Source organism: Malus domestica, chromosome 15 (assembly GCF_042453785.1).
Source record: "Malus domestica chromosome 15, GDT2T_hap1".
NCBI classification, from domain to species: domain Eukaryota; kingdom Viridiplantae; phylum Streptophyta; class Magnoliopsida; order Rosales; family Rosaceae; genus Malus; species Malus domestica.
Window position 1 is genome coordinate 52,543,942 of NC_091675.1, and position 124,619 is coordinate 52,668,560.

At 37.5% G+C, this 124,619-nt stretch overlaps 12 protein-coding genes across 18 annotated transcripts; 6 read left to right on the forward strand and 6 right to left on the reverse strand.

The window, feature by feature from the left end:
- The first annotated feature begins 2,181 nt into the window (after positions 1-2,181).
- LOC103402331 (basic blue protein-like) lies at positions 2,182-3,571 on the forward strand. The gene is made up of 2 exons (XM_008341068.4): positions 2,182-2,380; positions 3,249-3,571. Exons 1-2 carry the CDS (start codon positions 2,206-2,208, stop codon positions 3,440-3,442), a joined length of 369 nt encoding a protein of 122 aa, XP_008339290.2. The 5' UTR covers positions 2,182-2,205; the 3' UTR covers positions 3,443-3,571.
- A 1,467-nt stretch (positions 3,572-5,038) lies between these two features.
- On the reverse strand, positions 5,039-7,420 carry LOC103402332 (basic blue protein-like). Its single transcript, XM_008341069.4, has 2 exons — positions 6,981-7,420; positions 5,039-5,486 (listed from the first exon to the last, which is right to left on the reverse strand). The coding sequence occupies exons 1-2, from the start codon at positions 7,153-7,155 to the stop codon at positions 5,287-5,289; spliced, it is 375 nt and encodes a 124-aa protein (XP_008339291.1). The 5' UTR covers positions 7,156-7,420; the 3' UTR covers positions 5,039-5,286.
- Positions 7,421-17,521: 10,101 nt separating this feature from the next.
- On the forward strand, positions 17,522-22,391 carry LOC103402315 (uncharacterized). Its single transcript, XM_008341053.4, has 5 exons — positions 17,522-17,972; positions 18,771-19,707; positions 19,837-19,932; positions 21,293-21,429; positions 21,865-22,391. The coding sequence occupies exons 1-5, from the start codon at positions 17,740-17,742 to the stop codon at positions 22,025-22,027; spliced, it is 1,566 nt and encodes a 521-aa protein (XP_008339275.1). The 5' UTR covers positions 17,522-17,739; the 3' UTR covers positions 22,028-22,391.
- Positions 22,392-22,994: 603 nt separating this feature from the next.
- LOC103402314 (probable dolichyl pyrophosphate Man9GlcNAc2 alpha-1,3-glucosyltransferase) lies at positions 22,995-26,962 on the reverse strand. The gene is made up of 5 exons (XM_008341052.4): positions 25,900-26,962; positions 25,674-25,781; positions 24,755-24,916; positions 23,842-24,094; positions 22,995-23,755 (listed from the first exon to the last, which is right to left on the reverse strand). The coding sequence occupies exons 1-5, from the start codon at positions 26,500-26,502 to the stop codon at positions 23,316-23,318; spliced, it is 1,566 nt and encodes a 521-aa protein (XP_008339274.3). The 5' UTR covers positions 26,503-26,962; the 3' UTR covers positions 22,995-23,315.
- Positions 26,963-28,442: 1,480 nt separating this feature from the next.
- LOC103402313 (partner of Y14 and mago) lies at positions 28,443-33,125 on the forward strand. The gene is made up of 4 exons (XM_008341051.4): positions 28,443-28,869; positions 29,105-29,227; positions 32,079-32,306; positions 32,760-33,125. Exons 1-4 carry the CDS (start codon positions 28,663-28,665, stop codon positions 32,904-32,906), a joined length of 705 nt encoding a protein of 234 aa, XP_008339273.1. The 5' UTR covers positions 28,443-28,662; the 3' UTR covers positions 32,907-33,125.
- A 763-nt stretch (positions 33,126-33,888) lies between these two features.
- On the reverse strand, positions 33,889-37,777 carry LOC103402312 (uncharacterized). Its single transcript, XM_008341050.4, has 8 exons — positions 37,437-37,777; positions 36,590-36,755; positions 35,660-35,750; positions 35,517-35,575; positions 34,869-34,929; positions 34,624-34,714; positions 34,461-34,537; positions 33,889-34,258 (listed from the first exon to the last, which is right to left on the reverse strand). Exons 1-8 carry the CDS (start codon positions 37,462-37,464, stop codon positions 34,142-34,144), a joined length of 690 nt encoding a protein of 229 aa, XP_008339272.2. The 5' UTR covers positions 37,465-37,777; the 3' UTR covers positions 33,889-34,141.
- A 1,475-nt stretch (positions 37,778-39,252) lies between these two features.
- Positions 39,253-57,098, forward strand: LOC103425344 (separase). 3 transcript variants are annotated; one of them, XM_070814237.1, is made up of 27 exons: positions 39,253-39,978; positions 40,183-40,360; positions 40,446-40,550; positions 42,220-42,354; positions 42,459-42,913; positions 43,086-43,194; positions 43,446-43,571; positions 45,462-45,755; positions 45,917-46,033; positions 46,149-46,370; positions 46,492-46,602; positions 46,744-46,890; positions 47,003-47,368; positions 47,450-47,539; positions 47,700-47,960; positions 48,060-48,183; positions 48,309-49,133; positions 49,808-50,045; positions 51,080-51,182; positions 52,436-52,633; positions 53,074-53,129; positions 53,208-53,437; positions 53,536-53,776; positions 54,037-54,445; positions 55,488-55,763; positions 55,953-56,040; positions 56,227-57,098. In XM_070814237.1, the coding sequence occupies exons 1-27, from the start codon at positions 39,338-39,340 to the stop codon at positions 56,736-56,738; spliced, it is 6,657 nt and encodes a 2,218-aa protein (XP_070670338.1). In that variant the 5' UTR covers positions 39,253-39,337; the 3' UTR covers positions 56,739-57,098. The 3 variants fall into 3 exon arrangements, with proteins under 3 accessions (XP_070670338.1, XP_070670339.1, XP_070670340.1); XM_070814238.1 differs by having other exon boundaries at positions 43,092-43,194; XM_070814239.1 differs by lacking the exons at positions 39,253-39,978; positions 40,183-40,360; positions 40,446-40,550 and having other exon boundaries at positions 42,222-42,340.
- Positions 57,099-57,707: 609 nt separating this feature from the next.
- LOC103425345 (uncharacterized) lies at positions 57,708-61,524 on the reverse strand. 4 transcript variants are annotated; one of them, XM_017329567.3, is made up of 4 exons: positions 61,144-61,524; positions 60,585-60,632; positions 59,711-59,932; positions 57,708-59,070 (listed from the first exon to the last, which is right to left on the reverse strand). In XM_017329567.3, exon 4 carries the CDS (start codon positions 59,055-59,057, stop codon positions 57,963-57,965), a length of 1,095 nt encoding a protein of 364 aa, XP_017185056.2. In that variant the 5' UTR covers positions 59,058-59,070; positions 59,711-59,932; positions 60,585-60,632; positions 61,144-61,524; the 3' UTR covers positions 57,708-57,962. The 4 variants fall into 4 exon arrangements, with proteins under 4 accessions (XP_017185056.2, XP_028950572.1, XP_070670302.1 ...); XM_029094739.2 differs by having other exon boundaries at positions 59,711-59,925; positions 61,144-61,495; XM_070814201.1 differs by having other exon boundaries at positions 60,277-60,632; positions 61,144-61,495.
- A 2,120-nt stretch (positions 61,525-63,644) lies between these two features.
- On the forward strand, positions 63,645-73,838 carry LOC103402305 (kinetochore protein NDC80 homolog). Its single transcript, XM_029094073.2, has 4 exons — positions 63,645-64,981; positions 65,261-65,507; positions 73,024-73,170; positions 73,322-73,838. The coding sequence occupies exons 1-4, from the start codon at positions 63,879-63,881 to the stop codon at positions 73,571-73,573; spliced, it is 1,749 nt and encodes a 582-aa protein (XP_028949906.1). The 5' UTR covers positions 63,645-63,878; the 3' UTR covers positions 73,574-73,838.
- A 156-nt stretch (positions 73,839-73,994) lies between these two features.
- LOC103416359 (mitogen-activated protein kinase kinase kinase 1-like) lies at positions 73,995-79,076 on the reverse strand. The gene is made up of 8 exons (XM_008354615.4): positions 78,042-79,076; positions 77,263-77,347; positions 77,092-77,154; positions 76,603-76,760; positions 75,962-76,034; positions 75,780-75,839; positions 75,260-75,370; positions 73,995-74,850 (listed from the first exon to the last, which is right to left on the reverse strand). The coding sequence occupies exons 1-8, from the start codon at positions 78,884-78,886 to the stop codon at positions 74,638-74,640; spliced, it is 1,608 nt and encodes a 535-aa protein (XP_008352837.2). The 5' UTR covers positions 78,887-79,076; the 3' UTR covers positions 73,995-74,637.
- An 8,532-nt stretch (positions 79,077-87,608) lies between these two features.
- LOC103402307 (uncharacterized) lies at positions 87,609-90,895 on the reverse strand. Its single transcript, XM_008341044.4, has 2 exons — positions 89,495-90,895; positions 87,609-87,868 (listed from the first exon to the last, which is right to left on the reverse strand). Exons 1-2 carry the CDS (start codon positions 90,685-90,687, stop codon positions 87,862-87,864), a joined length of 1,200 nt encoding a protein of 399 aa, XP_008339266.2. The 5' UTR covers positions 90,688-90,895; the 3' UTR covers positions 87,609-87,861.
- A 12,246-nt stretch (positions 90,896-103,141) lies between these two features.
- On the forward strand, positions 103,142-105,915 carry LOC103402322 (probable WRKY transcription factor 9). 2 transcript variants are annotated; one of them, XM_070813881.1, is made up of 5 exons: positions 103,142-103,488; positions 103,630-103,767; positions 103,906-104,304; positions 104,497-104,610; positions 104,912-105,915. In XM_070813881.1, exons 1-5 carry the CDS (start codon positions 103,192-103,194, stop codon positions 105,716-105,718), a joined length of 1,755 nt encoding a protein of 584 aa, XP_070669982.1. In that variant the 5' UTR covers positions 103,142-103,191; the 3' UTR covers positions 105,719-105,915. The 2 variants fall into 2 exon arrangements, with proteins under 2 accessions (XP_070669982.1, XP_008339282.3); XM_008341060.4 differs by having other exon boundaries at positions 103,142-103,482.
- Positions 105,916-124,619: the final 18,704 nt, after the last annotated feature.

Consider the following 124,619-nt stretch of genomic DNA (forward strand, 5'->3'; position numbering starts at 1 on the left):
TTCCTAGTTTTATTTCTGTTATATTATGATTCTCGTAGAACGTTTAAGTATAGAAGTAATTCTGATGGGAAGTCTCAAGGCCTACACCTAAGGCCCTACAAAGGCATCTATTTGGATTCATTCTGCTCTTCGGGCTCGGGTAATTAGAAATATAATAGTCATAACACTTCTGCAATCAATGAAACAAACATTATATGTTTGAGTACTGGGTTAGTTATTGATTAAGAGCCTCAAAGCCTACCTAAGGCCCCATAAAGGCACATTTCATAACTAAAACAGCCTCTCGGGTATATATACAATTAAAACGCAACATCTGTTTTACATCTACCATGCTAAAGATGGCAGTGGCACGCCTGAACACCTAAACGTTAATCTTGACTGGGAGCCTCAAGGCCTACACCTAAGGCTCTACAAAGGCACCTTTCAAAGTTAACCCTGTCCTTCTCTTTCAGCCTTGCCCGACAAGCCCGCCATAGAGCAGAAGCCCGATAGAAAGCATCAACCAGCGCTAACCTCTCGGGGAGCTGTGTGCTCGTCCGCTAGGAAACATCCCCAACTGAAATTATAGCCACGAACAAACCCTCCATGAATTTATAGGGTCAATAGTGTAGAACTATTTGCGGTCATTATATATTGTATTGACAATCAGAAGATGGTCAACAGCTGTGCTCTTATCTAAACGGAACGCTCCCCTACCGATGTATTTTTACATCCAATAGCTTCTACCCACATTTATTATGATACTTTATGCACCAAGGTAGAAAAACCATGTGTTAATTGTAGATGCAAATTTCCGCCGTCTTCTCCTTTGACGAAAATGCACTTGCAAAATAATAACTCCTACGATTAAGGCCAAAAGCCTCACGCACCCATGATGAATGGGGGGGAGGGGGTTTTGGCCGAAGAATCTCTGATACCAAAGTTAGAATTCTGAAAATAATGTGTTTAGGAGTTTGTGGGTAGCAAATGGCCTAGCATTTTAGTGGGAGAATATGACTATTTATAGGGGTGTGGCCGACCCTATTTGGAGAATAGTGGCCGGCTATATATGGTGAATTTGTGTGAATAATTGCAAGATATTATGTAAAATAATATCTTGCAATTAACATGACAATTAATCCCAAATTAAATAGGAAAATTGGGAGTTACCTTTTGAATAAGGATTTGATGAGGAGTGATGAGAAGGATTTGAATAAATATCATTTTAATCACCTTTGACTCTTCCTTGATTGAGCCGTTATTGTCTGTTGCATGCGCGTGAGAATCCATATGTGCCTCGAGGGTAATTTTGTCCTTTTAACCTAAAAATCCATGTGTCACCTCCATAATTTTCTTGATTATTTTTTGCTCCACATTAACCCTATCAATGTTAAGGAGATTATTTTAAAAGGGAAACTCTCCATAGATTCTCTAGTTGAAAATAAAGAGTTTAGGAAAAATTTAGAATGTTCTACAATCACTCAATTCTCAAATACAACTTCAATACTTTATTCTTCTCCGCAGGGAGGCATTTATAAGATAACAAAGGAGCAATACTAGAAAATAAACCAAAACAATCCTAGACCAAATCAAATCATATAAAACCTTTATTAAATCATATAAAATCACTAATTAAATCAAACCTTAAAATACTTTCCCTTTTATTTTCCAACATCTCAACCATCTCATGTTTTGGCACAATGTTTTATAATGTTGGTACGAGAATTGACATTAAATTGTGAGGTGGCAAAGAATCTACAGAAATCCTCTTTAATGAGTCCTGTTAGCATTTCTCATAAACTAATTATACATTACGATCATAATGCATTTCCCGTTATTTACTCTCTTTTTTTGGGAGAAAATAAGAAGTAAATAATGGGAAATGAAATGCAATACGATCGTAATCTAAATTAACCATCTTTAAGTGGCTGGTCTAGATCCAGTGTCACCTTTTGATTTTCTTAGACAAAATGTATTTGAAGTTTTACCATTTTTATGAAAATTCATTTCTTTATTATTTATTAAAAATAAGTCTATTTCTATCTCTCTTAGGAAATAAAAAAAACTATATTCTAAATACAAATTTGAAAAAAAGAAAAACATATCTTTATAAAAATGGTAAAACATTAAAAACCCCAGATTGAGTTCCTATAAAACGTGAACAACCACCACATAGGTTCCATATAGTTTTACTCTCGCCTTTGTTCGACCAGGAAAAACCAGAAAATGGCCACCCAGCTTAGAGGCAGTGCAATTGTTACCGCAGTGATAGCGATAGGGTTGGTGCTTCACGGTGAGATTGCTCATGCCAAAACCTTCACCGTCGGAGAGGGTGATGGCTGGAACTTCAAGGTTCATGACTGGCCTAATGGCAAGAACTTTACAGCCAATGATACGTTGGGTAAGTTTTATGATTTAAGTTGCAGCCAATTCATAAATCATGTGTATGTGTTCGTTTGATGACCGTTTTAGTTTTGAGTTTTATTTTCTACTTTTTGGGTTAACATACGAGAAATGTATATTAAAAAAATGGGACAATAAAAAGAGCAATGGAGATACGAGAAAAGCATACTAATAGAAACAAAGTTTTGAAAGTGATACCAACTGAAAATGATTTTTTGTTTCATTTTATGTGTTTTGCTGATATATTTCTTCTACATCTCTCTTATTCCCATTCATTCTCTCATTTCCTGTTATGTATATATTTCCACGTCAAAATAAATATTCGAAACAAAAAACGAAATAAGTTATCAAATGAGCCCTAAATTTTTTTTACTTGTTGGAAATTCGGTGCTTTGGATAAAAAGTGTTGAGATATATTGATCAAGAATCACGATCAACAAAAGATTATTGATGAAAAAAAAGGGAGTGATTGAGTTATGCTACATCATTGATTTTAATAGAGGTTAACAAATGTTTTCCAAAGAAACATTTTAGTGAAAAAAATAAAATTTGAAGGATGAAAGCTAAAGTGGATTCTCTCAAAAATAGGATTCTTCATAGACTTTCTGTCACTCCACAGTTTACCGTCAATTCTCGTGCCAACAATACAAAATATTGTGCAAAAAAATGAAGTGACAGAAAGTCTATAGAGAATCTCATTTTTTAAAGAGTCTATCGAGAGCCGAAGAAACTTGTGGGGGTATATATGGCACGTTAGTGCCCAAAATATAAAAATCTGGTATTCCTAATATTACTTTTTTTGTTAATTCATACATTAATTTAATTAATTGGTATCTAATTTGATTGCAATGGAATCTTATTTGCAGTGTTCAAATACAATAATGCATTCCACAATGTGGCAGTCGTAGATGAAAATGGTTACAGGACATGCACAGTCGGCGGCAAGCTCTTGTCGACGGGAAACGATGTGATCAAAATTCAGCAAGGACAAAACTACTTCATCTGCGGTTTTCCTGGCCACTGTGCTGCTGGGATGAAGATAGCAGTCACTGCGAAATAATAATATAATTCCTCACTTTATTAAGATTTTGTATGAGGCAAAAGCCTTGACTGAATGTCTTAAGTTTAAGTAAAATCAGTGAACTATGTTTGTTCTTTGAATCATATGTATTGTTGGTTTGAATAATTAATTGACGAGGGTGTGTTTTTTCCCTTGAGACGAGGGTGTCTATTCGGTATGTACCATTGAGTAGTCCGAAAAATTAACGATTAGGTCTTGCATGTAGAGGGTCTAATGGACATGTACAAAGGTTAAATCTTGTATAAGAACCCATATAACTGAGTGGTATGTAGCATTGGTGTAAAAATGTGCCACTAAAACTTAGGAGCATTGTAGCGGAAACTCGCTAGTTATAAGCAAATCCAACCCCACCACGTATTTGAGTTAATTAATTTTTTTACAATTGTGGAATTACTACCTTAATTTACATTGTAAAAAAAATACTTATACTCAGATACTCATTTTGGAGAAGGAAAAATCTTATGTATACAGACACTCTATGTGATCTACAAATTTAGTTTTTCTATCATTACTCAACTAATGAAGAAGGCATTGCAATCCTAATCATTTTATTTTGTACTTCTTTTTCTTTTCCTTTTCTTCCTCTTAAAAAATAAAGTCAAATCCCCATAACAATTTAATAAAGAAGGCATTGCAATTTCTTCTACCTTTTTTATTTTATTTTCCCTTTTCTTTAATTATGACACTTTATAAACCGAGCAGCAGCACAAAGAGTCTTTTTTTTTTTTTTTTTTGTCAAACAAAGTGAAATTCATTAGATAAAAGCTAATACAAGGTTAGAAAAGTCCACAGACAAACCAAAACAACCAAGCACCCGCGCTATGAGTGCTCCTATAATCTTACCATAATCTTATCAGGTAGTGCTAAATACACTTTGAGAGCCACCCAAACCCTAAGCATGTCTCCAAATGAAATCCATGGAGGAAACACAAGATGAGCCGCAGGAAAAGTAAATTTAAGGCTTGCCACCGACCCCAATCAAGGAAAGGGGCCGGGCTGCCGGCGGCTGGAAACCAGAGTTTGCGAGTAAAGGTCTTGGCGGGGGAGAGAAGAGGGATAGAGCAGAGAGAGGCCACCTTATCGTGGCTTACTTAAAGTGATCTTTCCCAATGGCGACCATTGAATGGTCCAATGTGGCCCTAAAGCTAGCACCAAGACTCTCAGACTATTATTTCTTCACCCACAAAGTAGTGGTGAAAAAGTTACAAACAGCGTATCCAGCAACATATATTTTGCTAGCATATATAGTGCTCTCATAGTGGATCATCAAGGTTATTAAAAGTAGTTTGCTCGCTCAATCAAAAAAGAAAGAATGAACGTAGAGGAGGTAGAATAGATCGTACATAGACAGTAATTGGAGTTGGCACCTCTCATAAACGCATAATTTGGACCGACTAGATAAGGCATTACGTGAACTTCCAGGGCTGGGGAGAATGGCCTTTTTTTATTTAGGAAAACTAACGAAAATGACTTCAAAACTTTGAATTTTAACGATAAGGATAAAATAAATAGTATCAAATTTGACTTTTTAGTGTAAAAATATAATTTTTCGTTAAAGTAAACAGTACCGAAGACTTTTCGTTAAAACTCCATTTTTATTTACTTGCGGCATAGGCATGGCAGGATAGGGCTTTGCTTTAGAAAATGACCCCACTATTATTTTCTTCATACAGATTTTTTTTTTTAGTCATTAAATAAGCAATCGCAAAAATAGACAGGATTAAACAAGAGTGTATTGAAAAAAAAGGTGTGATATATAAGCTAGTCAACCTCTAGTTAGGCAGACTTTATTATTAGGTAGGTAGGAAGGTAGGAACACTACACTAGGCAGCAGTAATGGCAATTTTCATTCCAGATTGGCAGTGACCGGGGAAATTGCAGATGAAGAAGTTCTGTCCTTTAGCAAGTCTGATCTGGTCTCTTCCAGTTTGATATACCTTTGCAGCTCCTGGAGTGTTGCATGTCTGGTACCCGGCTTTGTTCACAGCCACCACGTTGTGCGCAGCTGCCCCGTAGTTGAAAACTATATATACATACTTGTTAATTAATCATATGTTAATCCATGCAACACAATATTAGTTAACTTTTCTATATATATATAGGGGTTTTTGAACATTAATCCTTGTAAAAGATTAAAATTTAAAAAAAACCTGGTGCTAAATTAAATATTCAATTTAATCCCTTGAGTGTACTTTTATCAAAATTTACATTCAATTTTTGTTATTTAATGCGTATTTTTATTTAATCTCTCCATATTAAATTTTAATTTTATTAATATGCACATATTTAGTTTTTTTTTAATTAGAAATGAATGTAAATGAGAAAATATTAAAAAAAATTTGTGATACAAAAATATATAAATACATAAGTGTTCAGAAATGATTGTGCCAAAATATATAAAATTGACTTTTTTGTACCGAAATATTTGTACCTACATGATTGTACCAAAATATATTATAATGAACATAAATGTATGTACCAAAATGTATTATATAGAATTAATGTACCTAAATGTCAATACCGAAATGTATGTACCTAAATGTCAATACCGAAAATGTATGTACCTAAATATCAATACCAAAATGTATGTATCTAAATGTATTTACCGAAATATAATAATTGAATTAATGTACCTAAAAGTCAATACTCAAATGTGTGTACCAAAGTGTACGTAACGAAATACATTATATTGACCGAAATGCATTATATTGAATCAATGTAACTACATGTTTGTACCGATGGATATACCAAAATATTCAAATGTATTAATGTACCTAAATAAAGAACATACAAAATTGTTATCGGAATATATATTATAAAAAAATTAGTTGCCTAAATGTAGACATTAAAATATATTATGATGAATGAAATAAAAATTAAATTTAAATGTAATTAATACATTAAAATAAAAATAAAAGGATAAAATAAAACATCAAAATACAACTAATAAATGATATGATTAAATGTGCTAGGGACTAAAATTGGATTTTAATCTTACATATGGTTATAATCTAAAACTCATATTTTTTAAGGATTAAAATGAGGTTTTCTAAAAATGTTTTTAGTGAAAATATTTTTTATTTCAAAAGTAGTTTGCAAGAAACATAAATTATGTGTTTCTTGCAGGAAGCACTTTAAGTGTTTTTTTTTTTAAATTCACTTGTACTTTTATTAATGATTAGTTTCTTAAACATTTTCATTATAATGCTTTCAACCATTTTATAAACATTTCAAACGAGCCTGCAAATTACAACAAGATGTCTATTCTCTCCTATACCAGCAAAACCAAATCCAGTCAAACTCATCATGCATGTTTTTTCAAGATCTACTATCTATTAGAAAATAATACATTTTAAGACTCAAAAAATTACACATTCTTCATGATTTCACATCGAAGTCGAATATGTAATGACTTTTTAGAATACTGATAACAACTTACATCGTAGTAAAATGATAAAGAAATGATCATTGCATGCATGCTCTGAGCTAGGGCAAGGATATATCAAAATTTACTAACCGAGTATGTCACCGGCTCTAAAAGTTTTTCCACTAGGCCACCCAGCAACATTAAAGGTCCAACCACCTCTATCCCCAACGGTGTAGGTTTTTGCATCCGCCCACTCACAGTGGAGCAGCAAAGCGAGGAGGAGCACCGCCGTAACAACCACTGCACTGCCTCTTCCCTTAGCCATGATTTCTCTTCTCTCCCAACAACACACAGACACAGTAGAGAGAAGGACAGACAAAGATCTAGCTAGATAGAGATCGGTAGTGGGTGATGGGTGAGATAGTTGGGTCTCCCCTCCTCCTATTTAATGAAGTGGTAGTGGAGACGTAGGACCCCTTTTTTGTCCCAACACAACAACCGAAAGGCATGGGGTTGATGGGTGTCAGGGAGTGGCTACAAAAGCCATGATATGCGCATGAAAATTTTTGGATGCCCCTTGACTCCCACACACTTTTCCTGACTACTGAGAGAGGCATTGAAGTCACCCAACATTAATAAGGGTTATTTACATATAGGCCTTGAAACTTCTATTTTTCAAACAAAACCCTATCTAATTTTAAACATTCAAATAAAATTCAAATTTCAAATAGACTGTATGTCGATAAATATATAACTAACTATTACAACACATTTACAACTTATGCCACATAATCCTAATTTGGTTAATAAAAAATGTTATTACTCATCCTAATTATGATGAGCAATTAAATCCATATAGATATTTTACCTTTCTTGCATCATAAATATTAGTAACATATATAAATTAATTTACCATATTAAAAAAATAGACATATCTCGTACAACAACAAAAAAATTGTTTGAATCATGTATTTACCTACATATAAATTAATTTACCTACTTATAAAATATTTATACTAATTTACCTACATATAAATTAATTTAACTATTTCTACTAATTTACCTACATTTAAATTAATTTACCTATTCCAATAAAAATTAGTGATATTAGTGTAGACATCGAAATTGCGGTGAAATAAATGTTCACCAACGCATTAAAATTTTGACGTGTCAGGGCATACATGGCATATGCCACGTGTCATACAAATTGTACACATGGTGTGTGACTCGACAAAATAAGAAGAAATACCCTTGGAGGATTACACAAGTATTTTCTTCTCATTTTGGGCAATGACAAAGCATGCACATATCAAGTTTAAAATGATATTAAGTGGAAAATTAGGCCATAAAATTACCACTTCAAGTTTAAAATTGTATTAAGTGGGAAATTAGGCAATGGTGCTTGGAAAAGAAAAAAATATTTTGTGGTGGTGATTCATTCTCAAAGCCTATAAATAGGCTTCTACATCAAGGTATCATCAACTAATTTACAAATACATTTCTCTACTCCCAAATTGGAAGAGAATCCCCCAAATCTTTAAAGCTTTGAAACTCTAAAGCTCTCAAGCAAATCCCGAAGGATCAAGAAAGCCCTCTTCGTTCTTCATCAAATCCTCCTTCAAGATCAAGTCCCAACGGCCCTTGAAGAACTTCCACCAATTCAAGATCAAGTCTTGACGGCCCTTGAAGAAAGTGTTCATCGTTCATCATCCGTTCATCCTAAGATCAAGCCCCAACGGCCCTTTGGATCAACAACATCAACAAATCCACACATCCGTTCATCCTAAGATCAAACCCCAACGGCCCTTTGGATCAACAACATCAACAAATCCACACAATTGTTCATCCTAAGATCAAGCCCTAACGGCCTTTTGGATCAACAACATCAACAAATCCACACAACTGTTCGTCCTAAGATCAAGCCCCGACGGCCCTTGAAGAAGCTCCCAACCGTTCATCCAAAATTAAGCCTCAACGGCCCTTGGATCAACAACATCCATAAATCAACACCTTACGGAGATCGAATCAGAGGATCAAGTTAAAAGAGATCGTAACCCTATAAATCCATTAACACCAAAATATTATTTTGTGCACGTTGTTCTTGTCTCTTTTGTTTCAGAAAAACTTCGTGTTCACAAATAGATAATGTTTGAATGTTGTGGATTTGTTGTAGGCAATTAAATAAACTTGTAATCTAATGCCCATAAATCATGTAGGTAAATTAGACAATTTTGGAAGTAAATTAGATCCTTTAAATTTTGGTTTGATGGAATAGGTAAATTAGACTATTTTGTAGGTAAAAATTGCGCGGAACATATAGCTTTTGTTTTGTGCATTAGGGATTGGAGTATATAGGCAATAGTTGAAGCTGTTTTAGGTTTATTGTTGTGTCGGTAGGTAAATTAACTTGTATATTTAATGCACAAAATCATGAAATTAGTATTATTATTTTTCAATCGACACCTTATAATAATTTGAAAGTTAATACATTGAATGAATGGCATGAAATATTTTGTAAAATAAATATAATTAATTAAATGGATATAACAAGTAACTGATCCAAAAACCCAATCCAAGTATTAATAGGTGTAGTTTAGGCATTCAGAAAATACACAATTTGAAAAGCCAAACTTAATGGAAGAATTTTCTTAGTTTGAGCCTAGTCAAACTTTAGTTAAGAAAACAAAAGGAGATGGGTTTTAGTTAAAGAAAATATAGTTTCAAGGGGTAATGTGAAATTTTCAGAAATAATAATTTGTGTTCGGATTTGCCTACAGGTGCACTGGTTAGAAGATGCGATTATAAGACGGAGGATCGGGTCAAAATAATTAGAGAAAGACCTAGGAAGAATTTGAAAGAAACTTTAAGGAAAAAATATGGAGTACTTGGAGCTAACGTAAGATTTGGCGCAAAACCAAGCGCAATGACATTCTAGATTTATATAATTGACTATACTTAACAGGATAAGACTTGATTGTTGTTATTATTTGTTGGAATTTGCCTATATATTCTCGTTTTCTTCTTTTATCTCAATTGTTCTAGAGCATGTATTTCCAACGGGGTCCTGATTTTGGCATTCCTGCTAAAACGATTATTTGATTTATTGGAGTTGTTAGCCTTTAGTGAGTGGTTTGATATGTCATATCTCATTGTTTGCAATCTGAGCTTTATCTTGTATATTAGAGTATGGTTTGATATGTATGTAGAACTTCATGCAAGTACTCTTGAATAATTATGTCCAGTGATCTAATTCTATATTAAGCACCTAAACATTTTTTTAGTTGTTTATACACGAATCGCTTGAGACTAGTCATTCTCGTAGTGAATCATACCCGACCCGATATGTCCACTAAGACTCCGAATCGAGCTGTGCTAGTCGACACCTGGAATGTGACGAAGCCATAAAGTGTGGTGATGTGGAAAATATGAATAAATTTAAACCTAAAAGTGCCTAAATATAAGAGTGCTTTGTGAGCGACAATGAACTCATTTCCCGCGTGATTACAAAGCATAAGCAAAGTACAGTAAAGTAAGATAGTGATTATACCATCATAGGTGGCTCCTATACTAGGATATACCAAGAATCCTCATCGATACGGAAGCTCAGCTACTAAAACCTGGAAGGGCGAAAAACAGAAGGGTGAGTGATCATTTGTTTATATATATTACGGTTTCCAGAAATGTTTTAAATTGATTATGCATAGCAAGCCATGATTTAAATGTGTTATATTTAAATATTGCATTATGATGAGATTTGTGATCATGACAAATGATCCTACGGAGGCGCAGGTAAGTTCTGGTGAGTTATTATGCGGTTGAAATGGTTGCATTATATGAGCATGCGTATGTTCAGTTATAGCTAATCATTACTGCACCCCGGTGTTAGTGCTCTCGCTCTGAGCCAGGGCACAGCCTTCACGTGATGTTCACATCCTGTACCGCACGGTCGTCTTGGATCCAAGTAAGTGATAGCCTATCGTACAGACTGCATTAGGCAGTTCCAAACAATAGGTAACTCGCGATTTATCACTAGCCATCACGTGATCGTATCATTAGAGCGTACATATTTACACCCAGCCTATCGTACTGGTCATACTAGGTGACTCCGACTTGTGTGCTAGTATAGACTGATGAGCAATAGGTTCAGTCGTACAAGTCACATTAGGTGACTCCAACTGACATGCTAGTTAGACTAATTTCATACATGGCTTACGTTTATTATTGCTAAGATATTGTGGCATGGCATGCTTCAATTTTCACTGCACTCAGGCATTCATTTTCGTACTTATGTAGTATTATTTTTTGTCACATCCTAGTCTCGACTCTGTCGTAGCACGATATTGTCCGCTTTGGGCCCCGACCACGCCCTCACGGTTTTGTTTTTGGAAACTCAGACGAGAACTTCTCAGTGGGTCATCCATCCTAGGATTGCTCTTGCCTGAACTTGCTTAACTTCGGAGTTCCGATGGAACCCAAAGCCAGTGAGTTCCCAAAAGGCCTCGTGCTATATGGAGGTGGGCATGTACATATAAGGCACATCACCTCTTATCCGTTGGTCGATCTATGATGTTACAATCCACCCCCCTTAGGGGCCCGACGTCCTCATCGACACACTCACACTTAACGACATAGTGGCTCTGATACCATTCTGTCACATCCAATCTCGACTCCGTCGTATCATGATATTGTCCGTTTTAGGCCCAGGCCACGCCTTCACGATTTTACTTTTGGGAACTCAGACGAGAACTTCCCAGTGGGTCACCCATCCTATGATTGCTCTCACCCGAACTTGCTTAACTTCGGAGTTCCGATGAAACCCGAAGCCAGTGAATTCCCAAAAAACCTCGTGTTAAATGGAGGTGGGCATGCACATATAAGGCACATCACCCCATCTCCGTTGGTCGATGTGGGATTTTACAATCCACCTCCCTTAGGGGCCCAACATCCTCGTCGACACACTCACACCGAACGATAAAGTGGCTCTGATACGATATCGTCACATCCCAATCTTGACTCCACTGTAGCACGATATTGTCTGCTTTGGGCCCCGGCCACGCCTTCGCCGTTTTGTTTCTGGGAACTCAAATAAGAACTTCCCAATGGGTCACCCATCCTAGGATTGCTTTCGCCTGAACTCACTTAACTTCGGAGTTCCGATGGAACCCAAAACCAGTGAGTTCCCTAAAGGCCTCGTGCTATATGGAGGTGGGCATATACATATAAGTCACATCACCCCTTCTCCGTTGGTCGATGTGGGATGTTAAATTGTCCGTATTATTAGTGTCCATTTGATAACTCTACGATTAGGAACAATTTAGGATATTTGATGGTTGATTGGTAGAAGGTCTATGCAATCTAACTTCTTTAGACTTCTTCTTCTAGTACGTCATTATTCATGGACTCACCATTCAGGCGTATAATGATTAATAGGACAGTCTTAATGATTAATGTTGTCCTTTGATTATTAGATTCATTAATCTCTTGTGCATTATCCTAAGAAACTTCATCCTATAATTGGTTTTCGGGGCATACATGTAACAAAAGAGTAAATTGTAGCAATGGTCCCTCAACTTTAATCAAATTCGAGCAATGGTCCCACAACTAAAAATCCATTACTATTGGTCCCTCAACTTATTAAAATATGTAACTATAGTCATTTTCATCAATTTCGTCAAAATTTTGTCAAAATAAGTTATGTTGGAATAACCATTTATATAATTAGGGTCCCTCAACTCATCAAAATGTGTAATTATGGTATTTTTTTGTCAACTACGTCAAAATTTTTGTCAAAACGAGTTATGTTAGAATGATCATTGCTACAATTGGGTTAAAGTTAAAGGACAATTTTTCCAGTTGAATTAAAGTTAAGGGACCAATGGTAATTGATTTTTAGTTGAGGGACCATAGTTGCATATTTTGATGAGTTGAGGGACCAATGGTAATGGATTTTTAGTTGAGGGACCATTGCTCCAATTGAGTTAAAGTTAAAGGACTATAGCTACAATTTACTTGTAACAAAATTGTCATGAACCAATCCTCCATGAACCAAGGTAAAAACAATGTATGAATTCAATTACTTACACTTGAATGTAAGCAAAAAATTATGATATATGGACCAAGGTAAAAAACAATGTATGAACCTCATTACTACAACACATGAACGGATGCCAAAACATTGAATTAAACTAGGATTTTTTTTAATAAACGATATTATTTGCACTGAGGGAGAGGGGGTGTGTTTAGCTTCACAATGGACTAGCAATAATGTGGTTTAAATTCGCCTTTGGCAACAATCGAACTTAAGACCTCTTACTTACAAATAAAAATGAATACCACTAGGCTGTAAAACTAAGTGGCCTAAACTAGAATTAAACAAGGTAAAATGCACCATGTTCTTATTCTAAATCGTCTTAAGTGGCTAGTCCATATTCGATGTCACCTTTTATTTTTGTTGGTAAAAAGTATTTAAAGTTTTACCTTTTTTTAATTTTTTTTTATGAAAATATATTTTCTTTTATTATTTATCAACAAAAGTTTATTTCTATTTCTCTTAGAAAATAAAAATATATATTTTAAAATATGATTTAGAGTAAGAGTTAACCATATCTTTATAGAACTCATGAGTTCTATAAAAGGTGAACCACCACATAGGTTCCATATAATTGCATGCAAACTTGTCCAATTTATTGTAAAAATTCTTCTTTTTGTCTTCTCTTCTTTGTTCGATCATAAATAATTTAAAATGGCCACCCACCAATTTAGAGGCGGGGCAATTGTTTTACTGCAGTGACAGAGATAGTCTGACTTAGTTGCATTATTAAATTCAATCTCTGCTTGCACTAAATACAAACTATTAATTCTAGCGAAGCAATCAAGTTCAGTGAAACTTAACGTGACTAAGCAAACACGTATTATATTACTATTTGGACCCAATTTTACATCGTCGGTCCGAATAGTCGAGGCCGTTGAGTGAACATGGTTCTTGCCGTCAGATAAAAAAATGATAATATTAATCATAATAATTATCTTTTCATAAATTATCTCGATTTTCTTGTACAAAATAAATGGGATGCAAATCATAGCCCCAACTTAGAAGCAAGTAGAACAGTCCAATTTAATTTGGATTTGTTAGCAGTGTACCGTGTGGATTAAAGCAACTCGGCATAGGACTCTTATCATGTGGCATAGCATTGGATTTGAGGGTCTTGGATAATGATGAAATAAGAAGCCTAGGTAGGCTAGGCCTTTTTACATGGTGATGGATGTTGTCAGATGAGTTTAAAGGCCATTGATGGAGTTTTGATGATGAGATAAGAAGCCTAGGTGGGCTAGGCTTCTGATATGATGTGATAAGCCTTTTTATTTTGTTTGAAAAGTCACGAATATGGATGATAGATACAGATCAGTCTTTCTTCCAAGAGTTTGAGTTGCAGTTGAACACCATCAGGTCATGCCAATCAGATATCCAACCTTATAAATACAAGACTTTGTGCATCGAAAAAAGCCTCTCCAATTCAATACACAAATTGCCATGCGCAAAGTTTCTCAACACCTTTTGAGATTTTATCCTTCTCCTCTTTCTCTCGACAACACATCTTGAGTTTGGATAACAGCACTATGAAGGCAACCGGCAACATCTTCAGTTTGGATAGTTTGGATAAACAGCACTGGAGCTGTAGAATCAACCGATCAAGAAGCACCTTCAGTTTGGATAAACAACACTGTTTCGAGACCGACTGGTTATTTATCCAAGTCTCGGTCGACAAGGATTTTCGAGTCCTTGTTGGTATAGGTCATCTCATCAGCCTTTTTGACAAAGTGAGGTGTTACCAGGTTACTATATTCGGCACATTGAAAGCCGAATTTGATATTGAACTTTGCAGAACTAGTAGCCTTGTCTTCAGGCTCTAGAACCCGAAGGTTGAGATGTGTTCCTTCATCGGCTGCAGCCTGCAGTCACGAGATCAATAAGTCAGCAACACGCTCGACGCGACATCAGCATATTTTACTCCCTGATCGAGCTCAGCCAACAAGTTGGCATGCCTCGCACACAACCGAATGACGTAATTAGTTTATTAATTACTCAACATGCATGCCACGTAGACTTGGTAGTTTTTAGGGTCAACAATTACAAAGTATAAATTTTGTTGTCCATCATGTATTACAATACGTGTATTAAGTATATCAATATAGTATTGTACAATATTATACATATATGCACGTAGGTAAGTTTTCTGTTACAACTTAAAGAGAGAAGAGTCTCGTTGTTGAACAATGCAATCTCACAGTAAAAAATTCAGAGAATAAAGTACAATTTATATTGAATGGTTACACGCCTAGTTACAATATTGAAAAATACAATCTTACATCATAAATAAGTTGAAACTAGACTAGAGTTACTCTTTCACGCCATGAAATTTTTGCAAAGCCAATGTTACTCTTTCCCACAACGAGTCAAACCAAATTACCAAAAAAGGAAATTAATATTTCCATATCGTGACACCATTAATAGTTATTGACAAAATCATAACTGTCAATCAGTTACTTGCTCTACCATAATCTCTAAGTTTCTTTCTATTTGAATAGTTACGATTAAATCACATCAATATTTTGTATTAACTTTATTTTTTGAAAGAGAATTAAAAAATGAAAGTGAGAGGCCACTTAATACTAATGTTTAGTGGTATTCCTCTTTTCTTGTAAGTGAGAGGTTTTAGGTTTGATTCTCTCAAATGCGAATTTGAACCACATTATTGTTAGCCTATTGTGATGATAAGCCCACCTCCTCCCTCTTCGAGTACTTCCACCCCTAAAAGCCCCATGGGCAAGAGGCAATACAATCTCCCCAAGTGAACAATAATTGTCCAAGTGGATCTCCACCTTAAACTGAATAACCTAGGCAATTCGTATTAAAATATTATTATTTTATAAAATTTTTAAAAATAATTTTATTTTTAATCTCGGATAATAATAAAAGATTAGTTAAAAATATTGAAAATATTAAAATATGATGTAAGGTGGAAGAACATGATTAGGTATTTATAGGAAAAAAATTTATAACTTTTTATATTTTTTTGTATTTTGAAGTAATTTTTTTTTATAATTTTTGTATTTTTAATTACTTTTTTATATTTTTATTAGTTTTTTTTAATAGTGTGACTTCAGACTTGCATCACTGCCCCTGGGGCTGGCCAATCGATTATGGATTGGGTGAGCAATTGGGCTCTCTCAGAGCCCAATGGATTGAAATGGCTGGAGTAGCTTTTTTTAGGGGGGGGATAAATCAACTATCCCCTAGGCGTTCTTCTTATGTTGGAACTGCTCTTAATAAATATAATATCGTTTGTTATAAAAAAAAATGAAAGTGAGGATGCAAAAAGGGAGGGGAGTGGAAGGGATCTGCCAATGAGGTTAGTATTGTCTAAATTTTAATTTTATTTAAGGGATAATGTTAGAGAGACCAAATTTTTAAACTAAATTCGTAAAACAATAGTATGTCACCAATAGATAATGCTAATCAACACGAAAAAGAAACAAACATGTTAATCGACACTTAACTAATAATCCAATCATCTACAACTATTTAAGACATTAAAATAGTTGAAAAAAAAAATAAAATTCAACTAGCAGGACCAACCCATTTTAATCTCTGAAATCTTATGTCAAATTTTATACTTCTCCAACTAAACTGTCAAATGCTATTTTATTATTTAAATAGAACTTTAGATAGTTGTAATTATTAAAAAAAATGTTGAAATAAAATTTTTATTGGTTAAGGTGTTAGTGAAATAAGAGACCCACCATTAAAATGAATTAAAAATAAATTTGACATTGATGTCAAATTTGACACCAAATCACTAAGTCTTCAAATCCAATCAGCAAAATAACACTTCGATTTGAGAAAATTTTGATATCAAATATGCACAGTTACATTTCATCTAGAGTTTTGATATTTTCTTCATCTCCAATGGTAGGCTAAATGCTAAATTACCCTCCAAATACCCCCCAAAATCCCCCCCCCGTGTGACTGGACTCACTGGCAATTAGGCCAGTCTGGGCCCGGTCACGCTCCAACGCACCCCACGCGGTGCGCTTGCAAACCTTTCCCAATAGGATTGGGCCCCACTGTCAGCCGTTTGTCGGCCACCCAAAAATTCCAACGGTTATAATTTGAATCCAAGGGCTTGGTTTAACGGACCGTTGGTTGATCCAACGGTCCAGATTCAAATTTTATTTTTTTAAATATGTTATTTTAAAATACATTGAATCCAACGACAAAGATCGAATATAATCAAATCTAACGGTAAAAAAAAGATCTAACAACCCAAATTTAAATCCAACGGCTAAATTAATTTAAAAAAAATAATTTAACTCAAAATTCAGTGATTTTTCAATATTTATCATAATTTAATTTTTTTTAGATTAAAATGTTCATAAAATTAATTTACGATAGTCTACATATTTATTTATTTTTTTAAATTTAATTTAAGAAAAAAAAATCGCTTAAGTTCATTATTTAATAATCTCGGGCTAAAATCTTAGGCTAGAACAATTTGAACAGAAAAACTATTTCTAGGCTAAAAGCTAAATTTTTCGGATTAAAATATTTATCTTTTAGCCCGACCATTGAAGATGGTCTTACTGTTTCCTAAATTTTAAGTTTATTTAAGACATTAAAATAGTTCAGAAAAATAAAATTCAGGTAAGTCGTCAAATCCGGGGCTACGTGCCAATATGGCGCGTTAATCCACATCCAGCCTCACCGACAGCGGTAGCATCATCATCGACACATTGCTTCGGTCTCACTCACCCTTCACACCTCACCAACTCTCCTCTCTCTCTCTCTCTATCTTTCTATCTCTCTCTAACCTCAAGCACCAGAGCTCCACAAGTCCAATCTCCAAAAAGTATGGATTTCACAACCCAGATTCGAGCGGCGAGAAGAAGAAGAAGCAACGGCATTCTCCATGGCATTTTCATGAAGCTCTCTCTGCTTCTCCTACTGTCATTTCTTCCAAATCCCACAAACGCCTCGATCCACATCTACGACAGCCAAACCTTCAGAGAAGTCGGCAATGCTTACCTTCTACCCGGCGGCAGCGAAGGCATCGCCGCCACTCTCTCCGCACGTTCTTACATTCGGTAATGCTTTCGCATTTGCATCTCTTTCAGCTTATTGCTAGATCTGTCATCTGTGTACAATTGCTTCATTCAATTTTTGGGTTTTTTGAATTTTGAACCTTTGGGTTTTTGCAAGATTTTAGATTTTTGAATTTTGAAGTGGGTGATCGATTTGGGGATTTCTATTTTTAATTGGGTAGCCAAGAAAATGTGTTGTATGTAGAAAAGGTAAAAGATTTATTGAATTTCTCTGAATGTGGGATGGACCAGAAGTGGGGAAATTAAGTACAAACATAGTAATATCTCAATGATGAAGGGTTTAGTATAAAATTGAGTTTTAGTTAGAAGCATCCAACTACATTTTCAATGCAAATTAATAGACGATGAATTCGAAGTATGGTGGAACTATGATCCTGTGGAATCCATGAACAGGAAGGAGAAAAAAAAAGGATTTCTTGAAGTTGTTTCGTGAATGGTACAATGTGCAAACTAAATTCACAAATGTTTTCTTGAAGAAGCTCAAGTAGATCTTCTAGTTTTATTTATTGTAAGCATCATTTCTAAGTTTCAGAGGGTCCTCACATCTCCATTCACCAAGTGCATAATCATTCTTGTATCTGATTAAGTCTAAGGACACCGCTACATTATATTGTGCAGACAATGTAACTGAATTCATAGTCCATTGCATTTGCATGGTAGGATTTATTTGACAGCAACATAGTCGTGTTGTATGTGCACGTTGCTCCTTCATTCCTGTCTCTCCTCACTAAATAAACATTTCATCATCACTTTTGTTTCTGACATTTCCGAATGGAACAGATTCGAGAATATCACCTTCTGGAGGAGCAAGGATGCTGCTGAGAAGCTTTCAGACATGAAGCATAGTACTGGGTTGATACAAGTTATAATATTTGAGGCAGCTGATCGTAATAATATTGGTGGTTCTGCTTATGGTGGACAAAGAGATATATGTTGCTCTCCTGATCTCGCTAAGATGGAAGGTTGTAAGCAAGGTGAAGTCATTAGGAGACCTTCTGCAACAGATAATAAATGGCCTATTGTTTTAAATGTACGGTTCAGTGGGAACTACCTGCACACAAACATGGGTTATCAAGAGATTTTAATCCCAAAAACTGGGATGTATAACTTGTTCTTTGTAGCATGTGATCCAAAACTGAAGGGAGTAACTATGAGCGGGAAGACTTTGTGGAAAAATCCTGATGGTTACCTACCTGGTCGAATGGCTCCACTAATGAAGTTTTATGTGTTTATGTCACTTGCTTACGTGTTGCTTGGAATAATTTGGTTCACTCAGTATGTGAGGTTTTGGAAGGATATTCTGCAACTTCAGCACTGCATCACAGCTGTTATTGCTCTTGGGTTGTTTGAGATGATTCTTTGGTATTGTGATTATGATAATTTTAATAGTACAGGGATGAGGCCAATTGTTGTTACAACATTGGTTGTGACGGTTGGAGCTGTAAGAAAAACAGTTTCCCGTCTTCTTATCCTCATTGTTTCCATGGGTTATGGTGTGGTGCGGCCCACTCTTGGGGGTCTTACCTCAAAGGTGATTCTCCTTGGAATAACATTTTTTCTGGCCACAGAGTTGCTTAATATTACAGAGTATGTGGGGACAATCAATGATGTATCCGGAAGAGCAAGATTATTTCTAGTTCTTCCTGATGCTTTCTTGGACGCATTTTTGATATTATGGATTTTTACCTCTCTCTCTAAAACGCTAGAGCAGCTACAGGTATAATAATTTAAATTCCTCTATTTAAGTTACAACGGCAGTGTTGTTTCTTGAGCTCATGCTTTACTTGGCATTTTATTCTCTCCATAACATGGCATTTTTAAATGTTAAACTATATGTTCTTCTCAGGCAAAGAGAAGCTCTGTCAAACTGGATATGTATAGGAAGTTCTCAAATGCATTAGCAGTCGCAGTCATTGCCTCAGTTGCATGGATAGTGTATGAGGTATGGTTTTATTGGCCAGTATACTGTGCAAATTGATATTCATTTAATGGCTCAGTTCATCCTTAATATGGATCTGAATATCTTAAATCTTATATGCTTGGGTACTTTACTACAGCATTTCCCCTATTTTCTGTCTTGCACTCACTCACTCACAAGCACACACAATAAGTGGATGGGGCAAGAAGATATATTTAATCAAAATCACCCAAAGAGTAAATCCTGTCACATTTACCTTTGTAAGAATTACTTGGTTTTACTGAGACTCGTATAAACTTACATTCCTTTTATTTATCTTTACTAGGCCCAGATAAACAATGAGTTACTGCATCCTTGGCTGACTAGAAAATTTTGTTCGAGTGTTTCATATCTTCAACCTGCACAACAAACACTGAGGACTCTGAGTGTGTTTTGTCTAATTGGAAACATACTCTTATCAAGGTTTCAATTGAAGCCAAATTGGAATCCTAGCAATTCACCATATGAAATTAAATAGGATTGCATATGATTATGTACTCACCACTATTCCTTCGTGGCTTCTGATTATGCGCTGAGATCCCCCCTGGTCGTAGAGTAAGAGCCATTGGTGTTAAAACTTAAAAGATATAATTCCTTTGGGAAGATCACAACCCTACCTGTGCCGTTTTCAGTTTGATGATCCTACTGTGCAGTTGTAGAATTTCAGCCTTTAATGGTGTAGAATTTGCTATATTGTGTTACAGTCACACTCAGGCTTGATTTTACTATTGATTTTGAATCCCTGGCCGAAGAGTTTTCATATGTTGTCCTGTATTATTTTGGACTGGTGGTGCTTTACATTGCTGCTTATGTGCAGTAACAACACATGTATCCTGCACTGTACTTGTAATATACAGAACCACAGTTTACTGAACAAATAGCATAAGAGATTATGAGGTTACTGTGTTACACTAGAAATCTTGCAGTAGAAAAAGTATCATTGCCTATTGTCTCCTTAACGTAAGGAAGGCATTATGATTAGCAGACTAGTAGATTTTACTCGCAGACAGACTAAATGATACTCATACTGTGTAACGGCTAGATAGTGAGTAACTGAACTAATATTATGCATAGTGCTTGCTCTACAAAGTTGTGTTTCTTTACAGTTAATTACCTTTAGAGTGATCGAAAATTAGGTTGGTTGTGCACTATTAAGGGTTCAGTTACAAGAGAATAGAATAAATACAACTAAAGCTACTTTATTAGAATTTATCGCCTTTTTCTGTTTCTTTTTTGTTTTGTTTTGAACTTCGGTTCTTTGTATGCTTGTGTTTATCCTTTCAAATTTTTATAATTTTCTTGGGTTTGAAGATGTACCTTACATTTGATAAGCTTGTACTTGCAGGTGTACTTTAAAGCAACAGATCCATTCAACGAGAAGTGGCAAAGTGCTTGGGTCATCACTGCTTTCTGGGATATTCTTGCATTTGCATTGCTGTGTGTTATCTGCTATCTTTGGGCTCCATCCCAGAGTTCTCAACGGTGCGTTATAACTTTGTATTCTTTTGTAGTCAATATAATGATTTTTTTTCTTTTCTTGTTTATTGAAATTTCTAAATGGAAAAGTCTCGTACGGTGGTTGACTAAAGTGGGCTCAATATTCCCTACTTTCGTATTCAATCAGAATCACCATACTCTGAACGATCAGTACTATTGATAAGTTTTTATGTGGGAAATGCCCTTGAAGGTGTGCAGTTGAGAGATCTAGTCTCTCGAGAAAGTGGTGGAGTGGAAGTGTGGTGCCACAATATTCTTTGGTTTCTAATGCAATTGATGGAATGCTTCCCTCAATTTTGACTTGATGGACTCTATCTGTAACTGATATTGTCACTTGTTAGACATATTCTTTCATGTCATAGAATTCGTAGGATTCCCTTGTTCCCGACTGAGCTTATTTGTACTGCCGAATGTCCATAGGTATGCTTACTCGGATGAAGTGGGAGAAGAATCTGACGATGAAGAATCTCAATCTCTTACGAGGGGCAAGCCAGAGGGTGATATCAGCTTAGTCAAGCAAGAGAACATTGACAACGCCAAAGATTTTGATGAAGATGATACAGAAGAAGACAAGAGGGAATGATCATTCAATGGGAACCTCATTTTTAACCTTTCGCTTCATTCAAGCTCATGGAGGCCGACTTGCACCTCAACTAACTTAAGTAATGTCCCGTTGGCCCCCTCAACTTGGCATGCAAACAGGTGGTGTAAAGTTTTTGCTGCTTTCAACTCGGTCCAACCAAAAGGATCCAGGTTTCTTGCCCTTGTTCTGAAAGCTAATTTCATTTGGTTGTGTATGTAAAAACCGTAGGTTGTCCACAAAGTTTTACAAGAGTAGATGGAATCATGAAAAGAAAGAAAAAGGTTGTGTATTGAAAAGCACGTTAAGCAATTGTAATCTTGAATGGTTATGTGACATGTATCATGTTTTGTGTTTTTGCTCTAAAGGATGTATTTCCATATTGTTGAGGTTGCTTCTGATATGATTTCTATCTGGGTCGTTGAATTCTGGGTTTTGATTCATGTCGAACCTGATGGTGAACGAGGCGACGAACGGGACAACGGTGTTTGCGAAGAGGACGAGTATTGTTTGGCGAGGGCATTGGGGGCAAGGTTGAGTTGGGGAGGACGACAGGCCAAAGCGCAGGCTTGATGCGGTTTCCGGGAGGATGGAAAAGAAGACGGAGGTGGTGAAATCAAATAATGTCCTCTTTTGTCTTTTCACGCAATTTAAAATTACAGAAAATTGTAGCATTGTCCTTAAACTAAAAATCCGTGAGCATTAATCCTGAACTTGTTATAATGTGATTTTTCACTAATTTCGTTAGAACTTCTAACCAAAATAAAGGGTTTAAAGGGCCAAAAATGAATGGATGTTCTAACAGAGTTAGCTAAAAGTACTATTGCTCTACATTATTACAAGTTTAGGGACCGACACTCGCGAATTTTTAGTTTAGTGACCAAAGCTCCAATTAGGCTAAAATGAGAGAACATGGTCAACTCGGTGTTTAAATACGAAAACACAATTTTAATTGGTCAAGACATGGACGTTAGACGAGTAATGTATATTTGAAGCTGTTTGTTTTGGCCGGAATCCAAATGAACCAATTTGTAAAGATTACACGTTTACAAACAAAAATGCAAGTTGAAATTTGGCCGGAATACAAATTTCCGGTCATGGAATTCTTCAAGAAGAAGCACTGAAGCTGTTTGTTTTTGCCGGAATCCAAATGAACCAATGTCATACAATTCAATCTCGGGGAGCATCTGATGGTGCAAATCAAGTTGAGTCGAGGCCCGATGTCGAACTGAAGGAATCTATCAAGTCCTTTCACAAAACTTGCTGCCTGATCTACCTAAATACAGAGGTTTCAAAGGAGCTTCTTTTCTTTATCTACCAAGTTGGAGTGTTTAAGCAACATCCATTGTTTTGCATTGGTGTAAACAGTAAGAATGACGAACTGGGAGAAGCAAACGAGCATTATCAAAGCTTCAAAAAGGAAAGGATACCGGGCAGGGGGATGCAGGCTTAGATAAACAACATGAAGAACGACTGAGCACAAGACAGAGACTGTGATCACAAATGATCTCAAGGCGCTTGTGTCCCTAGTGGTCCGTCTTCCATTCGGCACATGGTTTAAAAGGATAAAGAGAGCAGATAGTGCAAGATAGGGTAGAACCAGTTTGTCACGGTGTAGAAGAGGGAACATTGAGAACAAGGCGTAAAGTGTCATCCAGGTAAAAAGAAATGGTTCTTCCATTGCCAAAAGACTTGCTGGCAGGAGAGGTAGTAAAATAGACTTCTCGTGCACTGGAAGTTAAGAACAAGAAGCATTATGCACTGTAGTATCGTGAAATCATGAACAGAAGTTGAGACGATGGGAAAACTTCACTAACCTTGGAATGAGAAGAGATAAAACGAGAAAGCACTATTCAGCAACCCATAAAGGAAACCCGGCTTGCTCGGAGCCCATATCTGCTGAATCATTGAAGGCAGGAAAGTAGAAACAGTTGCACCCAAGCTGATAAGCTTCAGGGACTGTGTCGGAAATAATCTCTTCCATTTTACAAGAACCGAAGTGGTGCACCAAAAGTTAGCTACATAATCCTCAAATATCCCTCTCTCAAAAGGAGCAAGACGAGAGAGAACCTGCACAATTGACCAAAACTAATAAGGAAACAAACACCTGTTGTGTGTTGTAAACAAGAGAAACCAAGCATATCTTGATTCTTTTTACCAAATATATATATATATATCTTCTTTACCTTCTAAATACCCGTATGCTATTAAATTTTCTTTCTTCATAAGAATAAGAAATAAACACATAAATCAAGTGTCATTAACTTTTAACTAATATTTATTATGTCTAACATCTTCAATGATTCTCTAAGTTGACCTTGTTGTTAGTTTTAAATTAAACCCACACAACAGTGCCATCAATAATTTGACATCTACATTGGGGCAACTTAAAAACAAGTAAAGTGTTTCAATGCCTGCGACTTATGATCCACATAACTGTGTAAAATCCAGCACCATATACAAGTGAGTCACGAGTTTCAATGCTTGAGACATATGACCCACATAACCGCATTCTTTTAGTTGGCTAAAAACATTCTGAAGCAAAATGTGAACCAGTGTATATATTTGTAGTTTGGGCATGAGCTAAAGCGCACAGCATAACTTTGTCATGGTTTACTAGACCTCGGAAGTAGAACCACAGAGAAGATTGAGTTTAAGTTATAGATTTTTATTAAAAGAAACAAACTGAAGCTGAAAATTCACAAACTGACAAAATTAACTAGTGCTTACCCCAAAAAAGGCTTCCGTTGAATGAACATACGGCCACCATACAACAACAAACGTTCCCAGGACCACAAGGCCAAGTTTTAACACTTCTAGAACAGGATACCGGCGCCTTAGGCATTTACCCAGGAGATGACTGAAAAATGCAGGAGCAAAATACGCACTCATCTGCAGAAAAACATATTACGTTCAGCAAATGGGTATTATTCTCTGCTGTAGAATCAATTTTGGTAAATAAGTGGGTTCCACTCATATTTATTCTAATGAGACTGAGTGAGTTTCCAAAATGGACAATTCATTTGTTATTCCAAAATATTCTGAACTTGAATCATGAAATAATTTCAATATTTTTATGGTATACAAGGTTGTGGTGGGGGTCCTAGGGGAGCTCTACTGATAGCGTCCTCTATGATAAGAATTGGGCTCTCACCATCCACCCTCCTCAGGCTTAGGTTTCCATTTAAAACAAAGAATGAGAAATCAATGTCGTGATTTGTGAAAACTGTGGGCAAAGTTCCAAATCATCTATTAAGAACAAGATGATTATGACAAAAAAGTAACTACCAGTGGTCCAGTGGATCACGTCATCGTGTGATTCATGGTAACCACCGTAGCCACTCTTTCATTAGATCAAGTCACCTACCACCCGTATTTTGATTAGTGAAAAAAGACAGTGCATTAATTCTCACATTAATATGCAAGAGCCAGCCACTTATGTGTTCACTTTCAGAAATCTATTTTCCAATATTATATGCTAACTTTCTCCAATTACGTTTGAGGCAAAATTTAAAATGTCGCTTGACAATTTCGATACAACAATTTAGTTTTCATGCCACATTTAAGGGAGGAAATACAAATGTCACTAAGAATAAAGAATGAAACTTAAACAACCATGAGGCACCTTTAAAACCGAATCACAAGATACCTGTTTGTGGTTTAGAGCAAGACTGTATAGGACACAGGCTACAAGATCTTTATCCGAAAGAACAGAGGCAATAGCTCCCACAGTCAGACCCAAGCTGATGCAATTATACTGAACAAAAACCAAAAACAAAAAGATTGTAAATCTAAACAGTTCCGAGTAAGAACCACAAATATTGCATGGACGCCAACAAAAATGTGCAGAATGCAATAGAAAAATCAAATGTAACCTGGAAATGACCATGATCAATTAGGATGAGACACGGATTGAGTAAAATAATGGTGATATGCCACGCTATGTCACTCCTTCGGCGACTTGGGTTTTGACCAGCATAGTAAACAAGAACAAAGTATAAAACAGCAGGAAAGAACACCAAGGCATCAGAAGACAACACCGTCCACCTCATGAGTAGTTTTCCCAAATAGGACTCATGGCCACGGGAAGCGAAAAGCGCAACTGACTCAGGACTGAAATGTCTGAGGAAAAGGCCATGAACATAACTCTGATAGGCAGTGAGAGGAGGGTAGTCAAGACCCCAGTATCCGAGATCATTGACCGTACTGTTTCGATACCATTGGTTGATTGGGAGATTGATAGTGATCTCCATCCAATGCCTCTGTGCTTCAAAGTCCCCAAACTTGGGAGGATTTCCAGCACCAGAGTAAGGATGCAGCGAGACCGCGGCTCGAACCAACAAGGAAAACAATGCAATGGACAAGAATGAAGCTGTGATTCCCCTGTGGATCAACCACCACCAACCATCAGATTCAACAATCAGCTTTTCATCCTTGCCCTTTCTAAAATTACCCTTCTTTTTGGAGGTCTTGTCCATTTTCTCTATTTCTTTCTTTCTTTCTTTCTTTCTTTCTTTCTTTTGGGACAAAAAGCAAACACTTGGCCTGCAACCCAATAGAGATCAAGGAACGCCAATCAATTCAATCAACTGACAATCAAAGAACACCCACACCCACTGCCCGGAGAGATCACCATGGCCATAGATCCCAACCACACCACCACTTGATCCACCAGGGCCGCCACCCAAACTACAACAACGAGGAGGATGAGACCCGCTGTATCATCTGCTCTTCCTCCTAAACCGTACGCAGCCCAATCCCTCCGAATTGGGACCCAATCAGCTGCTAATCACCAGTAGCACTACCAGCTGCTAATCACCTGAAGCGCCATCATCACCTCCATTTGGCTCCGATGTGATGGGCGGGGAATTTGCTGGACTCCGTTTGGCTCCAATTGGTAAACGCACCCTTTGATTCTTAGAGGGTTGTATTCAATTAGGATTATTAGAGAATTTCAGGGAATTAATAATTCCAGGATTATTCAATTAGGATTTTAAGTGATTCTCTGAAATTCCAGGTGTATTCAATTAGAATTTCAAAATAGTTTATTAAAATTCTTAGAAATCCAGTGTATTCAATTAAGATTTTAAAGAAGTTTATAACATTCCAGGTGTATTCAATTAGAAATTGATTTTAAAGAATTTGAGAAAGTTAAAGAATTAGAGGGAATTGGAGAGATTTCGTAGTGTATTTTAAGTATCCACAAATCTCACCTATTCCCATGAGATTTCGAGGGAATTGAATCAAAATTTTATCTGGAATCTCTACAAATCAATTAAACTCCATAAAAATCCATGGATTTATAAATCCATTAAAATCTCTCACATTCTCAATTGAATACACCTCTCTTAAACTAATTTGAACTAATTTAATGATAATTATTATTTAAAAGTTTAATAGTAACTGCCAGTGTAATATTCCTCTTCTTAACTTAACTTATAAATGAGATATCCTATGTTCGATTCTCGTCAAAGGCAAATTTGAACTATATTTTTGCTAGTTTATTATGAGGTTAAGCTCATCCCCTTCCCTTAATGTAGATAATATCATTTGTTCAAGAAAAATAAAAAATAGTTGGTGTCGTTTTAGAACATCTCCAGAGGAGATGTAAAAAATGTCACTATATAATCCCTATTAATTAATAAAATATTCATTGTCAACCAAAATCTATGAAATTATCATTTTAACCCTCTAATTAAACCAGAACATTAATAAAAAATATGAGATAGAAATGTAATTTCACACAACCAAATTTTGCTATTTTTTTTCAAAATCTCACGTAATCCTAACATATCTCCAATTAAAAAAAAAATCTCACTCCCACATTCTCTATCACTTTCATCCTCTCTCCTATTTCAAAAACAAAAATAAAAAAATTTCTCACACACTTTGTATTTGACCGTATGCTAGTATATATAATAGAAACAAATGACGTACTATTCCCTTCAAATCTAGTTTTTGTTATTTCCAAAATCATTCCACTGCTTTACTTTAAATTCTATCATATTTAACTATTATTTTATTATTTTTAAACCAACAGCAACCCATCTTTCTTTATTATTTTTGTTTAAAAAACATAAATGGAACAATAAATTTTAGCATATTGGATGAAAGAAAAATATTGATAATATATCAAATTACCAAGTTAGCTATCAAAATGAAATTTGATGTTCGCTTTGGAGATGTTGAGTAAAACTAATCTTTTTGTGAAAATATTTTTAAGAGAATGGTCAATTGGACTCTTTAAAAAGTGAGATTCTTCATGTCTTCTCTACTAACTGACAGTTAACGTTAATTCTTGTGCTAATATTATAAAATATTACGTTAAAAATATGAGTGGCAAAAAATTCATAAAAAAAATCTCACCTTTAACCGTCATTTTTCTATTTTTAATCACCTCCCCGTCAATTGCACGCCTAAACCCTAAGGATTAAATGGAAAATGCTTTTACCCGACGAGAAGGGCCCGGATGTTACTATTGATTCGCCCTGGTGGCCATCTCTACTTTTGCTTCGTTGGATGTTGGAACTAAAGAAACCAGCGAAGTAGCCAACTAAGCGAAAGTACCAGCTCTCTCTCTCCCCTCTCTCCTCTCTCTCTCTCTAGGAGTACAAAGTTGATTTGGTGATCAATCAGCCATGGCGAGCAGTAACAATGGAAGCGGAGGAGAAGGAGGAGATCCGCCGCTTAAGCAATTGGCGGAGCTTGGCAAAACCCTAAAAGAAGGGGAGAGGCTTCTGGCGCCAACCCGACGACCCGACGGTACGCTCCGTAAACCAATCCGCATTCGGGCTGGATATGTCCCCCAAGAGGAAGTCGCCATTTACCAATCCAAAGGTGCTTTGGTATGATATCATTTTCTCTCTTTGTACCCTTTTGCCTTTTGCCTACAAAAGTGTCAGTTGGAATGTTTGGTGATTAGAAATAAAAAGAAAAGTGAAAAAGTTTGAATCTTTTTGATAAACCCGTGTTTTTTTTCGTCTCGGTTTGATTGTTTGTGGAAATTGGGAAGGTTAGAAGTTAGTTGTTTGAATTTAGTGAAAGGAAGCTCAGAGTGGGATTTTTACTTTTGTAATGCAGTGGAAAAAGGAGATGGCCTCAGCGGCTGGACCGCCGGGTTATGATGATAATTCCGTTGATACAACGAAACCCAAGACTAAGTCTGTAAAGAGGAACGAAAGAAAAAAGGAGAAGCGGATACAGGTTTGTCTTCATTTCCTTTTTCCTTTGTTGATCATTGTTTGTTGCCATATGGAATTTGTAGAGTAGATTTTAGCTAAATTCCTATGTGCTTTGGTTTTCAAGTGCAAAGTTCGAGAACCTACTCATGAGGGGCGATTTGATAGTGTAGTTTAGCCGTCGTGTTTAACCAAAAGCCAGAAATTTGAGTCACTTGGGAGCTAGAATCACAAACAAAACAACTTTATCTAATTGTGGACCACATGTTTCATCAGGATAACAAATGATATTTGCACCAGCGTGAGCTGAAAACATCAACACAAGATGGTAATAAGAAAAAACTTTAGGACTCTCCCTTTGATGCATCCCTAGCCGACTAAAACCCTTTTAATATTTGATTATTCTTTCTCCCCTAAATAGGTGTCAAATGAAAGCAAAGGCACAACATTTTGTTCTCTTGACATTTCTTAGCTATCTACTCAATGTCTGGCTATGACAAAAACCAAGGCTAAGCATCTGAAGTGTAATGCTGTATGGATGAATGGATGCTCTCTTAGGTTAGTCTACGTTGTCCGCTGTTCAAACTCTATAAAAGAAGACTACTTTAGAGGGTTTAAATCTTTTTATACGGCGTTGTCGAGGCGTGTCCGTGCTCTTCCCCTTGGAATGCAAATCAGGGCACCTACGCACCTCCCCGTGTGTCATTTTCTATAATTTGAGAATGATCTTAAAGTTAGATCTGGTTCTTAGTTGGTGTTTGTATAGCCATGCAAAGGAGACTCACACACGCTGCCATTTCTTTTCATTCGGCACTTGTGGGGCAAATTTTTGTTTCTTCACTCTTGTGAAACCAACATGTATAGGTAAACAATTTTGAATTGCATATTTCTTTCTTCTGCCAACCTATGTTAATAGCTATGCGAAGGATGCTCAAAGAAGGCCATGTATGCTAATATCCTAATAGAAGCTTTGAAATAATGGAGCTTTTTCTATTTGATCAATTGAACATTTTGGGGGATTTTGTGGTATTTTTTAGTCCAATGATTAGGTAAGTCTTTTACTTATGTTTTTAATATATTTTCCCTCTCTTTTTTTTTCTTCTTTTTTTTTTTCTATTTTTATTTTGTTCAAAAGCTTTATGGTTGTAGGTTATACTTTTGTTGCTTATAAAAGGTTAATTAAACAAGAAATATAATAGAAAATGCAATTGATGTGATTTCTTAGAAGTGCTACTATTTGTTTCACTAATGATTGGTGATTAAGGGTCTCCGTTGCATTAGTATATAAACATTAACTACCTAGGTTATTGATGCAAGCTTTAGGAACGTAAGGGTTACAGTGGTGCTGACCACGGGAGACAGAGAGAGGAGTGTAGACTTTGTAGCATATGTGGGGTCACGGGGGTGTGAATAAAACAGAATTAGAGGAAAATAGGGTGCTGATCTTGTTTAAAATGGTATTACGATTTCTTAAGTGGCAGTGAAGTCGGGTTTTAGAGCTAAATTAGAGGAAAATAGGGTGCTGATCTTGTTTAAAATGGTTTTACAATTTCTTAAGTGGCAGTGAAGTCGGGTTTTAGAGCTAACAATGAGAAAGATTGATCCCTTTGGTTTGTTCTTGTGAATCATATTGGATTTGACTGTAAGGTTTCTCTCCCACTTTTACTACTGTCTTCAGGCTAACAGCTCAGCACAAACAGGTCCACAGAACAGACAATATTGTGTATTGTGTATGAAGCCGCATTCTAATACATGGTTATAAACGGATTCAGTGCTTCATGAGGACATCTAGTTTAAGACAATAACAGCAGCCCACATAAACCATGTTATGATCTAGAGACGTTCCGATCCACTTCAAGATCAGCTTTGCCATCACCATATTCAATAACTATGTTCAATTGAATGCTAAAACTGAATTCACTGAATTGCTTTCCAAATGCTAAATTAAACAGCTACAAGTATAAAACTATAGTGTCCACCATTGTGGAAGTATCTGGTAACAACCAAGGTGCCAACGTCTCTAGGAACAACCCCACGGCATGTGGCAAACACCCATTAGGTACATAATTAATCCACTAACCAAGAACTCAATAGTATCTTGCTGACAACCCATAAATCTGTCTTTGATTAACTAGAGACTGAAATGGAGAGCATGAGCTGAAAGGAAAGTCACTTGATTCAGTAATACCGAGTGACCCAGTAGTTTTGAAAAAAAAAAAAGAATTGAAAGAATTTGAAACAAAGCTTAAAATTGGTCAAAGTTAAAGTGGTTCCTTTTTGAAATTGATTTCTTTTACTATTTTATTTCGTCATTCTAAAGAATTCAGAACTTTCAAAAACTTTAAATATTTGAGGTGTAAAAGTTTTGAAAATTTGATGGGGTGGCTCCATGATTGATGGCTCCCATTCTAGATCCACTTGTGCTGCTCAAAGTCATATGTTATACATTGCCATCTCACATACTCAATGTATTGCGCTAACGGTATTGCCTTCCAAGGTAGAAATTATGATGTAATGCTGTTATAAAGGAGCGAAAACATAGGCAATAATCCCTTTTTCATCTTTGTGTTGATGTTCAGGTTTGTCCCTGTATTGGAATAGCTTAGTAACGAAGTAAGAGGAATTGTCTTTGTTCTTGTTTGCTAAGAACGCAAAAGATATACAAAGCACAAATATGGGAATTCGTGATTTTAAACTTATAGCTTTGCTTTTAAGTTTAGCAAGAGATGGTTTTCAAATAGAAATGCTTTTAATCTTCTGAACTCATGCAATTACTGTTGTGTAAAATTACAGTTTTTGGGAATCGGTGTTAATCTGTAATTTGATATTGCGGTTTTCAAGCTGCTTGATTTCCTCTGTTATTCTGTGATCTGCAGGCTGCTCTTGAGAAGGAGAAAACCTCGGAAAGTGGGGAAACAAAGGAAGAAGAAGTTGAAAATTTGGGTCATGTATCAGAAGCTGTTGAGTCATTGGCATCTCAGATGAACGAGCTAGGTGTTTCTTCTAGTCCTTTAGTTACCCCTCCCTCTGACTCAACTGAGAATTCATGTCCAGCAGGTCCAGCTCAAGATATAGATAAAAGAATTCGAGCTCTTAAAAAGAAGGTATAGTTTATTAACCCTTTTAGCCTTGTCTTTAAATGATATAAGACCATCTGTTTTCCTTGCTCCACTATGACTATGGAAATTGTTCGGCAGGTTAGGAATACGTAGCCCTATCCTTTTTGCGTGTCATGGGTTTGTCAAGATAATTTTCTCCTTTTGATGTCAAATTCAGTTAAAACTTATACATATTGGTTTTGATTGAGAACTTTGGGGTACGCCTTACATCCAAAGTTTTTTTTTTCTAAAACAAAAATGGAACTTTGATTTATTTATTAAATACTTGAAAGAAAAGAAGCAGATGCTATAGTCAGTTTTATGTAAGGTGATTATTCAGTTTTCCCTCCGGTGTAAGTCTACAATTTGGTGCAGAAACGTCAGGATCCGCAAAAAATGTGACATGATTTGAAAAACCATGCAGTGCGTTTTCTCTTACGTTATGGTTCACCTTTGCAGATTCGACTTGCAGAAGCTCAACAGCAGAAAACTAATCAGCAAGATGTTAAGTCAGAACAGTTGGACAAGTTGACGAAACTGGAAGGTTGGCGTAAGGAGCTAAAGCTTTTGGAGGATAAAAAGAAGGCGGAGTCGGCTGCATTGTAAACAAGGGTTTGTGTCAGAATCAAGAAACCGTGTTTCGTTTCTCATTTATGCTTTTTCTCATGAAGGCATGAATGCTGATTTTAGAAAGAGGTTCATCTCTTCATACTTTGTTCTATTTAGCTTAATCTTATGTGCTTTATATGATCGTACCGTACGGGTACAATATAGTACCTGATCCACCCCTCATAGGTGACCGTACATGCCATGTCTATTCATCTCCGTCGTGCTCTTTTGTTTGTCTCTTCATTCATGGTTCCACATTCGCATCTCCCGGAGATGCGAATGTGTTTTTACATCTCAGATTTGCATCTCTCCGTTGGAGATGCTCAATCAGTTGTCTCAAAGCAACTTGAGCGGTCCAGCGGTCGTGTGAATTTGAATTTTGTGGCTTGTTTGTGGACTGTTTGTGTAAGATGTGCAAGTTGTCACGAGTCCATTTTGGCAAGTTATTTCTTGGGAGACTTTTTGTATATGGTAGCTAGGATCAACCCCAAAATGCTTAATTAGTCACAGACGATTGGGCTGGCTCAATAGACAACCTTTACGGCAGGATTCTTCTGTTTAATACACACTAGTCCCATACAGCCTTTTTAGGCACTCAAGTAAACTAATTCTTCTATGCTACGTAGCATCAAATGTTGTGAGCATTGAATGACCTAGATTATTGCTTTTATTTGGTCCTGCGAATCTAGGACGTCAAATACTCTTAACATTTAATGATCTAAACCAAGTAATAAAAAACGCATTTGATTGATCTACTAACACAAGAACAAAATAGGATGGTTCACACATCCATTTTTACTTCCCACACCTTGTTAATTTATGTCATTTGATCTTCAATTCATTCGATTTGATGGCCGTAAACTAAGAGGGGTTTGTGGGAAATAGAAAGGGGTGTGTGAATATCAAAACCGTGAAACTCATAAGAACTAGGAAATCTGTGCCCACTAATAAGACTCTAATGAGTACTTGTAATTTGGGATTTTGCAGAAATAGCAATATTTCTTATAAATGCTAAATGGTCTACAGAAAAACTAAAGCATACAGCAGCAGGTCAAAACATATGGATTAAAAGCTAATAGTGCAGAGGTTACAGACAACGACCAAAAACCAAAGCGAACTCAAAAACGGCCGAGGGCCTGCAAGTGCCATTGTATTTCTTAATAGTACAGACATCATAATTCCCCACAACCCGTCGTGTTGTATTCAAATGCCAATGGATCTCGTATTAGCGTTTACGAGGATTCGATACCTGAATCATCTGGTCCTGGAGCATATTGTTCAAAATCACCAGGGCTCCATCTGCATATCAAGTGAAGTCGGAAACTAGCCATCTTGGTTCCCAACAAACGCTGCGTACAAAATACGTAAATTAGGTCACACACGTACTATTATCATTACTAATTTGTTTCAACAAATTTCATAATAGGAGAAATTGAGGGCAACCGTCATGCATAAAAACTCGTTGGGACTGGAAATGGACCACACACACACACAATGATATTCCATGTACTTGAAATACAAACTAAGTAAAAATACGAGCATGAAACGAACCAGTATCCGAGCTGACTCAGGTGACAAAGGCTTTCCTTCATCACAGACAAGGAAGTCTGAAACAAGCTCTATAACACCTGCAAGTATGAGTAGACTCAAAATGGTTTACATTGTCTTCTGTTACATGTGCAGAGACTGGCAAACCAAGAAAGCAAATAGGTACCTTTGTTTAATCGGACAGGCATCCCTTGTTTTCTAAGAAAGGGTTCCATCTCATGACTGAATTGCTCCAAAGGACCCTCCATAAGCTCCACCTAATACATTTGAAATAAGATTCATGAGTTAATGGTAGGAATAGTTGAAAGCTAACAGCTAAACCAAAGAATATAACCCCAGAAGATAAGTCTAGTGTTTCAACTATAACCTCACAATGTAACACTAACTACACACACAAAAAATCTCAAGAACCTTTTCCGTCGAAACGCTTCCTGTCCTTGCGAAGTCATGCTCCTCATATTCATTGAATAACCTGCCAAAAAAGAGAGCATTTGAAAACATATTAAAAATAAAACAAGTATAAGGTACTTGGACGAAAGGATATTTTCAAATTTTGAAACTTAAAAAGAAAATGAGCACATATTTGGATAAAACTCTCAAGGTACCCTACAACTACAAGATCAGAACATTGTGGCAAAATAATGTTAGCACCAAAGCTCTTCACCAGAAACATTCAATTAACCAGGGATAAGATGCGTTAGTAGAGTATTTATATTGTTGAACATCACACTATTAGCAAACTTTAGTTTCTTCCTTCAAACTGTACCATATTGTTTTTATTTCAACTATTTTTCCAGGGGTAAGGTGCGTTAATAGAGTATTAATAATGTAGATAAAGACGTATGTGTTTTGCAATCCACATTCAGTAAAATCACTGCAGGCATGGATCTCATATAATTGACCATCATAGACTCCCTTATATGTCAATAAGGTACAATATTGTGAAGTTCTAAGAACTGAGTTATAAAGCTTCATATAGCCCATCACCTATATAAGTAGATAATCCAAAACTCCATACATTTCCCAAGCTTGTAAACATGAGTAAATGTGTGCTTTTACCTTTCAACCTCTTCCTTGGGCAAATTGGTAAAACATAGACCAGCATCTCCATGCAGAACCTAAGAAAAATAAACAAAAGGTATAAGACAATAATTTCAACTTAAAAATAGACAGTAGAAATCTTGGGTGCAATAAAGGAGTACCTTAGAAACTTTGTGGAGGCCTGGTCTAATCTCATCAGATTCAGACCGACCTAAGGCAATTTGCATGACTTTGTTTGAGCCAAGGAAAAACCTGAGAACAACAATGAAATCCCTCATGATACACTTGCCCAAATTGTGGAATCCATGACTAAGAAACTTATCTTTCCACAAAACAGTTACATACTTACATGTACAAGTTGAAATAACCATATTATGAGCACAGTTAGTTTACTCCAATACAGGATTTATTCTCTCAAAGCTAACTTTTTCTAGTTCAAAGATCAATTCTCGGCCAACAACTCGCTTTCAATTGTGGTTGGTTCTCCACAGGAAAGTGATCTTAAATCATTTTAAGGCTTTAAAGTTTGATTTTGAAAAGGCTGCCTGGGTTTTGTAAAAGATGCCTTCTCACGCCTTCAAAAAGTTTCCATCCCCAAAGCCATAAGAAGCATCAGATTTTTCTTGGGGGGCCCACATTTTAATTTTCTTTGAAAGTTGAGAGATGGGAAAAAGAATTTGAAGTCTTGGATCGTTTAAGATTACAGAGCACCCCACCAATGAAAAAAATACAATTAATTTCTTCCTAGGACAACCAATCAAAGCACAAAAAAAGTTGAATTTATCTTCTCCATTTTTATCTGCAAAGTCTCTCCTCTTTTTAGCTTATATTGCAAAACAAACTATAGATGACCGATACTCTACATGTTTAGGATGCAATCAAATTAAAAAGAGTTGAAACATTGATTGAAAGTATTCTGCGTAGTCAACCAATTATGAGCCTAAAACTGCACTGTCAACTGGAGTTTTTTTTTGTTTGTTTTTGGGTACTAAACATCAGCGTGCGAGTTTGTTTTCTCTAAATTTCACGGCATACATAATGAGTTACCGGTTACCACTAAAACCAATGGAGCATCTTGAAAATGAACTTGCCTGCTGTTTGATTTGAGCTGATCTCTGAACTCCTTGAATTTATGATTCCGCATGTTCTCAAAAGAGAAGACATAAGCAGAATTGTAATCTTCCGCTGCCTGCCGTATCGTATTTACTATTGTTTCTTTATGTTCCCTTCCCTTCTTCTTTGTCTTGGACAATGTAACTGCAACCATAAACTCAAATCAATCACGAACCGTACCATAATATTATTCATACCATTCTCCAATCCATAAGACCAATCGCCCAATGTTTGCGAGATTTACTTTTAAAAAAAAATTAAAACTTTCATCATATGCAAAATTTCAATGGGGTGTGATATCCACACTCCCCTTTTTACTTCATACACTCCCTCTTAATTTGTGGCCGTCAGATCGACTGAATTAAAGAAGATCAAATGACAGAAATTAATAAAGGGTGTGTGAGAAGTAAAAATAGGTGTGTGAATAGCACATCCCAATTTCAATAACTATCAAAATTTTCATTTTCTACATGTTAAATTTTTGTTATCATCAAACTAAAAACTCTTAACAAAGGAAAATATTATGAAACAAAATTCAAACCAATTAATTTTAGCTTCCAATTTAAACCACACAAACATAATATTTAAAAAAAAATAGAAAAAGAATTCAACAATTCAAACCCAAAACCAATTATATGTAACACAAAAGAAAACAATCTCTTAATTCATGATAAACAACCTAATTTACAGAGATTTCAGCTGACAGTTCGAAACATAAATATATTTATATATATGCGTTAATATTAAAACGAATAAAAGGATTGGAATTTCTTGGTTTTCCGCAAGTTTTCTCAGCAACCAAACAGAAAGGAGTGGACGGCGGACCTTGTCGATCGCGCTTAGACTTAGGCATAGTGAAGGATAGGAAGTGGGCGGCTTCTGGTTAGCTCTCTGCTTTTTGCTCCCAGCGACTGCAGAAACCCCGACGAGCGGCAAAGGGGTTTTATCGTTCTTTGTTTCTAGGGTTTTAACTTGCCAGTTGATGGCGGGTCGGTTAGGCCCGGTTTGGATGGGTCATAAACTTTAATAATCTATTCTTTGGGCCTTTAGAAATTGTGTCCCATGCTCTACTCAATGAACAGTGATTGACCCTAATGAACACTAATTGGTTATATGCATCTCTATTTCTAAAAAATATGTTGGCACAAATGTATCTTCATCTTTACAAAATGCGTTGGCACCTAGCCTATTTAAAATATTATTAATTTTTTTATAAAATAAAAAAAATTTGTTTTAATTTCGGATATGATTTTTAAACAATATTGTCACACTACATGTCATCATCCGAAAGTACTATTTTGTGGATAGATTTCCGATAAGATTTTCCACGTAGCCATTTTTCCACAAAAAAGTATATGAAAGTTTTGGTTGAAGTGTTGAAAATAATGAAATGTGGTGTAAGGTGGAAGATGATGATTAGGTATTTATAAAAATAAAAAAAATAATAATTTTTTTTAAATTTTTCTGTATTTTTAAACAATTTTTTATTATTTTTTATTAAGTTAATTAATCTGGACCGTTGGATTTGAAAAAGATTCAAATCCAACAGCCCAGACGTGGACACGTGGCAAATGGTCATAATTCTAACCATTGTGTTTTTTTTTTTCATTTTTGGGCGATAATCGTGGATTGTTGATCTCGAATCGGAAGGCCCATAACGTATCACGTCATTAGCTATTGGATTTGAAATTCAAAATTTTTTTACCGTTGGAAATCCAGCAGTCCAGAAAACTAGAAATTGAAAATTCAATAGCTTATAATGAGCCACATGGCCACTCACCCAGTACAATTAGTGCGTTGCAATGGCGAGCCCTACCGTTTTTTTGGTCTAGAACGCGCGCAAGTCTGATGCAAAAAAAATGTAATGGGGGTGTGATGTCATGCTGACGCCAGCGTGATCTCACATAGTCCACACACATTGCTCTGCACCGTTTTGGGCCAAGCTATGGATTGGCTTGGGTTGGGTGCCAACCTATAGGCTTGGTTGGACCATTTTTTGTGCAGGCTGACCTATTTTTTAGGCTTTGAGCCGACCTACCCCAATGAGGTGGAGCTGCTCTTAGATGTCACGATGACTGTCAAAAAACATGACATTATGGCTCCATGCGGATTTTTTATTTTTTTGCAAAGTAACAATAAAAAAAATAAAAAAGTCAAACTTTTTTGTGTTTTTGAAAATTTTTAATTTGGCGGGAACTTATTTCAAAATCAACTTGAACCATCTTGTACGCATTGCAGGGCCTACAGTACTATGTTTCTACATTGTCCAGCCAATTGAAATGTCACGGTTTAACGGAGCTTCTGATGTCGATTAATGGAAATATGGATTTGGAATCAAAATGTAATTTTATGTATGAAAATGAGATGAAAATAACTAAAGGTAGAAAATTGCGAATTTTACGATACTTGAGAATTAATGGGCCAAGATATTACCACATTATCAGTTAACAGAAGACTAGATTAACGCAAGTATAAAAGTGACAAAAAAATTTAAGTTCATATATAAAACTTATAAATAAATAAATACATGTAAAACGATTTTGGCGAAACTTGAAAAAGTAAATTAGGAATTACAGCTCAATTTTTCTAATATTTTAAAAAATAAAGTGAATTACACCTCAATTTTTTTATATTTTTAAATGAGCTCGAAAGGGGATGTCTTGGCGCGCCCTAGGCCCCTAGGAAAGAAAAAACCAGACATTTCACTCTCTCTTTCTCCACCGGCCATGGAGGAGACCGCCATCATTTCAAAACTTGAAGCCGCCAACACCGCCGGCCTTCATCCCCTCGTCGCCGCCTATCTTCAGCCGTTCACCGAACTCCAGAACCCCAAAAAAACCAAAAAATCAACCAAATCCCAAGACCACCAAACCCTCCTCCGCTCGCTCGCCAAGAAATTCCTCCCCTTCCTCAACCGCACGCTATCCCTTCTCCCCAAACGCCTCGCCGACCCCTCAAAGTTAGATGACAAATTTGCCCTCGAACTCTTCGATATTTACCGGCTCTGCCTCGACTGCCTGGCCGCCGTGTCCTCTGTGTTGTCCGCTTCGCCGCACTCGTTTCACTACCCGAGGGTGAGGATGGTGAGTTGCCTTGTGGCATGTGGGCGGTACAAGGATGCGGAAAGTGAGGGGTTTAGGGTTTTGGAGAGCCTTAAGGCGATTGAATGTGGGTCGAAGAAATCGGTGAAATCGTGTCGGAGATTTGTGCCGGATGTGGAGAAGGGGGGCGGAGATAAAGATTTTGGGTCTTTGGTGGGTGAAATTGTGGTGACGCTTGTGAAATGTGCGGCCATGAGTCAGAGTAAGGACAGTGAGGTGTTTGAGCGGGTGCTTTGTTTGGCTGAGGAGGTCATGCCGTGGTTCCGGTAAGTGAATCATCCGATTTTCGCTTTCCGTAGAATATTGCTGTTAGTATTTTGGATCAAATGTTTCAACTTGAAAAGCAGAACCCTGAACTTATCTGAAGCAGGCACAGTTTCACTGGCATTTTGAGCACTTAACATTATTTGTGATTTTACAGCAATGATCAGTAGTTTACTGATTGGTGTACCTGATATGAAATGTCTTAGGGTATTAGATGCAAGCACATGTGAGAAGTTGCACAGGAATCTGGTTGCCTATCTGAGTAGGTGTACTCAATTTTTAGTTGGGGAGCTATCGGTGTTCAATGGGGATCTTGTGCAAAAGTTCTGCATTTTAACCATGACTGAGTATGCTAAGTCGCCAATGAAAGACACAATGGTCAAGGTAGCCTATGTTTGATTCTATAGTAAGGATTGTATAAAAAATTTGATGCACGTATCTAATCAGTCCTTTTCTTTTGTTCATACAGTTTGCCCGTACGATATGTTCATCTTTATTCTTGTTTCAAGAGGATACATTCACACTCACTCGCATCTTATTTTGCTTGTTGGACTCCCTTGTCCACGAATGTAAGGTAATGCAGATGGTTTTAAATGTGTATTTTAGGATTGAGGAATGTGATTTGACCAAGATGTCTATGCTCATAAATCGTCAGTGCCCATGTCAATGTTTAGTTTCCAGATATTCGCTTGAAGGCTGAGCCAGTTTGTATTAGACATTTTGACCTATATTTCAACTAAATGGCAGAAATATGATCACATGCTTTTATTTGTATTCTTGAACCTTGGGATACCATATAATAACTAAGCTAAAGAAAGGTTTCCATATCTTCTGGGTTCAAAGTACTTTGGCCCTTTTGAAAATGTATGATGGCTTGGGAATTAGACATCAGATCATGCAGATTTTTTATTTGTTACATTTTTTTTTCGTTGTATCTACTTGGTATGATTTAGACCTCCGATTTGATTGCCTTTGTTTTTTTTAAGACACATCATAATTGTTTTCTTAATTGTATTATTCTTTTGGGTCAACAATCGTCTTACAATGGTATAGTTAGAGAATTAATTTAGGGCAGGTTTTCCGCTTCACTTTCATCTGAGGGAAATGAAAAGGGAAAAATATCACAGTGATTATTGAAGACCACAAATATTATTTGACTCTTTGACAAAAAAATAGAGAAAAGAATATTATATGTCTAACTGAATTGACTTTTATATTAATTGTTGTTTCTGCAAATAATGTAACAGTTTAGTTAATATTTATTAAAAAAATTGTTATTTGATCATAAAATAAAGGGAACTTTAACGAAAAGCTCTCGGTACTGATCACTTTAACAAAAAATCACATTTTTACACTAAAAAGTCAATCTTGATACTATTCATTTTACCCTTTATTTTGTCCTTATCGTTAAAACTCAAAGTTTTCAAGCCCTTTTCATTAGTTTTCCTTAAAATAAACAAGTATCAAATTTTCGGTAGAAGTGAACGTACATGAGAATATCCTAATTAAAAAATCATTCTAATTAGTAGCATATAGGTCCTTTGTAAAAGGGTGGTGCCATCCATGCACCATTTTTTACTTTCCACACACCCTCTGTTAATTTCTGTCCTTTGATCCTCTCCAATTCATTCAATTTGACGGCCTGAAATTGAGAGGAGTGTGGGAAAGGTAAAAAGGGGTGTTGGATAGCACCACCCTTGTAAAACCTTGGACTAGTCTCTGTGGTATTTAATCTGAATTATTTCATATTTTTAGTATACTAAAAGTCTCATGCAATGTATGTTTTAATTTGTTACTATCCCTTAATATATGAACACAACATGCTCTCTTTGGACCTTAATTTTGGTGAAGAAATTATATGACAGGGTCTCTAACTAAAGTTCTTGAGTGGAGGAGAACTTAAGTTAGATTTTCCACTTGTTTATTATACATTTTCATCAATTTTTTTTGGACTAAGTACTTTTTATTGTCTTCCTTATGAGAATTATGCTGCAACATACAGTTGATTACCAATTCATATGCGTAGACTTTTAGTACTTTCCCTTTTTACCGAGTTACATCTTGATGGCAACTTTTTATTTATTTGAATTGTACCTCATAAACAAGTGTTGCCTTGAACCTTATATACAATTTCTTTACTTTTGGAGGTGGTGCTATCTGCATATGAACTGTTTGGAGATAATTGCTTACGGATTTATAACTTGAATTAGTCAGAGTGATTACATTTCTGTAAACTTTGGCAGGCTGAAGTGGAAAATTCAGGAAAAGAGTTTGTTGAACTTATTGCTTATTGTGCCAAAAAATGTCAAACTACAAACACAAACCTTTGCGGTATTATTGGATCTCATTTAAATAAGTTAGCAGGTGATTTCCATCAGGTATCTTATTTATGTAGTTTGCTCATATAAATTTCACTAAACTGGCACTCATTGGCAGTGTTTGCATTTGTATTTTGTAATTAAAATACTACCTTTTTGTGCAGGCTGGAACACCTTTTCAGTTAATTCTGAGGGTTTATGCCACTGGATTGCACTTTGTTGATCGTAGTATGAAGTCAAAAGTTGGTCATTTTCAATCCTTTGAAGGTGCAATTAGAGTTTTGCTTGATGATGGGGACACAGGGAATCGCTTGTCCGGTTTGCTTGGTTCATTGAGAAGTTATTTCCAAATTGGCTGCAATGACGACTCTTTGTTATCCAATTCGCAATTGAGTTCGGACAGTGGGGACTCATTGAATCAAATGCAGAAGGATAGAAAGAACTATCTTCTGTGTTATTTTAATGCATTGAAATTCTTATGCCAGCCGCTTACAGAGTTTGTAAATTCAGGAAGGAAACAGATTATTACTAATAATGAAGCTGCTTCTGTTTCTACTGAAGTGTGCCATATCCAGGGTGCATTCCATCAGTTTTGTGACGTTTTTCTTTCTCTTAAAATGTGAGTCAAGGATAAGGTTCAGTGTTTCGTTTCTTTGAGTTCTATGAACACGTGACTGAAGTTGCTTGGTCTTATTGATCCACAATTTCTTCAGTCTTTTCCCTAACTACCGTCTTACAAGATTATAGTCAGTTGATGTTGCAAGATTTATCTGACATATGCTTGTGCCCAGGTACAGATGTACATATGAGGTGGATAGAGATGGATTTGATGGAAACAGCACCCTTGATGTTGCTCTGGCTGCTTTTACCCTCTCCATCATAACAAAGCTGAACATTCAGGTTGTCATTCTTATGATATAATGCTGAAATGGTCCCAGTTATTTGTTTTCTCATTAGTGAAATGTTTATTTCTTATGACTCTTGTACAGCACAATCTTTATTTTCATTACTATTAATTCGATATGTGTTTAAAAAAATAAGTTTTTTCATTGTTTTTCGTCGTTAATAAATATAATAAATGCAAATTTTTTTTAATAATTTTGGGTCATCAGTGCAAACTAGGTAATTGGCTTGCCTTTTTCTTATTTCAGAAGAGTGTACAAATACTTGAAAATGTCATCACCAGTGCTTGGATTCAACCTCATGGTCTAAAGCATCTATATGTCTCTCTGTACAATACCGGGGTACATTTGTACAGGAACAAGGAGCTAAAAGAGGTATTCTTTTACAGAATGAATATTTATGACTGGATGGCTTATGGTGTAGTATGAGAAGCATCATTTTCAGTCTGAAGTAATGTTGTTATCTTTATTGTACTTGGCTCTGTAAGTGCTTTTATGGTTTGAATAAATTCTTGCCATGCATCCATTCTAAACATTGAACCATATCTTGTTTGAAGTTTCTTTTTCTCTTAATAACCATTTTATACAATTAGCTTTAGTAATTTAGTTTGCTCTACATTTCATCAGAACTATTTTGTTTTAAGTTCCAAAGATGATTCCCAAGGCTTGGTTTGAGGTCCATATTAGATAGATTTGGTATTTTTTTTGTTTACATTGTGTTTAGTTATTAAAATTTATAGGTAGTAGATTCGAGAGGGAAGAGGGGGTATTTCCTTTCTCTTATTCTTGTTTGGATAGGCAGAAGAAAGACAGAAAGAAATGTTTAATTCAGGATTTTTTTTCAAAAATCAAGCACAACACAAATTTCATTTTCTTTGCAAACCTCTCATCTTTTGTCTCCATTCCGCTCCAAATTTTAGTGTTCAAATGAAAGAAGTTCTCTGTATTTTTTTTCTCTCAATTTCTTTATCCAAAAACACCATGTATCAAGAAAAAGAATATGTCTGGAAATTGACACATTTATTTATGTTGTCTATATGCAGAAATGCTGGAACTATGGGCTTAATATTTAAATACTATCGAATATTTGAGGGGCACCTCTGTATTTGTTTATATGTGTAAAGAGCCATGATAATCCTTTAGAGTTAGATACATATATTACACTGCTCAATTTGGGTAGCACCATAGCTGTATTGTCATGCAAATGTTTTACCTCAAGTATCTAAAGATGTTTGCTCTGTTGTCAATGTATTAAACTGCTCCCTGTTCAATGTGTTTCACGTATGTATATCCCTCAAATAAGACCATTTGAGGGAAGCTTTGTTGTCCCCACTCCTCATTGTAGTTTGATAGATCCAAAACGTTTATCTTTAGTTCTCCAACCAAAGTTCATTTTTTGCAAGGATGAAAAGCCCCTCAAATAAAACAATGGCATGTATATATTTGTGTGTGTGGGTACATAACACACATTGTGGCTGAAAAAGGGAAAACGATATCTTGTCAGACGGTTTGGCATGTTATACAGTCAGACTGAATAACTTAAAAAATGAGTGGTTCTTAAAGGGGATGATATAGTGTAGCCACTTTGGTATAACTCAAAAGCAGTTGATAAGGTAATAACGAAAAGTGAGCAATTTTTCTCTATACCCTTTTTGAAAGTTCGATGCTAGATGGATTTAATACCCATACAAGATGCGGTAGACCTTAAGAATAGGATCGCTTTGTGCTATATTTTAAGCTTCTAGATGAATATGTGCATCTGTACTTTCATTTGAACTGGATAGAGTTCCAGACAAGGCACTGCTTTATTTCTTATTAACTGAACCTTTTATCTTTAGAAGTTAGCCATGACCCTTATAGACAATCCAGGCTCCTGCTCTGTTTAAATATGTTTCACTCCTGTCCTAATTTAACCAAATTCAAGGAAATTTTCTGTTGTTTTTTAATGTTTCTTTTTGTTCATGTTGTCACTTTGTACAGGATAGATACTCTTTTTCAATCTTATTGGATAGGGATGTAGCTGTTTGATTGTTCTGTGAATTGCTGTTGGATTTTGTAGTTGTATGTGGATCGTTTATTGGTGGAGGCAGGTTTTTAATTATTTAAGCTTAGTGTATATGTCGTCTACTATAATTTCTCTATTCTTTTAATGAAATCTAGTTTCCTATGAAAAGATAAAACCACTTTATACCAAAAGCATTTTTGTACTTTAGAATTCCTTGTTGAGGCCTTTCTTTTGCTTGACTTTGTAAAGTACCTTTGCAGGCATCACAGGCATTGAACTTATGTTGTAAGGCATCATGGACTCGTGTTATACATCTTTGTGAGATGTTTGTACACAAACAAAGGGCGTCCGAGGTTGATCTGTCAGAAGATGCCATTTTAGATTTCTATAATGAGTGCTGTACGAGAAGTGCTTTTCTTTTGGACGTTCTTAATGAATTGCAGAGTTATGATGCGAAAAGAACTTTATTAGAGAGCCTTGAAAATTGGTCCATTGCTGCAAACTTGTTTGGGAGGCTGCCAGGTCCTCTGGCTGTGGTGAAGCAGTGGGTTAAGGTATCATCTGGAATTTCCTTTACTTTTCGTATTGTGTTTTCTTAACATCGTCTAATCATCAAATGTCAACACAAAATCTCATTCTAATCATCTTATAATTATGTATTGTGTTCACTTAATATGCTGTATCTGGTATCTTACTTTTATTATGCCATATCTAGATGGAATGTAAACGTTACAAGGATGTGAATGTTGAAGATGATGCTCCAACCTTATACAGTTTGTTATTGTCTTATAAGAAAGTCCCAAAGAAGATAAACGAAATCGTTTTGGAACAGGTTAGAACATTTTGTATTTCTTTTCAGTTGGAGTTCATTAAATATATTTCCCTAGACTTTAGGTCGCACTTGTACTAACTTTTCTCACGTCTACATTTCTATCTTGAAATATCAGGAACTTCTTGCTTATGAGGGAATGACTGCTGTGAACCCTAAGTTTTGTCAGAAAATGCAAATGAAAATTATAGATTTCCTGCTGAAAGATGTGTATGTCACACCAAATAGTTGGTTACAAAAATCAAGAATTTTGTTGAAAAAGGGAAGGGCATTAAGGCTTTCTGGAAGCAAAGGTCTGAAGGACTGTATTCAGTGTTTATCAGATGCAATATGTTTACTTGTAAGTCAATTTAGATTTTAGTTTATTTTTTGTTGTTTTTCCGAATCTTAATGACTTGCCTTTAGCGGGTAACCCTTTGATTTTTGGGTTTCTGGCTGATATGAATAAGCTACTGTATCAGAGTGAGATTTATGATGAAACCTGTACCCATGAAATTTCTCCTTGCCATCAATTAGCTGTGGCATATTGCTTACGTGCACTTTCTACCCAGGAAGCTGAACCCAACTCAAAGGTGTGAAATCACGAAAGTTATTTCCTAAGATTGAGTAATTACTGCTAAAAAGCTTTATATGCTGTTTATATATGCTTAAGTGTCATTGAATTTACAACATTTCCAGCTATTTGATTTGTGTTTGTTATGACTCATGAGCAGCGAGTGCTTGAAGATATCAGTGCTGCCATTAATCTATGGTTGGGCATTTCTACTCCTGCTAATTGCTCTCCGGCTGACAAGTGCTCCATGTTGTCTGAAAATACTATGTTGCTACTTTACAATGTCATTGATTTGTTATCCGCCAAGGTTTGTCCTTTGATGTTGTTGGTGCCGTAGGATCCACCTGAAAATATTATTTCTTTAGGACATGATTTTATTCTTAACAATGACAATGCTTTTGTTTCTTCATGATCTTCAGGGTTGCATGGACTTTCACAATGATATACATAAGCTTATGATTAGATTATTTAAATGGAGGAATGTCCCATTAGAGAAGTGCGTGGCCAGATTTTGGGAATGTAGGAGGATTAGCCATGCCCTTTGTGCCTCACCTGTAAATGAGACATTCATTATGAACTTATCAGATCATTGTGGTGAACTTTCAAAGTATGCTTTTTGGATAGATTCTCTAAAAGATTCCACACCATTACTATTAGTGTTCCAACATAGTTTCTCATTTCTGTTTCCAAACTTTTCTCGGGGCCCATGGAATCATCAAAATTTGTTTCGATCAGATATCACAATTGATGAAGTTAAGGAAGCTGCTTTTGAACTTATATCACAGGTCAGTTTCTCTCAAGTTGCCATCATGAACTCTTATGCCTTAATGACACAAAATAAATACATTTTGGTACTCTTCTTATAGGCTCCTGTATCGACTTGGTCTGCTTACATAGCTGGATATCTCTACTATGATTTATCGGAAAGACTTGTTTCAAATGGACGGTTAATTGAGGTAGTCTGCATTGGTTTATTTAACTTGATTTATTTTGGTTTATTAAATGCTAACAAAGTATTTTGCACTGTTAATTACTAGATATTGAGATGCTTTCTTGGTTTAAACAAGGGGATTCCTGCATGATGATTTTGTATTCATATTTCTTAATACTCTGTAGGCTCTCTCATATGCAAAAGAAGCTCACAACTTACGTGCTAAACTATTTGGAGGGAAATTTATGTTCTCTTCTGAGCGACAGCCCAAAAAGTACAATGAAGGGGGTATCTGTCAGGAGTTAACATATAGCATTCATGATATGCATATGCAAAGATCAGTTGCTAGTGAAGTTTGGCTTTTTGATACTAGTTCATGTGACCTGGAAAGCTATTATCTGAGTCCATGGAATGCACTTCAATGTTATCTTGAGAGCACTCTTCAGGTTTTTCTTCCTCTTTCTGTCAATCTTGTCAAAGTTCAAGTCTGGACCTATCTTTTACTAAGATTGGATTTGAATTTGGATCTCCCATATAACCTGCAGGTAGGGGTTATCCTCGAAATAATTGGTAAAGGAGCTGAGGCCGAAGGTTTTTTACAATTTGGAAAAGCTTTTTCCTGCTCACAGAGCTTGCCACTATTTACAATTGTTTTTTCTACTGTCTTGGGTATAACAACAACTCTCTTATTTCTTGTCCGTTGTCTCACAATTATTTCTTCATTCGCCCCTGGTTTCAAAAGAAGCGGATTGTAATAACTTGCTAATTCACTGTTAAATTGTGAATGTCTTTAGGAAAGCTTTACCACAAGCAGCAACTTTGGGATTTGGCGGAAAAGGAACTGCAAAGTGCCAAGCAATATTTTGGGGCTTGCAGCACAGATCTCTCTTGCATGAAATGCAGATTGTTGCTGGAAGCAACTGTTAATCAGAATCTTGGCGATTTATATCAAAGCATTTTTGAAAATACAAGAAGTACATCGTCAGATAAGTTGTCGCATGCTGAAAACCTGTACAAATCAGCCATTGCCATACTAAATCTTTCTGAGTGGAAAAATTCTGTTAGTTGTCCAGAAGAAGAGTGTGTCGAATGGACAATGCCTGGAAAAGCTAGTCTTAAAGACGTTGGATATTGTGCTAGCAGTATATATACTGTTTCTGAAGAAAAACAGCATGATAATAGAAAAACCACTAAGGAGGGCCTGAAAAGCAAGATGGATGCTAAAAAATGTAAAAAGACCAAAAATGCACCAAAACTGGTCGTGAAGAATCAGGTTTCAGTACCTGAGCACAATTTGAGGGTAACTCGGTCTAGATATCAATCTTCTCAGAACCAAAGCATAAGTGGAAATGGCATCGTCCAACTTGGTCCTTCAAAACTTCTGCAAGGAAAAAGTGAGTGCGATAGCCCTGATACTTTTAGCAAGAGGGAATTTCTATTGGATTTAAAAAGCTGTGAGGTTGCTTTTGGGTGCAATGTAACTTGCATTTGCAACCAAATGAGGTGTTGGCAGTGTCTTCCTGTGGAAGTTATGAAATCTGGGTTAGTGAAAGACTTAGTACATTTAAAATGGGAGTTTGTCCGCCGGCGTTTATTGCTCAGGCTTCTCACAGGATTAGGTAGGGGGCAGCTCTACGTTATAATCTCTTACTTTCTATATCTGCATGCATGTTCATAAAGTTGATGCATTGTCTATTGAATGAACTTCTGTTTGCACTGTAATAATTTCTCATTTCACCCATCTTTTAATGAAAATTTTGTTACTATTTTACCCGAAAGGAAAATTATTTAAAAATTTGATAGAGATTCAAGTCATGGCTCTTGCCTCATTTCACCACTGCCAGCTCATGTGTGTTGCCCTTCGGTAAGGCCAGCGCTGATGAGGCTGAGCATGGTGCCAGCACGAGTAGTGTGGGCCGAGGTGTTGATGGTGGTGGTCATGCTTATTGGAAAAAGGATGGACAATGCTTATTGTGTGCGTTTTAAGAGTGCGTTCAGAGACTTTTAAGAGTGCGTTCAGAGACTTTTAAGAGTGGATTCATCTGCATAAAATTGTCCTATCATATTTAATGCTATCATTAGTATTATTAACAATTTTCTTAGCACTATAGTTTTTTGCTTTTGAATTGCCAAACGTGTCATGATTTCCATACATAGTTGTGTTCTTGCATTTTGTTTTGCAAGTTATGGCTAAAGCATGAGATCCAATGGACATGGAACTTTGTTATGTGTTTTGCTTTAAAACTTTTTTGTTGCCGTAAAATATTTATTGATTAAATTTAGCATTTTTCAGGAAAATGCTTGGACAGTCGTGGTCAAACTCATGAGACACATGAAATTATAGTGCAAACTGTATCAGTCTTGGTCAGCCGAAACCCATTTTGTCCTATTACCTCAACTGTTCCATTGACTTCCTTGCTTGATTTAATGGGAAAGGAGATCCCCGGGGATGTGTTCTGTGTTGAACGGGCAGAAGTACTGTTGAACATAAGTTGGTCGTCTTTGAAGAGTTACTGTTCTAAGGAAACCAGGTAATCTTAATAGTAAGTTCTTATGTATGTCTATGCATGCTTATTGCATAAAAATGCCTTAATTTAGAATCAGGAGTATCACCGGCCACTTCCTTCTTAGTATAAAAGAGATGAGTAATGCCTTCAATTTTATTTTTCTTTTTGGGATAAGCTGCAATGGATTTATACAGTTTACCCATGCTCTTATGGGTACATGCAATTGCAGCAAACAATGTCGAAAAAGTTTAAAAATTGAAATTGTGTCACTTTCAGAGAAAATAAATCTGCTGGAAGTGCCCTTGACCTGCAAGAAAACCTTTTCAGAGACGGTGAGAGAGAATTTCACACAAGTTTTTTTTTCTCTCCCTCTCTCTAAAATTTAAAAGGAGTTAATAATTTGGAATGATAATCCGTTGCTTTAAGTTTGGAGCTAAACAGTCACATTTCAGTTTTACTAGTAGAAGAAAGGCATATTTGGAACACAAAAGCCCTTTTTCTAAAAAAGTAATAGAAAATCCCGAGTTGCCAGCTGAAAATGTGTCCCAGTAGCTTTGATATAAATTTTACTTAAAGAATCAGGGTGGCTAAGGATGGCATCCTCATTTTGCCTAATTGAAGAACAAAACTTGTTTGGTTGCTTCTCTTAACTGGCCCAAATGCTATTAGAAACAAAGCCATGTGTATATGTTCGTCTAATAAGAATTTTAGGTTTTCCAGAATTAGTATCATTTGTCTAAATTCACTTTGTGCTACTGTGATATCTGTAAACGATTGATAATTTAGCAAAAGAGCAATCATGTTGAGCATATTGTTTGTTTCTTATATGATGCTTTAGCACTGGAAAATTGTCCTAAAAGCTAGCTTTGAATTTTTTTTTTGCCTTTACAGTTGAATATTGGCTTTAACTAACAAATGGATGCCAATGTAAAGACCTAAGAAGAATTTTCAATTCCAAGGCAAATACCTAATGACAGATGCAAATGTTAACATGAGTGCATTGTTCAGATTTGTAATAGTGCTAACTGTTTTACTCTCTCTTGATTTTCTTTCACCAGGAGTATGTGCTCTGATCTGCCTCATATTCAGCTACCAAAACTAGTGTCTTGGTTGATGCTAGCTTTTGTTCTCTGCCGCGACGTTCCTGTACTTTTCCAGAAGGTCAAATCTACCTTTATATTCTTTCATAGTCCTTTCATTGCATTGGCTGTAGTGTTTTCATTGATATATCATACTCCATGTGTTTGTGAGTTGTTAATGGACTTTATTTTGATGTTAAGTGCATACATCACACTATGATAGTAAGGAGCAAATCCTGTGCCTTTGTCTTTATGAACTACTATATCTCTTTTGTTTTGTGACTCCTTTTTTTCCAAAAGAAAAAATAAATCATTTTTTTAAGCTCAAGTAAAGCTAGCTTCTTTTGAAAGGCATGTTGCAACATTGTCGTACTTGGCGGAAAGTAACCCTGGTTTTATTTTAATGTTACAGGGTCAGCTCTTGTCAAATTGGATTGCATAGTCTAACATAGTTGGGGATGTTTATGTATTGAATAGGAAAACAATTTCTTGGCTGCTTCTGTAACATTTAGTGCTTTAAGTAACTTTAGCCTGAACTGTGGCTTCTTTGCATTTTGGCCAGTTGAGTTTTTTTGGCTTTGAATTCAAACCTCTGGTCCTGCATGTAGTCTATTTACAAATGGTGGATGGTGACTCAAATGCCTAAAAAGTAATCTGGAACATCCTGTTAACCATAATTTCTACAGGAATTATTTTGAACTTGCAATCCATTGCGTTCCATGTTTTTTAAAAGGGAGGTCCATTTTATGATGGGATTGTATTACTACATTGAGTCATGCAGTCCAAAAAGTTGGTCGACGGTTTGTAGAGGAATGCTATGGTCGACGGTTTGTAGAGGAATGCTATGGAGCCTTTGAAAGATTGATCTGTCCTAGGTTCATACTATACTGTGTTTGTTACAGAATATATAGATTTAAGAGGATCTTGTGGTATGCTTTCCTTCATTTAAAATATTTCCTATGGCTTTATGAGTAAGTTCAGTTGTATTTATTGGATTCTGTAAACATGACAGAAGAGCTCAGATTGTTTTTTATTGTCACTGCCACATCATTTAAGTTCACTTGTGTTGTTTTGTTTTGTTAAAATTTGAATACAGGTGGATGATCACGGCGTTGTAATGGTAGCTGACTTATTTTGTTTAGAGTTTTAGTTCTTGGGTTTAGTTCCTTATCTGTGAAAAACTTAAATAATAACCGCATTTAATTTGGATGTTATGGATTTGAGTTTCTTCTATTACAAATCCAAGTGTCTTCCTATATTTTTTGTCGTTTTGCTTTTATTTGGTTTCCATAATGTTGTCATTATTCAAGATGATTGACTTTTGGTGCTAAACAGGTTTCCAGATTGCTTGCCGCTATATTTGTGCTTTCTACCTCAAGTGATCTTTTTTCTTTGTCATCTTCTTCTAAAACTCTCCGCGAAAACCATTGGGCTTCTTATTTCCATCAAGCTTCACTTGGCACTCATCTTAGTTGCCAATTTTTCACAAATATATCTGGGATATGTAATGTTCAGCACCTTGTAAACACTGAGGTATGTTTACACACTTTGATTCTGTTTATTTAGTCTATCTATGTAAGCAATAATCAAGCTACATACATACTAATAAATCTATATGAGAGATTTTAAACTTGGGGGCTTACATCAATTACTTGAATGTCTTAGCTCCCAAGATAAATGCAAATGGTATATTTTCTGGTTGCACGCTCATCGTTCTGTTCTTGGGTAATTATGAACAAGTTTTGTCACCACTTGGATATCTTGTTTAGTACTGAAATGAACCATCATTTGGACATTACCTCCCTACTGCTGTGAATGCATGTTGGAATTTGCTTTTATGGCTCTCTAATCTTCATATTGTGTTCTGCTAATTAGCATTCCAGATTGTTGTATTTGCATAGCAAACCCAATGTTTAATTCCTTTATTTAACACATACTAATAAGTTAATGTTGTTAAAAATCCTTATTTTCAGGGTTCACATGTTCCTGGCTCAACTTGTTTGGGATCAGAAAAAAAGAATTTACTCAGGTTGTGTTTGTCACGTTACAAAATTGGTGGTGTCTGTCATTGAACCATTCTAACACGATTTGTTCGTATCTGATGCAGGCTTGCACCTGAGTCTATTCAAGAACTTGAAGGATTTGTAACACTGTTTTTTGCCGGCCTTCCTTGCACAACAATTATCTGTATAAGTTTGCTCGGAAGCCCTTATGCTAGTTTCCTACAGGAGCTGTTGTCCTTTCATACTTGTGTTCATGCATGGATTCTTGTATCACGCTTGAACTTGAAGAGTCAACCTATTGTTATGCTTCTACCTGTGGATTCAGTATTAGAAGGTAATTTTTTAATGTAGGTAGGCATGAATTCAGAAGTTCGTAGCATGTCTTGCACTGATTAACACTTGCAGTAATTTGTTTATGTTAAATTTACTCAGGAGATTCCTCCGATGATACAAGTTCTGGTTCTGTTAGTGTTTCTGACGGAAAGGTTGGAAAGCGTTGGTGCTGCCCATGGGGTTCCACTGTGGTTGATAGGGTAGCTCCAGAATTTAGAATGATATTGGAGGAGAGTTATTTGTCATCTTCAATCGAAGAAGAAGAAGATACAAAAGAGAATAGGGCGTTATGGTGGATGTGGAGAAATAAGCTTGATCGTCGCCTCTGTAAATTGTTGAAGTAGGTTTCTCTTTCCTCTCTTTGTATGCAAACTTTCGTGGGCTTAATTGTGCGACTCGTGAATGTCCACCAACCTATTTTATTTTTATTGGATTTTGTTGAGATAATGAGTTTAGATTTGGGTTTTCAATCTATATATTCTGTTAATGGCAGTAGAATTTTTATGAAAACGAAATTCTGTACTTTGTTTAATGTTTTAACATTAGACAATTTGGAGAACTATCACTTGGCGCTCATGGTGTTATGTCTTCATGCACCAGGAACTTAGAAGATTTATGGTTTGGTCCTTGGAAATATTTGCTTCTGGGAGAATCGTCAAACTGCAAGCAGCTGGACTTGGTACATAAGAAGCTGGCGCGGGATTTGAAATCTAAGTGCAAAATGGACATAGATGAGAGTCTTCTGAAAGTCATTCTTGGGGGTTCCAAATATGCCTTTGAAGGTGGAGGCGCATATGTTTCACAGCTTTGTTTCAAGAAAGGTTGCTATATTGGTAAAGCTGGATGTTCCGAGGAAAATAAGTGGTTGGCGTCAACTAATGAATCTAATGGTTATCAGAAACTATCTGAGTTGGCTTTCCAACTAATACAGGGAGCAGTGAATGAGCTTGAAGGGCTAGATACTGTAAATAGAGAGCCCATCATTCTAGTGCTGGACTTCGAGGTGCAGGTATGTGCTTGGTTTCTCTGTTTTCTACTTATTTAGAGAGGTTTCTTGCAAAGTTATGAGCCAAATGTTTTTCTTCTCTGAATATTATCTTCTAAATTGAGCAAAGCATGGATGGTCAACAAATTCTGTAGTTTTCTATAATGAAATAAAGGGGTGTCGGAATACCAAGAAATTACTTAGTATAAAAAGAGTTGTCAACCATTTTGATCAATATAATTCATTATATATTATGATTATCCTAGTCTTTCCCTCGATTTCCTACATAACTCTAGATGGTCATCAACCATTTTGGTCTAATTGTCGTTAACTTGTTAGTCATTTTAAGGCACTTGGAAAAGGGAAAAAATCCAAAGTTTTGTGGGGTTGCCTGGTATCGGCAATTTTTTGGAATATATGGCTGGAACGCAACAGAAGGATTTTTGAAGACTATACTGGAGTGGGGGCAGAAGTACTTTGGGGGAGAGTAAAATATTGGGCATCTTTTTGGGCTTCGGTTACTAAAGAGTTTAATAATTGCTCTCTATCTCAAATATTGTGGGATTTGTTAGCAGCAGTTAAGTGAGCTAGGTCTAGAATTGGCTACTGTAGCCAAATCCTATTGGGATTTTCCTTTCTAATTTGTTGGTGGACTTCTTATCCACTTCTATGTTTTTCACTATTCTTTAATAAAATTGTTTCTTCTCAAAAAAAAACAAAGGTTAGCCCTGGGCAACCCCTAAGCTATTTTTTGTCTCTTGAAAGTTTGTGCTAGATGATTGTATGTGTGGAGCATATAGTGAGTGTGTCATCTCATGAAACTGCTCTTAGTTGATTATTCATGTTTTTGTAATCCAAGGTCAATTCAAGACAAAATAGCTTGTTTTTTTTTCTCCTTTCTTTTTTGCACAAGGCAGTATACGAAATTCAAGAGAACTTTCTTGGTTTTCTTTTTGCTAAATAGGCAATTAGCAGCATACACTTTTCTGTATAAAACCTGATACCTTTCCATTTCTCCAATACACCTATCATCATTTAAATAAGCTGATTAAATGATGATTAACAGATGCTTCCTTGGGAGAATATACCAATACTAAGAAACCAGGAGGCTTATCGCATGCCTTCTATTGGGAGCATCTTTGCAACGCTGGAGAAGAATTACCATCAAGATAAAGTTGCAAGTAGTACTAAGAAACCAGGGGGCTTATCGCATGCCTTATGTCAGAAGGCTTCATTCCCTTTGATTGATCCATTGGATGCATTTTATCTCCTGAACCCAGGTGGTGATCTAGGTATCACACAAATTGAATTTGAGGAGTGGTTCAGAGATCAAAATTTGGAGGTAATATCCTGGTTTCTGTTTTTCTCTTTCCAACTATCGCAGACGTATGTGTTCTATAATTGGGGAATTCTGAAACATTCCTCACCAGAGTCTGAATTAGATGCATGAGGATGTGGCATATTTTATCTATATACATATAAACACAAATCTATATGTTTCCGTAACCTTTCATTTTAATACCCTGCACAGGGGAAGGCTGGATGTGCACCCCCAGCTGAAGAATTGGCAGAAGCCTTGAAAAGCCATGACCTCTTTATATATATCGGCCATGGAAGTGGTACGTTTGATTATATTATACTTTACTATTTACATTTATATATATCGGCCATGGAAGTGTTGCGTTTAATTTGATTATTTGATTATTTGATTATAAGTATACTTATTATTCTGGTTTTTTATTATTTGGCATAAAAAGTTTTTAAAACATCAAACCGAACATTTGTCTGTATGTCTTGTGGTACAGGGGTGAACTATATTCCCATGCATCAGATTCAGAGTCTGGAAAATTGTGCTGCTACTCTTTTGATGGGATGTAGTAGTGGTTGTCTGACACTGAATGGTTGTTATGTTCCACACGGTCCCGCACTATCTTATCTGCTGGCTGGTTCTCCTGTCATTATTGGAAATTTATGGGAAGTGACGGACAAGGACATCAACCGATTTGCAAAGGCCATGCTTGATGGTTGGCTAAAAGAAAGATCGAGTTCCTCTGAGGGTTGCGCCCAATGCAAAGTAGCAGAAGAATTTGAGGCATTGAGCATTACGGGCTGTCCAGGTATTGCCAAGAAGAAAGTCTCGAGGAAGAAATTGCCTGAAGCTTGTGAAAGTGATCCAATGACGATTTCTTGTGATCATAGGCCGAAGATTGGATCATTCGCAAGTCAAGCTCGTGAAGCTTGCAGTCTTCCTTTCTTGATTGGAGCATCACCAGTATGTTATGGTGTTCCTACGGGCATAAGGAGAAAAGATTTGTAGCACCATATCATGTGGAAAATGGCATGCCCTCCAAGTTCATCAATGCCGCGGGCTTTAAGTTTCAAGTCCGATTTTAGCAACCAGTTATAGGCTGGAAACTTAAGGTGTGTGTTCTAACAAGAATCAACAAACATGTTGTCTAGTATACATGTCAATACGCACTAATTTCCTTTGATTACATGTATTTTGGCCTCTTTTTTTGCGCCATTTATAGCACAGTTCAGAAATGCTGGAATTCGGACATAGTTTTTCGTTTTATCGGCAGTTGCCGTGCTGTTGAACTATTAGAACGCTGGTAGGGAAATGACAAATCTGTACATGACTTTCATTTCTTCTGTTTAGCTGAGAAATTTTTTCCTATTTCCACTTTGTTGAATGGAAACCTTCGCGATTTTGATAACGGAGTTTATTTGTCTGCCGTCCTCTGATTCCGACTTCTCAAGCTCACAACGAAGAAGAAGAATCTGAATTTGGGATTTGGAAGACCCAAAAGACAGTCCCGCTGAGTTGAGTTGCGCTTTAGTTCTTGGATTTTAAGGTTGAAATTCTTTTTCGAGAGAGTTGCTGTATATCCTCTCTCTTAAGTATCAGACTTGAACTCGGCCGAGTTTGTCGGCCCTGGTGATAATTTCGCCTTAAGTCACACAATAGGTCTAAATTAGCTTTCAAACTAATATTGAATCGTGCTCTTCATTCATATAAGTCGAATTTGAGATCGGGGCATCGGCACACCAATTTTTTGTCGGCCCTCGAAATCGTCCTCCTCATCTAGATAAGTCGAATTTTACAAGATTATTGGTAGACATAATCTTTAAGGAAAAATCTAAAAAATATGACGATTGGATTATTGAAATACGTTAGTGTCTACAAAATGTATTAATGAACGTCCCCCGATCCTAACCCTTTTTTAAATGATTAAGTAAATCAAATTGCAAACAACAAGTGTAACCAGATTAATTAGAGTGGAAATGAAAGAATAAAAATGTTTATTCATACATTGAGGAGGGTAAAAGGTGAAAGGTAAAATTACATTCATACATTGAGGAAGGAATAAGGTAAAATTACATGTTGAAAATACATTACACAACAGAGGGAAAAGGCCCCAAGCCTTTCAAATGAGAAATAAATCCAATGCAAATGCGAGAAAGTTAAAATCCTGACTTCCTTTTATTTGTTTTTGTGCAATCACTCCTAAAATTTGTGTATCTAAACAGGTGTTCCTACTTATCTTTCATCACTATTTCCTTCTCTACGCGCACCTCTCCTCCCAGAACGTCCCAACAACACCCTCCCATGACGCCGAAGGCGGCTCACCAACGACATACCACCACCGTCGTCATCACCATCACTTTCATTCTCTTCATCTTGATCAGAGGAATCTAAACCACCAATAGGAGTTGTGTGCCTGATGCCAGCAGCACTGCCGTCCGCTGAGTGGTGGAAGGCCCTCTCTGGCTGCCGTAGACGTCTTGTCAGGTCAGTGCCTGATGGCCCAAATGCATGTAATAGGAAAAAGACGTTCACCAGATTGCCATCGAATCCCAGCCCGAACCCCCCATTTCTTTCTGGAGCATCTGCATCAAAGCCACCATCCTCTTCGTCCGTATCCAAACCATAATTATTTCTTTCTATTACATAATCTCCAAAAACCATTGCCCCTGGCATGGTAGACTGGATTGTGCTCATCAGATCGTTCGTCTCACGCTCATGTTCAAGACTTCTCCATTTCTGTTCGAGGTCTGGATCCACTTCTCGTGGCCGCGCGGAGGGGTGTTCTTCCTTCACATGCCTCCTAAGCTCCTTGTAATTTCCGACAAATGCGCAATTTTCTTGCATGCAGCTTCTCCTTTTTGTATTTAGATAATCTCGTGCTGGTTCAAGAACAGTCCAGCCCTTCACCTGGCCCCTACAGAGGGGGCATGCAAGCTCTGTAACTTCACACCTCTGTACTGGCCATCCAGCATCTGGTACAGCAGTTGGATTGTTGTTGGAGCCAAGCAATGGTTGTCCATGATCAGATGACCCCATTTTAGTATAAGCTTTCTTGTACTGGCCAAGACAGTTGGAATGCCGGAAACTAGTTCCACACATGTAGGGACGGCAACCTTTGTCATGAGAAGAACAAAGGAGAAGGACAGCATTGTGAGGATACTCCATGCACACAGAACATGTTGCATCCTCCCAGTCTTTTTTTTCCAAGTCTCTGCATTTCCTCGGGCACAGATCCTCCAATAGATCTTGATTGTTCTGCAATGGGTATGGAGTTGCTCTGTATCGTCGGGAAGCAATTCTGCGTCGTCCCCGGCTACCTTTTGCCATTTCTATGATTTACCTGCAAATGATATAGCAAAATTTATACCAGAACCGTGATTGTCCAGATATACGTACATGGAACTTTAAAGTTCACCCTATTACTGCAGATGCCAATCCTGTGCTTCAATTGTCAAAGTCTCAAAAGAATAAAAATATGTCAGAACCTTGAACTTGAAAAGAATCCATAGTGCGCCTTTCAATCACCAATTTTTCAGATCAGGTCATCTCATAAAAACTCCTCACAAGTGGCCAAAAAGCACACACACAAAAAGGAGTGTTGACAAACTTTGCAACTTACTCTTATCCATGGTTATCAAAAAGGGGAAAAAAGGGAAGGAAAAAAAAATGTCCGGTAAAATTATTATTTTTTAAATAGAAAAAAAGAAAGAGAATCCCCTGTCCTCATAGCATGCAACACATCCAACACCAAGTGGGAGAATCTTAAGACATCACTCTTTAAACCAGAAATGCATAAATGCAATTTCCTCCACGATTGCAATTCCAAATACGGATGCATATCGATTTGCAAGGTGAAGCACAGGCATATCCATTCACAAGGGAAGAGGGTAAAAAAAACAAAGGCTGACCATGCCTAATACGTTCAAATAGGACAAAAAAACCAAAAAGGAAGAGAAATAAGTGCCCTCTTCTGTCTTTACCTGACTACATTCAGGGGACATGTGCCTTCATATAGTTCAAGAGATGTGACAGCAATGATTTAGGGCCATCTAGACCATCCAGAACAGTTGTTCCAATCATGAAATAAAACATATGCATCCTTGCTTGACAAATTTCAAAATCTTCTGGTTAAGGACGGTAGCCTCCTGACTCAAATAGTTATACTCTACTACGCTGCTCAACTTAATGCAGAATTCTGCAATCTAGCAAGACCAGAAATCCATATAGCAGACAGATCCCACAGTTAATGCTTTAAAAAAAACAAAGAAAATTTCAGAAGCCCATAAAATTTGCTAATCTTAAAAGCCATTGCAAGCAAGGTCCAAAATCATCCTACATTCTTCTGAACACCAGTCCTTTCTAGATCACTACTTGTGGTCTATATTCAAAGGACTACAGAACTAAAAGCACTGGGACGAAATAATTTAAATTGGGTTTTCCTAAATACAGTTGCAAAATGAATTGTCACAATTGAATTCTAAAAAATGACGAAAAGCCTTGAATTTTTAGATCAACTATCAAACCCAAAGAATAAAGAACAAAGTACCTCGAGATCAACTCTCAGATCATTGATATTGAAGGGGTCAAAACAGCCAGTGCTCAATTGATTCTTCAAGAAAAAAGACACACAATTGCATAGACACTAGTACGAATATTGAATGATTGAACTAATGAAGTAACTAGAATTCCCCGAAAACTACATGATTAGTAGAGATTAAAATGTTGGGCAAAGCCAGAAACTGCTTGAATCTTGACTCCACGCAATCAAGCCAATTATACCCAGAAACACATACATTTCATTCCAGCTAAAGATATAATCTTTGGTAATTGAAACTGAAAACCAGAAAGCCTAACCTGAGAGGCGGTCAGAGCAATTCTGGATCCGAGATAAGTTAGTTGCGTCTGAGATACAATCACAAGAGAAACAGAAACAAGTCAGAGATGTATACAGACAACGTGTTTAAGGGAATTAATATATTAATCAAATTACAACCAAAAGCATGAGGCCAAGCACATGGAACCTCACCTCTTATCCATATGAGAGAGATCCACAAATATATTAATTAATATTCAAATTTAGTTAAAATTAGAATCTTTTATAAAAAGCCAAAGATAAAATCATAAAAGTGAAAGTGAATAATCTCAATTTTTTGTTAAAAATGAAAGTTGTGGACTTTTGGTTGCTCAATTTTGCAAGCAAAGGATAACCCAGCTTTCAAAATTCAAAATTCAAAATTTCCAATTTTTAATTGGAAAAGTAAAAGAAAATGAAAACAGAAGAGAGAGAAAAACCACATAACTTAATGATTTTCCTTTCATTTCTCGGCAACCAAACAGACTCTCAAGCTCGAGAAATGAAGGAGGAAGAGAAACACATCTGATAAGATAAATTGAAAAAGTATCGCAATCGCACCAGATATAGGTATATGCACTACTACTGCGATTGTTGAAACTTCAAAGGCGGTCAGAGTCGGAGCAATTTGGAATTTGGATTTGGGGGAGAAGAAGGGAAATTAGGGTTTCATAGGAGGCGGAGGAATCGAGGCAGAGGCTCAGAGCCATGCGAAAGAGTGATGGGCGGGGGCGGGAGGGAGCGAAATGAAATCACAAAAGCTTTTCTTTGTGGCGATGTTTCTTTCATTTTTAGAGAGAGAAACGAGGAGAGAGAAAGCTCCAAGCTTTTCGTCGATTTCGAGTCATTTCTACGCTACTCTCTGTGAAAACTGTATTGTATTCTCCTCTCTCTCTCTCTCTCTCTCTCTCTCTCTCTATATATATATATATCTCTCTCCTCGCTCTCTTTCTCTCTCCTCTGATGTGTTATCGGAGACGTGGGGGCAGCTGATTTGATTTTGAATCCACGCGCTGCTTGGGCGGCTGTCGAGCACGCTCAGTTTCACTGGTTTAACGCTGTCAGTCACGTTGTCACGTGCCGTCGTGCTGTACTGTAAATATGTGTCCACGTTCTAAGATTCGAATCCGGATTATCGTTGGATTCGTGAATCATATCCGTTCATCGTATATTATATAGTTAAAAATTATTTTAAATATTTTTATTTAAAATTAAATATGAATAGTACCTGACAAAAACTAATTGTATGATGTATAATAAATGAACATAATTTACGAATTCTCAAGATTTTTACCAAAAAGATCCAGAGAGGATCCTGTTACCTAAGATTCACAATTTGTCAATTTCACGTGGCTATCGGCCCTATGAGACAATTTGTCAATTTCGCATGGCTATCAACCTTAGGAGACAATGTGCATCTGACTATAGTAGTTAAATTATAAGACATGTCTAGAAACGTTTTTGAAATATCTAAAATATTTAAAAAAATAAATTAAAAAAAACTTTGAATTTTAAAAGCACCTCAAGTGAAATGTGATTTGAAATGCATGATTGAAATTTCATAAAAATTTATACGTTTATGAAATTTGATTTGACTTGCATATTCGAAATGTTTGAGAAATGCGATTTGAAATGTTTGAGAACGTGATGGCTAGTAGAGGACATTAACCCATTGTCTTATTTCGTTGAGCCGTTGTAAATTATGTTTCTAGGATTCTGATCGATTCCGTTGAGTAGTATGAAATCGGCTTTTGCTGGGGTTTCAGTGAGAGGTATGGTTCCTTGTTTCGTATTGTATGTCATTGAGTGGCCTGGAATCCATCTATATTCTTCTGAATTCTTTGTTTCGTATTGTATGTCGATGAGAAAATATTTTTAAATTCTAAAAGCACCTCAAGTGAAATGCGATTTGAAATGCATGATTGAAATTTCATAAAAATTCCTACTTTTATGAAATTTGATTTGACTTGCATGTTTGAAATGTTTGTAAAATGTGATTTGAAATGTTCGAGAAAAGTGATGGCTAGTAGAGGACATTGAGGACATTAACCCATTGTCTTATTTCGTTGAGCCGTTGTAAATTATCTTATTTCGGTTTGTATGATCACTAGTTAAATTCAAAGTTTAACATTCAAACATTCTTAAAGTTACAAAAAAAGAAATTCATCAAAGCTCCAATTTTTCAAAATATTATAATCCAAAAGTTCCAAAGGTCAAAAGATATACCAAAGAAGGCAATACATATAGATACTTAAATATTACATTCAGACATTTTTAAAGTTCAAAAGTTATACTGGAGAAAGCATTACATATAGATAATTAAGAATTAAAGTCCCAAAAGCTCCAAAAGATCAAAAAGTTCCAAAAGTTCCATACTTCCAAGCCTCTAGTAACTTTCCCAGCACTTCCTACACTCTAACAATCTACCCATGTAATTATGTAAACATAGAAGCATAAGCCTTGCACAAGAGTTCGCAAAACTACCACGTTTTGTTTTGTTGTGGTGGGTACATGATATGTCTATTATGATTAAAACAAATAAAAGCAAACACACGGATCGGTTTGGTTAACTCGATGTCCAAGAATTACAGGAACCGCTCGTCAAACCAACCTTAGTAAATGCGGTTCGATTTACTCTAAAAAAATAAAAATAAACCAAACCAAACTAAACCGTCGATTATTTCTTTTCCTTTTTTTTTAAAATTTTTTTATTGCCCACCCCTAATAACAATCTACCCATGTAATTATGTAAACATAGAAGCATAAGCTTTGCACAAGAGTTCGCAAAACTACCACGTTTTGTTTTGTTGTGGTGGGTACATGATATGTCTATTATGATTAAAACAAATAAAAGCAAACACACAGATTAGTTCGGTTAACTCGATGTCCAAGAATTATAAGAACCGCTCGTCAAACCAACCTTAGTCGGTGCGGTTCGGTTTACTCTAAAAAAAAAAAAAAAAACCAAACCAAACTAAACCGTCGGTGGTTTCTTTTTTTTTTTTATAATTTTTTTATTGCCCACCCCTAATAACACCCTTGAAACCCCAAAAAACACAAATAATAATTTCAGCCAATATGAATAAATAAAATTAAAGTGGTAAGGAGTCGCTCCCTTGAAGCCATACAAGGAGCAAGGACATCTCCAAGGTTGTTCACCCAAGCGTAAGTGTGGAGTGGACGGCTCAGATCGCATGGTCCGGAGAGTGGGGATCTTTCGCTAGTCGCTGCCACTACTACTTGCAGGAGCGGGAAAAACAGTCTGAAAATTGAAACGCCAAAAGAAGGGAAGAAAGATGAGAGGCACAAGCCGTGGGCGAGTCAGGGAGTCGTTCAACCCACGCCCACCACCGGCAACGCCGCTGGACCACTTCCGCCACCAACGGGACTCCGATGCCAGCTTCGCAAGCAGCCGCCCTTCCTCGGTGGGCATGGGTCCCACCACCACCGCCCTCGACCTGTACAAAGACCGCTCCTTCCAGCAGTCCACCGTCTCCGCCATCAATTCCTACCTGTCCTCCCACTCCCTCCAATTCTCCCTCAAATTCCCGATCCCCTCCGCCAGGGAAATCACCGAAACCCTAAAATTCCTCCTCGCCCGCCTCGACTACCCTTCCCCCAAGCTGGAGGACGACCTCCCCCTCCTCCTCAAATTCCTGAAATGCCCCTTCAAGCCCAACAAGGCCATGCTCCGAAACCCCACCGTCAACGCCCACCAGTGGCCCACTCTGCTCGCTGTCATCCACTGGGTCTTCCAGATTGTGCTCTACACCGACCATCTCGCCACCGATTCCCGGGCCTTCGTCGAGAACAATGCCATGTCTGAGTACGCCCTGGAGAGTTACTTGCATTATATACACGGGGACGATGACGCCGTGGAGGCCTTGGACCGAGATTTCTTGGACAAGTTGGATAGGGAGAAAGAGAATGCGGAGGAGAATGTTAGGGTATTGGAGGCAACCGCCACGGAGCTGCAGGGAAGGGTGGAGATGATGCGGTCGGAGCCCTCCAGGAGGGAGGCGCTGGAGAAGGAGAGGGGTTTGTTGGAGGGGGATGTGGTCAAGTTCAATGAAATCATAGGGAATCTGGAGAAGAGTATCGCAAATTTGGAGGCGGTGATGGAGGGGAGAGAGAAGGAATTGGAGGCCAAAGTGGTGGATAATAAGAGGATTTGCCAAGAGAATGCGGAGTTGAAGAATAGGGTGGAATTGCAGACCTTCAATGCCAGGGATGTGGATAGAATGAAGAGGGAATTGCAGGCAGTAGAGAGGGATATTGGGGAAGCCGAGCTCGAAAGGAATGCGTGGGAGGAGAAGGCTTGGGAACTTGATACCATGCTTAACCATAAGTTTAAGGACCTTGAGGCTGTGGCCATGGACTGCAACCAGGCTATGAGGAGGTTTGTCTCCTTTTCATGTGATTTTTTTTTCTTGCCCCTTGCTAAAGATTTGTAATTTTTGTGTGTGATTGTTTTGGGATGCATATCATTGACTTCGATAGTGTCGATCCAATTTGGCATTGAGCCAATTAAGGCTAGTGATTTGTTTGAAGTCGTTTGCCTACTTGTTTTTATTTGTTTTAATTGTTTGCTGGCTTATGACGGTTGACAGTGTTACAAGGTTCGACAAAATTTAATAATCTTTTGTATGCAATTTCTCCCTATTTTTCGTTGTAGCAGGTTGAAACTTGGTAATGGATTTCAGTATGGATTGAATGCTAAGGGATCAACACCAGCTGAGGTTATGGGGATTGACTACAAATCAACATTAAAGCCTTCACTTGACTCCTACTTAGACGATATAAAGAAAAGCTCTGTGGATAAACTGGAAGAGTTGATATCCCTTCAGAAACAGTCAAGTGAACTTTCTGCTCAGATTGAGGGCAAACGCAATTATATAGCGACGCTTCAATCTCATATCGATGAAGTAAGTGGATCAAAATTAAGCCACTTTTTTTTGTTGTGCATAGGAAGGGAATGAGTTATTTCATTTGGTGTGCATATGTAGAGGTCTCCTTTGTTGGTCTGGTTATTGTTGTCACAAAACCGCGTAGTCCATTCTATTTGGTGTTGATGATGAGTCCTTTTTATCGTTCCCACAAACAATTCTTCTACTGCTCAATAAATTATTCCAAAATTAATTCAAATGTTAAAATCTTTAGGACACTGTAACAAAAACACGTAGATTTCAAATGCTAAATTTTATTTGAATGATTCTTTGCCTTACTAGCCGACCCCACTTAGTGGGAAAAGGCTTTGTTGTTGTTGTTGTTGTTGTTGTTGATTCTTTGCCTTACTACATTGAGCTCATTCCAGTTTTGTAAGAAAGTGTGTTTGGGTTTTTATAATCATGGGTAGGGTTTGATGTTTCCCATGCACTGACATTTTTCTTAGTTCATCTGCATTTTGGATTCAAAGTTATAAGTTGCAGCAACTATAAAGAAATATTTGTCTGCATAAGTGCATATTATTAGAATGGTTGGATTTAATGGATAAATGCTGCTAGGTTAGGAAGCATGTTGGAGCTTTATGGTTTGAAACTTTGAACTGTGAAAGACAAGTATTGTGGGACTAAGCGCAAATATAACTAGTGACAATATATGGGCTGTGAACAGTGTTCTTATTAGAATTATGAATGGGAGAGGGGATGGATTTGGGAATTTAAGGTATGTTTTTTCTTGTTTTGTTTTGTTTTGTTTGGATTGAGTGTATATCCAAGGTCTACTTGTTGCTTAAAGTGGTTGGAGCGCTCAAAAGTGTCTGAGAAGGTTAAAAAGGTTCAGTGATAACTGACAATGTCACATCATATGCTAAACTAGGATTTTGAATTGTAAATCCCAAATAAGTGATCACCGCTTTACTGTAAGAGAATTGCAAACTACCTACCCGAGAGTATCTTTCCTAGAAATAAAGGGTATCTTTGTTGGCATTGGCCTCTTAAGGCCCTATATGTTTAGTCTTGAGCTTTCCTTTCTGGAACATTTCGTCTCCGGCCATCTCAGAATCGTGTTGTCATTTACGCCTCTTGGCATGTACCTGTTGCTGCGGAACATATATTTGTTTGCCTACTTTTTAACTTTTTCTTGGTAGAATCTAGGGCGTCGGATTCATCAGAGTTGTTTGATCAGTTTGAGAGGCAAAGTGAGAAAAATGAAGGATGAGAACCTGGCTGTAGACAATGTAATGACAAAATATTCATGTAGCCAACCTTATGGTTTTAATCTTGTGGATGGATCTATAAAAAAGGTCTGGAAAATAGTGAACTGTGCTTCACACAAACTACATAAAGGGTGCTTTTGGATGACGGCAAACCTATTATACGTCTTGTTTGGAGAAAGACCCAGAAAAACATGAACCGTTTAAGGAAACCAATCTGGTTTCAGAAGTTTCAACAGTGGCAGGCATAATAAATACAGCCTGAGGGAGCATATTAGTTTTGGAGAGCTCTGGTGTTCTAGTCATGGCATAAACCATTGGATTTTGTACACAGGCCTTGATGCTGCTTTCTGGTTTTACTGATTTGGTCCTTACCCCCATAAACACACAAGAGGGAGCCTTCACAAAGGTTGCTTAGGAGAAGTCTCAGCAGTCGGTAGAGCCCCAGAAAGAGAAGGCACCGGAGGGGGATCATTTGGAGCCTCAGTACTGGACAGAACCCTAGAAGGAGGAGGCATCAGAGGTTGATCATTTGGAGCTTCATTACGCGGTACAGCCCCAGAAGACGAAGGCAATAAATGCCTTTGGAACAAACCCACAAATCTCTGATGATCAAGTAAAACCTGACCATCAGTTTCCTTCATCTGGTCAAGCTTCCTCTTCATGTTTGTAGCATAGTCATGTGCGAGCCGGTGCAACTGTTTATTCTCATGCTTGAGCCCTCTAATCTCCTGTTTGAGACTCATCACTTCAGCCGCCAATGATTCAACTTGGCGGGTTCGAGCAAATAGGCGTTGTGCCATATTAGACACAGAACCTGCACACTGAACACTGAGAGCCAGCGAATCCTTAACAGCTAACTCATCAGACCGTTTGGAAAGTAGTCTGTTATCTTTGGGAGTGAGAAGGTTCCTGGCCACCACCGCAGCGGTCATATCATTCTTCATCACGGAATCCCCAACGGTAAGAGGACCAGTTGGGGAGACGAAGGATGGGCGCCATATGTTGTCTGGAGAAGGCGGGGCTGCCTCTTCAACAAGGTTCAAGTCAAAACGACGGTCGGAGGGGCCAGACATTTTCAAAGGTGTTGAAGAGAGAAGAGGTCGGACAAATCAAGATCTTAGAAGTGCAAGAATGAAGCTTCTACTGGTAGAGATTCAAGTGTGCTTTGGAACTTAATGCCAGCCCCTATAAAAATCTGCACTCGACGGAGCTTCAGAAATCAAAGAGGCGCCTGCTCAGAAATCGAAGAGGCGTTTGCTTTCTCAAAAGTTGGGCTGCTTAGAGATCACGAGGGTTGATCTCAGAAATCGAAGAGTCGTTTGCTTTCTCAAAAGTTGGGCTGCTCAAAGACCACGAAGGCCGATCTCAGAAATCGAAGAGGCGCTCGCTTTCTCAAAAGCTGGGCTCCCTAGAGACCACGAGGGCCGATCTCAGAAATCGAAGAGGCACCTACTTTTCCAGCCTTGTCAGCACCTGTCACACGCACACTCAGCTTTGCGGAAATTATGGGCATTCTGTCAAAGACTTCTGGGGAAGTAGAAAACACATGAATCTTACTGTTCAATCACCCACTTCCCACACGCAACAATAGCTCATGGGTACCACAGATAACTTTGCCAAAGTTCTCTGCCAAAGTTGAGCACGTGAAGCTTGCAGCTCCCACTACATCGCTCTGACCAAGAAGGGTAAAAGAATAGCAAAGAAACAACACTAACAAAGTTTAGACCCATAAATTTTGAAGGTCTAGCTACCATATTATTACCCACAAGGGTAAAGGAACAGTACCACTGCTGGATAATTGGAAAGTCCATGTATGTCAACCTCTGTGCTTCGTGGCAAGGTCGACTAGCAAACATGCCCAACCTTTACTCACATTCGAGAAAACACTCCCAATAAGATTGCTTGCTCCAAAATCGAAGAGGCACCGTCCTCCGAATCTAAAGAGCCAGACTCCCAACATGACTACTTTCTTAAAAATCGAAGAGAGGGTAAAGGAACAGTACCATTGCTGGATAATTGGAAAGTCCCTGTGTGTCAACCTCTGTGCTTCGTGGCAAGGTAGACTAGCAAACATGCCCAACCTTTACTCACATTCGAGAAAACACTCCCAACAAGATTGCTTGCTCCAAAATCGAAGAGGCACCGCCCTCCGAATCTCGAGAGCCACTCTCCCAACATGATTACTTTCTCAAAAATCGAAGAGACACTGCTCCCCGAATCTCGAGAGCCAGACCCCCAGCATGATTGCTTTCTCAAAAATCGGTGAGGCACCGTTCTCCGAATCAATCGAAGAGGCGCTCGCTTTCTCAAAAGTTGGGCTGCTCAGAGACCACGAGGGCCGATCTCAGAAATCAAAGAGGCACCTACTTTTCTAGCCTTGTCAGCACCTGTCACACGCACACTCAGCTTCGCAGAAATTATGGGCATTCTGTCGAAGACTTCTGGTGAAGTAGAAAGCACATGAATCTTACTGTTCAATCACCCACTTCCCACACGCAACAATAACTCATGGGTACCACAGATCACTTTGCCAAAGTTCTCTGCCAAAGTTGAGCACGTGAAGCTTGCAGCTCCCACTACATCGCTCTGACCAAGAAAGGTAAAAGAATAGCAAAGAAACAGCACTAACAAAGTTTAGACACATAAATTTTGAAGGTCTAGCTACCATATTATTACCCACAAGGGTAAAGGAACAGTACCACTGCTGGATAATTGGAAAGTCCCTGTGTGTCAACCTCTGTGCTTCGTGGCAAGGTAGACTAGCAAACATGCCCAACCTTTACTCACATTCGAGAAAACAGTCCCAACAAGATTGCTTGCTCCAAAATCGAAGAGGCACCGCCCTCCGAATCTCGAGAGCCACTCTCCCAACATGATTACTTTCTCAAAAATCGAAGAGACACTGCTCCCCGAATCTCGAGAGCCAGACCCCCAGCATGATTGCTTTTTCAAAAATCGGTGAGGCACCGTTCTCCGAATCAATCGAAGAGGCGCTCGCTTTCTCAAAAGCTGGGCTGCTCAGAGACCACGAGGGCCGATCTCAGAAATCAAAGAGGCACCTACTTTTCTAGCCTTGTCAGCACCTGTCACACGCACACTCAGCTTCGCAGAAATTATGGGCATTCTGTCGAAGACTTCTGGTGAAGTAGAAAGCACATGAATCTTACTGTTCAATCACCCACTTCCCACACGCAACAATAACTCATGGGTACCACAGATCACTTTGCCAAAGTTCTCTGCCAAAGTTGAGCACGTGAAGCTTGCAGCTCCCACTACATCGCTCTGACCAAGAAAGGTAAAAGAATAGCAAAGAAACAGCACTAACAAAGTTTAGACACATAAATTTTGAAGGTCTAGCTACCATATTATTACCCACAAGGGTAAAGGAACAGTACCACTGCTGGATAATTGGAAAGTCCCTGTGTGTCAACCTCTGTGCTTCGTGGCAAGGTAGACTAGCAAACATGCCCAACCTTTACTCACATTCGAGAAAACAGTCCCAACAAGATTGCTTGCTCCAAAATCGAAGAGGCACCGTCCTCCGAATCTCGAGAGCCAGACTCCCAACATGACTACTTTCTCAAAATCGAAGAGAGGGTAAAGGAACAGTACCATTGCTGGATAATTGGAAAGTCCCTATGTGTCAACCTTTGTGCTTCGTGGCAAGGTAGACTAGCAAACATGTCCAACCTTTACTCACATTCGAGACAACACTCCCAACAAGATTGCTTGCTCCAAAATCGAAGAGGCACCGCCCTCCGAATCTCGAGAGCCAGACTCCCAACATGATTACTTCCTCAAAAATCGAAGAGACACTGCTCTCCGAATCTCGAGAGTCAGACCCCCAACATGATTGCTTTCTCAAAAATCGAAGAGGCATCGTTCTCCGAATCTCGAGAGCCAGATACCACAGACCACTTTTTCAAAGTGCTCTGACAGAGTTAAAACATGTGAAACTGGCAGCTCCCACTACCGTGCTATGACCAAGCAGGGTAAAGGAATAGCATTACTACTTGTTGTTAGGGAGACTCCTATATATGTCGACCTCCATCCCCAACGGACAGGCAGACCTGCAAAAATGCTCAACCCTTCATCATATCTGAGAGGGCACTCCCAACAAAGCCTTTCGAAATATTCAGCTTTCTTTCCCCCCGATAATACCTCTGCAAACAAGCTATACTAGAGCAAGAATATCTCATATCATCAGGGTTAAAAGCAAGAGTATCCCATATCATGCTTTTTCCCTGTTTTTTCTTTTGGCCTTGTTTTTACCTGCAAGACAAGGAGAAAGAGAGCAATCAGTCAGCACTTGGAATCAAGCTTCCAGCCAGGAACTGACTGCCTGGAACCCCTTACCTGATTACTTACCTGGCATTGCTCTCGAGTACTCATCTTCAACATCTTATGTTTCCAGGGAAGATTCCGCATCTGCTTGAGGAACAGATAAGGCAAGTGCGAAGGATACAAGGAAGCATGTGGAGACAAGCGTAACAGCACACGTGCCGATACATCCATTACTCTGTCAAAAGCAAAAGTATCCTATATCAGCAGGGTGGAACGTACTCTAGATTTGATGGACTTGTTTTGACCCTCAAATTCTTCAGTCGGCCTTATACTCTGGAGGAAACCAGAAAACCCTCCAGCTCAGTTCAAGAATAAGCCTGTGGAAAGTTACTTCTTCAAAAGCAAAAGTATCTCATATCATCTCTTCTCATTTTTCTTCTCTTTATCCTTCATGCTGCTGCAAGATGGGGAGAAGGTGAACAATCAGTCGGAGCTCTGATTGCTTACCTTGTCTGTCACCTCTTTCAGCAGACCCCCTAGCTCGGCGACTTGGGGGACTCCTACTACATGGTTTGTATCGCGCTTGACCAAGCCTGAAACTACAAGTAAGCTTCAAGTGAAATTGATACATTACCTTGTGCATCTCCACCAGTTAAAGATACCACCCCTGGATGGAGGAAGAGCACTTCCAGAGAAGATGCCACATCTACCTATGAGACAGATAAGGCAAGTCAAGACGACACCACACTCCGATACTTAGAAGTTTCGTGATTACGAGATCATTCTCCCACAATATTTCCTAATGTCATTTGTACTAAATCATTCACTCGTACTCACTAAAAGAGAGCTTGAACCTATGTACTTGTGTAAACCCTTCACAATTAATGAGAACTCTTCTATTCCGTGGACGTAGCCAATCTGGGTGAACCACGTACATCTTGTGTTTGCTTTCCTATCTCTATCCATTTATATACTTATCCACACTAATGACCGGAGCAATCTAGCGAAGATCACAAAAAGCGACCGTTTTCGTTACCTATGATCTATCTTGCAAGAGAACGGAGAATTAGATGGAGATCTCAACCATAGAATACGAGCTGGATGGAAAGAGTGCATCCGGCGTGTTGTGTGACCGTCGTAGGCCACTGAAGCTCAAGGGAAAATTTTATAGGACGGCAATAAGGCCAGCGATGTTGTATGGCAGAGAATGTTGGGTGGTGAAGCATCAACACGTACACAAAATGGGTGTAGCGGAGATGAGGATGCTTCGTGGGATGTGTGGGCACACGAGAAAGGATAAGATTGGGAATGAGGATATCCGAGGTACAGTAGGAGTAGCCGAAATTGTAGGAAAGATGAGAGAAAATCGGCTCTGGTGATTTGGACATGTGCAAAGAAGGCCGACTGACGCTCCGGTTCGAAGATGTGACTACGGGACAGAGGTTCAGGGCCGAAGGGGTAGAGGAAGACCTAGGAAAACTTTGGAAGAGACTCTAAGAAAAGACTTAGAGTACTTGGATCTAACGGAGGACATGACACAAAACCGAGCGCAATGGCGTTCTAGGATTCATATAGCCGACCCCACTTAGTGGGAAAAGGCTTTGTTGTTGTTGTTGTTGTTGTTGTTGGTCCTTACCCCCATAAGTTTTTGAGCACCAAATTTCTTTCGTGTCTTCTAGAAATGCATAAGACCTTCATGCAGTAAAGTCTTAGGTATGTTTTGAAACTTTCTTATTAACATAATGAACTCTGATAACAAAGTAAATTATCGATTGTAAAGGTTATTGATCCTATCATGTAAGTTCGTATTTACCTTGTAGAGGATAGGGAGGTCCGTTTCCAAATATTGATCCTGTGGTGGGACTCTTGGAAACCACCCTTACTTTTGAAGCATCTTATGGTTATTGCTCCAATATGGTTTGAACTTTGGGACAGAAATACAATTTTACAAGGATTTTGTTTTGACTTCATCTTTTGCTTGTGTATATTTTACCCGTTAGGTTGAAGCTCAACTGAACTTGTTGAAGAAAGAGACACAGGAATACACTTCTAGATGTGCAGCCGAAGCTAGAAACTTGATGGAAGATGTTCAGAGGGAGACTCATAACTTGAATACTGTGGAAAGAGAAGCAGACGAGATTCTGAAGGTTTTTCTTTAACTTATTTCTTGAATAATTAACTTCAAGAAGTTGGTTTTTTCTTAAACTTGTTATGGTCACCAAATTGTTATGCCATACGAAAATCCTTAACTAGGATTTTGTTAATTTGATATCATAACCAATCTCATTTTTCTTGCAGACCTCCAAACTGAAACTGCAGGATGCAATCAAACAAACTGAAGAAGAAACCCAAAAGTGCGCTTATGAACTCATGGCAGTAGCTGACTCAGTCTCGAAGTACAAAGAATATGTGCAGTCTAAGATTTTTGAAATGAAGAGAGATGTCTCGGAAACAGCTGTTGCTGTATCAGACACTCACAAAAGTTGCTTGGAATCACAATTTGGTTTTCTGTACGGTGCAAACCAGCAATCAGAAACAGCACTCCAATAGGCTTTCATACTCGATTCACCGTCCTGCTGCTTACTGGTTTTAAACTATCATGCTGAAAGTGCCGTTATTTCATCTGATGGGTAATTAACTGCCATCTTAATTTATCTTTTGATTTTTGTTTGTTACTGTTTTGATTAGTTCTACTAATCAGATGGTATCCTAAGTTTCTTAGGTTGAAGAGTTTCCAAACGAGTATTGTATGAGAGCCATATTTATACTATGTACAAAGTTTATGCCATTTTATGTAACCATATACTTTAGCAAATCGGAAAGCTTTGTTTGTTATTATTTTCATTAGTTCTACTAATCAGGTGATATACTGTGAGAATTGCAGATGAATTCTATGGTATGAGCTTCGAGTTTCGGGTCTTGTTTAGATCTTGGCCCCTCTATTTCTAACAAGAAAACTAAAACATAATGGTTATCAAACATGCTCGGTGGATTAGGTTATCAAACGGGCTTGATGCAAATCCACCGAGCCTCATATTCAATTGAGTTGTACCCACCAGGAGGTTATCACAAAAATTATTTACAGCAAGTCAATAATCTACAACATGTGCTTCATCCTGTTTTGTTCTAATTACAATTAATTCCCCCCCAGAAACAAGGTAGCTTCGTAAAACAACTTGCCCTCTAAGTAATGTACAAGTACCCGTGATATTGCTCGCAAACTTGTCGACTAGCATACATCATTTTCAAGCATTCGGGGTCAGTTTTGCCGTACCAGGACCAACCAGTTCAATGAATAATCGGGCGGCGGATAGAAGGCTATGCACAGTTCATCTCCTTGAACGAGCTTCTCTGGTCCGTCAAGTCCCTAATATTGTAGATTCACACAAAAGGACCAAGAGGTGCTTTCTTTGATTCGCAAGCCATTCGCATCTTTGCGAAAATATTGGAAGCATATCCCCTTCCCCAAACCACGTTCGTGGAAGCTAATGCTCTAACATGGCTTGACAGCGTATATAGATTCAATTGCTAAGCACGTATGAAGGGAAGTAAATTGCTGTACCAGTTCCTCTATATTACCTTACGATATCACTGAGGTTTGTTGACCAAAGCATTCACGAATGAAAACTGTTGCAGTGAGGAGAAGCTGGGACAGAGGATGCGTGGAGTGGCCTTTTCACAAATGGATGGTTCAGTAGCTGAGCCGCAGTAGGTCGACTATTAGGGTTAACTTGTAAACATTTCAAAATGAAATCTTGTGCATCGCTTGATAACGAATCAGGAACTGGAGGAGGTTCACCCTTGCCAATCTGAAATAATGCTTGCATCTGCCAATCAACACAAACAAGAACATGATTTTTTTTCCGATTCCTAAATGACTCTGCAGGGGACAGTCCAAATTGATTAGGAATACTAAGGTTACCCAAACCGTCACTGATGTCTGAGAAGAAATCGCAGGGTTCAGGTTTTGTAAGGGGTAAACATAGGTCCATGACTCTTGATTAAGGAATCTAGGTACATGGAAGAGTAAATACATATTGCTAATAGGTAGCACAAAGGCCGAGTACAAGTAGGATGATCCGGGTAAAATCTCACGGTGGGGGATGTGTGGCATGAGGTTGGCTCCTACATCCAATGATCTAGGTCAAAATGTAATGCGGGCATATTGTTATGCATTTCTTATCCTAAAGAAAAGGTAAAAGATTAGCATTATATGAGCAGAAATGTTGAACATACGCCTTCCAGGTGAGAGTATGGAGGCCGGCGGGTTAACATCTCTAACACAGCGCATCCAAGGCTCCATATGTCAGCTGCAAGCCCATAGCCACGATTCCTTAGATTAACAACCTACAATTTTACAGCTTACTGGTCAACAGGTTAACTCAAAATCCATGAAACAGATAAGCATGCTCGGAGCAAATTATTCCCAATTATATATCTGCAACTGAAAATTTAACTATGGATGAGAACTGAAAAAAAAATCAGTTTCTATTGCAAGGTAAATGATGAAAATTAAGTTTTGTACGTCAAAGAGTAACTGGACAATAACAGCTAAATCCTAATTTCAATTAGGGAGAGCCTAGTCATAAAATAAACGAACAGTAAAACAGTACAAGTTATTGGCACTAACTACACGGATAATCACAACTAGATGAATTACTCTGCATCATACTAGTTTTACTATCTAAAGGTGGTTGTTGAAATATCAACCTGATGTGTACAACAAACATATTTATCGTAAAGAGAGGAGGCAAACCTCAGGCGCCATCCAATAAGCAGTCCCTTTGCAAGACTTCACGTCATTAAATTTGGTTGCCTAGAAAAACAGAAGGCCAGTGTGGCATGATTCAGCATTAGAAATTCCATGGATTTGCATTTCGAAAAAACAGAAATTCTATGAAATGTATGTTAGAGAGAGGTTAGTACTAGGAATTCTACCTTGGCTAACCCAAAGTCGGCAAGTTTCACAGATCCACTTGCATCCACCAATATATTAGCACATTTGATATCCCTGGAAAAAATAATCTTGTAAATATAGATATTAGAATCAAATATTAAACTTCTACAAGTGCAATATCAATATAAGGAACACATGCAGAAAAATATGTCCAAGGGAATTATACTAGTGTAGATTAAATGAGGATTGCTTGGTTCGTTATTTTTTACGTAGTTGTATCTTCTCTCCACATGGGCCTATACTGTAATTACATATATAAAATGTTTCACAGTACATGACGGGAGAGATTTTAATTCAGATAAAAGGAATTAGAAAATGCACCTCATGACTCCTTCCAACTAGTCATTTACAAATTCCCCTATCATGTCTTTTGTAATGCATTTCTAATTCCTCCTACCAAACATTTTGTGATCCATTTCTTCTTCATTTTGCCTAAATGCCTTGGAATTCGGAAGACCCTCACCCATTTCCCAAACTCTACCTTATATTTTGTTCTACTGGTTGTTCACAGCTTTGTCTACTAAGATTAGTATAGGTCAATGGTTCAATCCCTTCAGTGTAACCACAAAAGACAAAGAAAGAAAGATCACAATACAAAAATTCCAGAACCAAAATATATTACCTGTGAACCACATTACGATCATGAAGATATGTCAACCCGCTTAAAATCTGCCTTGTAAACCCAGAGACTTGAGAATCCCTCAAGTGATACTTCTGATATAGATTTGCAAGTGAGCCTTTTGTTACAAGCTCGAGGAAGATATAGAGCTTAGTTTCATCCTGTAATAATGTTACAATGAACAATTAGTGTACAAATCAGGAGAGTTCAATAAATATATTAAATTACATTGAAATATAGCAAGCTACTTTATCTTATGATTGCAGCTTGAGTGGTTGCATTGGTGAAGCATTTCTTTAACTGATCGTTTATGGTTCTACAAATACATTTACATACATCCACACATACAGGTACAAATACCTATGCACTAACTGCAACAACAAGATCAAATGCAAACAGAAAAGATAAATCTCCCCCAATAAGTAGAAAGTTGTACTTCTAATAAATTGGCAGGAACCAAAGAAATGCAAACCAAGAAAGAAAGAAGCACACCTTGTCTGTGCCCAGATATTGAACTATGTTGTCATGTTCAAACTGACTTAAAAGAGAAATCTCCTGTACAATAATAATCGTATTAGAAGAAAGAATGTTAAGGAATCCAGAAAACACAATAATATCTACTGAGTAAGAAAACACAATCAGAATAAGACTGTTTCTTTCGACCTGTTCAAGTTGGATAACGCACTGCTTCCCCTGGCTCCCTTGATCCAGTAGAGAAACCTCCTTTACAGCAAAAAAGAATCCATCGCTGCAAAAGAACATTTGCAGCATGAGATAAACAGAGAGAGTGAGACCAACATGTTAATTTTGTTGAACAGAATAGCCCCAGTTTAATGCAATCCCAACTTCACCTTCTCCATCCTTTTTCTAACTGTACAACTTCTTGCTAAGAAAAATTCTAAATGCTTTGAGTGGAAATGCCTAAAGTAGAATTGAATGCTTACACTATGAAAAATAAAACTTGGAAATGGTAGGGATAAAGTTTTTTAGGACTACCTCAAAGTTTTATGGGTACATTATGCAAAAGATTACAAAGAAACAAGTGCTTAAATGGATTGCAGCACAAAAAACTAAACAATTAGAAATGAGAATCGTATAACCATGAATGGCGGTCCCCCTTGTTATGAAAGTGGTGGTAGTCTTGGTGTCCTATGTTTCTATTCGTTAGCGCTAAGTTCTTCAACGAATTCCCAGTATCCTACCGAAGTATGGTTATTTCTTGTTCTTTTTTGTCTCAAATTCAAAGTAACTTATTAGAGTTTGCAAATCAGTAGAGTAATGTCTTTACAGTAAGAGGCATTGGACCAAATATAAAATTCACAAGTCGTGTTCAGATTGGGTTTAATTCAAACATAGCGGTAATCACCAACAACAACAAGACAGGAACAAAATTAGCCTTCATACACATTTTGGATATATGGATGTGGAAGATGAACACTTACTCAGTGAAGCCTTCATACACAGTGCCATAAGAACCACTTCCCAAAAGCTGACCTTTTTGCCACGATGACGAAAGACTCCGCCTGAATTTCCCATTCGGTGAAAAAATACTATGGATTGGCTCCGGGTCCATTCTTACAATGCCAACAAAACCAGCTTTGTCATCTGCATTTTGATCATCATTATTGTCATTGGATGGAGATGAGTTGGATGACAAACACTCGTCATTTGCTTCGTTTACCGATTCCCTTTCGCTATTTGCTTCATTTGCAAGCTCCTCTTCATCCGAATAGCTCACATTGCCAACGCGATTCAGCGAATTTACACCAATGTGGTCCTCCTGAGGGGAAAAAGATTTCAATACAACCGGAGGCGGGCGGAGACCTTTAATTCCTCCACCAGCACCGCCGTTTCTTCCATTTCCCCCAAATTCTGCCAAACTCGAAGCCTTGATTTCACTGTCGAGCTGCATAACCCTGGCTTCGGACTTCTTCTCCAAAACGTCAACGTTTGCTCTGTCGCGCAACTGAGGATGATGATTCTGATCGTGGAGGCGAGAGCGAGGGGTGACGTGGGAGGAAATGCAGGCCCGCTGGGCTTCCCAAGCGGCGATTGGGATGGCGAAGTCTTCGGGGCCGGAAAGCCCGAGGCTGCGGCAGATGAGGTCGAATTCGCCGTCAATGCCTCTGACGCGGAAACTGGTTTGGTGGTCATAGAGAGGGGAGTGACGGCCGCGCGAGGAGGATGAGGAAGGGGAGGAGGTAGAGGCGTCGTAGTCGACGTTCTTAATGGCGTTTTGGCGGTCGAGTTTGGGTTTCGGACGTTTAAATTGCTTGGCGACGTCCATGATTTGCTGCTGCTGCTTCTTCAAGCACTACTAGTATGGTATGCTATGCAGTATGAGAGTGTCAAGTGTGAAGGTTGAAGGATTGGAAGTTTGTGGTGGACGCCATTGACGTTTGCTTTGTCTTCTAGCTTCTGCTGTTAAGTGGCGCTGTAACGCGGTTCTGCTATTTTTCAATTTCAATTTCAATTTCAACTGGGGAAAGAGACTAGAGAGATAAAGAGCTGAAACGCTGACACTTGGCGGCACCTTGGAGGCCTATAGTTGTGGAGAATAACTTACGGAAAACTTGTTCACCGCCACGTGGCCTCCTGTATCCATTAATTTATTGTCAAGATTCTAAAAGCCGCTAGCCGCTAGTCGGATGGTGGGTTGGATCTAGCGGCTTGGCGGGTGACTAGACGAAATGGATGGATTTAAATAAATTTATTATATTTTATGTAAATAAATGTTTGTTTTTACTTATAAACTACAAGATAGAATGATATATATATTATGAAGTATTTGAACAAAATGAAAACATGGAGAACAAGAATACAATGTGTGTTCATTTAAGAATTTAACAAGTCTCTTACAATTTATTAAAAAAAATAAAATGCAAAATGAAAGTTATCTATTTTCTATCTAAGTGAGTTGCAACCTAGGCGGTGCCTTGATGGTCTAGGCGAGGTCCTCAGCAGGTCTAGGTGTTATTTCTTAATTTTCAAACGCCTAGGCATTAATCGGGACAATCGCCAGCTGCCTAGCGCTGGGGATTTTTAGAATAGTGTTCATTGCTAAGTGTAAGTTTTTCTTTACATGACAATGTATTATTGGTTGGGACCCCAGGTGAAGGTGAACATGTTTCATATAAGTTGCTCACCTAATTGTGGTGCTAAGCTATGTCAACTTCTCCCTTAAGATGGAGCGTATTGTGAGGACTAGATATGCTAAATTGCCTAAAATCTCATTTGGTACGTCGAACTGTAATGACTATTTGTGTCAAATAAACTAACATGTGCGTTGGATGGTATTGACTATTTAAACATGCAACCGACTATTTTGTATTGTGTCTGCTACTATATTTGACAACAGGACTTTAGACTTTTTTTTTATTATAAAAAAAAATAACATTCGTATTATTATGGGAACTTTAACGAAAAACTCCTGGTACTGTTCATTTTAACGAAAAACCACATTTTTACACTAAAAAGGCAATCTTGGTACCATTCAATTTACCCTTTATTTTGTTCTTATCGTTAAAACTCAAAGTTTTTAAGACATTTTTATTAGTTTTCCTTATTATCTATACTATTACTATCTATTAACAAAACACTCGTTGTCAACCAAATGATGGTGAAAAAATGATTAGGTCCTCTATTCTTAATTCAATTAACATAAGAGTTTGGCTCATTAAGGCTAAGGAGGAGTTCTTTCTCAAAATACTTTGTGGCCTATTCACAAAACTTAATGCTTACGAACAAAACATTTCATTATAAACCACTTTGTAATAGTCATCTATGTAAAAAATTAATTCAAACTAAGAACGTTTAGTCAATCAGTTGTAATAAAAAGATAAATGGTTTGTAAGACTTTTACTAAATCTGTTTATCTGTTTTTGTACAATTCAAGGACAAAACGATCTTCGTTCAATTGATTTTTTTTTTAGATATGATCTTTTATAGTCATAGATAATATGAACACTTTCAATTATAAATACAAACTTTTGTAGAGAAGACACGAGATATTTGAAGGAGAAGTATCTCCGCAAAAAATCCTTGAGGAGCCAATATTACCTAAATAAAGAAAAAAAGAATAGAATGTTGTAGAAATGGATGTCCACTCAAATAATGGGCAAGTTGCCCTTCCACTATTTAGCATGTGATTTGCTTCTATAAAAGCAAGCCTTATGAAACACAACTAAGAGAGAGATGAATGTGAGAGTTCACGGGAAAGAAAGAGAGGAAGGAAGGAAGAGGAAGAGAGAGAAGGAAGAGGAAGAGAGAAAATAGAGGAAGATAAGAGGAGATAATAGAGAGAGTTATCTTTGTACTCCTATTATTTCAAATTATAATGAAAGCACCACTGTTGCCACGAGGACGTACTCCAGTCACACTGACTGTAGAGGAACCTCGTAAATTTTGTGTCTTGTTTCATTTATTCCACTGCACCCACAGTCGATTTTACAACACGTTATCAGCACGAGAAGCTCTCATGTCAGTGGAAAGCACAACGCCACAAATCCTGTTCACCTCCTTCAGCTGGAATCTCATAGATAAGAAAAAAATTTCATTTCATCTTCAAATCTCAGTACAATTGATTTTCTTGAAGCAACTATATATATTGTTATATGACTGTATATCATCCTTTGCAGAAGCAAAAGAGTAAAAGACTCAAAATTTGTAAGAGAATTTGACAGCCATGTAAATAGCCTCGGAACTCCAACTTGCGGACCTCGGATTGAAATACTTTCTTCTTGGAAGTTGTTCGTCTGCTCAGTATCTACAACATATCAAAATTTCAGAAAATGTTAACGGTGCGATCGTCGCAGATGTCTGAAATACCAAACCAGTTTCCAATTTCCGTAGAAAACTGGACATCCACCTTATGAGTACCATAACTCTATTTCTGTAGCTCAAATCGAAATTGTTTCTTCACGAAAGTTGCTTGGTATCCTCTTATCCATATCATACTAAAATTTGAACTAAATCTAACAGTTTGATCTTCTCATAAGTTGCAGACACTCTTGACTCCAAAACTTATGGGAACCGTTTCGACTTTTTCGAAACTCACCGGAGGAGGAACACCAATTGGAACTTATTGTTATTTTTACTTCCTGAGTAACTAAAAGGACTTGTTGTGAAATGAAAACATTAATAAAATAAGGACAATTTGGATGGGTGCCCGTGCCCCGACAGAAGTGAAGGGAAGAAATAATAAAAAATAATAATAAAGTTGATAGTGGGAAGTTGATGAGACCATCACCATTATGAAAAGAAATAATAAAATTATATATTTATTTATGTGCATGGTGTTGGTTTAAAGCCCATGTCACAAGTTCTATTTATTTAAAGCAATTTATTTATAGTGGGTAGAATTATTACCCTTTGCTTTAAAGCTTTGATATTTATGTGAATGGTGCTGAATTAAAGCCCTTGTCACAAGCTTTATTTACTTTACAGCAATTTATTTATCATGGACGGTTTTACCGCCTACTGCTTTAAGTTTTGATTTATGTGAATGGTGCTGAATTAAAGCCCTTGTCACAAGCTTTAATTTATTTATTGTTCAATTTATTTACTATGGCTGGAATTACCGCCTATTGCTTTAATTTATTTATTGTACTTATCTTTTGTTACGATGAGTATAACAAGGACCCAGAGTTCCTTGATTAGATCAGAACCTGCAGTTTCTTGATCCTCATCACATAAAATGATAGGACCCGAAGTTCCATCATGCAAAAGGATCAAACATGAAGTCCCTAGATCCTCAAGATCGGACATGAAGTTTCTTGATAAGTACCTTAAGTTTGAAGTGCCACAGTGCCTCAACTTAATTATAATAAAGGTCATAAAAGTCTCAGTCCATAGACTATTTAATAAGGACCAGAAGTTCCTTATGTCCATACTTAAAATGGTTTAGCAGAAGCATTTATTAAGCGGATAAAATTGATTACCCGCGCTCTGCTCATGAAAACGAAATTACCAGTTTTCTACATGGGGACATGTCATTTTACATGACGCATTATTAAGTTCGGATGAGACCAATTTCCAACCATCAATATTGCTCAGTACAACTCGTGTTTGGGAACTAGCCAAACATTATACATTTACGAGTTTTTGGTTGTGTTATCTATGTGCCTATTGCACTGCCACAACGTACTGAAATGGGCATTGATGTTGAACATCATCTATCATTCAATATTTGGAATTCTTGATTAGGGATATGTTTACCGCATGGTTTGCAGACTGTCATTTTGATAAGACAATTTTCCTGCCATTAGGGGGAGAAAATAATATCGTTCCAGAAGAACGATGAGAAAATATCATTCCAAAAGAATGATGAGAAAAGACCGTTCCAGAAGAACGAAGAGAATTTGTCTTATTTTGATTCACGAAGCAATCAATGAGAAAATGAAATATGAATAATTGAATGATGCAACGAAAGTGATGAAATCATATATACTTACTGCAAATGTGCCTACAAGAATTGATGTCTCTGTTGGATAAAATAATGAGACAGTAAATGATTTATCTGTTGCACACCTGAAGCGTGGCAGATTTTTAGACTCAAAAGGTTCAGTTATTCGAAAGAAGAATAATATGGCACTACTGAACTATTGCATTCCCGAAGCATAACTGTTGCATGCCAGAAGCATGACAGTCGCCGCATGGATACACGTCCCAGATAGGACAATCCACATACATGGGAATGTTGATGTCTCATACATAGAGCATAATAGACATATAGGTTCCAATGACTCAACTCCCGGAAGTGGAGATTAAAATCCAAGCTCTATAACGCTCAAGAGGAGGTTATGGTCCACATTCTCTAAATTATGACTATCCTGGAAGAGATAGCGTCATGCCCTTGAAGAGGCAATGGATATCCAAAGAAATGAAAAGTTTTTATGCATGCGCATGCACATGAGAATATGGGATCACAGATTGATGATAACCAATGGTAATTTTGGTTTTTACAAGTAGCTACTAAATTCATCAATGAGCTGTGTTAATATTGAGTCACGTTTTTTTGTTTGTCGACAAAAGAAAAATTATTGGCCAAAATGGAGAAAGGCAATTCCATTACAATTTTGTAAGAACGTGGGCAAATGAACCTATATATATTTGAATACAATACAAATAGCCAAAAGATATTGAACCAAGGAGGTTATATATGGGCATTTGTAATACAGTGTAATACACTTACATGATATGACACAAGGTTGTAAACAAGTTCATATAAATGGAGAATTATATACGAAGGGTTGTGAGTCGCCCACATTATATCTCCATAAGTAAATCCCTCAAGTATACATGGAAGCAAATTGCTCTGTATAAATTCCAAAGGAAAATATGTCATGAAGTGTAGAAAACCCTTGAAGGATTCAAATTGCTTGAAGTAAGCCTCTGAAGGGTAAAACATAAAATATGTACTCAATACCAATGGATGATATAAATTGCCTTAGTGAGTACTATCATTATGATATTGTTGCAACATACTAAAATCTCTTGCAAGAGTCAATGACATTAAATTATAACTCTTGAAGAGTTGATGATATTAAATTGGGACTCCTGAAGAGTCTAGAAAAATTATAAAGTGTTGAAGGAATTATTGTCTCGAGCTGCAGATCGAACAATCTACCAACACGAATCTTATCCATGATATTTATGATATTAAAAGAACCATATGGATTGAAGATTATGAGTTGAATACTCATATGATGAAGACACTAAGAATAATCATTTATCTTCGTGAGGGTAAAGATAAATTAATATTTGGTCCAGAAGTACCACATCTTAGTGAAGTATATGCTTTATTGTATTTGGCACAATACATTGAATGAAATAAAGCTTATTTATTAATATTTCCAAGAAATTACAGATATATACATACACATGAGTTAAAACAAACAAACAGGATGGAGCATTCACAAAGGTTGCTCATGTGAAGCCTCAGTACTCGGAAGTACCCCAGAAGGGGGAGGCACTGGAGATTGATCATGTGGCACCCCAGTACTTAGCAAAACACCAGAAGGGGAAGACATCAGTTGCTTTCGGAATCTAGCAACGAACCTCTGGTGATCACTTTGAATCCGACTTTCGGATTCCTGCAGTTGGACGAGCTTTCTTTTCATGCTCGTAGAGTAACTATTTGCAAGCACGTGTAACACCCTATTCTCGTGCTTGAGCCCTCTGATCTCTTGTTTAAGACTTGCCACCTCCGCCATCAATGATTCAACTTGGCGAGTTTAAGCAAGTAGGCGTTAGCCCATATTGGACACAGAGCCAGCACACTGAACACTGAGAGCCAAGGAGTCTTGAACGGCCGACTTTTCAGACCGTTCTGAAAGGATCTTGTTATCCCTTGGAGTGAGAAGATTCCTAGCTACCGCAGTAGCGGTTATGTTATTCTTCATCATATAGTCCCCAACCGTAAGAGGACCATTAGAAGATAAGAAGGACGGGCGCCATATATTATCCTGACGCTGCTCGTCTGTATCACTCCTAAGACTCAAATCTAAGCAAATGTTAGATGGGCAAGTCATTTTTCAGAAATGATGAAGGAAAAACAGAGGTCAAATAAAATTTCAGAAGTGCAAGATAGAGGAAATTTCTACAGGCAGCAACTTTCTGAGCATACTCTTGAACACAATTGATGTCTCTATAAAAGAAGAGGCAGCAGAGCCACTCGTTCAAAGATCGAAGAGGCACCGCTCTCCGAATTTCAAAAGCCAGATTTTCCTGAATAAAGTTCGTTGGCATTTTTCAGACGTAATCCCAGCTTTTTCAGATGTCGCGTGCAATTTTGTCAAAGATCTCTGATAAAGTTGAAAACGCGTAAATCTTACTGTTCTATTTACACCACAGTTGCTGACAAGAGTAAAAGCACAGCACCACCACTTGCTATTGGGAAATCTCTATATATGTCGACCTCCGTTCTCCATAATAAGGCAGACCTGCAAGCATGTCCAACTCTTCCTCATCTCCGAGAATGCATCTTCAATATAACATCTCGAAATACTCAGTTTTCTTCCTCTTCGAGAATACCTCTTCAAACATGTCACACCAGAGCAAGATTATCACATATCTTCAGGGACCAGAGCAAGATTATCTCATATCATGCAATCTCCATGTCCTTTCCTTTGTCCTTGTTCTTGCCTGCAAAGACAAGGATCAAGAAAGCAATATGTCGGAACCTCCACTCAAACTCCTGGTAAGGAACCGACTGCCTGGAACCTTTCCTGATTGCTTACCTAGTATTGCTCTCGAGTAGTCATCTTCAACTGTTGTTGGAGCTGGGTCTCCAGTCACCAAGAAGTGATGAACCATCCAAATGCAAGGGTTTGCATTCCACTTCTGCACCAGGGGACAAATCCTACAAGAGAAGATGCCACATATGCATGGGGGGGAAAGCAGTGAAAATACTACTTAAGCAATGGAAGCAAGTAAGGAAAGTGAAAATGATACATTGAAGCATGTGGAGACAAGCGCAACAAATACGTGTTGATTCATCCCCGACAAAGCTGAAAATCACTTGCCACGTGAAGCTCTTCACGATACAATTTCATTCAAGATCAAGCCTCGAAAGTCCTTGAAGAAATCACAAGTCCGATTCAAGATCAAGTGTCCACCACACTTGAATCAAATCTGCTCCAGATCAAAGGAGTAAATTCAGACCTTTGGATGCAAGTCTAGCAGAAAGTCCTACAACCCAGTTCAAGAAAAAGCCTGTGGAAAGTTAACAACAAGTAAAGCAACTATTTCAGCAATTCTGCTTACTAAAAGACTAAAGCAGAATGATCAACGATCAACCTAAATGATTTGAAATCAGGGGAAGATACTCATCAGGGGGAGCATCCAAAACAGATCAAGATTTTAACGAGTCAATCGAATACTTGTGGCCATCCAAGGGGGAGTGTTGTAGAAATGGATGTCCACTCAAATAATGGGCAAGTTGCCCTTCCACTATTTAGCATGTGATTTGCTTCTATAAAAGCAAGCCTTATGAAACACAACTAAGAGAGAGATGAATGTGAGAGTTCACGGGAAAGAAAGAGAGGAAGGAAGGAAGAGGAAGAGAGAGAAGGAAGAGAGAAAATAGAGGAAGATAAGAGGAGATAATAGAGAGAGTTATCTTTGTACTCCTATTATTTCAAATTATAATGAAAGCACCACTGCTGCCACGAGGACGTACTCCAGTCACACTGACTGTAGAGGAACCTCGTAAATTTTGTGTCTTGTTTCATTTATTCCACTGCACCCACAGTCGATTTTACAACATAGAATAGAATTTTGAGATCAAATGTTTCGACTGTGATTTTCTCCTGTTTATGTAACTCGGTTTCCTGATTCTATTTTGATATTATATAAAAATAAAATTAAAAAAAAAATGTCTGAAAATCACTTTTCTTCGTACAAACGTAACAAAAGTTTAAAAATAAAAATCTTGTCTAGATTTCCTTTCATGTCTGGAATTGTGGGAGAGAGATTTTTTTTCTTCCAAGTACTCGGTATTTAAGTTGATGCTCCACATGTCACAATATAAGCACATGGCTACCAAAAAATATATCACTATGACACATAATTACGGATCCCATCTACCAAGATAATCATCCACTGCATTGAACCCTGAAAAGAGATAAGAGGTTCTTTTGGTATTTTTGCATGAAGCGTGTCTCTACTCCCAAAAATGAATGTTTTGTGATTGTAGAGGGAGCATCCCTAAGATTGCTCACAAAATTCACTTATTATCTATACAATTTCTTTTTCTTTTTTGACTGAAGCGATAGAGCAAGTTAGATGTTAGATTAGTCAAAGACGAAGTTCGAATCCACGTCATCATGGAAGAGCACAACACATTTTCACCACTGTGGTAAAGGACCACTTGCATCTATACTATTTCTTAGCATGCTAAGATTTACATGCATTTACATGTCGAATGAACGCCTTACGCTCGACACTCTCCCTCTTCATTTCTCAATTCTGATTCAATCAACCTTATGACACCACCAAAATTAAGGACATTTTCCAAACAACAAATTTTTGTTTATGGAGCTTTTCCTTCTTTTGGGACCAGTTTTCAACTCAGAGTGAGAATTTAAAAGCAGTAACATAACACCAAGAGACTGCATATTCAGTAACCATAGAAAGAACAAAAACAAGTCAACAAATAAAAAAAAAAACGACAAGTATACGTTTCCAATCTAGTAACCTGTTGATCTTGACTTCTTTCTTCTACAACAGATGCCTCGCCTCGGTAGATCTCACACGACATTTCTACTCCCTGGGAAAACAAATATTTGAGAAATGAATCAGTTAACAAGCAGAATAAGCTGCACGCTATCAAAGAAAATATGCCTTCTAACAGTTGAAATGGACATTGCTGAATTAAAGACTGTCTAGATAGTTAACTGCTGTCAAATCACGATTGAGAAATTAACATCTCGGTTTAGATCAATCAACCAATGAAAAGTCTAATAGGAAACGCAAACAAATTATCAATACTACTTATACAAACCATGCTGCCACAGCACTAGCAGTTCACATAAGTGATCTAAGGTGAACAGTATTATATTCTTTTGACGGTTATCCTTTTTCATAAGAACTTCAGATGCTCACAATCACAACTAAGTGAAGGCTTGTGCCAATATGCGGTATAGGGAAGCAAGATGCACACAGACACTCCTATGCCCCAAGAGGCTGTCTCTGCAAATCAGGTCATTGGTGCAAGCCATACCATTCCACGAAGTCTCAATTTCAGATTGCTCACGAGTTCACCTTCAAAATCTTTTTTCCTGACTGCATATTGCCCAGAAAGCACCCTTGAGTGCCATCTTGTGGGATATGTAGTCCACATTTTATTAGATCATAAAATAATGACTGGTTGTTGGCAGGTACCATGATCCCCGATACACTCACAACTAGGCAATCAATCTCAGTTTAGCATGTCCCAGTAATACAAAGGGGCACCATTATAAAAAGGTAACAGAGGAACTGACTTAAGACCAAGTAAATGATGTCTCACTCGTGGAAATAGACGTCTTATTCACGTAAAAGCCATTAACTAAGTTCCAAACTTCAAAAAGGTAACCACTGAGATGAGCCAAGACAAGACTGATGCACATTAAAACTTCCATAGTACCAGTCATGATTGTGATCAAAACAGGATTCTAGTATGTTTGTATTCAGAAAGGCAACTCCGAAACACCTAATAAATTGCAATCTTCGTCTTTACAGTACATAAAAAAAATATTAAAAAATATATATATTGGAATTTCCCATTTTTGCAACTTAAGGTAAACAGAATCTCACCATTCTTAAGGGTTGTGCAGTCAATAGCATAAAGATAATCTGAAAATCATGACTAATAACACTCTGCTAGACACCTGGCTCCAAAATTGCTCTATCAGGAATCTCGTTTATTTGACACAAGAAGGTTGATAACATAAGAGGCACAATTTGGATGCAGCCTTAATTTGAAAAAATGAGCCACTAGAGGTAATTGGCCCCCAATAACGTTAAATAAAAAACTACGACAACTGCTAGACATTCGCCTAGTGTTGTTGACATTCACCTAGTGTTGTAGAGATATATTTACCAATTCGAAGCATCCTCCATGCCCAGATTTTTTAATCAAACCAATACAAGTTACCAAGCTTAACCAAGCACGCGGGACAACACCGAGTACTTGGCCTAGTAGCTTAGGTGTGGTTCATCCAAGTAAGGAAAACAAGCTCCAGCATTCTGCCAAGCTTAAGCGTAGTTCCTACGAACCTAAGTTTGTTAAACTATCAATACTCACTAGATTACATAGCAAAATGAAAATATTGCTTAATATCTTTCCATATTTGCACAAACTAGCAATCATATTCAAATCATTTACGGAGAGGGAAATGGGCAAGGATCATACCACTTGATGAGACAGCCAAACAGAAAATGCTGCATGATCGGAACCTTCCCCAACACCTCAGCCTTATACATCTTAAGCAACCCACTATTCACTTTGTTCCAATTAGGCACTCCGCTGATATCATCCAACAACGGTGAGTGCTCCGAAAATGGACCCTTCTTCACCTTCTTCACAAACTTAACGCACGAAAGATACAAATACTCTTTCGAAAAATTCTCCACGATATCATCATTGTGAATTGACTTAGGCTTCATATACTTATGCCCGATCAACTGAGACGCCCCGAAAATAAACGGCAGGAAATGGTAGTCGTCGAGGCCCCAAACGCCGTGAGACCCCGCCGGCTCCAAGCAATACACCAACTGCAGCTTCCTCATCAAGTCCAAGTACTTGACAATAACTCGAGCCACGACAGCCGGATAATCTTCTTCTTTAATCACCCCCATTCTCGCCAGACAGTAGAGCCAAGCAGCGAAGTTGGTCTCGTGCCCTGTACCATAATCGATTCGGCTCGGGTTCCCGAAGCTATCAGTGAAATACGGGACGATCTCGATCGTAGAAGGGTGGAGATGCTCAGGGAGGAACTGCAGCATGAGGGAGTGGCTGGTTTCGGACAACCGCTCGTGCCAGGAGCGGAATGAAACGTTGCCATACCGCGCGGCTTGCTGGGTGGGTGGGATTTCGTCGACCCATTGAATTAGGGTTTCGAGAATGGAGACAAGGGTGTTGACGACGTCAGATTGGTGACAAGGGTCGGAGATTTTCTTGGCGCGGATGGAATCGGAGAGAGCGGCGATGAATCCGACGAAGTGTTTGCCGGAGAAGGAGTCGTGGAAGCGGCGGAGATCGTCGGGGGACTGGATGACTTTGGAGGGGGATTGGAAGTGGAAGGGAGGGGAGATTTGGGGGACAGAGAGGGGTTGTGGGACAGGGGCGAGGATGATGGCCTGTTGGGAGTTAGGGTTTGGAGGGAAGTTGATGGCGGGAGCTCGGATTGGGCGGTAGTTTGGGGGAGGGGAGATGTCGGAGAAGGAGGGCGGGGGAGCGGCCATGGGGGTTGGGGCTCCGCATTTGCAGCAGGTTGGGGTGGAAATGGAGGTGGCGGTGGCGGTGGAAGATGGTGGAGATTCTAGGGATTTGGAGTGTTGGTGGTGGTGGTGGTCCGATTTGCAGGAAGTGGGTTGGGATTCCATTTTTGGAGGAAGTGCAGGGAGAAAAGAGTGGCAAACTCAAACTGGGAAGGTGGACGCTTTTCCGCAAAATGTCTTGTGCGCTGCGTTTTAAGACAGTTGGATCAAATACGGCGGCTTAAGATTAGATTGATATAAAAGAAGTTGCACGTTGAAACGTAACGTAACACCAAAAGCAGCAGACCATACCCAACATCAATTTTCAAAATAAGAAAACAAAGATACATTATAAAACAAAGTTAGAGTATCACCACCGTGATCATATTAACCACCACCATCATCCTCGCAACCATGGACACCACCGCCTCCACGATCTCACTATAACAGTCAGCACCATTGCCACAGTCTCACCCTGACTACACCACCTGCACCTCGTCGCCACCACCACCTCCACCGTTTCACTGTTGCGGCCACCTTCATCACCACCACGACGTCCCACCACATTCTCCACCCCGTTGCCCTGATCATGGCCACTACCACCTTCACTATTTACCCTCACTATTACCCCACTCCAACCACCATTGCTACCAACACTCCTCTCGTTTCTACCACCATCACTACCACCAACGGCACCATTACTTTACTACGAACACACAAGTTTACATTTTTATGACATTATAAATATTGGTACCATACGCGTTTTCAAAGTTTTTATTCTCAATACTCATCATAAGATATTAAACTACTAGACGCATTCTCAAATTATAAAAATAAAAAAATTTATTTGCCCTTTTCGTTTTACACAGCAGTTGTTCAAAAATTGTTTTGCATTAAGTTACCGAACACGTCCTTAATTTCTCCAAAACCTTTATTTTGATGTCTCGCAGATTAAGAACACAACTTTAATTTGATAAGAAAATTCAAGAATAAATTATGGCCAGGCCACCATTCAATTCTTGGGTTTGGAGAAATTATATCCAAATTCCATTTCAGTTGCCGCAACTCTGTCACCTACGTTCGATGAGTAGGTTCCGAAAGAGGAGGGAGATCTGGTCATGGGGAGGGTGCGATGATGGAAAGAGCATGATATTGAAAGTCGATATGAGTCCACTACTTAGTTTTTCTGTTTTTTTGAGTTCTGGGTGGCGTTGTACTTGGTGGTGGTGGCATTGTGACTACAAGTAACAGAGAGAGAAAGTCGGGGCGTGGTAATTCGAAGTTTTTAACTTTATTTATATATTTTTCATTCCGACTAGGGTTTAGCGACTTTTAGGACCTTGTTTGTTGTTCACTTATTCTAGAGTTTGATTATTCAAGCGAAGTTGTAGTGAGCATGTCTGCCCAGACTCAAGACACAGAGCCTGAGAAGTCAGTTCTTAAGCAAGTTAATCAACACTTAAGTAATAATCTAATCATTAGCAACCATACCTAGCATTACCATTGATGATGACCATGCTCTAATAAGAGACGTTGCTTATGAGGAGCCTGCTCCTTTTGTCATGATGTTAATGGTGCAATGCACTACTTGTTTTGGTGTTTTTTAACATAAGTGGCAGCTTGGATGATGATCATCATGATGGAAACCAAATTGTTCAATTGCCCTACGTAACCCTTTCTCCCAGAGGTTGCATCGCTTGGTGGTGGCTGACCAGTCACAAGGGCCAATTGTGCGAGCAGGCCAGCAGCCACCAAAGATGCTCCATGTCACAATTGGCCAGTACGCAGTAGATTAATTTTGTAACTACGTCTTAGCGCGTGCTTCCGACTTCATTTATTCAAAACAAGAGTAACATAAACGCATTCACCAAGTCAAATGTGACATAGCTTTGGTGTGTATGGGTGCGCCCATGTCTGTTTATGTTAGGTTGTAGTATGATTTCATGTAAGCTAGCAGTGTTTCTATTGACTTGTTTCCTAACTGACAGAAAGTATTACACCATCAAAACTGTTACCATAAATCATATATTTTTGTTTCAATGGACAAAAGAATTCTAAACCGAGGGAAGGGGATGAATCGAATAGATATGCAAATATATACTAAACAAGACTCAATGATCAAACAGATAACATGGTCCAAAATAGTTTTAAATTAAATGTCCTCTTCTCTTCAATGGTGGCAATTATCTCAGCAGCATGTAACTTAAAAACTCCACATGTGCTTGACTGCAAAAAGCCTTTATGCATTCACTGTAGTTCCTTGTCGAGCAAGGTATCGACGGATCATCTTCCAAGTCAACTAAATTGTTCGTTGCCTATATATAAGAGAAGAAACACCGTAGAATAAAAAAATCCTAACTTGGTAACAAACCAAAACCAAACTATATAAAACCAACAATAGGTTGAATGTAACGCGACCATAATGAGACATATGCATACCAATGCGACATATTGTCACACATTTCGAATTTCTACAAATGGATATTAATAAAACAAATGCACATCAACTTGGCAGATCACATGTCCGATCGATACCCAGAATTAGAATTGCTTCTAGATAGCATCACTTACCCTTTATTTACCCCTACCGCCCTTCAATTTTTCTGGAAGACTAGTGTGGGAGTGGAAATCGTCTTGCTTTGTTACTCTTCCTTAAAGCATTTGATTGCTGAGTTGGGGTGGGGTGGATAAAGTATTGCTTACCCCAAAATTATTGTTGGGTCTTAGGTTTGGTCTAGTAGGATGATTCACAAAGAAAATACAGTTTGAGCCTTTGATTTGGACTAAATGAATAGTACATGGCTCAAATTACAATTTGACTTGTCAAATGCTATGTCTCAATTTCCCTCTCGACTACCGTGAGCATTGAATGCAAAGCACTTTGATGTCTTTTGAAGGGAGGATGATATAAATTTAAGCAAAATCATCATTTTGGTTAGGCTAATTTTGATTCATCGCGCAAATTTTTTGGATTACTTTCTCATTGGTGCCATTACTTTCTGAAAAGTAATCCTAGGTTGGCTTCAAGTCGAAACATATGAATCATTGGAGGAAGACGTGGAAGGTATATCAGTACAAGTAAAGGACTTAGAGCAAAAGGTACTCAAATAATTTAGCAAACAATCAAGCATTCAAACCAAAACTCTCTGCCTTTATTTGTTTCATATCACTTGAAACCAAGACCTTGAACTCTAGGAAACTCTTGTCACATCCTGACCCGGCCCCCACCACATTCCGGGCTCGACTCCGCCATAGCATGATATCGTCCGCTTTGGGTCCCGACCACGCCCTCACGGTTTTGTTTTTGGAACCTCATACGAGAACTTCCCAATGGGTCACCCATCATGAGATGACTCTCGTGCGAACTTGCTTAACTTCGGAATTACGATGGAACCCGAAGCCAGTGAGTTCCCAAAAGGCCTCGTGCTATGTAGAGGTGGGAATATACATATAAAGCTTAGAGGATCCACTCCCTTGGGTGATGTGGGATGTTACAACTCTCCTTTAGACTCTAAGATCAATTAGAATTTGCTATGCTACCAACTTTTATGTGGTATCGATTTACCAACCTTAAGACAGTCTATTTGGTTAATCCTTTAGAAGGAAGCATCTTTAACCCAATCTGATGGCCTCATATCCATTCCGATAAGAGTTCTATCTATCGTTCTAAGTTCATATGTGTATGTACTTTCCTTGTTTTATGATATTCAGCAATATCAATATCAATTTCAAGTACTTACTTACTGTTTTCATCGCTTATTGTCTTTACTTTTGCTATGAATGACTAAAGTGGTGTGTTTGAATATAACCAGTTTGTGTCCAACCCCATCCTAGAAGTTTATGGTGTAACATCATGAAACAATTAAAGTCCTTAACATGTGAGGAATTAAAAAGAACCAAACTTGATGGGGTTCAAGTATCTCATATGCATATAATCTATTCTATAGATACTGTTTGAACCATTTCAATTTTAGTTTTTAACTTTCAATTTTTTGTAATTGAAAACTCGTTTGATAACTACTTTCAATTAAAAAAAAAATGAAAACTCAAGAAAGTAAGTTTTAAAATTTTAAAATTTTAAAATCACCAAATAATTTTTAAGTTTTATTAAAAAAAAATGAAAACAAAACTGAAAAATGAAAACGAAACCCTTTTACCATTTCAATTGGTGGTCATAAATTTTTTTAAGATTTAGTTTTCTGGCCCCAAAGGATATTTTATTTTGGTAATAATTTTTAAGCAGTTTTTATAGGTTCTGTTACCAGTTTTCTAAGGCCAATTTTTTTTTTTTCATGGTCCATGTGGTAATACCTTACTTTTAAATTCACCATGCGATGAAAAAGCTATCAATTGTAACTTTGTCGTGAAGTTCGTAACCAATCATAGTCCAAATTGGATTTCTCTAATTTTTCCGTTATATGTAGGGACAAAAGTGTCATTTTAAGTTCTATTAGTTGTAAAAACTAATCATAAAGCACCATACGGACATGAATTTTTTTTATCTTTAAAATTAGAATTAAAAAAAATGAAACAAGAAAACTACAAGATTCATTTTATAACTGGCTGTCATCGGATATATTCCACTTCCCTATCTCAAGACGGCCAAAAGTCCAAGACCATGATTAAAAAAAAATCAAAAAATTCATCTTAAGGAGCCAAGATAATTCCTACATTTTTTTAGTAGAATAGTGATCCCATGTCCAAACAAAGCTATTGACTCTATGAAGGGATACTATCTCTATATTTATAATTAAAAGGGAATTCAACCATATTCTTTCTTGGAAACCTAGAATTTCTTATTTTATGCTAAAATCTCTAACTCATGTTATGACATGTGCACCTGGAACGTAGCAATTCATAAATTCCATACAAATAAAATAGTAATTTAAGAGTTTACCAAAACTAAAACAATTAATAAAATATGTCATAAGGGCGGCTATCTATCGATTAAAAAAGTTAGAATATAATACTATATACTCTGGAGCGCCATAATTTAAAAAAAAAAAAAAAAAAAAAAACTTGTTGGCATTGCACGAGTCTCAGTCTCCACTTGACAGTGGTCTTACTGATCATCTCCTCGTTTAGACAGCTGCGGGTCCATATATCGAAGGCCTTACAAAAACTTATTTGACAATTTTAAATCTTGTTTGTGATAGTTAAAATCTACATGCAAGGTGCTTAAGAAACAAGTTTGGAGGAACTTTCCAGCTTGTGATTTCATTTCTTGAGATATTTGTTAGTGGAGTTCTGGGAAACCTTCAAGTCGACCTACTTAGGAAGCGGATATTTATGCATGAAACTATCCTGAAATACTTTCTTAACTTTTATTTATTTATTAAGCTCACGAAATCCACTTATTTAATTAAGGATCGTTTAGTGGGTTGGATGTGATTATATGATTGGATTGTCAAGGACTTGTAAGATAAGACTTATAATTTATGTATAAGGATATGTTAGATAGCTCACTCTAATGTGGACTCATAACTCATCAAGTTCAGTCCATCTCACATTTTTACACAATAAATAACAAATTGGACTCAAGTTTATTTTAATTGATCACAACCTATCTTATTCAGACTACCAAAAAGGTCCTTAACCCAGAAGCTATTAGTCACTTCAGACCTATTAGTCTGTGTAATTATTCTTACAAAGTCCTTTAAAAAATCTTGGCGAAATGATTGAAGCCCCTGCTGGATGTTATTATCTCACCAAGTCAAAATGCGTTCATCAAAGGCAGGCAAATCCAAGACAATATTATCTTGGCTCATGAAAATTTCCATTTTTTAAAGCTAAGGAAGACTAAGGCCTGGTTTGGTATTGGGGTGATTCTGAAAAAAAGTGGGTATCAAAAAAGTTGGTAAACATTTAGCTTCAATTTTTTTTCACAGTTTTGGGTGAAAAAAAGCCAAAAACACAAAGTTGCAAAACCCAACTTTGAAAAACCGGTTTTTTTTTACATCTGTTTTACATAAAAGTTTACCAAACACTATAATACTGCTTTTTTTTTTTTTTCAAAAGCACTTTTACAAAAAAGTTTACCAAACACTCTGCTGCTTTATTTCACAGCTGCTTATTCTCACAGCACAACAGAAGCAGTTTTTTTTTTCAAAGCACATCAAGACCAAACTAACCCTAAGACTAAATTTGAGATGGGGATCAAACTTGACATGAATAAGGCTTATGATTGAGTGGAGTGGGATTTCCTGGAGGCCGTTATGGAGCATCTTGGCTTCCACCGGAGATGGATAAACATGGTGATGCGCTGTGTGAAGACTATGGAGTTCTCAATTCTTATTAATGGGAGACCAGGGAGAGCTTTTAAACCCACCAGGGGTCTTCGGCATGGGGATCCCCTCTCCCCTTACTTGTTCCTCATTATCAGTGAGGTTCTTTCCTTGGTGATTAAAAGAGCGATTCAACAAGGTTATTTGGAGGGCATTCAAATTTCGACTTCGAGGCCAATGCTCTCACATCTTCTGTTCGCGGATGATACCCTCCTTTTTTCTGAGGGCTACCAAGCTGAATTGTAGGAACCTATCCACTATTCTTCATGTGTATTGCAAAGCTACTGGTCAACAAATCAGCTGCCAGAAATCGATTGTTTATTTTGGAGCAAATATCCCGGCCCTTTTGGCGACAGAGCTTTGTAATATTTTAGATATGCCAAAGGTGGAGGACTCGAGTAAATACTTGGGTATTCCCACAATCTGGGGGAGATCGAAGTGGATAACTGTTCAGTATATAAAGGACCAGGTTATAGAAAAAATTTCAAGTTAGAATCGTCGGTTCCTATCCCAAGCAGGGAAGGAAGTCCTCATTAAAGTGGTGGTCCAGGCTATTCCTATGTACCCTATGTGTGTTTTTCGGCTCCCGGAAGGTCTATGTAAAGAGATTGATGCGGCTGTGGAAATGTTTTGGTGGGCAGGAGCTAATAAGGACCCTGGGTTACACTGGATCAATTGGAAGGATATGGGGCGGCCAAAGAAGGAGGGAGGTATGAGATTTTGTAATTTTAAAGAGCCAAACAATGTTGGCAGTTGATTCATGATCCTGATTCGCTTTGGGCTCGGGTTTTAAAGGGCAGGTACTTCCCAAATGTTTCTTTCCTGGAGGCTAAAAAAAGCTGTAGAGCCTCGTGGGCGTGGGCGAGTCTCTTAGATGGTCAAGATGTTATTCTAAGGGGTGCTGGTTGGCAAATTATGGGAGGGCAACATGTTCGTTTTTGGTTGGATAATTGGATCCCTGGATTAACGGAGGGGCATCCCATCCTTCCTATGATTGGGGATGCTAACAATGATTGTAGGGTTGCAGAACTAATTGATTCGGTTACTAGGGAGTGGAATTTGGACTTGCTTGCTGATCTAGTCCCAGAGACGGTTTGTGGGGCTATTTCTCGAATCCATGTGGGTCCCCGCGTCTCTCCGGATAAGCTTGTTTGGCTTATTGAAAGGCATGGTTCTTATTCGGTTAAATCAGACTATAGATGGTGTCAAAGCCGACTACCCTGACATAATCATGACCGCCCGTCTTCTTCCCGAAGTATTGACTCCTGGGTTTGGGCTTGGATTTGGGGTTGCAAGGCACCACAAAAAATGCGACACTTCATTTGGAAGGCGTTATGCAGTACTCGTGCCACTAAACTCAACCTGTTCCACCATCGATGGTCCGAGTCCCCCCTTTGTCCCATTTGTGGAGAGAATGATGAGTCCACGGAACACGTACTTCTTCTGTGTCCGTGGGCTACCAAGGTGTGGTCGAGGAATCCTCTTCGTCTTCAAATTAATCGAAGCCCTATAACTACCTTGTCTGATTAGTTGTGCTTGGTTGTCAGTCAATTTTTGGATTGTAAGGAGAATTTTGAACGTTTTCTGGCTCAGGTCACCTTCTCATGCTGGTTCATTTGGAAGTCACAGTGTGAAGCTGTTTTTAATGGGATATCTCATTCTCCCTTTAGAACTTTGCGCTCAATAGCTACTGTTTTGGGTACCTTTCAAAAGGCTTCTAATACCCAGAGTCTAATGGCCACGACTAGCATGGGGCTATCTCGTGCTATGCTCCGCCCTTCTTTGTGGTCTCCTCCCTCTGTTAATTGGATCAAGCTGAATGTTGATGCATGTTGGATGAAGGATTCCTTATGTGGGCAAGTTAGGGTGGTTGTCAGAGATTGGAACTTCGGATGCATAGCGGTGAAATGTGTTCAGGTGCATGCTTCTAAGGCTATGATGGCGGAGACGTTGGCGGTCTTAGAAGGATGCTTACTGGCGAGAAACTTACAGGTACAGAAGGTAGTGATTGAATCTGATGCTTAGGCTATTATTCAGTTCCTTAATTCCTCTTCTGTGAGTTGTGATTGGGAACTGCTCCCAATCATGTCTCGTGTTTTGGAGGTCAGGATGAGTTTTCAATCATGCTCCTGATCGTGGTCTCCACGATCAGCAAATATGGCGGCATATTTTGTCACGAGGAACTTGTCTCCGGAGATGTGCGGCTCAGGCTGGGTGGTGACACCCCCATCTTCACTTGTGGGTATTCTGAACAAAGATGGTCTTCCATGTCCTCCGTAGGGGAGTTTTTGTTATGGTATCTTGGAAGACGCTGGAAGCCTTTGTGGCGACGTCTGTTGTTTCCCGTTATTCCTTGTTCTTGTTTCTGGGTGTGTTAGGCACCATTCTGTCTATTTCTTGGCCTTGGGCCTCGCTGGTTCTATGAAGTACTTTCAACCAAAAAAAAAAAAACGGAGCCTTAAGCACATGACTACTTAATACAACGGATTTAGATTCTTCTCCACTTTTATGTGGATATTTTAGATTTAACTTCTGTAAATAAAAATTTGAGGCCAATATTATGGATGTCCCATTTTGTAACTTTCATAAACTGAAGAATTCAATGCTAAATTATTATGGATCAACCATCACCTTCACTGTATGGTAAAATTTAATGCTTACCAAAGGCACACCATTCTTGTTGATAGAGCCAGGTCACAAGAAATACGAAGGAAACTAATTGGCCATTCATGGATAATAAGTGACCGAATCAATACAGCTTCTAGCCACAATTAGTAAGAAACCCCTTCAACTCTATGTTGCGTTTTGTGCTAATAAAACAACATGTACTTGTGCCATATGAAATCTTATTTCGGAGTAGACAACTTCAACCGAAAATGGAACCTCAGTGCATGGAAACCTAGCTAAGTCAATTAATGTGTGTCTGAAGTCACCAATATGAAAGTGATTTTAAAATAACTGAAAGCGCTTTTGATGAAAATATTTTCGAACTTATCCTCAGTAAAAACACTGGTGAATCATGAAAAAACACTTTTAGTGCTTCCTAAAAGAAACACATAACTTGTGCTTCTTTCATAAAGCACTTCCAAACGAGCCGTTACTACTTAGCTAACATCATCCTTCATTCCGATCAAACAATGCAAACTTTCACGTTATATGATATTTTTCAATGAAAATACTTTTTACAAATTACAACAAAGTCATGCCACCACAAATGTGATATTCGTAACTAAGTAGCATACTCATTTAATCGAATTCATATTAATCGAATTTGAGATTTGCAACCAAGACAGATACTACTACCACCAAAAGGCTAGGTTCTATCTACCGTCTCTACAATGCATTAATTCTAAAGGTTTTTCATCTTTTGCACTGAATTTGTCCGAGTCTAAAAAGTTTTAACTTTCCCTTAATATAGTGGAAGTATACTGTATAAAATATGACTGCATGCATATGAAGAAGGAAATAAGATGGCAACACCGTATGCACATCGACGGAGTCAGAATTTGATTGCAATAAGGACGGGGAAAATTTCTTAAATACTGATTACATGACTTTGATCTATAGTTTTTGCACATGATGTTTTGAAGGCATGCATGCATACAAGCTTAATTTTAAGTTCAGCTTATCTTATTTTGTTGGTGTATTTTATTGGTGCTCAATAAGTCTTCTGTGTGCTTAATAAACATAGACTAGGGACTTCACACGTGTTATTTACACCATATATTAATATCAAATGCTCAAATTAAACACATAACAACTCTTATCACATATTTGTATCATCCTTCTAATAGAGATGAGACCCACATGTGTTGATGAGTCTACTTCTATTAGAGATGCGATACAAATTTGGTATGAAAAATGTGGTAAATATAGTACTACTCAATAGTTAATGAAGACTTCTAATTACCTAGAAGATAAAAAAAAACGTTACTTTTACCGTGGTGGGCCCTACCTCTATTAGATAGATGGTATACGGATGTGGTGAGTGCAACATTATTCCCTAAAAATATATATAAAATGAAACAGAGGTCATTCGAATTTTTCGCTGTTAAGTATAATTTAGTTGGTGGAAAAGCAAGTTATTGGAGTCAATGACACCCAATGCACCCACTCTTCCTTCGCTACAGCACATACTATACTCTATACACATACATATATTTAAGTCTCAATAGTTAACGTGGGAGGAAGTGGGATCGGATATGTTAAAATTAAAATAGGAAATCATTGTTTATAAAACATGCGAGTCTATCGGGAGAAGTGGGAGAGGTCTTCCAGTTGACAAATTCAAGATCTGATGCCAAGGTTTCTCTTATTTTAGGATTTCGTCCGGGGTTCGTATTCCACCGGGAAAGAGGATGTCAGTATTTTTAATTGATTTTTCAACTAAAAAGTATCACTTTGGATCTAGCTTTAATTGCAACTATATAATAGTGGTGCCCGTTTAGGGATCGACCACGCCCCTTTACGGATCGATCACGAGTTCTTGATCGTGAATTTTGATAATCCGGACAACAAGCATATTTTTTTCACGAAAAAATTAGTTTAAGAATGATCAGTCATGATAAGTTAGTATTAAACTCACATCTCATTCTATTTAAATGTGGTACTAAGTGATGGCTAACGAGCATTTTAATATGTTACAGAAAAAGTCTCATGCTAATACCAAGTAACAAGGTTCCCATTGAAGTCACACGAGGTAGAACGCCTACATAAAATCAGCATAGTTTGCATCTATATACCCTCCAACTTCAAGATGTCCATTCTTCTATAATTCACACTGCGTACATAGCTTGCATGCATAATAATTAAGGTTTTGTAAAAGTTGTATTATGTAGACGCGTGCATGGCCGGAACGGCGTTATTATATATCAAACTAGATATTAGCTAGGCGGCTGCCTAAGTTCAGGGTAAAAGGCTTTCCAAGTCTATATATATGGTAAACTTTAGGGAGTTTTAACGAAAAGCCCGCGGTACTGTTCACTTTAACGAAAAATCACATTTTTCCACTAAAAAGTTAATCTTGGTACTATTCACTTTACTTTTTATTTTGTCTTTATCGTTAAAACTCAAAGTTTTCAAGCCCTTTTCATTAGTTTTCCTTAAACTTTATAGGTCAGATGTGGAGCTACATCGGTCATGTTTGTAAGTGTCTTAACTTAATCATCTATTGCTAGATGTTGGGTCTAAATTTGATGTTTGTAAGTGTCCTAACTTAATCACCTATTGCTAGGTGTTGGGTCTAAATTTGAAAACCCGCTATGACACCATCATAAACTTTATAGGCCCAGTATGGTCTAATACTAATATCACCGATATTGTCCAAACTTAATAATTTATTATTAGGTATTAAGTTTTATCACAAAATACTTCGGTGCAATTAGAAGTAGAACCATGTAATATAAATTGTTATTTGTTTTGTAAGATGGCCTATGTGGGTCTACTTTTGCAAGTGCACTACTTTTGCAGCTCATTTAATTTAAGTTTTGTGCGGGCGGATTATGAAAATAAAATAAAATATAGAGCACTTGCGTTGGGCGAGCTAACTAAACTAAACTCATCTTCTAGCTAGGAGATGGCTTTGCCCTGGAATATTAATATAACAGGCCACTGAGAAGCCATTAACCTAATATTTTTGTTTTGGTTTTGGTTTTAAGGGAAAAAATCACGATTTAATATTCATAAACGGAAAGCTATTTTTTTCAATGATATGTAGCATTAAGTGATATAGAAAATGGATAGATAAGATTAAGAATAGAATACTTAACAATTGTGAAAATTAAATTTAATGGATAAAACATGCGTAGCACAACGTAGCAATGAAGCCGGACCCTAAAGAAGAGAATGGTTGAGACCTGCATGGGGAAGTTTTGAATCGGCATTGCGCCTTGATGAGCGCCTATTCATTTTTATATGCGTGGCGTGGAGTGTCCAAGTCAGTCGTAGTATTAAAATGTAAATGTAATTCTTCAAGTCTTTGATTAATGCAAGTTAATTAAGGGCTCAATTAAAGTCAAAGCTTAGATGCGTCCTTGTTTGTCTAATCATACGTGTTTGAGATGAGATTCTTCAGTGTGATTGGTACACGGGATAGTATAACACGTGTCATTATATAAATAGTAGGATATATGTGCTAAAAAATTAATAACTCAAAAAATAAAATTTTCCACCACTCATATTAAGACACGTGGTGTACCACTTGTGTTTCCATCACAATTAAAAATTTATCGTCTTTGAGATGGGAGAATTGACTTCGGTGCCTAAAAAGCAGCATTAAAACAGAGAGAGAAATATATAGAAAAATAGAGAGAGAGGGGAAGAGATTCTGCAACCTTGTCTTACTTCAATGGGGATGAGAGAGCAGGAGAAAGACTTGGATATTGATCTCTCACTCCAAATTGATGCTAAAGAAGAAAAACGAGAAGAAGGCGTAGACGACGAGGAAGAAGAAGATGATCATCGCGTCGACGATGGTGTTGAAGAAGCAGCAGCAGAAGAAAAAGAGGATGAGCTAGAACCAAGAGTACAGAATAACAAGCTAAAAACAACGGAAGCCGGTGCCGGTGAAGAGGAAGACGATGATGCCTCAGTAGTCGAAACATCGTTGCAGGAGAATAATATGAAGACGGATCAGGAGGTACCGGTAGGGAAGTTTTTAGACATTTTTTTTTTTGGTAAATTAGATGTTTTGTAGTTTGATTATATATAGGTGTTTGTGATAATTTATTATCCAATTAATTAACTAACTAAATTACTATCTTAATTACATGTAACGTTTTACTAGTTAAGCGTTTTACAAATGGAGATGAGCCGGATGAAGGAAGAAAACAAGGTTTTGAGGAAGGTCGTAGAGCAAACGATGAAAGGTTATTACGATCTTCAAATGAAATTTACGGTTATCCACCAAAGTAACCAAAACAAGGTAGTTTAATCCATTTTAATTTTGTTATTAATTAGATCATAATTACAAGTATTTTTTTTTAATTGCTCGAGTTGTGTGTCTTGTATTTCCACAAGTAACAACATTGTTAATTTTCATGTATTTCATTGATTAATTTAGGATCCTCAAACCTTTCTCTCACTTGATGGTAACGATCCCAATGCAACTCAAGGACCCAAGATGAGTTCCAAGATGTTAGATATCAGCCATAGATCTCCAGTACCGTCACCAAAACGTGATGAAGTTACTGAAGAGAGTCAACTAGGGTTGTCACTGAGGCTACAAACCAGCTCTGCTACTACTGCCACTCAATTAAGGGGAAGAGAAGAAGAAGATGATGATAAAGAAGAGATCAATAACAAGGAAGGATTGACGAGGACTGCTAGTCTTACATCATCATCAGTGCAACTGCAAAACAAGTTACAGCGGACCGAATTGGCCGGAATTACGAGCCACGGTGCCCCTCATCCCAATCGGAAAGCTAGGGTTTCGATTAGGGCAAGATGTGAATATGCCACGGTGAGTAATTCGTTCCATTTGCAAGCACTAGTTAGTTTCTTAACAACTCACATATACATATACATATTACATACACATACATATACATATACATATACATATATGTACGTAGGGTTTAGCTTCATGCATACAGTATAGCAAGTAAGAGTAAATATTAACCACCTATATCGTTTAATAAGCTATATATCTCAGATGAATGATGGGTGCCAATGGAGGAAATATGGGCAGAAAATCGCGAAAGGAAACCCTTGCCCACGAGCCTATTATCGTTGCACAGTAGCCGCGGGATGCCCAGTCAGAAAACAGGTATTCTTTTTTAATGTGTTGACGTACATTACAAAAATATCGTTCGATTAAACAGTATACTTTTTGTTTGTTTTTAAAGGGTAGTGTAAACTAACCCACATATACATATACATATACATATACATAGATACATACATACATACATATATATATATATGCGTTGACGTAATTACATTACAAAACATCGTTCGATTAAAGTTCAATTTTTTTTCTTAAATTTTTTTTGGAAAATGTTATTTGAACTTCAAGTTTTTCAGTTATACCTTTTTTTTTTTAAATGTTTTGGATGGTATAATTGTAGGTTCAAAGATGCCAAGAGGACATGTCCATACTTATAACAACTTATGAAGGAACACACAACCATCCTCTTCCAGTGGATGCAACAGCCATGGCTTCATCAGCTTCTGCCGCAGCTTCCTGCATGTTACTAGATTCAAGTAACCATCATTTAGCAGATGGCACACCCTCTAACTACACTCAAGTATCCCTCCCTTACTACAATAGTAATACCCCTCATAATATGATGAACCTGAACCCTTCATCTCACTCCTCGTCAAACTATCGAATCATCAATCCTCACGACCCTTCCAAAGGACTTGTTCTAGACCTCACAAACAACTTTTACGATACTATTACATCCCAACCCCAAAATATTCCCATGGCCATGGGTAGCTCCTCATCATCTGCAGCACCAGGTTTTAGTAGTAGTTGGATGATGAGCAATACTAGCAGCAGATCTGCAAACTATTATACCAGTAATAGTCTCACCAACCGTCTTTTGGCTAACGGCAGTAGATCATCCGGCATGGCGCTAGCGGACGATCAGAAAGGTAACTGGAGATCAGGGGAAGAAAATATGTCGTTATTGGCTGAAAATGTAAGTGCCATTGCTTCAGACCCTAAATTTAGGGTTGCTGTTGCAGCTGCTATCACATCCCTCATTAATAAAGACAACCATGCAACAACTAGTCATCCTGCGCCGACTGCTTTTGCCCCAAGAGATCATGAAGACAACAATGGTAGCGCATCTACTAGCAACAATTGGGCCGTTGATCAACAATCTCTCTCATCCAATGGTAAGCTCATTCGCAAAAACACCTTAGAATAATTATCTTCTTAATGTTTTCTCCCTTTTTTTCTTCTTCTTTTAAATAGTGTATGTAATATTTCTTACTTAATAATCCATTTGTGCAAAAAGAAAATATAGTATCACATAAACTATATATGTACCATTATCTTTCTACATTTGCTTCCATTCACTTGGTTATACTATGTAATGGATTTTTGTGAATGCAATTATCATCATATTATTTTTCTAATTGCAGTTTTTAATTAATTATGTTGCGTAACATCAGCTGATCAAATTATTTTTTTTCACTAATGATTACAAAATAATTTTGTATTTATGAAAATAGATAAACATGTTAAAGGTTTGAGAATTCATTACATGGCGAGTATGGTTAGGCCCAACGTCTGCTGTCCTCTAAAATGGTGTCTTCTCTATGTCTCTTCTTTCATTTTTTGACATGTGTCATACCACTTAATCTCAACTTAAGTTAGAATTAAGTGGTATAACACGGTACACATGTCAAAAATGGAAGAGGAGACACCATTAGGGGACAACAGACCCCCTGCTGTATGGTTATTGGGAATGCTTGATGGTTAACTAGTTGGCTACGAGCATGCACTACTACAATATTAGCTTTAGGTGTCGGATGATGGTGGCGGTTTAATAAGCCATTATGTCTGATAAAAGATATTCGACACATCATTCAGTTAGTGTCGGATAAAAATGAAATCTTGTCAGTTATATCCGACATAAATTCCTGGCGGATATTTAGTGTCGGATGAAAGCGCTAGTATTTTTAAATTCTTTTTTTTTTAATATTTTTAATAGATTCTGGGTAAATGGTGGCGGTTATAACTAACAAAAATCGACTATTTTATTATTTTAGTTTATGGCGGTTATTATTTTAGTATTCAGTCGGTTATAACCGACATAATTGGACTATTTTATTATTTTTACGCCAAAAGTTTTTCAAAATTTTATTATTTTAGTGCTCATGGCCCTGTCGGATGTAATCGACAGGAACAGAGCAAAATTTTGGGCAAGAAATTTCCCGCGACTGTGATTCAAAAAAATTAATGGCTCACAAAATCTGATGGAAGAAAATTTTGTGGCAGTTTTTGGTTAATTTTGTCGGTTATAAACGACACTAACCTGACATGCATATAAAAAAGGTTGGTGGGTTTTATTCAAGTTATCGGTTATAACAGACAACATTTATTACCCTTAGCTAAAATAATTCAACTTCCCATTTTCACTTCAGCCGTTCTTCTTCTCCTTCCCATTTTTACTCATTCATTTCTTAGCCATTTTTACTTCCTTAGCCATTTTTACTCCTCCTTCTTGTCTCAGCCATTACTATGGAGGAATCAAATGAAGGCCATGAATTCCAGGAACAAACTGAAAATGATACATTTTAAAGTAATTATATTGTGAGTTTTTTCTTTGTTGTTTTTGAAATACATGACAAATGTTTGTATAGAACTCGCAGAGCTGCTATTCCGAAGTGGAAAGAGAGACAACTTGTGGAAGAGGTAAGACCTCCACGACCTAAAAAATCCCTTCTTCTTCGAAAAGTTGACGCTTCTCGCGTTGCTTCCGGTTTCTTGGCTCTTGATCTTCTGGTGACCTTTCTCTGCTGCAGAGTTTGGTGCTTTTTTGTTGTAGGGTATGAGTTTTCCACAAAAGATTATGTCCTTCTTTGCTGAAGAACTCAAAGTAGTTTTCTTCGTCGCGGTCGAACGATGAGCTTTGGTAGTCTTTGGAGAAGCCATCTCAATGAGTTGAGTCACTGTGTGTGGGGAGATCGCAGAGAAATAGGGTTTCCTCAGCTTCGTAGGGATCTTGGTCTTGAAATTGTTCTTCCTTTTCTCCTAAATAATTTTTATTCTATTTTTATTCATTCATTAAAAAAACAAATAGAAGGATTCCTTTTTTTTTTTTTAAATATTAATATTTTTCTGTCAGTTGTGGACGACGGAAAATAGTTATTTATAATAGATTTTATTTATTTTTAAATGTTTTTGTCGATTAGAACCGACAGGAACATGATGTCAATCCGACGGTATTTTTAATTTTCTGGCTGTTATGAACGACATTAATTGATAATATCCGACATTAGTTAAGTATTTATTGTCGCATGTATCCGACACAAGTTCTGTCTGTTTTAGAGCCTTAACTAACAGAAAATTCATTTTCTGACGCTGGTAATTCTGTCGCTTATTATATCCAACACTGCATCTATTTTCTGTCATAGTTTGCTTAATATCCGACAGTAATATACATTTCTTATCGGTTATCATAGCAACACTAATAAATGATTTCGTAGTAGTGATGGACTGTTTTTGAAGTTATGGGAATGAAAATGCACATCCTTCCTTGATCCAAATTATTGTCCATTTTGCAACGAGACACTGAAGGCTTCATCGACGGCGATCTACCATTTTTTAATGTAATCCCATCGATCTCCTCCACCATTAGACTCCCCTTGAGCCCTAGAACAAAGCCCAATCAGTTGTAGGGGCGGCGGAACACCGAGGAAGGAGAATCGAAGCACACCCATTTCTAGGGTTCTGGTGGATCGAGAAGGTTTTCAGGCGTTTCCGGCTGAATTGGACTTCAGCCCATGTATGAAAGTAGTTCCCCTTGCTGAGATTTACATATGTAAAATTTGGTAATTTTTGGAGTTAGTTAATTTTTTTGGCGAATCGGGGTGGCCGGCCGCCACATGTGCGGCGCATGGGCCTAGGACCCACTTGACTTTCTAGGCTAAATTCGATACCCCGATTCCATATGTAATGTCGGATTGACAAAATCCCATCGTTTGAACATAGTTTTGTTAGAGGCCGCCACTTGGTCATTATATGAAATGACGATTTGACCGCTGGATCGATACTAAACCTTAATATGTTATAGTATGTAATATTTAAGGACCATATGAATTGACGGATTTGGAATCCAACTTATGGATCTTCCCAAATTGAATTTCTAAGTTTGTAAAACCAAACATTGATAGCAACCTAATTTTAGCAATTGGAAAAGATTCGATCGTTGGATCGTTCCGAAATTTTAGAATATTGTTTTAGAAGATAAATGAGACCATTGGGAAGTTACGGATCGGAAATCCATGGGCGGATGTTCTAGATTGACTTGTATAGGGTTGTGGACCCCACATTTGACAGAGACTTGACTTTCGGTCAATATGTTACAAATTGATCTTAAATATTAAAATTAGTATTACTAGAGACTATGTAGGGCTTAGTGGGCCTATATTGGTTAGTGAGTTATCCCAGATAATATATACATCGGTTTACGTGTATGAGACATCATATTGTGATATATATTTGTTTATTTATCTTCTTAATATTGTGAATGATAAGTATGATAAATGTTATGACAATGTGATACTAGAATCCTATTAGAAGTATTCTGTAAAACTTATATGCTTGTGTGACATATTAGTTGGTGACCATGAGAAGTTGATGGTGTAGGTGACTACGTTGTAACTTATAAGGGTTAAGGTATGGGTAGGTTGTGTGTTAAATTTACTACACCATGTAGCAGTGGTACATGGATGGTCTTACTTGGTATATCCGCTATGGGAACCATACGTATTTCAGGGGTGATCATGCTTGGTACATCCGCGATGAGGGACCTCACGCATTCTAGGAGTGATCATGCTTAGTATATCCGTGATGGGTGATTCTACCTAGAGCTATAGGATACAGTCTTGCTTGGTATATCTGCGATGAGGGACTGTTAGGGGTGATCATGCTTGGTATATCTGCGATGGGTGATCACTGCCTACGTTATTATACTATGCATATGGTTCTGCTTGGTATATCCGCGATGAGGGACCATACGCATTCTAGAAGTGATCATGCTTGGTATATCCACGTTGGGTGATCACTACCTAGAGTTAGGATGTGGTCATGCTTGGTATATCTGGGGAACCATACATATTCAGGGGTGATCATGCTTGGTATATTCGCGATGGGTGATCACTGCCTGCACGATGAGATTATGTCTATGGTTCTACTTGGTATTTCCGCGATGGGGGACTATACGCATTCTAGGGTGATGATGATTAGTTGTACTCGGTACATTTCGATAGGCAACCATATTTTAGTTGGATTCCATTGAGTGGTCCAGAATTCATACTTTTGTTCATTTTCATAAGGTTAGTCTGACCGTAGATTTGAGAGAATAGGAATTGCTCACAGTAGACATTATGTTTATAAATTAGATTTATCATGATATTACTTGGAATCTAGGTAGGGAATTATGTAGAATTATTTTATTTTATTTTGTGAATTGATATGTGATCTTATTGATTGATTAATGTAGTTCAATGTTAATATTGTGCATCTTTAATTCTTGTGGTTGATTAATTAGAGTGATTGTGGAATGACGTCATGATTGTTATTATTATGATTAGAATATTTGATTGATGTGGCTTGAGAATAATATTGTGCTTCGTTGATTCTTTGATATGTTACATAATGTGGATTGAGGTTAGGCCTGGCAATTCCTGACACGACCCGATAACCCGAAACGACACGACCCAAAATTAACAGGTATTTGAGTCGACACGATAACGAATCGGGTATTATCGGGTAACCCGATAAGCACCTGTTAAGATAACGGGTTGGTTCGGGTATACACGTGGGAAACACGATACACGATAAGCAGAATATTAATTTAATAATTTTATAACCCTAAAAAATACTATAATAATTTAACAATTTTATACCCCTAAAAAGTTTAAAACTATAATTATATATATATATATATATTAAATTAACTATAATAATTATATATACTATAATAATTATACCCCCAAAATATTAACTATAATAATTATATATATATATATATATATATATATATTAAATTTTAAATTAAATTTTATACCCCAAAAAAAAACTATAATAATTATACGTACAAAATAAATAGATTTAAATCTACATAATAAATATATATATATACACACCATTGAACTTGATGGGATACACGAAACTAATTTCAACGATCAAACCGTCAAACTTGTTTGTATATGCTTCGAGATCGCATATGCCAAAAATCACAAAAAACAAACATTCAGAGATCAAGTAATGAGACAAAACTTTTCGACGGTGATAAAACAAAAAATCACGATTTAACGGTTATTTTAACTTCGATTTTGATTATTTTTTACAAGTACACTTTTTGACCCTATACGAATACAATGAATGAATTCGATCGTCAATTTAAAATATTTACACAAGTGGATACCACAAAATCTTATGTTATACTTAATGAAAGTATAAATAAACTCTAAGTGTTGGTGAATCTATCGTTTTGATGGGATACGAATTCTATGAAACTAATTTCAACGATCCAACCATCAATCTTGTTTGTATATGCTTCGAGATCGCATACGCCAAAAATCACAAAAAACAAACATTCAGAGATCAAGTAATGATACAAAACTTTTCGACGGTTATAAAACAAAAAATCACGATTTAACGGTTATTTTAACTTTGATTTTGATAATTTTTTACAACTACATTTTTTGACCCTATACGAATACAATGAATAAATTCGATCGTCAATTTAAAATATTTACACAAGTGGATACCACAAAATCTTATTTTATACTTAATAAAAGTATAAATAAACTCTAAGTGTTAGTGAATCTATCATTTTGATGGGATACAAATTCTATAAAACTAATTCAACGATCAAACCGTCAAACTTGTTTGTATATGCTTCGAGATCGCATACGCCAAAAATCACAAAAAACAGACATTCAGAGATCAAGTAATGAGACAAAACTTTTCGACGGTTATAAAACAAAAAATCACGATTTAACGGTTATTTTAACTTCGATTTTGATTATTTTTTACAAGTACACTTTTTGACCCTATACGAATACAATGAATGAATTCGATCGTCAATTTAAAATATTTACACAAGTGGATACCACAAAATCTTATGTTATACTTAATGAAAGTATAAATAAACTAAGTGTTGGTGAATCTATCGTTTTGATGGGATACGAATTCTATGAAACTAATTTCAACGATCCAACCGTCAAACTTGTTTGTATATGCTTCGAGATCGCATACGCTAAAAATAAAAAAAAAACAAACATTCAGAGATCAAGTAATGAGACAAAACTTTTCGACGGTTATAAAACAAAAAATCACGATTTAACGGTTATTGTAACTCCGATTTTGATAATTTTTTACAACTACACTTGTTGACCCTATACGAATACAATGAATGAATTCGATCGTCAATTTAAAATATTTACACAAGTGGATACCACAAAATCTTATGTTATACTTAATGAAAGTATAAATAAAGTTTAAGTATCTATGGTTTGGATGAGATACGAATTCTATGAAACTAATTTCAATGATCCAACCGTCAATCTTGTTTGTATAATTTGAATGGTTTTTAATGTTTGGTTTTTCTATACTTAGTTTATGCGGAAGAGAGTTCTGACGTGGAAAACCTTACCGAAAACATCATCAACATAACTCTTGAAGGCAATAGATCAAGCCAAAGTTCCAATACAATTTCCCCATGATGATCGATGAAAATTGAGGATTTTGTAAAAGAAATAACATTCAAACTTTGAGTTCTATTGGCAAGGTTTAAACTTTTGAGAAAGGCTTCACAACCTTGAAAACAAAAACTCTTTCATTTTGCATATCCTTGCACATTTAATATTTTGTAATAGACTAGTGTATGAATGTTTTTTTATTAGGCTCTTATTTTCGAGTGTAGATGTAGTACTTAAATGACAAATATGTTTTAATGTTTTGAAGTAATATTTATGTGGTAATGTGTGGTATGTGCAAATTTAAGAACAAAATATATTTTTCTTAACGGGTCATAACGGGTCATAACGGGTCGGGTCACTTTACCCGTTGGGTAAAGTGACCCGACCTGTTAAGGACCCGTTAAGATAACAGGTGTTACATGAAAACGACACGAACACGACAGACACGACCCGTTTGCCAGGCCTAATTGAGGTATCATGTTGAGAACATAGTGATTTATATGATGGATGGAATGGAAATCTTGAATGTCATGTGGGTTTGTTATGTAGCCCTAAACCTAGTAATTTCATGCTTATTAAGTTCTAATAATTGATTGAGGAATGCTAGGCTTTTTTGCTTAAACGCACTGTGATAAACGTGGAGTGTAGTGAATAATGAACTACGAATGACTTGATCCCTTCTTAGGGTACGTAGGTAGTCTAACGCTAAGGTTATAATATGTAGCCATGAAATAAAAGAAAATGGATGTGTGGTTAAATCATTGTTTGTGTTTTGGTCTTGTCTCGGAGGTGAGACATGATAGATAAACAGAAATGTGGTGACGTCACGTGTTGATTTTGGTCGTATGACGGGATCAGGACGTGACAAAAAGCCAGGGATGAAGGAACCTTTTTGGATATGTGTCAGCGTGTTGACATGTTATGAAGGGAGTGAGTAGGATTTTCTTCTCTTCAAATTGTCTTTTCCTTCAGTCTCCGTTTATTTGAACGGTTATGATTAAGCTACATCAACATCTAGTATTAACTTCTTTGTAGAGATAGAAAGAAAAAGAGAAAAGTGACAGAGAAAAGGGACTGGGGGTGAAGAGATTTAGAGGGGAAATAATCCTACTCCTTTAGAAAGATGTTTTTGCAATCATCCTACTATTAGATACTCCCTGCACATACAGACAAAAACTCATATTGACAATGTTATCACGACCTTAATAATGATGATAGTATGATGTGTAACATTATCGTTTTTTAGCATTAATAACATAAATTCTTATTTAAATTGACTAATTAATAATATCACCAAGTATTATAATAACATAGGAAACAAGCATATAATGAGTGTTCATTCAAATAAGCAACAAGTCTTTTACAATTTATTGAAAAAAAATCAAATGTAAAATAACATTTTTTCTGTCAAGGTTAGAGTCACAACCTAAACGAGTGCTATAGGAGGGTTTAGGCGCCCTTTCTTAATTTTCAAATGCATAAAAATTAATCGAGGTAGTGACCATCCGTATAGCGCCTAGTCGAAGATTTAAAAAATATAACATGTTAAAACTTAATTATCAAGTCAATATATAAAATCCCCTTAAAATTAAGAGGCATACTCATTAGGAGGGATCGCGTGCTCAGGCTAGTCCACCATGTACTTTAACAATGTCTTCTCGGGATGAGTTCTAACTTCTATGTTTTCCTTTGTCTCAAAGTTCGAAGTCTTAGCTACGGTTTAGCGAGTTACCCTTATGATTTTCCCCTCTCACTAAGGCGATATTTTGTAAATAAAATATACCTCTATGTACCATAATATACAAGCCTTAAATGACAAATCATTTGAGTGAACCACTATGGGGTCGTTTAGTGGTTAGGAACGAATTTCTAGTTCATATTTCACACGGTACATTTTGAGTTCGATTTTTGGTGTTGGTGAATCACATAATGGTGGGTAAAGGAGGCTGAAAGGTCTATAGAAGTCTTTCCGACATCCGAAAAAGTAAACTGACATGATGAAATCACCAACTGATTCCCTTTTAACAAAGAATCATTTACATGAGCAAAGTGATGGAGCCATTGAGGTCCAGTGACACATTCTAAGATTCGTCTGAACATTCATATAAAAAACCATATGAAATTGTTGAATTCTATTTAAGTTGTAAGACGCAAGAATCAAGTGGGCTTGCTTCACAACAACACACACTTAAATAGCATAGAGTCACAACTCGTGTTCTGATTTAGCATTATGTTCAAGTGGACATCACGACAGTCCATTTGTTTTTTTGGGCTGAAAAGACTGATAGAGGCATTTTAGCTTTTTCTGTGATTCTTCAGAGCCAGGAACCGAACTCAAAACGTGCTATGTGGAATACAGATTTAAAATTCCTCCCGAACCACTGAGCCACTAGGTAGTTGTTTAAGTAGATATCTTACTTTGATTCTTCTATTAATAGGGAAAACACGAGTCTTTTCTCATATGTCGAGAAATTACTTCCCTGAACACAAGGTGAATTTACACCTCAAGTATTGGTAAATTACACAAAACCACCTCAACTATGAGTCACATAACAATCTCATACCTCGTGTTTTAAACATTATAATGCCATACCTCATCTTATGAATTTGTTGCAATGTCATACCTCCGTCAACTTTTTTGTTAAATGCTAACGTGGCATGATTGGGCCTACTTTTTTGCTAATTGGAATAAAAAAAATTAATTAATTAATAAAAATTAATTGTTATTTATTTAACAATTAATATTAATTATAAACAAATAATTTTGTGGGCCCCCTTATTCCAATCTCTTTCTCCCTCAAACTCATCGTTCTCTCCTAATGCGCCCCATAAAACGACCACTTGCCAATCGGAAAAATTTAAGCTCCGTTCAACCTCAAATCTCTACCAAAACACAACGAAATTTTTCTCAAAACGAAGATCACAGAACAAGGAATAGAAATATACCTTTTTTAGGCCAAGTCGTGGCCGGTATAATGGCCTGAGAACGGCCTGAGCTTACCAGCACGAAACAGAGTTTATGGTTTCTCACAAAATTGAGGCAGATTCAAGCCTCCCATGCTAAAATCCGAACCTCAAGTTGAAGAAGAAGTGATTACCAGCACGAAACTGAGTTTATGGTTTCTCACGAAATAGAGGCAGATTCAAGCCTCCCATGCTCAAATCCGAACCTTAGGTTGAAGAAGAAGTGATCTGTGATCCTAGACTCGTCCAATCTAACGAGGAATTGACGGATTTTCATAGGAAAATCGCGAGGTGGTGGTGGAGTCCATCTATGTTGTTGTAGAGAGAAGATGAGAAGTTAGAGAAACGGCAAATTGAGCGTTGAGGGAGAAAAGAAGAGCGAGTGACATGGTTGTGGTGGTGGTTTGGTGGTGGCAGTTCTCTGCGGTTTGGCTTCTTTGTGAACACAGAGAAGAAAAGATGGTGAGCGTTGGGAGAGAATTGAGAGTTTAAGGGAGACAGAGAGAGACTGGATGAGGGGCCCACAAAATTATTTGTTTATAACTAAATATTAATTGTTAAATAAATTACAAATAATTTATTGTTAATTAATTAATTTTTTATTCCAATTAGCAAAAGAGTCGGCCTCGCTTATACCACGTCAGCATTTAACAGAAAAATTAACAGAAAAGTTGACGAATGTATGACATTACAACAAATTCATAAGATGAGGCATGACATTACAATATTTAAAACATGAGGTATGATATTGTTATGCGACTCATAATTAAAGTGGTTTTGTGTAATTTAACCAATATTCTAAAAACAACTTTATCAACTTTCATTAACATATTACAAGCAGAAAACAAGCACAAAAATCTTCATGAAGTAACAATCAATTTCCCAATTTTTAGACATAAATTACTAGAAATCTCTCTGAAAATAAAAGCAATCACATATATTAGGTAGTATTCCACAACAATGGATGTGTGTATTTCATTTAACTACAAATATTGCTAGCTGTAAACAAGTAAAGTACAACTATAGCATGATCAAGGTAAATTACACCTTATAGAAACTTAAGTTTTGCTTATTAATTGTAGCATGAAGGCAAGTTTTGGGTTCGGTTTCTAGCGCTGAATTACATGATGATGGTTAGATGAAAGCTGAAATGACTCTGTGAGTCTTCCTGACCCTTGAAGGGTGGACTGCCATATCGAAGCCACCAGCTGGTCTTTTTTTTTAAAGAAAAATAAATATTGTCAAAAAGATGTATAATCTTTGCTCTTCATTCCACAATGAGTTTTCAAACAACATTTCTCTAAATTGTAAAACAGAACATTAAGAGCACCTTTGTTGAAATCTACAATAAAGATAACACAACATATTAGTAAAAAGTTGTTATAAACATTGCCTTTTGGTTCAAATTTATTTAAGTCATTATTTTCTTTTTATGGCTTGCGTCATTAAGTTAATGGTGTCTCGTTGTCCTTGGACGAGGTTACACTGGCTACTTGATATGAGCCAGCACATCTCGGCTTATAGCTTGTCGGTCGGGAGAGATTTTTCAATGTGATTGGAACACGAAATGATACATCACGTCCCATTATATCAATGGTGAAATATGTGTGCTAAAAAGTTAATAACTTAAAAAATACAATTTGCCACCATTTATATAAAAACATGTGGTGTACCACTCATATTCCTGTCACAATAAAAAATTCATCATCTGTCGGTTATTGAATCGGGAAGTCACTGAAGACAAACTTGAGTTTCATAATGTTGATGCACAAAATCGGCGATGACTTTGGTACAACAGAAAGTGTTAAGTTTGTGAACTTCGCTAGATTGCTCCGATCATTGATGTGAATAAGTATGTAAATGGATAAAGACAGGGAAGCAAACATAAGATGTACGTGGTTCACCCAGATTGGCTACGTCCACAGAGTAAATGAGTTCTCATTAATTATGAAAGGTTTACACAAATACATAGGTTCAAGCTCTCCTTTAGTGAGTACTAGTGAATGATTTAGTACAAATGACATTCGAAAATATTGTGAGAGAATGATCTCTATTTATAGAAGAGAGTTTCTAGTTTCATTCTGACATTGATGTGTGTCATGTTGTGATTGGCTTCTGATGTTGACACGTGTCGCGCTATATTGGCTTCTGATGTCGACACGTGTCGTGCTGTGATTGGCTTCCTAGTTTGAGGGAAACTCTTCTGGGTCCTTGACGGTATAACGTTGACTGGTGCTCAGTAGTTTCAGGATTGGTCAAGTATGGTACAAATAGTGTTCCCCTAAGTTCCCGAGTGAGGAAAGCTCCTCGGTTGAGGACTTGCAAGATCCAAGCCATTGAGTAATCATGAAACTTCTAAGTACCGAAGTGTGGTATCATTTTCACTTGCCTTATCTGTCTTATATGTAGATGTGACATCTTCTCTGGAAGTATTTTTCCTCAATCCAAGGGTGGTATCTTTAACCGATGAAGATTCACAAGGTAATGTATCAATTTCACTTGAAGCTTACTTGTAGTTTCGGGCTTGGTCAAGTGCGATACAAACCCTATAGTAGGAGTCCTCCAAGTCACCGAGCTAGGAGATTTGCCGAATGAGGTAACAGACAAGGTAAGCAATCAGACTTCTAAGCAAGCAACCTGGATCGGAGGTTCGATTTCGGCTTTCGGTTGATTGTTCTCATTCTTCTTGTGTCGTAAATAACAACGAGGAAAAGGAGAAGCAAATAGAGAAGAGATGATATGAGATACTTTTGCTTTTGAAGAAGTAACTTTCCACAGGCTTATTCTTGAACTGGGCTGAAGGGTTTTCTGGTTTCCTCCAGAGTATAAGGCCGACTCAAGAATTTGAGGGTCAAAACAAGTCCATCAAATCTAGAGTACGTTCAACCTTAATGATATGAGATACTTTTGCTGTCGACAAAGTAGTGGGTATGGTATGGCGAGGCTTTGCTCTTTGGCGATGGTGTCAGCGAAAGGTTGTTGAAGCTTCTTGAGTTCTTCAGATAGGGCAACGATGTTGGATTTGGATTTGATTTAGACTCTTTTGTCTGGGTTATGTGATTCTGCAGGAAGGGTATCGTGCTGTAGTGATCTGTTCTAGCTCATCATTGATCATTCTGCCTCAATCTCTTACAGCATTTATCTCCGATGCAGGAGTGGAATGCAACCTTTGCATTTAAATGGTCCTTCAAAGCACTCATTCTCAGCAACTCATCCATGCGTGGCAGCTTCAGTGTAAAGCGTCAATATCGCATCAACTGTTTTGAGGTATTTACCGAAGGACTTCGTGACCTTAACAACAGTTGATGATGAGTACTTGAGAACAATGTTAGGCAAACAACCATGCAAAGATATGAGATACTCTTGCTCTGGTGTGGCTGGTTTGCATAGGTATTATTGGGGGGGAAGAAAACTGAGTATTTCGAGAGGCTTCTTTGGGAGTGTCCTCTCAGATATGAGGAAGGGTTGAGCATTTTTACAGGTCTGCCTGTCCATGGAGGATGGAGGTCGACATATATAGGAGTCTCCCTAACAAGAAGTAATGTTATTCTTTTACCCTTCTTGATCATAGCAATGTAGTGGGATCTGCAAGCTTCACGTGTTTTAACTTTGTTAGAGCACTTTGAAAAAGTGGTCTGTGGTATCTGGAAAGCTGATGTTGCATATGAAGATTGCAGACAAGCTTTATCCAAGAAAATTTGGCTCTTGAAGTTCGAAGAGCGGTGCTTATTTGGTTTTCGAACAAGCAATCATGTCGAAGATCTGGCTCTCGAGATTCAGAGAACGGTGCCTCTTCGATTTTTGAGAAAGCAATCCTGTTGAGAGTCTGGTTCTTAAGATTCGGAGGGCGGTGTTTCTTCGATTTTTGAGAAAGTAATCTTGCTGGGAGTTTGGCTTTCGAGATTCGGAGGGCGGTGCCTCTTCGATTTTTGAGCAAGTAATTCTGTTGGGAGTCTGGCTCTCGAGAATGGAAGAGCGGTGCCTCTTCGATTTTTGAGCAAGCAATCTTGTTGGGAGTGTTTTCTCGAATGTGAGTAAAAGTTGGGCATTTTTGCTAGTCTGCCTTACCACGGAGCACGGAGGTTGACACACATAGGGACTTTCCAATTATCAAGCAGTGCTGCTGTTCCTTTACCCTTGTGGGTAATAATAGGGTAGTTGGACCTTCAAAATTTATGTGTCTAAACTTTGTCAGAAATCTTTGGCAAAGTTATATGTGGTACTCGAGGAGCTGATGTTGCGTGTGGAAAATGGTGCCTATTCGAAATCCGAATAGTGGTGTTGTTAAGGTAGCTGGACCTTCAAAATTTATGTGTTTAAACTTTGTCAGAGATCTTTGGCAAAGTTATCTGTGGTACCCGATGAGCTGATGTTGCATGTAGAAAGTGGTGCCTCTTCGATTTTTGAACCAACGACCATGTTGCGCTTTCTTTTATAAAGGCACCAATTATATTCTTGTCTCTTTCCTTTTAGGAAATTTTCGTGTTCACAAGTACATTTAGAGAGTTATTGCTTGTAGGAATTTTTCCCTTATTTTTGTACTTCAAAGATTTATTGGACCTCATTTCTCCTTCATCATTTCTGAAAATGTCTGGCCCATTTGACCGTCGTTTTGACTTGAACTCTGGTGAAGAGGCAGTTATGTCTCCTCAAGACAACATATGACACCCATCATTCTTATCCTCTACTGATCATCTTACCGTTGGAGACTCTGTGATGAAGAATGATATGACTGCTGCAGTGGTGGCCAGGAACCTTCTCACTCCTAAAGATAACAGACTACTTTCCAAACGGTCTGATGAGTTGGCTGTTAAGGATTCCCTGCCTTTTAGTGTTCAATGTGCAGGTTCTGTGTCTAATATAGCCCAACGCCTATTTGCTCGAACCCGCTAAGTTGAATCATTGGCGGCTGAATTGATAAGTCTCAAACAAGAGATTAGAGGGCTCAAGCATGAGAATAAACAGTTGCACAAGCTCGCAACATGACTATGCTACAAACATGAAGATGAAGTTTGACCAGATGCAGGAATCTGATGGCAAGATTTTACTTGATCATTAGAAGTTTGTGGGTTTGTTCCAAAGGCATTTATTGCCTTTGTCTTCTGGGGCTGTACCGCGTAATGAATCTCCAAATGATCAACCTCCAATGCTTTATCCTTCTGGGGTTCTGTCCAGTACTGAGGCTCCGAATGATCACATTCCGGTGCCTTCTCTTTCTGGGGCTCTACCGAATGCTGAGACTTCTCCTAAGCAACCTTAGTGAAGGCTCCCTATTGTTTGTTTATTTTGACTCATATATATGTACATATTTGTAACTTATCGGAGATATCAATAAAGAAGCTTTGCTTCATTTCAACGTATTGTGTTAAATACACTAAAGCCTTCTTCACTAAGTTCTTTGAATTTTTTCTTTTATTGAAGCTTGTATGTTGAAGCTTTGTGAGTGAAGCATGTAGGTTGATGTAGTGTTCCCTTAATTTCCCGAGTGAGGAAAACTTCTCGGTTGGAGACTTGAAAAATCCAAGTCATTGAGTGGTCATGAGACTTCCGAGTATCAAGGTACAGTAGCATATAGTAAGAGTTCCCCAAGTCTCCGGTTGAGGAAGTTGACGAATGAGGTGTCTTGCTAGTAGCCAAGCTTCTAAAGTAACAAAACTTCACCATTTTCCTTTCTAAGTGGTAGCTTAAAACTCCTCATTCATATATATTTGTTATGAAAGTTGTTAGGTCCAAATATATATATATATATATATATATATATATATATATATATATATATTGTTTTTAAGCTTTGTAGGTGAAGCTTTAAGGTTGAAGTTTTGTTGGGTACCATGAATTGATTTTGCTTCACAATATCTTGATCAAGAGTGTGTGAAGCTTTTGTGGGTTTTGTGGGTGAAACTTTTGTAAGTGAAGCTTTTGTGGGTAAAGCTTTTGTGGGTAAAGCTTTTGTAGGTCAAGTTTTTGTGAGTCAAGCTTTTGTGTTGAAGCTTTTATAGGTGAAACTTTGAAGTTGAAGCTTTGTAGGTGAAACTTTGGAGTTGAAGCTTTTGTTAGGTACCATGAATTGATTTTGCTTCACACTATCTTGATCAAGATAGTGTGAAGCTTTTGAGAATTTGTAGTTGTCCTCCATTGATGAAGTTTTTGTGTTGAAGCTTTATAGGTGAAGCTTTGGAGTTGAAGTTTTGTAGGTGAAGTTTTTGTGTTGAAGCTTTTGTGGGTGAAGCTTTGTAGGTGAAGCTTTTGTGGGTCAAACTTTTGTGTTGAGGCTTTTGTAGGTGAAACTTTGGAGTTGAAGCTTTGTAGGTGAAGCTTTGGAGTTGAAGCTTTTGTTGAGTACCATGAATTGATTTTGCTTCACACTATCTTGATCAAGATAGTGTGAAGCTTTTGAGAATTTGTAGTGGTCCTCCATTGATGAAGCTTTTGTTGGTGAAACTTTTGTGTTAAAGCTTTGTAGGTGAAGCTTTGGAGTTGAAGCTTTGTAGATGAAGTTTTTGTGTTGAAGCTTTGTAGGTGAAGCTTTGGAGTTGAAGCTTTGTAGGTGAAGCTTTTGTGTTGAAGCTTTTGTAGGTGAAGCTTTGGAGTTGAAGCTTTTGTTGAGTACCATGAATTGATTTTGCTTCACACTATCTTGATCAAGATAGTGTGAAGCTTTTGAGAATTTGTAGTTGTCTTCCATTGATGAAGCTTTTGTGATGAAGCTTTTGTGGTGAAGCTTTGTTGGGTACCATGAATTGATTTTGCTTCACACTATCTTGATCAAGATAGTAAAGCTTTTGAGAATTTGTAGTTGTCTTCCATTGATGAAGCTTTTGTTGGTGAAGCTTTTGTGGTGAAGCTTTATTGGGTACCATGAATTGATTTTGCTTCACACTATCTTGATCAAGATAGTGTGAAGCTTTTGAGAATTTGTAGTTGTCCTCCATTGATGAAGCTTTTGTTGGTGAAGCTTTTATGTTGAAGCTTTGTAGGTGAAGCTTTGGAGTTGAAGCTTTGTAAGTGAAACTTTTGTGTTGAAGCTTTTGTGGGTGAAGCTTTGTAGGTGAAACTTTTGTGGGTGAAGCTTCTGTAGGTCAAGCTTTTGTAGGTGAAGTTTTTATGGGTTAAGCTTTTGTGTTGAAGCTTTTGTAGGTGAAACTTTGGAATTGAAGCTTTATAGGTGAAGCTTTGGAGTTAAAGCTTTTGTTGGGTACCATGAATTGATTTTGCTTCACACTTCTTGATCAAGATAGTGTGAAGCTTTTGAGAATTTGTAGCGTCCTCCATTGATGAAGCTTTTGTTGGTGAAGCTTTTGTGTTGAAGCTTTGGAGTTGAAGCTTTGTAGGTGAAGCTTTTGTGTTGAAGCTTTTGTAGGTGAAGCTTTGAATTTCCCAATTTCATTTTTTTTTTGTTGGGAAAATTAGAAATTTGAAAATGTGGGAGAGACAACATATACAAATTTTGCTTCCACACTATCGAGCAAGAGATTGTGATGCAAGCCACACCTTGTAGTAGTCGAAGGTTTGGATGAACCATATAAATTGAATTTGCTTCGAACAGTCTTGATCAAGAGTGTATGAAGCTTTCTACGAGTTGTAGTTGCCCTTCATTGATGAATTTTTTGTTGGCACCATAAATTGGTTTTGCTTCACACTGTCTTGATCAAGAGTGTGTGAAGCTTTTGAGAATTGTGGTTGAACTCCTTTGATGAAGCTCTTGTTGGCACCAGAAATTGGTTTTGCTTCACAATGTCTTGATCAATAGTGTGTGAAGCTTTTGAGAATTATGGTTGAACTCCTTTGATGAAGCTCTTGTTGGCACCATAAATTGGTTTTGCTTCACACTGTCTTGATCAAGAGTGTGTGAAGCTTTTGAGAATTGTGGTTGCCCTCCATTGATGAAGCTCTTATTGGCACCATAAATTGGTTTTGCTTCACACTGTCTTGACCAAGAGTTGTGAAGCTTTCTACGAGTTGTAGTGTTTGCATTGTTACAAAGGAGCAATGTCTGAAGCAAATGCAAGAGGGCTGAATAGCTTGATTTTTGTATGCCATGCACTGAAGTTGTTGTTGGCTTGCAATAAGACTTTGTTGGTGACTATAACTCTTGTTGGGCATAAGTGCTCACGTGGTTAAGTTGTAAAACTTGAGGGTTTTTTATTATTTGTGAATGCTAGGAGTTCACATGTACAAGTTGTACCACTCGTTTTCTGGTAGGTGGAATGAATGATAAGTTGCTTTCATCACTTAGTTAGTGGTATGAAGGTGAGTTCTTTCATCACCTTCCATCACATTTCATCACCTGGTTAGTGGCATGAAGATGAGTTCCTTCTTCACCTGGTTGGTGGCATGAAGGAGAGTACGGGTTGTACATTTCATCACCTGGTTGGTGGCACGAAGATGAGTTCCTTCTTCACCTAGTTGGTGGTATGAGTGGTAAGTTGCCAAATGATATTAGAGTACAGGTTGTACATTTCATCACCTGGTTGGTGGCATGAAGATGAGTTCCTTCTTCACCTGGTTGGTAGCATGAGTGGCAAGTTGCCAAATGATATTAGAGTACGGGTTGTACATTTCATCACCTAGTTGGTGGCATGAATGAGAGTATCGGTTGTACATTTCATCACCTGGTTGGTGGCATGAAGATGAGTTCCTTCTTCATATTTCATCACTTGGTTGGTGAGAATAAGGGCAACGTGTTGAGGCACATTGTAGCAAGTGTCAAAGACACAAAATATGTTGAACCCTTTCGAAGCACAGTTGGCTTATGTATGAATGTGTTGGAATGTATGATGTTTATGTATGAATGTGTTGGAATGTATAATGTTTATGTTGATTGATATGAATGATGCTTATGAATGTTTTGCTATGCATAAAGGGATCCATGTTTTTGATATGTGAACCATGTTGGTTGCAACACTTAGTATCACATACTTTGTGTCAAAGTACGCATGTTGAAGCTCTGAGTTGGAGTATAAGGGTAGGTCAGCGCAGACCAAGTGTTCCAGTGCTAGGAACGCAAAAGACTCAGAAGAAGTTGTCTGAATTCCCTCTTCTTTAAATATTTGCGGAATGGCTTGTGTGACAAAATATCTCAAGCAGTTGAGAGTCAAAACATTTGTAATGTGTATGCCTTCTTATAATAGCATTTCCTTCAGTACTTAGTCCTCCACTTTGAAAGAGTGAGGCTTGGCCCCATAGTCATAATAGTCGACGGTACGTTCACCCCTAGTTGTCTTGATACGAACTTTTATCTCTCTTGTTGTAATGGGCTTGCTGAGAGTAAAATTATTTTCTCTTACCAAGAGATAGATAAGTTTGGTGACTTAGCGAGTAGCTAAATGAGGCAGGAGATGATGTAATGGGTGTCTGAATGGCCAATATCTCCTCACTTGGTAGAACTTGACTTCCACTTCCCACTTGTTGATAGAGGTTAACCAT

What these genes read in the sequence shown, in the direction of transcription:
- LOC103402312 (XM_008341050.4), bottom strand. Translation starts at nt 37,464, where the DNA reads ATGCCTAAGTCTAAGCGCGATCGACAAG. An exon ending in GTCTAAGCGCGATCGACAAG is followed by an intron (nt 36,756 to 37,436) that starts GTCCGCCGTCCA and finishes TTATGGTTGCAG; the next exon opens with TTACATTGTCCAAGACAAAG. An exon ending in GCCTCCACAAAGTTTCTAAG is followed by an intron (nt 35,576 to 35,659) that starts GTACTCCTTTAT and finishes TATTTTTCTTAG; the next exon opens with GTTCTGCATGGAGATGCTGG.
- LOC103402313 (XM_008341051.4), top strand. Translation starts at nt 28,663, where the DNA reads ATGGCGAGCAGTAACAATGGAAGCGGAGGAGAAGGAGGAGATCCGCCG. An exon ending in ACCAATCCAAAGGTGCTTTG is followed by an intron (nt 28,870 to 29,104) that starts GTATGATATCAT and finishes TTTGTAATGCAG; the next exon opens with TGGAAAAAGGAGATGGCCTC. An exon ending in TTCGAGCTCTTAAAAAGAAG is followed by an intron (nt 32,307 to 32,759) that starts GTATAGTTTATT and finishes TCACCTTTGCAG; the next exon opens with ATTCGACTTGCAGAAGCTCA.
- LOC103402305 (XM_029094073.2), top strand. Translation starts at nt 63,879, where the DNA reads ATGAGAGGCACAAGCCGTGGGCGAGTCAGGGAGTCGTTCAACCCACGC. An exon ending in TTCAATCTCATATCGATGAA is followed by an intron (nt 65,508 to 73,023) that starts GTAAGTGGATCA and finishes TTTACCCGTTAG; the next exon opens with GTTGAAGCTCAACTGAACTT. An exon ending in AAGCAGACGAGATTCTGAAG is followed by an intron (nt 73,171 to 73,321) that starts GTTTTTCTTTAA and finishes TTTTTCTTGCAG; the next exon opens with ACCTCCAAACTGAAACTGCA.
- LOC103402322 (XM_070813881.1), top strand. Translation starts at nt 103,192, where the DNA reads ATGGGGATGAGAGAGCAGGAGAAAGACTTGGATATTGATCTCTCACTC. An exon ending in ACCAAAGTAACCAAAACAAG is followed by an intron (nt 103,768 to 103,905) that starts GTAGTTTAATCC and finishes TGATTAATTTAG; the next exon opens with GATCCTCAAACCTTTCTCTC. An exon ending in CAAGATGTGAATATGCCACG is followed by an intron (nt 104,305 to 104,496) that starts GTGAGTAATTCG and finishes TATATATCTCAG; the next exon opens with ATGAATGATGGGTGCCAATG.
- LOC103416359 (XM_008354615.4), bottom strand. Translation starts at nt 78,886, where the DNA reads ATGGACGTCGCCAAGCAATTTAAACGTCCGAAACCCAAACTCGACCGC. An exon ending in CTTATTGGATGGCGCCTGAG is followed by an intron (nt 75,371 to 75,779) that starts GTTTGCCTCCTC and finishes GTAAAATTGTAG; the next exon opens with GTTGTTAATCTAAGGAATCG. An exon ending in CATACTCTCACCTGGAAGGC is followed by an intron (nt 74,851 to 75,259) that starts GTATGTTCAACA and finishes GTTGATTGGCAG; the next exon opens with ATGCAAGCATTATTTCAGAT.
- LOC103402307 (XM_008341044.4), bottom strand. Translation starts at nt 90,687, where the DNA reads ATGGAATCCCAACCCACTTCCTGCAAATCGGACCACCACCACCACCAA.
- LOC103425344 (XM_070814237.1), top strand. Translation starts at nt 39,338, where the DNA reads ATGGAGGAGACCGCCATCATTTCAAAACTTGAAGCCGCCAACACCGCC. An exon ending in TGTTTTTTCTACTGTCTTGG is followed by an intron (nt 48,184 to 48,308) that starts GTATAACAACAA and finishes GAATGTCTTTAG; the next exon opens with GAAAGCTTTACCACAAGCAG. An exon ending in CGCCTCTGTAAATTGTTGAA is followed by an intron (nt 53,777 to 54,036) that starts GTAGGTTTCTCT and finishes TTCATGCACCAG; the next exon opens with GAACTTAGAAGATTTATGGT.
- LOC103402315 (XM_008341053.4), top strand. Translation starts at nt 17,740, where the DNA reads ATGGATTTCACAACCCAGATTCGAGCGGCGAGAAGAAGAAGAAGCAAC. An exon ending in TCCGCACGTTCTTACATTCG is followed by an intron (nt 17,973 to 18,770) that starts GTAATGCTTTCG and finishes CGAATGGAACAG; the next exon opens with ATTCGAGAATATCACCTTCT. An exon ending in AAACGCTAGAGCAGCTACAG is followed by an intron (nt 19,708 to 19,836) that starts GTATAATAATTT and finishes TGTTCTTCTCAG; the next exon opens with GCAAAGAGAAGCTCTGTCAA.
- LOC103402331 (XM_008341068.4), top strand. Translation starts at nt 2,206, where the DNA reads ATGGCCACCCAGCTTAGAGGCAGTGCAATTGTTACCGCAGTGATAGCG. An exon ending in TACAGCCAATGATACGTTGG is followed by an intron (nt 2,381 to 3,248) that starts GTAAGTTTTATG and finishes TCTTATTTGCAG; the next exon opens with TGTTCAAATACAATAATGCA.
- LOC103425345 (XM_017329567.3), bottom strand. Translation starts at nt 59,057, where the DNA reads ATGGCAAAAGGTAGCCGGGGACGACGCAGAATTGCTTCCCGACGATAC.
- LOC103402332 (XM_008341069.4), bottom strand. Translation starts at nt 7,155, where the DNA reads ATGGCTAAGGGAAGAGGCAGTGCAGTGGTTGTTACGGCGGTGCTCCTC. An exon ending in TAGAGCCGGTGACATACTCG is followed by an intron (nt 5,487 to 6,980) that starts GTTAGTAAATTT and finishes ATGTATATATAG; the next exon opens with TTTTCAACTACGGGGCAGCT.
- LOC103402314 (XM_008341052.4), bottom strand. Translation starts at nt 26,502, where the DNA reads ATGGACAAGACCTCCAAAAAGAAGGGTAATTTTAGAAAGGGCAAGGAT. An exon ending in TTGATCATGGTCATTTCCAG is followed by an intron (nt 25,782 to 25,899) that starts GTTACATTTGAT and finishes GTTTTTGTTCAG; the next exon opens with TATAATTGCATCAGCTTGGG. An exon ending in TTGCTCTAAACCACAAACAG is followed by an intron (nt 24,917 to 25,673) that starts GTATCTTGTGAT and finishes GTTTTTCTGCAG; the next exon opens with ATGAGTGCGTATTTTGCTCC.